Source organism: Bubalus bubalis, chromosome 19 (assembly GCF_019923935.1).
Source record: "Bubalus bubalis isolate 160015118507 breed Murrah chromosome 19, NDDB_SH_1, whole genome shotgun sequence".
NCBI classification, from domain to species: Eukaryota; Metazoa; Chordata; class Mammalia; order Artiodactyla; family Bovidae; genus Bubalus; species Bubalus bubalis.
Window position 1 is genome coordinate 66,439,452 of NC_059175.1, and position 142,449 is coordinate 66,581,900.

At 48.6% G+C, this 142,449-nt stretch overlaps 2 protein-coding genes and 3 non-coding genes across 8 annotated transcripts; 3 read left to right on the plus strand and 2 right to left on the minus strand.

The window, feature by feature from the left end:
* Positions 1-4,492: 4,492 nt before the first annotated feature.
* Positions 4,493-4,599, minus strand: LOC112580712. The gene has a single exon (XR_003105051.3). It is a non-coding gene; the product is annotated as a U6 spliceosomal RNA (small nuclear RNA).
* Positions 4,600-10,359: 5,760 nt separating this feature from the next.
* Positions 10,360-10,466, plus strand: LOC112580711. Its single transcript, XR_003105050.1, has one exon. It is a non-coding gene; the product is annotated as a U6 spliceosomal RNA (small nuclear RNA).
* A 13,019-nt stretch (positions 10,467-23,485) lies between these two features.
* SRD5A1 (steroid 5 alpha-reductase 1) lies at positions 23,486-64,739 on the minus strand. Of its 4 annotated transcripts, none has more exons than XM_044932639.2 (6): positions 64,662-64,739; positions 63,958-64,311; positions 36,866-37,032; positions 33,019-33,120; positions 31,041-31,191; positions 23,486-25,582 (listed from the first exon to the last, which is right to left on the minus strand). In XM_044932639.2, the coding sequence occupies exons 2-6, from the start codon at positions 64,242-64,244 to the stop codon at positions 25,516-25,518; spliced, it is 774 nt and encodes a 257-aa protein (XP_044788574.1). In that variant the 5' UTR covers positions 64,245-64,311; positions 64,662-64,739; the 3' UTR covers positions 23,486-25,515. The 4 variants fall into 4 exon arrangements, 3 of the variants coding, with proteins under 3 accessions (XP_044788574.1, XP_044788575.1, XP_044788576.2); XM_044932640.2 differs by lacking the exon at positions 64,662-64,739 and adding an exon at positions 64,541-64,559; XR_006546690.2 differs by lacking the exon at positions 64,662-64,739 and adding an exon at positions 27,935-28,170 and having other exon boundaries at positions 63,958-64,583.
* Positions 64,740-64,859: 120 nt separating this feature from the next.
* On the plus strand, positions 64,860-97,312 carry NSUN2 (NOP2/Sun RNA methyltransferase 2). Its single transcript, XM_006047712.4, has 19 exons — positions 64,860-65,077; positions 65,165-65,322; positions 66,635-66,739; positions 72,234-72,339; positions 75,567-75,638; positions 76,404-76,488; positions 78,258-78,450; positions 80,308-80,382; positions 83,425-83,555; positions 86,434-86,507; positions 87,091-87,221; positions 87,557-87,653; positions 90,715-90,899; positions 91,170-91,262; positions 91,994-92,129; positions 93,091-93,171; positions 93,391-93,529; positions 94,573-94,612; positions 96,301-97,312. Exons 1-19 carry the CDS (start codon positions 64,988-64,990, stop codon positions 96,674-96,676), a joined length of 2,367 nt encoding a protein of 788 aa, XP_006047774.3. The 5' UTR covers positions 64,860-64,987; the 3' UTR covers positions 96,677-97,312.
* LOC112580743 lies at positions 81,430-81,563 on the plus strand. Its single transcript, XR_003105079.2, has one exon. It is a non-coding gene; the product is annotated as a small nucleolar RNA SNORA70 (small nucleolar RNA).
* Positions 97,313-142,449: the final 45,137 nt, after the last annotated feature.

Consider the following 142,449-nt stretch of genomic DNA (forward strand, 5'->3'; position numbering starts at 1 on the left):
GCTGGATGGCGTCACTGACTCGATGGACTTGAGTCTGAGTGAACTCCGGGAGTTGTGATGGACAGGGAGGCCTGGCGTGCTGTGATTCATGGGGTCGCAAAGAGTCGGACACTACTCAGCGACTGAACTGACTGAACAGTCACACCATTGTCGACTGGGGACCCCATGGTATGTGGTTGTCTAACTGCTCAGATGATATTAATAGCATTGTGTGTGATTATGCTACTCAAGTGGCGTGGGAAGTTACTAACACTACAATGGAACATTACCATGACAAAGGGCTTCTTGGCTGGCTTGACGGTGAAATGGCACCCGATCGTCCTCAATAAACAGATTGGGCCTGAACAATGGGACATATGGAAACTTGCTGCGAGCACCGAAGAACTTGGAACTTAGACCAGACATTTCTCAAGAACCAGTCATAGTCATAGTACTTATTGCTTTTGCTATAATCAATCATATTTCATACAAGCCTGTATTTCCCTTCCTTTTGTTTTACCCATAGGAAACTTATAATTCAATAAGACTTTACATTCTGTAACTTGTATAAATTGAAAATTACATACCTGTCTTAACTCTTATATTTCCTTAAGAAATGAATCCCTTTTGATTCTTCAATCTCAATATAATTTGTGGTTATCAGTAAATCTCCAACGGCCCTGGGAAGAAGGTCCCATGGCCAGGCTTGCTTCCCAGTTACTTAATGAATTACTCCGATGCTGTAAATGATTCATTGGATGGCTGATTCTTGGCATTTTGGGATAAATAGCTATTTGCACTACTGCTGCCTGTTGCTGGCGTTGCTTTACAAACCTCAATTCAAACACATAATTTTATCCAAAATTGGACTAAAGATGCTCATACTATGTGAGCCACTCAGGCTCGGATAGATGAGGATATTCAAGATGAAATACAGGAACTAAAAACAGCCATCAGATGGGTTGGAGATCAATGAATAGATGTACAAAAACAAGTGATACAAAAATGTGATTGGAATTCTCAATTTTGTGTTACTCTTGTTCAATTCAATCATAGTGCCTATAACTGGGAGCAAATCAAATTTCCTTTACAAAATATACATGATAATGCCTCTCTGAATGTACAATTATTGCAAAAAGAAATCTTTGAAACCTTCTCTAAATGTCTGCCCTCACCCCCCATCTGGAAATTTTAGCTGAACAACTAGCTGATCAATTATCTGGGCTAGACCCACGAGGATGGTTTCAAAGCATCACCCACAGCATCAGGTCTGGAACTGTAACTCTGGCGATTGTCTTGGCAATTATATTTGTTGTTTACTGTTGCCTTTCTGCAAAAATTGTTTAAACAAAGTCGAATGGTCAGGACCTTTTTTACAACTATAATAAAATAGGGGGAATTGTCAGGGAATGTTTAACAGTGGGATTCCTGTGTGCTGTTTCCTATCTCTCTTGAGCCCTCTGTTCCTTATCAGTTCCTGAGAGGAGCGAGCAGAGTGGCAAGCCACTCCCAGGACTGAGATCAAAGAGATGGGATTCTTGCGTAGGATTTCCTTCATTAGTTTTTCCATATGGTGAAAGGGATTATTTCCGACCCTCTTTTGATATGGATTGCCTTTTGGCCGTATGGGCTCTATGGCTCCTTGTTTCCTTGGTAACTTGTGAAGTCTGGTCTTTTGATCTTTATCTGAAGAAGCTACCTTATAATATGGTATATATTACTCACACAGAATTCAATAAGGCACCCTTGTTCCACCAGAGACTTGGGTCCCCGTGCCCTTCTTTCTCTCTTTCTCTATCTCTCTTTCTGGCTGAGTCCATGGAGCGCGGAGGCCTGCCGAGCTCATTTTCCTGCCCGGGCTTCCAAGACCTCTTAAGACTTCTTGAGAGGGAGCCCTGCGCCTATGTGAGTGGAACAAGCTCTGTCCAAGGGCTTTATTGGTTTTCTGTGTAATTCAGGGAATATTAGCCTCTTTCTTTCTTTCTTTCACTTTCTTATCGTCGACTCCAGACCACCAGGTTCTGGTCCATTAAAGCACCCCAACACTATACAGTAAGTTTTCATTAGCTATCTATTTTGTACACACTAGGATTTATATCGGAGAAGGCAATGGCACCCCATTCCAGTACTCTTGCCTGGAAAATCCCATGGGCGGAGAGCCTGGTAGGCTGTAGTCCATGGGATCGCTAAGAGTCGGACACGACTGAGCAAATTTACTTTCGCTTTTCACTTTCATGCATTGGAGAAGGAAATGGCAACCCACTCCAGTGTTCTTGCCTGGAGAATTCCAGGGACGGTGGAGCCTGGTGGGCTGCCATCTATGGGGCCACACAGAGTTGGACATGACTGAAGCAATTTAGCAGCAGCAGCAGCAGCAGCAGCAGTATATATATGTCAATCCCAATCTCTTAATTCATCCCCCCCCCCCCACCTTGGTAACCATACATTTGTTCTCTACATCTGTGTCTCTATTTCTGCTTTGACATGGAACAACAGACTGGTTCCAAATAGGAAAAGGAGTACGTCAAGGCTGTATATTGTCACCCTGCTTATTTAACTTCTATGCAGAGTACATCATGAGAAACGCTGGGCTGGAAGAATCACAAGCTGGAATCAAGATTGCCAGGAGAAATATCAATAACCTCAGATATGCAGATGACACCACCCTTATGGCAGAAAGTGAAGAGGAACTAAAAAGCCTCTTGATGAAGGTGAAAGAGGAGAGTGAAAAAGTTGGCTTAAAGCTCAACATTCAGAAAATGAAGATCATGGCATCTGGTCCCATCACTTCATGGGAAATAGATGGGGAAACAGTGGAAACAGTGTCAGACTTTGTTTTTGGGGGCTCCAAAATGACTGCAGATTGTGACTGCAGCCATGAAATTAAAAGATGCTTACTCCTTGGAAGGAAAGTTATGACCAACCTAGATTGCATACTCAAAAGCAGAGACATTACTTTGCCAACAAAGGTCCGTCTAGTCAAGGCTATGGTTTTTCCTGTGGTCATGTATGGATGTGAGAGTTGGACTGTGAAGAAGGCTGAGTACTGAAGAATTGATGCTTTTGAAGTGTGGTGTTGGAGAAGACTCTTGAAAGTCCCTTGGACTGCAAGGAGATCCAACCAGTCCATTCTGAAGGAGATCAGCCCTGGGATTTCTTTGGAGGGAATGATGCTGAAGCTGAAACTCCAGTACTTTGGCCACCTCATGCGAAGAGTGGACTCATTGGAAAAGACCCCGATGCTGGGAGGGATTGGGGACAGGAGGAGAAGGGGACAATAGAGGATGAGATGGCTGGATGGCATCACTGACTCGATGGATGTGAGTCTCAGTGGACTCCGGGAGTTGGTGATGGACAGGGAGGCCTGGAGTGCTGTGATTCATGGGGTCGCAAAGAGTCGGACAGGACTGAGTGACTGAAGTGAACTGAAATCATTCTTCTAGATCCCACATATAAATGATATTATACAGTGTTTATTTTTCTCTTTCTGACTTACTTCAGTCTTATGGTAGTCACTAGGTCCATTCATTTCTGTACAAATGGCAGAATATCAGTCCTCTTTTTGTCTGAGTATTCCGTTGTATAAACATACTGCATTTTCTTAATCCACTCCTCTGTTGATGGACCTTTAGGTTGCTTCTATGTCCTGGCTATTATAAATAGTGCTGCAATGAACATTGGAGTGCATGCATCTTTTTGAATTATGGGTTTCCCTGAGTATATGCCCAGGAATAAGATTGCTGGGTCTATGGTAGTTCTATTTTCAGTTTTTAAAGGAACCTTCATACTGTTCTCAATAGTGGTGAAATCAATTTACATTCCTACCAATAGTGCAATAGGATTCTCTTTTCTTCACATCCTTTTCAACATTTATTGTTTGTAGGTTTTTTGATGATGGCCATTGTGCCTAGTGTTAGATAATACCTTATCATACCTTTGATTTGCATTTCTGTAATAATTAGGATACTGAGCAGTTTTTCATGTGTTTCTTGGCCACCTGTATGTCTTGGTTTTTTTTTTAATTTAAATTTATTTATTTCAATTAGAGGCTAATTACTTTACAATATTGTATTGGTTTTCCCATACATCAACATGAATCTGCCACGGGTGTACACATGTTCCCAATCCTGAACCCCCCTCCTAACTCCCTCCCCATACCATCCCTCTGGGTCATCCCAGTGCACCAGCCCCAAGCTTCCTGTATCCTGCATCGAACCTGGATTGGTGGTTTGTTTCTTATATGATATTATACATGTTTCAATGCCATTGTCCCAAATCATCTCACCCCTCCCTCTCCCACAGAGTCCAAAAGACTGTTCTATGCATCTGTGTCTCTTTTGCTGTCTCACATACAGGGTTATCATTACCATCTTTCTAAATTCCATACATATGCATTAGTATACTATATTGGTGTTTTTCTTTCTGGCTTACTTCATTCTGTATAATCGGCTCCAGTTTCATCCACCTCATTAGAACTGATTCAAATGTATTCTTTTTAATGGCTGAGTAATACAAAAATATGGAACGCTTCAAGAATTTGCGTGTCATCCTTGCGCAGGGGCCATGCTGATCTTCTCTGTATCGTTCCAATTTTAGTATATGTGCTGCCGAAGCGAGCACTGTATGTCTTCTTTGGAGAAATGTTTATTTAGATCTTCTGCCCATTTTGGTGGGGGGGGTTGTTTGTTTTTTAATTTTGAACTACACAAGCTGTTTCTTTATTTTGGCTATTAATCCCTTCTCAGTTGTTTTGTTTGCAAATATTTCTTCCTATCCTGAGAGTTGTCTTTTCATCTTGTTTATGATTTCCTTTGCTGTGTAAATTGCAAATGTAGAGGGAATCAACAGCAGAATAGTCAAGGCAGAAGGACTGGACAAAAATTTTCAGTTCATTTCAGCTAGGTTAGCAAACATCTAGGAGTGTAATTTCTGGTTGGTATGTAGGTTAGCAAACATCTAGGACTAAAAACGTTCCCTGGTTTGGTAAGAGTACATTCAGCTTTGTAAGCAACCACCAAGCTGTCCTCCAAAGCAGCTGTGTCATTTTGCATCCCCACAAGCAATGAATGAGAGCTTTTTTGTGCTACATCCTCTCCAGCGTTTAGTATTGTTAGTGTTTTGGATTCTGGGCATTTGAATGGATGTGCAGTGGTATGTCACTTTTGTTTTAATTTGCACTCTGATCTGAATAACATATGTTATCAAGCATTTTTTCATAAGCTTGTCCCTCACTTTTTCCCTATGGGCCTAAGGGAGATATTCCTTATTCAAAGCAGAAATATTTAGCTTGCCATTATGGGAGAAATATTTTTTTTGTAGACTGTTTGGGCCAAATATTCCCTTAACACATCTTTCAAAAGTGATGGGGAATGATACTCATGCCAAGGAACATTTTCTGTTTTAGGTGCTTTCGAGATAGACAGCACTATCAGTGTTAGATCAATAGGGAGTAATCGAGGGCCTCCAGGGGATCCCAGTCGGCAATGGAGTTTTCTCAGCCATGTGGAGCCTTTGAGACCAAATCTTGCTGCTTTGCAATTGTGGGAAGCAACCAATCCAGACTGTTGAAAACTCTCCAAAGAGCTAGACACTAATTAATTTGAGATCTTCCTACAATATTGCTTCTCACATGTATATTTTTAGGTCAGGCAAGTCAGATTTTTTTTTTTTTTTTTTTTTTTAGAGAAAAGCACTCATCACCTCATTGAGAGAATTGACTGTTTTTTTTTTAATATATATTTATTTATCTTGCTGTGCTGGGTCTTACCTGCCGCATGTGGTTCCTTGACAAGGGATTGAACCCAGGCCGCCTGCATTAGGAGTGCAGAGTCTTAGCCACAGGACCACCAGGGAAGTCTCTGGCTTGTTTTTAATTCTGTCAAACTGAAGAATTTAATTTAGTTTCTGTGCTTGCTCCAGCAGTTTCTCTACAAGCCAATATTTATTGAGTCCTTGACATTATCTCCGAAGGACAACCTGTCAGCCACAGTGACAGATGCGAAGAGCTAAGGCCAGTGGCTCACTCCTCACCTTGCTGGGGAGATGGGATTAACACATAGGCAACAGCAGGGCCAGCAAACAGCTAAAACAGGAATGCACTCGCCAGGAGTTTCAACCTCCAGCTTGACCATGACTCTTGAGTTCCTTCTATCTCTAGTTTGACACTGATGATTCGAGCTGTCTGCTGTGAGGCATGTCACCCTGAAGAAGGAACTCTCTCATGGGACCGCATGACAGCACCCAGTGACTGGCTGTCCAAGATCCTCAACAGTTCCTAGCAATGGTCAATGTGTGGGCACCATGGTTCCTAGATGACCCTCTCTCTTCACAGCTTGTTTTTTCCCTCCTGAAGCTTTGGCGAATAATGAACCATCGGTTCTCTGCAATGTCTGAGTCAATATTTCTAGGAATCTGGGTGAGACTCTTCCCAAATGCATCCAAGTTTGGGGAACTAGTCTGTGAGCTTCCTTCCTCCTCAGCCTCATCCCAGCCGAGCTCTGATGAGCATTACTCTGTGAAACACGACGGCAAGTGAGATGTCCTTAACATCCTGGGACTTTGTCTTTAGCCCAAGGACCCTTCAGGTTCAATCCCTGGGTCAGGAAGACCCCCTGGAGAAGGGAATGGCTACCCAGTCTAGTATTCTTGTCTGGAGAATCCCATGGACAGAGGATCCATGGGGTCGAAAAGAGTCAGACACGATTGAGCAACTAACGAACACTTTCACTTTCGTTCTGGGTATTACATAAAACTTTTGCAAATATTCCCTCCAAAAGACAGAGTTTTGACCATCTCATTCATTCTTCCGCAACCAGCTAATTCATAGATATTAAAAAAAAAAATCTATTCTTCCAATGGGATCTATAAAGCAACTGGGTTTGCAGCATCTTCCCAGAGGAAATGCAAAGTGAGGGAGGTACTCTGGCAAAGGGTGGGTCTCTTTGACCAGGAGGACTGCATATAGAGAATCTTCAGGAGTTCCCACCTCCCCTTTCCCATCTGGAACAGAAGCAGTGGTCACCATGGGACTTATCGCATGGGTGATGTGAACACCTAATCCTCAGCCTAATGCTAGGACCGCCCCCCCCGGACAACCTCCACATCCCATCAGTTCTCCATGCTCCAGGCCTGTTGAATTCATCCCGTTTCATTTCTGGTGGGATAGAGAGCTCCTTCATCCTTCCTGAATTCAGGTGAATAGTGTTCAACCTTTCATGCTCTTCCCTATAGACAGACACCTGTCCACTTGCCAACAGATGTCTAGACAGGCCACTAAATGTTGAGGGACTTTTACACTGTTTCATTAGACATATCTTCATTTTAGGTAAAAACTGACTGCCTTAGGAGATCTAGGAATTGAAGAAGTTTCTGCCTAATATTTCATTTGTGTTGCATTTGACAAAGATGAGGATACGATGTCAGTCACACAGTCATGTCTGACTCTTTGAGACTCCATGGACTGTAGCCCACCAGGCTCCCCTGTCCAAGGAATTCTCCAGGCGAGAATAGTGGAGTAGATTGCCATTCCCTTCTCTAGGGTATCTTCCCAATCCAGGGATCAAACCTGGGTCTCCTGCATTGCAGGCAGATCCTCTACCGTCTGGGCCACCGAGATGAAGCTTTTATAAATGAAGGTGAACATTCTGAAATATTTCCTCTGAATTCCATTAGTCGGTGGCAATATAAATATGACTTCCCAGTCCCATTTTCTTCAGGGAAGAGTAGAGAATCTCATCTTTAAAAACCTGGGAAAATGGCCTGCTTTCAACAGTTTTTAAACTGGCTCTTAGTTGATTGATAGTATTATTAATAATTACATTCCATCATTCTGTGGCCAAGGTCCTAGAAGTTCAGAAAAAAACTATTTTACTGACTTGCCATTTCCATGTACTTTCTTCTGACAAATTATGTTTTGAAATGACTTAAAGCAGCAAGGACATTGTGGCCAATGTCATTGTGGTGTCAATGTGGCCAGGACATTGTGGTGTTAGCCCTGGAGTTAGAACAGGCAAAAGGTTCAGTTCAGGTTCAGTTCAGTTCACTCAGTCATGTCGGACTCTTTGCGACCCCATGAATCGCAGCACTCCAGGCCTCCCTGTCCATCACCAACTCCTGGAGTTCACTGAGACTCATGTCCATCGAGTCAGTGATGCCAGCCAGCCATCTCATCCTCTGTCGTCCCCTTCTCCTCTTGCCCCCAATCCCTCCCAGCATCAGGGTCTTTTCCAATGAGTCAACTCTTTGCATGAGGTGGCCAAAGTACTGGAGTTTCAGCTTTAGCATCATTCCTTCCAAAGAAATCCCAGGGCTGATCTCCTTCAGAATGGACTGGTTGGATCTCTTTGCAGTCCAAGGGACTCTCAAGAGTCTTCTCCAACAATTCTTCGGCGCTCAGCCTTCTTCACAGTCCAACTCTCACATCCATCCATGACCACTGGAAAAACCATAGCCTTGACTAGACAGACCTTTGTTGGCAAAGTAATGTCTCTGCTTTAGTGGCGACAGGACTGGAAAAGGTCAGTTTTCATCCCAATCCCAAAGAAAGGCAATGCCAAAGAATGCTTAAACTACTGCACAATTGCACTCATTTCACACACTAGTAAAGTAATGCTCAAATTTCTCCAAGCCAGGCTTCAGCAATACGTAACCATGAACTTCCAGATGTTCAAGCTGGTTTTAGAAAAGGCAGAGGAACCAGAGACCAAATTGCCAACATCCGCTGGATCATCGAAAAAGCAAGAGAGTTCCAGAAAAAACATCTATTTCTACTTTATTGACTATGCCAAAGCCTTTGACTGTGTGGATCACAATAAACTGTGGAAAATTCTGAAAGAGATGGGAATACCAGACCACCTGATCTGCCTCTTGAGACAAAAGGTAGTCTTATAAAATTTGCTGGTTCTTTCTGAGGTTAAGAAGATGTCTTGACACATACATATTTGTCTTAGTTGTTTTGACAAGTTCTTTGTCCCCAGTCAACTGCAGTTTTCAAAAAAACAACAAAAAAAGCACACCATCCTACTCTGTATAATTGCTATCAGTTATCTATTGCTACATAACAATGATACCACAAAATTTAAGGTACAAAACAACACACATTTATGACCTTACAGTTTCTGAGGGTTGGGACTCTGGGCACAGCTTAGCAGGGTCCTCTGGGCAAGGTCTCATCAGCTGCAATCAAGGTGTCCACTGGGCTGGAGTCCCATCAGAGACTCTGCTATCAAGGCTCTTCTTCCAAACTGGTATGCTGGCTGGCAGCTTCCAGTTCCTGTGGTTGTAGGACTGTGGGCTTCTGCTTCCTGCTGTGAGTCAGCTAGAGGCCATTTTCAGCTCCCGTCATGTGGGCCTTTCCATAGGGCAGATTCCACCATGGCAACTGGCTTCTTCAAAGCCATCGGGGGAGCATCTCACAAGGTGAGTGTTACAGTCTTATGTGCCCTAATGACTAGTAAAGAAATTGAATCAGAAGCCAAAAGCTTCCCAAGAAACAACATCTAGGACTAGACAGCTTCACTGATGAATTCTACCAAACATTCAAGGAAGAATTAATACCAATCCTTCTTAAACTCTTTCAAAAAATAGAAGAGGGAGTTACTCTTTGGAACTCATTTATGGGGCCAACATTACTCTAATACCAAAACCAGGCAAGGGTGCCACAGAAAAAAAGAAAATTACAGGCCAATATCACTGATGAATATAGACAGGAAAAATTCTCAAAAAATATTAGCAAACCAAATTCACCAATGCATTAAAAGTATCATACACCATGAACAAGGGAGGGTTATTCCAGGGGTGCAAAGATGATTCAATATCCTCGAGTCTGTCAATCTGATACACCACATTAAACAAAATGAAGGATAAAAATATACGCCACATGTATACCTGTGGCGGATTCATACAATATTGTAAAGTAATTAACCTCCAATTAAAATAAATAAATTTATATTTAAAAAAATCAGCTCAATAGATGCAGAGAAAGCATTTGATGAAATTAAACATCCATTTGTGATAAAGACTCTCAACAGAGCAAGTATAGAGGGAATATACCTCAACATAAAAAAGCCATAGATGACAAGCCTACAGTAACATACTCAGTGGTGAAAACCTTCTCTTCCAAGATCAGGTACAAGATAAGAATGCTCACTCTCACCACTTTTATTCAACCTATTATTGGAAGTCCTAGACCAAGCAATTAGGCAAGGAAAAGAAATAAAAGGCATCAAGTTTGGAAAGGAAGAAGTAAAACTGTCATTATTTGCAGAGGACATAACATTAAATATAGGACAACCCTAAGACTCCATCAAAAAACTATTAGAATTAATAAACAAATTCAGGAACACTGCAGGATATAAAATCAACACATGAAAGTCTGTTGTAGTGCTCGCTTTGGCAGCACATATACTAAAATTGGAACGATACAGAGAAGATTAGCATGGCCCCTGCGCAAGGATGACACGCAAATTCATGAAGCACTCCATATTTTTACACCAATACAGTGTACTAATGCATATATATGGAATTTAGAAAGATGGTAACGATAACCCTGTATGCGAGACAGCAAAAGAGACACAGATGTATAGAACAGTCTTTTGGACTCTGTGGGAGAGGGAGGGGTGAGATGATTTGGGACAATGGCATTGAAACATGTATAATATCATATAAGAAATGAATCACCAGTCCAGGTTCGACGCAGGATACAGGAAGCTTGGGGCTGGTGCACTGGGATGACCCAGAGGGATGGTATGGGGAGGAAGATGGGAGGGGGGTTCAGGATTGGGAACACGTGTACACCCGTGGCGGATTCATATTGATGTATGGGAAAACCAATACAATACTGTAAAGTAATTAGCCTCTAATTAAAATAAATAAATTTAAATTAAAAAAAAAAGAAAGTCTGTTGTGTTTCTGTACACTAATAACAGGCTATCAGAAAGAGAAATTAATCCCATTTAACAACTGTATCAAAAAGAATAGAAAACCTAGGAATAAGCTTAACCAAGGAAATGAAAGACTTGTATATTGAAAACTACAAGACATTAGTGAAAGAAATTGAGGAAGACACAATGGAAAGATATTTTATGCTCATAGATTGGAAAAATCAGTATTAAAATGTCCATACTACCAAAAGCAATCTACAAATAAATGCAATCCCTGTTAAAAACTCCAATGGCGTTTTCACAGAAATTGGGCAAATGATCTTAAAATTTGCACGGCACCCCAAACAGCCAAAGAAATCTTGAAAAAGAACAAGGTTAGAGGCACCACACTTCTTGAGTTTCAACTGTATCACAAAGTTATGCTAATTATGCTATTGACACAAAAACTATGGATTCGGCTCTAGATTTTGTGGAAGCTTGACTCAAAGGAGTTTTTTTTTTTTTTGAGCTGAAAGTCTTCTCCAACTCCCCATGAAAGTGAAAGTGAAGTCGCTCCGTTGTTCCCGGCTCTTTGCGACCCCATGGATAGTAGCCTGCACCAAGCTTCTCCGTCCATGGGATTTTCAAGGCAAGAGTACTGGAGTGGGTTGCCATTTCCTTCTCCGGGGAGCCTTCCCAACCCAGGGATCAAACCCAGGTCTCTCACATTGTAGACAGACGCTTTACCGTCTGAGCCACCAACAAGGCATAGTAACTGCCAATCACAGAGTATGAGTTGTAAGTATGTATGGGAAGTGGGCTTGATCCATAGGCACTGTCCCTGACCATGGGCTTACTGGGGAAGGTGTGGAGGCTGACTGGAGAGAGCTTCCCTACCGGGTTGACCTGTTGGGTATCCATCGCCTTTGGCATTTCTCTTCTCTCAGAGGTGTAATGCCAAGAGGGTCCCACCCATAAGACATGTTTCTAGGGATGGAATTAGCGGGCAGAGTGATTCAAATTGCTGTGCCTTGGACCCTGGGGAAGACATTCTCCCCTGAATCTAGCAGACATGAAAGTCACAGGAGGAGTCTGAGAAGAGAGGAAACCCGGCCCTGGAGAAGCATTCTTGACGTGGGCACAGTATAGTAAGCCCTCTGTCTTGCTAGATTTCAGATTTAGCCAAGATAGCCACTGGATGGTTTTTCCTCACAAAGAACTGAGCAGATAGCTGATGACTAAGGCTGTGCAGTCATGGGACAGAGGAAACTGGAACAGGGGTGGTTTGGATGCAAAGCAGGTAAAAGGTAGAGAGAGAAGTCCCTGCCAGGGAGAGTGCCATTTGCTGCCAGGTCAAGCCAGGAGAAGCCTGGCATTGCACCCTGGCGGGGTGGGTGCTGGAAGGACTCTGAATCAGTAAAAGAACAGGATCCTCTGCTGGGGCTAAGGGACGGTCACTTGGGGTTAAAAAAAAGAAGGCAGCTGGCAATCGTGAAAGATGACAGTTTCTAGAATACCACCTGACTTCAGCCCCTTCAAGAGAAACCAGTCCTGAGTTGTGGGCTGTACCTTGCACAACAGCAGGACTTAGCCACAAGGCTGGAGGGCAGAATGAAAGCAAGCAAGGGCAGCATGGGAAGCCTGGTCCCTTCCAGCCCTGGGCACAGGGAAGGGAGGAAGGAAGAAACCTGCAGACCTGCCCCGGGGGGCAGGAGTGGATGAGCAGGAGAGTGCAGTGGGAACGGGCCTGGGCCCCTGTCCCGGCCCTGTGGCGGCTGCAGCAGAGTGATTTTGGCAGAGGGCACCCAGGTGTGGGCGAGCGGGCAGCTCACAGGAGCCAGGGATGGGCACCTGGGTCCCCCAGGGTCCTGAACCAGGAGGGAGGGCTGCCCTCTTCAGAGAAAGAGGCTGCCAGAGGGGAGACTGCAGTCCCAGGGCCAGCCTCCTGCCGGGGCTGGGTGGGCACCGGGGTCCCACACTGAACCTCAGCTTAGAGCTGGTCCCAGTGGGGGTGGGGAACTCACGTTCAGTTGGAAAAACGAAGACAGTGGAGTCTCCCCAGGGGTGTTGCAGAAGGCTCAAGGACCCAGGGACTCCTGAATCACACTGGGGCTTTAGACTTCTTTGGCAATCTTGGTTTCATAGCCCACACACACCCCTAATCTCGCTAGTGACGCTGGTTGGGGCTGAGCTAGCACTTTGAGAATAAGGTCAAGTAACAGACCAAAGAGGCAAGCGTGTGAGCCCCGAGCTGGCCCAGGGAGGTGTTGACGCTTCTGAAAGTTGCTTCTGTCAAAGAGGGACCCCAGGGGACACCCCACAGGTTGCCGTGTGCACGCCCTCACTTGCTTCTGAGGGTGCAGGCTTCCAAGACTGTTAAGGGTCCGAAAATACTCAGGCCAGCTGTGTTTGGCAATAAACTTGAGTGACCTCCAGCCAGAGGCAGCGAAAGGCACAGGGTCCAGGTTGTCCATGTGAAAGCCACAAACCCCCTACAGGACACAAGTTTCAGGTCCTTTGGTCCATGTCATCCCGTCCAGACTTTCTCTTAAGCATGGAGCTTTTCTACCTTGGCTTTTGTGCTGAGTGACCAGCAATGTGGGAGTTGTTTTGTTCATCTAACAAGTGTGTTTTGAGCCCTGACTCCGTCCCAGGTTCCCAACCAGGTCTTCAGGTGGATCTTGATGGATGAGCCCCTGAGGCAGCACTGTTGGGAGGTGGAGTGGATATAATGTAAGCCAGGAAGACCAAGCTTTGTGCACATGTAACCCTTGGCACCCAGCTCCCAGGGCATTGATCAGCCTGAGGTGGATGGAACACTTGAGGTTGCCATCTCTGTTTATGAGGGCTGCTAGCGTGCTTTCCGGAGAAGGCAATGGCTCCCCACTCCAGTACTCTTGCTTGGAAAATCCCATGGACGGAGGAGCCCGTTAGGCTGCAATCCATGGGGTCGCTAAGAGTCGGACACAACTGAGCGACTTCACTTTCACTTTTCACTTTCATGCATTGGAGAAGGAAATGGCAACCCACTCCAGTGCTCTTGCCTGGAGAATCCCAGGGATGGGGGAGCCTGGTGGGCTGCCGTCTCTGGGGTCGCACAGAGTCGGACACGACTGAAGCGACTTAGCGTAGCGTGCTTTCAGAAAACACTTGGGAAAATGCCAGAGATTTCTATCCTAATAAGGCATAAGATTTTATCAGAGGAAGATTGGCCTGCAGAAAGTAAGGAAGAAGAGTTAACCCTCTGGACCTTGAATGAGGTGGTTGGTGAATCAGCCTTCTGTGTAAATAATGAGCAATCACCCATCTGATGTCTGAATCCTTTCAGCATGTTAACAATCAGCCTCCTGGTGTTGTTGAATATGTGTCTGACAGCCTCATACACCATCATCCCCATAACACAATCTGCAAATGCTTTTCTGATGCATCAGAGAGTGATTTTGTGAGGAATTCTAAGGGCATATGTTAAAAATAAAATAGAAAATTACTCTTCTCTCTTTCCCTGTGGTTTGGAAGAGATGTGTCTTTACAGGATAAGATCATTTTTGGACTAGCTTTTTTAATAAAGAAAAAAAAGAGGGTTAAATGCTGTTTTCTTTTTAAATACAGGACCTTCAATGCTGTTAATAAAGATTATATTCTTAGTAAGTGTTTGCTTCTGTCTGGTCAAACCATTTTGCATTGTACTTAGAGGAGCTCCACATTGAGCAGTCCCAGTTTTAAATGATTAGAAGAAAATGGAGCACTATTTAATGGAGGGAGATAAATAAGTTATGACTTCTGAATCTCACAGAGAAAAATGTTCATTCTCATTTACTACTTGAGTAGCTTCAAATCTCTAGAAAGAACAGGACACTGTGAATAATGGTGCATGCGCACTCTGTCCTCTGTGGTGGTGCTGAGCCTTTGAAAATGGAATTGTTGTTATTTATCCAAATTGAAAATGTATTTTCTTTTTAAATACAGCACCTTAAATCTAAATTATGTTTTGCCTGCCAACTTGGACTGGAGTCTCTTACGGTATTATGGTTGTAGTGTGTGATAAATGATTTCCAAGTCCTTTAGTATCACGTTTTTAATTCAGCATGCCATGGGATGAAGACTTCTGAGCTTTGACAATGAAGGAAAGCCTTCACTAATTTTAAGTGTTTTAGGCAAGGTAAGTATTAGGAACATAACTTCTAAAATGTGCAAGTGTGTGTTTACTAAATTTGCACTGTGAATGGTCTTCACAAAGAACAAGGAAAAAATTTGAGAAATTTAATTACTGTTTATAGTCAACATTTCCTAAAATTCAGTAGAAATTCAGTGAATGGTCGTCACAAAGAACAAGGAAAAAATTTAAGAAATTCAATTACTGTTTATAGTCAACATTTTTTAAAATTCAGCTTAACTTTCAAGCTCAGAATTGAGACTAAAGGGTATGTTAAAGGTTTTTTTATATTTAGATAGATGGTATGTGGTGGGCCAACAGTGCTTGCTGTTCATGACCAAATAGTGATTAAAACATAAGACTGGGCTTCTCTGGTGGTCCAGTGGTTAAGAATTCAGCCTGCGGTGCAGGGGACATGGGTTTGATCCCTGGTCTAGGAAGATGCCACATGCCAAGGAGCAGCTAAGCCCATGTGCCACAACCACTGAGCCTGAACTCTGGAGCTGCTGCTTCCCAACAAGAGAAGCGGCCGCAGTGGAAGCCTGCATACCTTAACTAGAGAAAGCCCACACGCAGGAACAAAGACTCTGCACAGCCAAAACTAAAAAAAATCATAAAAAAAAGTGAGATGTTTGGTCTTTAGTTAACATTAACTATTTGACAATCCAAAAAGAAGAGGGGGAAAAAATGGAAGGGAAATAGAAAAAGAACATAAGAACGAAAGGAAGAAATGAAAAAAGGGGTAGGGTGAGGAGAGAGAGAAAGAGAAAAAAGAAAGGAAGGAAATTGCTTTTCCTCTAAAGTGGTCTTGACAGTTTCTATTCCCGCGGGCCATGTGCGTGTGACTCCGAGCTGCTTCAAGTCCTCCCAGACACTTGGCATGGTCGGATTTTAATCAGAGCCTTGCTATCACATGTATGGGGGTATATTTGTGGTTTCCTTTAAAAATGCAGCCTTTCATGGGAATTCCCTCGCCATCCAGTGGTTAGGACTCAGTGTGCAGGGACCCGGGTTCCATCCCTGGTCAGGGCACTAAGATTTCTCAAGCTGTAAGCCATGGCCAAAGAAAAAAATTAAAGAAAGAAAATTCAAAACCACTAGCCTTTCATCTTCCACTCCTCGATGTTCATCATACTCATCCCCACCCCCACATTTGTCTGGGGCAGATCCTCCTCTCCTCTCCTCGTGACTGCCCAGCCGTCTCCAGTTCCTGCCATCTCCTCTGCATCTGGCTCACCGCGATGGAGAAACCATGGCAGCCCCCAGGTCCGACGTGGTCCCTTTCCCACTCAGACACCTCCGGTGGGCCCTGAACGACGGGACTTTCGTCCTTTGGCTGGTGCATGGTGTCCTCTTCATATGCTCCTCTCCTGTGTTATCCTAGCCCCTCCCTACTCCCCCTTTCTCACTTTATTTCCACCAACTTTGGACTAAATTTGGTCCCAGAAGCTTCCTTGCCCTTCACTCTTCTGGCCTCTATGGGTATGGGCTCAGCCCAGAATATTTCTTCCTGAATTGTAAAAAAAAAAAAAAAAAAAAATGCTGTATTCTCTGAGCAGATTGAGGGCCCTCTGTTCTTCTCCATTTCTCATAACGCAAACATTGCCTTGTAGTTTCCTTCTGCACCAGACCTGCGGTATGGTGTTCACACGAGACCCCAGATCTGCTGGGGTTAAAACTGCATTGTGGGACTTCCCTGGTGGCACAGTGGATAGCAATCCACCTGCCAATACAGGAGACATGGGTTCGATCTCTGGTCCAGGAAGATTCCACATGCTGCAGAACAACTAAGCCCATGTGCCCCAACTACTGAGCCCCTGCTTTATAGACAGAGCCACAACTACGGAGCCCAAGTGCGGCAACTCCTGAAGCCCTAGTGCCTAGAGCCCGTGCTCTGAGGCAAGAGAAGCCTCCACAGTGAGAAGCCTGAGCACCACAAGGAAGAGTAGCCCACACTTGCTGCAACTAGAGAAAGCCCATGCAAAGCATCAAAGATCCAGCACACCCCAAAATAATAAATACATAAAATTACTTTAAAAACTGTACTGTGCCCTTTATGTGTGTGTTCAGTTGCTGAGTCATGCCCGACTCTTTATAGCCCCATGGACTGTAGCCCGCCAGGCTCCTCTATCCATGGGATTTCCCAGGCAAGAATTGTGGGGTGGGTTGCCATTTTCTACTCTAGGACGTCTTCCCCACCTGGGATCGAATTGCCCGTCTTGCATTTCCTGCATTGGCTGGCAGATTCTTTACTGAAGGCTCTTTACTGAAGGCTCTTCCCAGAGCCACCTGGGAAGCCTGTGCCTTTTAATCTCCTTGTCTAATACAGTGCTTGGCCACGGTGGACCACAGGTTACTCCAGAGATGTACTGAGTCACCTCATCCTGGTTTTTCTCCCTTGGGATACAGCGATACAGTGTCTGCCACCCATTACACTCCTTCATTCAGTGTGCAAGAATGGTCATCAAATCTCAAAAGCGCTCTCAGCAACCTGTGCTGCCTCTAATCCCCCAAAAAGATGGCAACAAAAGAAAGTGTGAGACCCTCTGTCCTAGGAACAGAGGGCTGCCTGCGGGGAGCTCTCCATGGTCCTGGGAGTCTCCTTGTGCCTGGGGGGTCCGACTCAAGACACGCCGCGATTACTGCCCACCTTCTCCTTTCCTCTTCACAGCATCTTGACTTGACTTTCCTCACCATCCAGACTCCACTGTCCATTTCTGTATTCTTTTCTTGTTTAACGAAAATATAAAAGAACACATAAAACCACAAAGTAAAATATAGCCACCCAGCATGAGTATTAATACTTGAAAAATAGATGTGATGTATTTGCTTTAGATGTTTAAAACAAAGAAGAAAAAGTACCCATTCTGGAACACTGAAGTCTTCTTGATTCCCGGCTGAGTTCCAGTCTCTCTTGTCTTTGAAGATCAGAGATGTTGCTCCCAGTCAGGGACTTCTGGGTGTCCAATCCGTGTTTAGACTTCCATTGCCCACTGTTCTCCACAGATAAATTGCTCTGTGTTTCCCTCTCAACTTGAAACTCTGTATCACTCTGTGGTGGTTGTTTTCCCCTTGCTTCCTCCCTTCATCAGAAAGCTAACCCCGGCTTCTTGTCTAATCTGAGTTCCCCTAGTTTCAAATGTACAATCAAATGTGAGGCCTCCTACATGGTGCTGTGTTGTCCTGTTCTTGGTCTTCAGTTATATTTTCTAGGACAACCTTGATGTAACCTTCTACCTCTTCTATCAAATTCTCATTTTCTGAGTTACTAGATTCACTGTTCTCCAATAATTTCATTTACACATATTGTCTTGTGAGTGTAATAATGTATTTTTTAAGCTTGAGATGTAAGGGACATACAATGAACTGCATATACTTAAGAGTGTATAATTTGATGCATCCAGCTGTGGATTCTTCACACAATCAACCCCAAAGATTTCCTTATGCCCTTTTGTAAGATGCCATCCCCTGCCTGCATTCCCAGGCAAATGTCTATCTGCACACAATGAAGTTGGCATTCATTAACTGGGTTCTTTCAGCAAGCAAAATGATTCTGAGATATATTCATGCTGTTGTGGAGATTCATACTGGATTCCTTTTTAGTACAGGGTAGTATTCCATGTATGGCCACACAACAATATGTCTAAACCATTCATCTGTTGGTGGACAATTGTATTGTTTCTAGTTTTTGGTATTATAAATAAAACTGCTGTGAATATTCATGTAAAAGTTTTTGTATAGATATTTTTTTTTTTTCTTGAGTAAATGCCTAGGAGTGAACTGTTTGAATCATGCACGAAGCATATGTTTAACTTTTTAACAAGCTGTCACAGTGCTTCCCAAGGTGGTTAGATCGTCCCCCATTCCCACTAGCAGTTTGTGAGGGTTCCTGGGCTTCCACGTACTTGCCAAGCCTTGGTTGGTCATCCTTTTTAATTTCAGATATTCCAAGAGGTGGGTAGTGGTATCTCATTGCGGCTTGACTGGTGTTTTCCTAGTGATGGAAGATGGTAAGCATCTTTGCATGTGCGTTTTGCCATTTGTACATATTCTTTGGGGAAGTGGCCATTCAAACCTTCTGCCCATTAAAAAATATTTAAAATATTATTGAGATTTGAGAGGTCTTGACATATCTGGATATAAAACGTCCATCGGATGTGGTTTGTCAGCCTCCATCAGCCACCCACCCCTTCACGGCGCTGAGTCACATTTCAGTGCATGATAACCGTCCCACACATGTCCACTCATCTGTGCATGCTGAGTTGCCCAGATGTCACAATTTAAAAAACAAAAAAAACAAAAAACATCTCCCTTTTGTTCCTGCAATGAGGTTTTCTCCAGAGCTGTTTGCTTTTCATGACAGGGACTTTTCTAAGTATCTGGCGATTCTGGGTCATCAGTTCACACCTTTAGAAAAGGACCAGAAAAGCAGAGCACGAGCTGTCGCTAGGCGGCAGTACCACCCCACGCGGGTTCCCACGCAGCCCAAGGCAGAAGGTGGCAACCGCCACGCTACATGGCATGGTTCCTGAAGACCCAAACGTGGAGGCCTTTTTTCCTAGGATGCAAGCATCTATTTGCTCCGGCTCTCCCTGGAGAGGCCTCCCAGCCCTGCCCCCACCATGCTTCTCCCCTGGGGATGGGCACAGAGCTGATTTCTGGGCTCTGCGTCCTCCTTACGAGGAGCAGGGGGAGCAGGCACTGTTACCCGTTCTATGCAGTTGGCCCTCCACCCTCCCGTCAGCTCTGGCATTTAGGGACGACCACCATCACAGCCCCAGGTGGCACAAGTGGTAAAGAACCCGCCTGCCAAGGCAGGAGATGTGGGAGACGTGGTTTCGATCCCTAGGTCAGAAAGATCCCTTGGAGGTGGGCATGGCAACCCACTCCAGTATTCTTGCCTGGAGAATCCCCATGGACAGAGGAGCCTGGTGGGTTACCGTCCACGGGGTCTCAAAGAGTCGGACACGGCTGAAGTGACTGAGCACGCGTGCATATCACAGCGCCTCTACTCGATTCTACCTGTCGCCACTCCCACACGTGCTGTGGATATGCTGCAATGACTCAATCTCATTTTCCTGACGGGGCCAACCCCAATCCTTAAACTCCTTCACAGGGACTGTAATGGGGGTCAAAATGCGGCAGAGCGAAGTAAAAGCATATGTTCAGCTTATCATATTTAACTGGGAACTTCTAAGTGTACTCCTAAAAATATAAAACCATTCCTTGGACGCTTGGTGCTCAGTCGTGCCCAGCTCTCTGTGGCCCTTTGGATTGTACCCCGCCAGGCTCCTCTGTCCATGGAACTTTATAGGCAAGAATACCAGAGTGGGTTGCCATTTCCTCCTCCAGGGGATCTTCTTGACCCAGGGATTGAACCTGAATCTCCTGTGTCTCCTGCAATGCATGTGGATTCTCTACCTGCTGAGACACCAGGGAAGCCCCAAACCATTCCTAAGGATGCTTAAAAAAAAAAAAAAGAACTCTCCTTTCCAGATCACTATAGAAAGTAAACAAAAGAAGCTGCAAACAAGTAATAAAAGCATAAAATATGATAAAAGAACATTTCAGTGTAAAAGAACATTTCAGTTAGTAAAAGAATTTGAGCTTTAAGTGGCAAAGTCCATTTGTTAGGTTGGTAAAGATAACTGAAACAAAAGATTTTTAAAATTTGGAATGAGGAGACAGGCAAAGAAATGTCAGATGAACTTATCAACAAAAAGAGCTTTGTGGCCATCTTTTAATCAAAGTACAGTTAAGGCACGGAGAAGGCAATGGCAACCCACTCCAGTACTCTTGCCTGGAAAATCCCATGGATGGAGGAGCCTGGTAGGCTGCAGTCCATGGGGTCACGAAGAGTCAGACATGACTGAGCGACTTCACTTTCACTTTTCACTTTCATGCATTGGAGAAGGAAATGGCAGCCCACTCCAGTGTTCTTGCCTGGAGAATCCCAGGGACGGGGGAGCCTGGTGGGCTGTCGTCTATGGGGTTGCACAGAGTCGGACACAACTTAGCAGTAGCAGCAGCAGCAGAATTAAGACAAAAAGCATGCAGCAGGTAGCTTATCTTATACTGATAGCACGTACAGATTATAGAGTGGAAAACTATGAAAAACAGCATCAAAACATAGAGCAAGAACTGTCTGAAGTAAAATGAAAACGTGATCTGGAAGAAAAGGTTGCAGAGAATGCTAACAGTATAAATACTGTATCTGAATTAACCACAGAGCAAATGGTACCAATGTTTAAAATGATGTATTTTATAAAAAAAGGTTTGAGGCTACAAAGGAAAACTCAGATTCCTCAAAGGAGAAATTGCACAGATAATAATCTCCAGTACACCCACACATGGGAAAAGAACAAAAAAAATGTTTAAATAAAATTCCCCCAAATGGTTGAAAAGTAAAAAGCACCACTGCAAACAAAAAGACTGGTTTTCCAAAAGCATTTAGATCAGGGCTTCTGTGATAGTCCAGTGGTGAAGAATCCCCTTGCAATGCGGGGGACACTGGTTCGATCCTGGCCCGGGAAGACTCCACATGCGTGCCTCATGGCTCCTGAGGCCGGAGCTCCGTGCTCCCGAACAAGAGAGGCCGCTGTAATGAGAAGCCTGAGCACTGAAGCTCGGGAAAGACCGCATGCTGCAACCAGAGACCCAGCACAACCAAGAATAGATAAATACATAAAAAGCTAGAGTAAAACAGACAAAAAAAGATAAGCATTGAGAGCAACCAGTGAAGAGCTGCAAGATCAGAATGTCCACGTGAACCTAGTCTTAGCCTGTCATCTCCTCTACACCGGCTGGGAAATCCTTGTCTTCCTTTCTCATCTGTGCGAAGTGAATTTGAAAATCCAACTGAAGCCGATTATACAGAGTGAAGTAAGCCAGAAAGAAAAACACCAATACAGTATACTAACGCATATATATGGAATTTAGAAAGATGGTAACGACGACCCTGTGTACGAGACAGCAAAAAAGACAGTGATGTATAGAACAGTCTTTTGGACTCTGTGGGAGAGGGAGAGGGTGGGATGATTTGGGAGGATGGCATTGAAACATATATAATATCATATATGAAACAAGTCGCCAGTCCAGGTTCGATGCACGATTCTGGATGTTTGGGGCTGGTACACTGGGACGACCCAGAGGGATGGTACGGGGAGGGAGGTGGGAGGGGGGTTCAGGATGGGGAGCACGTGTACACCCGTGGTGGATTCATGTTGATGTATGGCAAAACCAATACAATATTGTAAAGTTAAAAAATACAATAAAATAAATATATTTAAAAAAAAAAGAAAATCTTAGTAAACAGAAAATGAACCGAAACAGCAAAGACATGATCCCAAATGGCTAAAGCAGAAAAACAGAACAATAACCACACAAGAAAATAAAAGTGATCAAAATAATAATTCTGAGTTAGGAGTTCCTGTTAAGATTATGCAAAAATCATAGCAATCACCTCTATGATTTAATCCTCCTCTTGAATGTCTTGCTAATATAAGCAGCGGACAACAACAGTACCAATAGCCTCACATACTGCAAAGCAAGAGCTAGTAAGGTATCTGAGAATGGGATGTTGCGAAGCTGCAGAACCTGAGAGTAACGACAACAAAAAGCTGGAATTCTTAAAACACTCTTAGCAGCATGGTGGGATGAGACTGAGCAAAGCCCAGGAGACAGGGAAGGACGGGAAGTTTGCAGTGCTGCCGTCTTACGGGGTCACCAAGAGCCCAGCGTGACTTACAACTAAACAAAAGCATGGCTGGATGTGACAAGTACAGAAGCATCAGTGTGTGGGCGCGTGTGCTCAGTCACGTTCAACTCTCTGTGACCCCAGACTATAGCTCGCCGGGCTCCTCAGTCCATGAGCTTCTCTAGACATGAGTACTGGAGTGGGTAGCCATTCCTTTCTCCACGGCATCTTCCCGACCCAGGGACTGAAGCTGAGTCTCCTGCATTAGCAGGTGGATTCTTTATCACTGTGAATACCTTTCATTCATCCTGGTTCTAAAATGTATTTGGGGACATAGTCTCATTCACAAGAAAGAATAAAATATCTAAAAATAACCCTAGCAGAAATGCATAAAATTTATATAAATAATGTTACACAGCTCTATCGCGAGACAGAAAATATTGGGCACTATGAAATGTAAGGGCTTAACTGGTGGCTCAGACTGTCAAGAATCTGCCTGCAATGCAGGAGACTGGAGTTCGATTCCTGGGTCGGGAAGATCCCCTGGAGAAGGAAATGGCAACCCACTCTAGTATTCTTGCCTGGAGAATCCCATGGACGGAGGAGCATGGCAGGCTACAGTCCATAGTGTCACAAAGAGTCGGACACGACTGAGTGACTAACACACACACACACACGTGAAATGCTAATATGAGTGGGAAGGAGATTGCAGGGCTGAAACTCACGTTTACCGTCTAAACTTCTAGTGTGAAGAATTGTCCACACAGAAGAGTAACAAAATGACTGAGCCTTCAATGGTAATTTTATTAATCTCCTTTATTTTTATATTGAACACAATAACGAACTGTCATAACTTGCTACGTTACAGTGTCTAGTAATTGGAAGACAGGCAGACGAGACACACTGAGATCTCTTCCTGTGTCAAACAGTGCATGCCAGTGAAGCAGGGACCGAGCATCAAATCCCCACTGAACTCCAAATTCTGGATCACAAAAAAGGAGCACCAACAGACACAGAATCCCCAGCAGGCCTCTCTGACTCCCAGACAAGCCTCTTCTTGGCCAGGTACGCCTTCCAGGACCCAGGGCCCAAATCAGTTAAGGCTTGCTCAGATTTCTGAGTTTTCCAGAGGACACTCTAAATATTTACTGTTTCATAGTTTCAGGTTGTTATTCAGTCAGAAAAAGGTTCAAAGTTTATTTGATCATAAAGTTTCCCTGCAAGAACGTTCCAGTTTTAGTTAAAATGAAGCACAGAGTTTATCTGATCATAAAAGTTCCCTGCAAAAGCATTCCAGTTTTAGTTAAAATGAAGGACAACCACATCAGGAAAAGCTTTTCGAAAACCCCAAGAGACTGTAACAAACCACTAACACCGAGAATACAGTTTCTACATGAAAACTCATGCGGAGGGAGCCCCTGCTTGGGAAGGTGAACCAGGAGAAGGGGAGAGGGGGGCTGATCCGATGGGGTGCCCAGGGGCCCGGAGAGCAGGGGCCAGAGGGCGTGCTCCCTGCCAGGAGGCAGCAGCTGAAGAATGCATAAGACACCACATCGTGCGTCTTGGAGTCCCCTGTCACTCAGCATGGTCAGCAATCATAAGCGAACAGGAACTCTCTCCACTCACCCCCATTCCAGTTCCCAGCTCTGCAAATGCAGAAGCAACAGAGGAGAGGAGGGGGTCTTTGCCATGTTCATTACATTTTCACAGCAGAGACTCAACAGCCTTCCAAAGGGGAGGCTCCTTTGACATATCTGGCAATACCTAGTCAATGTTATTACTGCCATTGATCTCCGTAGAGTTAGGAGCATCGAGAATAAGAAATTCTGCTTCAAGTTGCAGGTGTGCAATCTTGAAAATTAAAAAAAAAAAAGTGCCTGAAAAAATTCTAGTTCTCCCTCAAAGGAGGAAGGAAATCCATCCCAGGCCAGCAGCGCCTGGTGAAGGACATGATGGGAGGGCTGGCCCGGGGTACCTTCATGCTGTCAGCTGAGGGCCACCAGAAGTCCTCCTGGGGGGGATACAGCGGCCTGCTCCTGAAGAATGCCCCTGGCCCCCTGCCTCCCAGTGAGGTCACCTGGTGGATCAGGCCAGAGCAGGTGCCAGAGGCCTTTGGTACCAGCCTCCACTGGGCCTCTGCAGGCCCAACTTCTCTGCCCGCCCAGCACCCAATTGTGAGAGGCTGTGGGTACACCGTGGGTACCCAGAACTGTCTGATCTGGCGGGACGAGGGACATGAAGATAGAACATGCCTCCGGTGGTGGGAAGGCGGATGTCACCTTTGACCTTAAACTCATGCTGTAGAGGTTGTGTAAGGGGTACAGAAATGTTTCAGTTCATGGAAAGTGAAAGTGAAAAGTGAAAGTATCAGTCGCTCAGTCGCGTCCGACTCTCTGCGACCCCATGGACTGTAGCCCTCCAGGCTCCTCTGTCCATGGGATTCTCCAGCCAAGAATACTGGAGTGGGTTGCCATGCCCTGGGCCAGGGGATGTTCCCAACCCACGGACGGAACCCAGGTCTCCTGCACTGCAGGCGGATTCTTTCCCATTTGAGCCACCAAGCCCCACTCCATGGAAGCAGACCCCAAATCAGAGGAGTTCAGATTCCTGACCTGGTTGGTGGCCAGCATCATACTTCAGCCTGTGATTTCAGTTTGATTAGACTGTTATTAGGCAGCTTACACATTTGCTAGGGAAAAAAAATCCTAGAGCAAATCTTAAAACAGTGAAGTACCAGAAAAATTACAGAGACATCAGTTCATTACATGGTCCCAAGAGAAACATCATCGAAAAGCTTCAAGTCAAAGATAATTCCACTGACGACAAACTTAAACCAAAAATGGAATCATGATTTTTCTGAATTTTGGATAATCTTCAAATTTCTCATGGTACCACCTGAAACAAGACAAAAAAATACGTTAAAAAAGTTACTTTTCTCACTAAAACGTTTGACAGATGCTAACAAAATGGACAACAGTCTCCTCATAAAGGGATCCTGACCTTTTCAAAAGTACTAATAAAACAGAAGAAATGAACACAGCATTGATAAAGAAACGGACTCCAATCAAAAAAGAGTAATAAACATTCTGGCATCTCAGGTACACAGCTTGACTTTGTCGGCATCATGAATATCTATCTGCATCTGATGGTCCAGCGTGACTCAAGCAGACGCAACACCTGTAATTCACCTGTACATTGAAGGACAGGCACAGGCATGCGATAAACACGCTGGTCAGGACACAGGGGCTTCACCTGTACATTGAAAGAAAGGCACAGGCATGCGATAAACACGCTGGTCAGGACACTGGGGGCTTCACCTGTACATTGAAGGACAGGCACAGGCATGCGATAAACACGCTGGTCAGGACACTGGGGGCTTCACCTGTACATTGAAGGACAGGCACAGGCATGCGATAAACACGCTGGTCAGGACACTGGGGGCTTCACCTGTACATTGAAGGACAGGCACAGGCATGCGATAAACACGCTGGTCAGGACACTGGGGGCTGCCTTAGCAGACCCTAGAAGCAGACAGACTGCGGCAGGGGAGGGGAACCGAGCAGGTGTGTCCTGACTATGGTTTGGTGACTCTGAGAATTTTCTCCAGTCCTCAGAGGAGAGCTAGGGCCCAGGATCTGTGGCAAGAGCACGCAGCTACGGGCCGGGCAACTCTCAAAACAAATCTAGGAACATGCAACAGGGGTCATTCATAATGCGGCCCTCCACTCAAACAGGCATTTTCAGTTTTGACTATAAATGAAGTCAACCAAGGCACACTCATTCATTGTGGGAAGGGTTGCAGCTAAGTGGATGGAGTAAAGATGAAAAAACAATCGGACAAAATGGAGAAATAGAGGGAAAAAGGGAGCTTCCCTGACCACAATGAAGGTTAAACAGACTGAAAACAACGATGGAAAATGATTAGCTATTATTTTCAGAGATGGCAGAAATATATGAAATATACCTGTTATAAAGATGGCAGAAATATATGAGGACAACAAGCAGGAAGTGAGCCAGTAAAACCCTGTTGATTTTACATAAATTCAACACTGCCATCCGCATGGAGTCGCGACACGGAAGACTGCCATGGTACTTTCATGCGCTCTTCTGTATCCCCAAAAGGCACATCAAGAGAAGCACCCCGAGAAGATGGTCAGTGGGTCTTGGATGAAGCGTCCCCTCCCCTGACACGTGTGTGTGTGTGCGCACGCTCCGTCGTCTCCGACTCTTTGTCCCTCTGTGGACTGTAGCCCGCCAGGCTCCTCTGTCCATGGGATTTCCCAGGCAGGAATACTGGAGTGGGTTGCCATTTCCTTCTCTAAGGGATCTTCCCAACCCAGGGATGAAATCCCCATCTCTTGCATCTCCTGCATTGGCAGGTGGACTGTTTACCACTTGAGCCCCCTGGGAGACCATAGCAACCATGGACTTCCAGATCAGTGATGGTGTCTGGAGACAAGAAGGGTTAGAGGCCATGGTAACCATGGACTTTTCCAGATCAGCGATGTGCCTGGAGACAAGAGGGGTTACACATAGCAGCGGAGCCGAGTACGTGCACAATTCACGTGTTGACTCATGTTCGCCTGTGCTATGGTTTGAATGTGAACCCTGCAGAGTCGTGTTAAAAACCTAAGGCCCAAGGTGATGATAGTATTGGGAGGTGAGGCCTTCAGGAGGTGATGAGGGTGGAGCCTCAAGAGTGGAGTCAGTGCCCTGATTAAAGGGGCCCCAGAGCCCCTCCCTCTTCCCGCCTTATGAGTTTACAGTGAGTAGGCGCCATCTGTGACCCAGCCGAGGGCCTCCCCCAGAACTGGCCCTGCTGGTGGCGTCCAGATCTCAGATTTGCTGCCTCCAGAACTGGGAGAAACAGATGTCCCTTGTTTATAAGGCCCTGGTTTATGGCATGTTTGTTACAGCAGCCTGAATGGACTAAGACATCCTGCTCGGGCACCAGGACACGAACCAGCTGGTTCCTAAGAGCCTCCCATGGCTCAGCAGGGCAGACACCAGGCCAGGAGGGCAGGAGGTGAGTCCCTCTCCTGACCCTGCCTGGGGACTGGGGACAGTGGCCTCGGAAGGGCAAGAGTAAAGGCGAGCAGCAGTCCAAAGTCAACAAGGACAGCCTCACCTGCATAGCCCTCAGGACAGCTCCAAGCACTGTGTGGCCCAGGAAGCTGTTCTACTTTGTTCAACCACTGAGACCTCAAATCCACCTCAAGAAAAGACTTCAAAGCAGAGGTTACCAACCTTTTTGGCACTAGGGGCTGGTTTCGTGGAAGATGGTTTGTCCAAAGACCAGGTCAGGGGAATGGTTGCAGGATACTTCAAGCACATTATATGCATTGTGTACTTTATTTTCTTTTATTATTCTTTTATTATTATATCAGCGCCACCTCACATCATCAGGCATCAGATCCCAGAGGCTGGAGCCTTGCTTACAAGGAGTCTTCCAGTAGTCCAATGCTCAACGCTCTGTGCTTCTGCTGCAGGGGGCACGGGTTTGACCCCTGGTCAGAGAACTGAGATCCCCTAAGATCACTCATGCTGTACAGCGCGCGCACACACACACACACACACACACACATATATATACATACACATTTTATATATGTGTTTTCTTGTTCAGTCGCTCAGTTGTGTCTGATTCTTTGTGGTCCCATGCATGGCAGCATACCAGGCTTCCCTGGCCTTCACTACCTCCTGGCGTTTGCTCAACTCATATCCATTGAGTCGGTGATGCCATGCAACCATCTCATTCTCAATCACCCCCTTTACCTCTTGCCCTTTATCTTTCCTAGTATCAGGGTCTTTTCCAAAGAGTTGGCTTTTTGCATCAGAAGGCCAAATATTGGAGCTGCAGCCTCATCATCAGTCCTCCCAAAGAATATTCAGGACTTCTTTAGCATGGACTGGTTGGATCTCCTTGCAGTCCAAGGGACTCTCAAGAGTCTTCTCCAGCACCACAGTTCAAAAGCATCAATTCTTCAGCGCTTAGCCTTCTTTATGGTCTAACTCTCACATCCAGTTCATGACTACTGGAAAAATCACAGCTTTGACTATACAGACCTCTGTCAGCAAAGTGATATCTCTGCTTTTAATACACTGTCCAGGTTTGTCATAGCTTTCCTTCCAAGGAGCAAGGGTCTTTGAATTTCATGGCTGCAGTCACTGTCCACAGTGATTTTGGAGCTCAAGAAAATAAAGTCTGTCACTGCTTCCACTTTCCCCCTTCTATTTGCCATGAACTGGTGGAACAGGCTGCCACAATCTTAGTCTTCTGAATGTTGAGTTTTAAGCCAGCTTTTTCACTCTCCTCTTTCACCCTCATCAAGAGGCTCTTTAGTTCCTCTTCACTTCCTTCCATTAGAATGGTAACATCTGCCTATCTGAGGCTGTTGATATTTCTCCCACAAGATGATTCCAGCTTGTGATTCATCCAGCCATAGACACTTTTAAAAGGACAAGCAGCATATTTCTGTTACTTTTCTCGTTCATTTTTCTACCCCTAGAATCAAAGCGTATGTGACACTAAGTAGGGCTGGATATCACTTCTTTGTCTTGAATTTATTACTGTCGAGGCTGAACTGACGTCTCATTGCCTTTCTGCTGAATGCGGAATAACCCTGTAACCGTGTGCGTGTCTGTGTTTCTAGCTCATGAAAAGCTTCGTGTTCCCAATCTCTCTTCCAGAAGCACTCCTCTGCCAAGGACGGGTCACTGATGGGTGAGTAAACACTTTCCAAGTGGAAACAAATCACAGATCTTTATCGAGGTCTTACAAAATACACTGTTGTTCCAAGAATCTAATTTTTTTTTTAATGTATTTTCTAAGACGTTAGATATTTTTAGTCTAAAGAGATGATGATAAATGGTTTCAGCCAGGCCTGTGGAAAGCATGGGTCTTTCTGGTTCTGGGCAAAATGTTTCATAGGCCTGAGGTGGCAGGGAACAACCAGCAGAGGAGAAAACCGAGCGTCTCAGACTCCCTGCCTGTGCTCACAGCCCCGTGGACACTGCATCCCAGAAGGGCTGGTGTGTCAGCTTCCCGGGGCTGCTGCAACACAGAGCCACAAACCTGGGGCCTGAAATGACAGCACGTCTGTTCTCACCGCCCGGCAGCCAGAAGCCCGCCATCTGGGTGCGGGCAGGAGCACGCTCCCTCCCGGGCCCCAGGGGACAGCCTGTGCTGCCTCTCCCAGCTTCTGGCTGCCTCGGGTGCCTCGGTCCGTGACGGCATCGCTGCATTCTCGGCCTCCAGCTTCCCTCTGTGTCTGTCTGCTGGTGGCCATCTTTTCTCTGCCTGTCTATGTCCAGGTTTCCCTTCTTCATAAGGACACCAGTCCTTGGGTCCCACTCCAGTGCCACCCCATCCGAACCAGCCCCATCCGCACAGACTCCGCTCTCAGGGTCAGGACACAATCTGACACACGCCAAACTCCCAGCATCGCTGTGGCATCAGGGGGACTGTCCCGGTGCTGAGCCAGTCTGGGAGCCCGCCCGTCGCAGGACACATGACTTCCAACCTGCCCGAGGCTTTGTTCCCCGAGCCTCGGTTTCCCACCTGTTAGACTGGGCAGATGGCCTTCAAGATCACCTCACCTTTAACACCCTTTGTTTTTTATGTTGATGGTCCAATGCATCACAGGCCTTTTCGGGGATCTGATAAAGGCCGAGGCCCCACACTCTGGAAAATGATGTGAAATGATGTGATTTCGGGGCATGGTAACCTGGAGCCCATTGGGGACCCCAGGCCCGGGTGGTGGGGCACACGTATGGGATGGGACTCTTGCCAGGGCATGATGCCGACTCTTCCAACTACTGCTGCCTGGTCAGCATCCCCCACTGTCATGGGCGAGTCCACAGCAGACCCTGAATCCCCCGCCAGACATTGAACTTGACCATGGAGCCCAGCCATGGCATATCGAAGATGCCAGAACAGGGCAAAGCAAACAAGGATGCTGACACATGCCTGACGATTACAGCTAGGCATTTCTTCAGACAATTGTGCTTTTCTGTTTTAATGTAGCTAGAAGTGTTAGTCTCTTTGTGACCCCATAGACTGTAGCCTGCCACGCTTCTCCGTCTGTGGAATTCTCCAAGCGAGAATACTGGAGTGGGTTGCCACTTCCTCCTCCAGGGGATCTTCCTGACCCAGGGATCAAAGCCGGCTTTCTCGAATTGCAGGCAGATTCTTTAATGTATGAACCACCAGGAGAGCCCTTTTGTCTAGCTAACGCCTGGTATAAACTGGGGTTTGACAAATTAGTATGAATGCTTCTAAAATCTAACCTGAGGATTGCTCTACGGAGATCAGATAACAAATTAAAAATGCCGAACGTGCTTTTGAACGTACTTGTGATGTTGCTGAGCCCTGGTGAACAGGACACAGAAGCTGAACACAGCAAAAGCCCAGCCCTGAATGGACCAGCTGGCGAGGGCATAGCCGCACCACTCCACGACTTCTCCGAAGTAGTTGGCTGCAGATATGTATTCAAAGAAGCCCCCTAGGAGAAAACAGGGCCAGCAGCACGTTTACTAAAAGACAATGCCTAGCGAAACCTTGACTGAAGAGAGACCTGTGGATACCTGCAGGGAGAACACAAAAACCAACTCTGGAAAAACACGACCTTTACAGAACTTGTATCGATGAGACGCCTCCAATAAGACCAGCTTTACTATTTCATACTACAACTTCTGGTAGTACCTGCATGCCTATATCAATATTCACCTGTTTATCTGACTATAAAAATGCTATGGCTTTAACATACTTCAATATGTTGCTTTACTAGCTAACGAGTCAAGCTGACAAAACTTAAACAGGGATGGGGAGCACAGACTAACAGTGATAGTCTGGCTAAGAGGGACTTCTAGGAACCCCTAGACAAAAAAGGGAAGGAAATACTAATGTTCAAGGGCAGATTCACTTGTGCGTTCACTCATCAAGTCTTCCCAGATGCATCAAGTCTACACGACAGGCCAGACCTTCTTCTAAGGATGTGGGATGCTCCATGGATGAGACTGCTTGCTCCACATCTGGGCTATTACGCCCCAGGGAGGGTGTGGGGGACTCAAGGGGCAGAGCAGGGTGAGTGGGTTGGGAGTGGGGCTGGGCTGGAAGGAGCTTGGGCCAGAGACCACAGCGGCACACTGCAAGGATAACCCCAGGGCCACAGCTTAAGCAATTTGAGGCTCACGGGGTTTTCTGGTTATTTGTTCCACTGTTATTTCTGTACGGTTTCAAGGAAGATAAACACAAGGATTCCAGCCCGAGTGCTGCTGTTTGTGCTGTTCACCTCTGCTCTTTAAGTTTTTAGCTTTACCAACTGATTAAAAAAATTTTTTTTAGAAGCTCTATTGTTTTTTTAACTTCCATATCTATTTAGTTCTTTTTATAGTATGCTACTCCTTTACTCATACTTTCAATCCCTTTATGGTTTAAATATTTAAGTTTTAAATATGAAAGTTTATAACCTGTACCTGAATTCTAAGCTCTGAGATCGCTCACATCAATGACGCCCTTGATCATGGGGCTCTGTTCCTCATGGGCTCTGCAACCTCTGACTGTGTCACTTCTCCCGCGGTGTAGGGTCTGCTGGGCTCTCGAGGCCTGCATGGAAGGCCGGTTCTCTGGGAATCTGGGTTTGCCTTGATGGTGGGTGTGAGCCCACCACCCCCAGGACCACAAGGATCCTAATTCATGGCTGGATGGTTTCTCAGATCAGGCAAGTGGCATGTATTTGGGCTACAAGCCAGCCTCAGGGTCAGCGGGTAGTCACTGATTCAACCAAGATGCACTCGGGGCTTTAGCCCTCACTTAGATTTTGCCCTCTGATGATCACGTCTGCTCTTGATAGCATACTGATGCATTTAAAACTTTTACTCAACATTTTAAAGTGTTTTGGAAAGAGGGTGAGTCAAGGTATCAATTCTAATCTATGGCAAGAAAGGAAGTGATGGACACCCCTCGTAGACCATAAATTCTTACTCATACGCTCTTTCCAAACACAGATATAACTAGAATTTCCTTTTTGCTTCCATTAGTCAGAACTGGTTCTTCTATCATTTTAATAAAACAATGATCAGTCACCGCTCCTGCTGGTAGCAGCGGCACACTGGAAGCCTGCGGTGACGAGCAGTGTGCTTCAGCTGTGAGCTCTGGCAAAACCAAAGCAGCGCGGCGGCACGCCACGCAATCTTGGAATGCGTGCCAAGTCGCTTCAGTCGTGCCCGACTCTTTGCAGCCCGATGGACAGTAGCCCACCAGGCTGCTCTGTCCATGGAATTCTCCAGGCAGTCAATATTAGAATAAATTCCCCATTTTCAGTACATACCTCTTGGTATTTTATAGCCAGTCTCCCCTGGTTTCCTGAGGTTCCTCAGGACATGATCTGAGTGGATGTTAATCAGCATGCCTATCAACCATAAGGCAGAACCTAAACAAGATAAAACATACAAGGGTATTATGGTAACTAAGCCACAGAATTCACAAACCCAGGTGTGAATGAACAGTATTATTGTAATCCTTCACAATATCATTAGAGGCATAACATATAAGCCTTGACCGATAGTAAAAATCATGGAAATAAATACTGTGCTTTATTTAGAAAGATGACTTATAGGTGTTGTGAGATAGGGTTTTGTGTTTCTAAAAACACTACTGAATTACCCAATTTATTTAAAATAGCTTGATCTGATGGTCACAATCTATGTTTTCAGGATGACTGGGATGACTAGAAAATGACTAAGGCACAAGCCTTAGAGTTGTCATCGTCCGTGGGTCGGCCCACCAAGTTTATGTGATGCCACAGACACTGGCTGAAGCACGGCGCCCCCCGCCCCCCCACGGGCAGACGTGGGGCAGGGAGTCCCCGGCGTGTGACGTCACAGACACAGAAGCACAGCGGCCCCCCAGCCCCATGGGCAGACGTGGGGCAGGGAGTCCCCGGCGTGTGACGTCACAGACACTGGCTGAAGCACGGCGCCCCCCAGCCCCATGGGCAGACGTGGGGCAGGGAGTCCCCGGCGTGTGACGTCACAGACACTGGCTGAAGCACGGCGCCCCCCGCCCCCCACGGGCAGACGTGGGGCAGGGAGTCCCCGGCGTGTGACGTCACAGACACTGGCTGAAGCACGGCGCCCCCCGCCCCCCACGGGCAGACGTGGGGCAGGGAGTCCCCGGCGTGTGACGTCACAGACACAGAAGCACAGCGCCCCCCCACCCCCATGGGCAGACGTGGAGCAGGGAGTCCCCAGGGTGTGCTTTACCAGGGCGGCTGCACTCAGGCCCTTGAGGGGGTGGTTCCCAGGAGCTGAGAGCTGGTCCTCATTTCTCCATAATTTTATGTAACAATTTAATGTAGATCCACACCCCTCCCCTACTCATTTCCTGCTTGGTCATCATTTGGCATTCGTGGGTCTGTTCGTGTACTCAACTCTCAACAAAACTGTCAACTGCCAGCTGCCTGGCTCTGGGTAGATATTCCTAATATATGTATATCAGTCCTGCTATATCTGAATGCTTTCTCTCCCATTCTTAAACGACTTCAGAGGTTTTTCATCAGTTAAAAGTTTGCATTGTTTCTCAATGACATATGCTCTTATTTTCAATTCTTCCTATTCAATCGTGGAGAAGTTAAGAAGTCTATATACAATTTACTGAATGTCTTAAACTTTAGACCAGCTTCAGAGGGTTTGCAGGGGACAAGGCCTACCTGCAGAACTACTTCAAATGACACTTAAATGCACAGGCCAAAGAATTCTTTTGTTTTTTTGCTGTTCATCAACAATTTTCAAACAATCCATCCCAGAAGCAATTCCCATGAGAACCTCAAGTAGTACTAGGCTTAGTTGCTCAACCGTCTCTGACTCTTTGCTGACCCACGGACTGCAGCCCATAGGCTCCTCGGTCCACAGGATTCCCCAGGCACAAATACTGGAGTGGGTAGACATGCCCTTCTCCAGGGGAACTTCGTGACTCCAGGGATTGAACCCAGGTCTCTTGAACTGCAGGCAGCGTCTTCACCATCCAAGCCACCCAAATAAACATTTAAAACTGTTATCTTTTAGTTAAAAAAGAAAAACATTCCCTTTCTCTGTCCTTGGTTGCCTACTCTTAGGGGCTGGCGAAGCCACTACTCTGCTATGACTCAGGCGAGGTCTGGGGCCGCCTGATTCACCCTCTGACCTTTCCTTCCTCAGGTGACGAGGACCTAACTTCGGCCCTTCTCGGAACCTCAGAAGGCAGAGGCGTGGGTGCAGTCCCTGGCAATGGGCCAAGCCTGTTGTTTCCTTCCTCCTTCTGATAACTGGGGCAGAAGAAAACCAGATAGTCAGAGAGCAGGTAAATGAAGACCGTATTTGGGGGCAGGGAGCAAATGCAACAGCTCAGTCTGGTGTTTGGAGGAGGCACAGATTGTGGAGCTGGCGTGGGTGTGTGCTAGGTCGCTCAGTCATGTCCACCTCCGTGCGACCCCGGGGCCTGTAGCCCACCAGGCTCCCCTGTCCGTGGAGTTTCCCAGGCAGGAACACTGGAGCGCGTTGCCGGGCCTCCCCCGGGGGGTCTTGCCGTCCCTGGGACTGAGCCAGCGTCCCTCACGCCTCCTGCACTGGCAGGCGGGGTCTCTACCGCTAGTGCCACCCGGGAGTTTCAACGCTAGGTTTTCTCTATTATGACCAATTCATAGATGTGGAGGGAAAAAAATGGAGAAATGGAGGGTCACTTTATTTTTTAATTTGTTTCTAGCTGTGCTAGGCCCTCACTCCTGCACGTGGCTTTCCCTGGTCGCGAGGAGCGGGGGCGACTCTCCAGGTGCGGTGCTCCGGCTCCTCACTGTGATGGCTTCTCCTGGTGCAGACCACGGTCTCTAGGACACACCAGCTTAGCTGGTCTCAGGCAAGTGAAATCTTCCCAGATTAGGGATCATACTTATGGCCCCTGCATTGCCAGGTGGATTCTTAACCACTGGACCACCAGGGAAGTCCTAAGGTTACTTTGTATAGTTTAAAGGGCTTCAGGGCAATTTGAAAAGTTGATGGACTCCTAGGAGCTGCCCATGTGCGTGTGTGTGTGCTCAGTAGCTCCGTGGTGTCCAACTTATTGCAACTCCCTGAATGGGACTCTCCCCCCTCCCCTCCCCGCCAGGCTCCTCTCTCCATGGAATTTTCCAGGCAAGAATACTGGAGCAGGTAGCCATTTCCCTCTCCAGGGGATCTTCCTGACCCAGGGATTGAACCCACGTCTCTGGCATGGGTAGGCAGATTCTTTACCACTGCACCACCCGGGAAGCCCACTAGCTACCTTGGGAGAAAGCTGTAACTGAACGTGCTAGAATTTCTAAACATTAGGAGGGTAAGCATATAGAAATTTCCTTATAGACAAGAGCCCCCAAATTACATATTTTTAACATCCTTGCAAATATTTTTGATGACTTTTTTTACCTTTTTTGTTTTTAGAAATTGAAAGGTTATAATTAGAACCAGAAAATGTACTAGGAAAGTCAAAGTGTTAGTTGCTCAGTTGTGTCTGACTCTGCGACCCCAAGGACTGTGGTCCGCCAGGGCCTCTGTCCATGGGATTCTCCAGGCAAGAATACTAGAACAGATTGCCATTCCCCCCTCCAGGGAGTCTTCCTGACCCTGGGATGGAACCCGGGTCGCCTGCATTGTGGGAAGATTCGTTACCGTCTGAGCCACCACCAGGGAAGCCTGGAAAATGTGCTACTTTATATTAATTGAAAAAAAAAAAAATTTCAAAAACCTCATAAACCTCAGAGTGTATAGTCTAACTGCCTCGCTGAAGATGACTGACTTTCTCTTGCTTTCCAGAACAAACTGTAGGAGGTTTGATGACAGTCTTAGATTACACGGCCCGTTAGTGCCCAAGAGGCCTCAGTCTCGGTCCCTTGCTCAGTCTGCTGCAGCTTGTTGCTATTTTTAGGTCACCTTAAGAACAGGTATCTGTGCTTTAGGCGCTCGAGTGAGCGAGGGAGCAGGGCGCCTGCGTCACGGGGACAGCCTGACCCTCCATCCCGCCAGCGCTCAGCCCCTTGGCCTAGGTCAAGGGGCCTTTGCAGACTCTCTGTTTTCTCAAGACGCGTGTGCTTTCTAACTGGACCCTACCGGAAGGTGAACACCGAGCTGAAGGTCACAGGGATGGGAGGTGTCACTGAGGACACTCACCTGTTAGAAACCGGGGGTCGCTGAGCCAGTCGTCCGCGTACACTGCGTACTGACTCAGGTACCTGCTCTGCAGGTAGCCGTTATAGGTGCAGAAGATGAATGCCAACAGGAAGGCATACAGCGGCATGGGCTTCCCTCCTCGGATCAGAAATGGGAAAACCAAGGTCCTTCAGAGACAAGAAATATATATTTTTTAAAGCAACAATGATAAAGAATCTAATGTCTGCAATTCTCCTTTAATGTCTTAGACTTTTTTTTTTTCTTTTTAAGCATGAAGATTTTCTTTATTTTCTTCTTGCAGCAACGATTAGATATTTCCTCAACTGGCTCTTGGGCTTCCATGGTGGCTCAGACGGTGAAGAATCTACCTGCAATGCAGGAGACCAGGGTTCGATCCCTGGCTCAGGAAGATCCCCTGGAGGAGGGCATAGCAACCCACTCCAGTACTCTTGCCTGGAGAATCCCATGGACAGAGGAGCCTGGCAGGCTACAGTCCATGGGGTCGCAAACAGTGGGACATGACTGAGCACCTTTCACTTACTGGCTATTCTATTACTATTATCTCTAATTGTCCCAGATGTCTTGCAGAGTTTTCCAACTAGAGGAGCTCAACACCGAATTACAGGTGTGCCGGAGCGGTGCTGCCTTAGCCCCCCAGCTGATCGGGGCAGGATCTGGGGGGGGCCAGAGCTCCGGAACAGCTATGTCTTCCCAGGGAGTCTTCTTGTCAGATTATCCCACTATATGCTAAAGATGTGTCATGTACCTTGTGTGCTATAATGAGAAACAGATTGAGAAGCTCTGCTCTAAATGCCTTGGATTTTTAATCTTGATTTTTATATAAAAGCCATTCTTAGGAATACTTGCACAGATGTACTATATCTGTTGAAAGCAGAATTTCTAGTTAAAGAATTAACTGTGTTTTAATAATGTACACCACTGTGCAAAAATTCAGGGTTCTAGTTATACAGAGTGTGAAACAGACGCACGGAATGAGAGAGAATGGAAGGTCCCATCCTCCTAACACCGGTGACTCAGTCTGGTCCAAGGTGTTTGAATTTGGGGGCCACCAGTACATTATCTGTCACCATGGTGATGGCTGTCATGTCCCTAGTGCCCACCATGGGCAAGGCCTCCCAGCTACCTGCACAGACTCACTGTTGCCACACCTGACAGAGGACACAGTTCAGACTCAGAGTGCTCCAGTCATCTGCTTAAGGTCAAGGGCTGGTGAGTGGCTGAGTTTAAGTATACTTTGGCCACCTGATGCGAAGGGCTGACTCACTGGAAAAGACGGTGATGCTGGGAAAAGATTGAGGGTGGGAAGAGAAGGGGAGGACGAGATGGTTGGATAGTATCACTGACTCAGTGGACATGAGTCTGAGCAAGCTCAGGGAGATAGTGAAGGACAGGAAGCCTGGCGTGCTGCAGTCCATGGGGTCATAAAGAGTCAGACGTGACTTACTGACTGAACAACAATGTTAGGGTTGCTCAGTCCCGTCTGACTCTTTGTGATCCCATGGGCTGCAGCCCGCCAGGCTCCTCTGTCCGTGGGATTCTCCAGGCAGGAATGCTGGAGTGGGTTGCCATTTCCTTCTCCAGAGGACCTTCCCGACGCAGGGGTGGAGCCCGGGTCTCCTGCACTGCAGGTGGATCCCGTGCTCTCTGGTTGTACAGCCTGGTTTAGGTGGACACTGTTGCTTAGCTGCTCAGTTGTGTCCGAGTCTTTGCAACCCCGTGGACTGCAGCCCAGCAGGCTCTTCTGTCCATAGCATTTCCCAGACAAGAATACTGGAGTGGGTTGCCATTTCCTTCTCCAGGGGATCTTCCCTTCCCAGGGATCGAACACTTGTCTTCTGTGCCTCCTGCATGGGCAAGAGGATTCTTTACCACTGCGCCACCTGGGAAGCCCTTAGTGCACATCAGTAGAAGTTTAAAGACAGAAATTAAAAGGACAAGAAACTAGAAATGTAGGAAAAATACGGATGTAAACTTTATGTTGTGTGTGAATTTTCTCTTTAAAATCAATACGTCATATATTTAAAAGGGGGTCATCACTACATAGCCTATAGCCTTTAAGAGGATAATAAGAAACGATTTCAACAGCTTTATGCCAACAAATTTGACAACATGGATGAAGCAGACAAAATTCTTAAAAGACAAAGGTGACCAAAACTGACCAAAGAAGAAAGTGACAACTTTAATCCCTCTATCAAGGAAAAAGAATTCAGATGCAAGGAATTCTAGAAAAGCCAAAACTAGAGTCAGGGGAAGGGATCAGCAGCAAAGAAGCACAAAGGACATGTATGGGGACACGACGTCCTGTATCTCTGGATTGTGGTGATGACCACACAACCTGATCCAATCACCAAAACTGATCAAATCAAAGTTGATTTACGTAAATGACAGCTTAAAACGGGACATGTGCACACTTATAGTTTCCGTTTTGGCCATCTGCTCCAGGGTAAAAACACAAACGACTGTTAACAGTAAGAGCACAATAACAGTACTGCGAAGTCACATCCTCAAGGCATTCTCTCCCAAATAGTTTCACTCAGCATCCCGGGAGAGCTTTCCCAGGAATCACAAGCAGGTTCTCATCTTGTTCAGCCACTTCCCGCAGAGACCTTGTGTAAGTTTAGGGCAAAGCACGAGCTGGACGGGAAGCGTCCATCAGGCGATGACACCACGAGCAGGGCGGCTGTTTGCCTGGGAGCCACAGGGCCGGCAGCTCAGCCGCGCCCTGCGACCCCACAGCCAGCAGCACGCCAGGCCTCCCCGTCCGTCACCAACTCCCGGAGCCACTCAAACTCACGTCCACTGAGTCAGTGATGCCGTCCAACCACCTCGTCCTCTGTCGCCCCCTTCACAAGCCCCTCAAAAAGAACAGGGAGGGACTTTCCTGGTGGCCCAGCGGTAACAACTCCACGTTTCCAACGCAGGGGGGTACAGGTTCGCTCCCTGGGTGGGAAGAATCCACACGCTGTGTCCCAAGGTACATGTGTGCTCAACGGTGTCCAGCTCTTTTTGACGCTCTCTGCAGGCTCCTCTGGGAGAAGGCAATGGCACCCCACTCCAGTACTCTTGCCTGGAAAACCCCATGGACAGAGGAGCCTGGTAGGCTGCAGTCCATGGGGTCGCGAAGAGTCGGACATGACTGAGTGACTTCACTTTCACTTTCATGCATTGGAGAAGGAGATGGCACCCCACTCCAGTGTTCTTGCCTGGAGAATCCCAGGGACGGGGGAGCCTGGTGGGCTGCCGTCTATGGGGTCGCACAGAGTCGGACACGACTGAAGCGACTTAGCAGCAGCAGCAGCAGCAGGCTCCTCTGTCCATGGAATTCTCCAGGCAAGAAGGCTGGAGCGGGCTGCCATTTCCTCCTCAGGGAATCTTCCCATCCCAAGGCTCAAACCCACATCTCCTGCATTTGCAGGCAGATTCTTTACCGCTGAGCCACGGGGGAAGCCCACGTGCTGTGTGGTACACAAAAAGAATAGCCATTTCTCTCTGCGTCGGGGAACCACGGCTCCTACCTGGGCAGACAGCTGGTACAAGTTGACTGGCACTGGGATGCAGGCTAATGCAAACAGCGACACTGCAAGACCAGGGCTCGGTCTTGACTGGGGGTCCCGGCACCGGCTCCCTCAGAAACAGGCAGGGGTTCTGAGGGGTTGCGACCGGGCACTGTTGCCATGGCGCCTTTCTGCTCCCCCTGGATTCTCAGCCGGGGCCGAGGGCCCTGTGCTAGAGCCAGAGGAAGCAGCTGATGACAAGACAGACCGGTTCTCAGCCTGTCCCTGAGTGCCCAGACTTGAGAAGCACCAGGAATAAGCGATCTCATTCCCCAAGTCAGCTCAGGGGATTCCCGAGCTTTGGGAAAGCAGGAAGCGGACAGTATGGTGAGAAAGTTGGGGGAAAAAAACTTCTCAGGAAGCTACGGTCTCAAGGAATTTTCCAGGAAGGAAACTGCAGGACCAACTGAGAAAGTGTTAGAATTCCAAGTTTGGAGAAACATGGAGGGAAGAAAAGTGAGCAGGAAATAAGACTGGTGGGGGATGCAGGGGGTGTGGGCTGGGTTTAGAAACATGCCTGCAGAGTGCTCAGGTCCTGAGAGTCTGGGATGGCTGACCTGAGCAGAATCCACACAGAGTTCAACACGGGCTAACAGGGATGCACGATCCGAAGTGGAGGAAAAAAACCCAGGAAGCTCAGAGTAGAAAAACCAGGTCCTAAAAAGTGGTTGAGAAGGAAATGGCAACTGACTCCAGTGTTCTTGCCTGGAGAATCCCAGGGATGGCGGAGCCTGCTGGGCTGCCGTCTATGGGGTCGCACAGAGTCGGACACAACTGAAGCAACTTAGCGGCGCAGCAAAAGGTGGCTGAAGGGGCCTTCCCTGGCAGTCCAATTGTTAAGACTTCACCTTCCACTGCAGGGGGCATGGGTTCAATCCCCGGGTAGGGGACTAAAATCTCGCATGCGGCATGGTAAGGCCAAAAAAAAAAAAAAAAACAAAAAAAACAACTACAGTTGAAGGCAAATTTCTAGGCTAGTCGCCACACATCTCTAGGTTATAGACGTATGTAGTGCTGAAGCGCCAAGTCTGAGGAAATGCTGCGGAGGTGGAGACCTCTGTAACTTTCTGTAACCTGAAGATTTCTCCCCTCTGGTTTCCACTTCTGCATGGGCAAACACTGGCTGTGAGTGTGTTAGCTCTCAGCTGTGTCTGACTCTTTCCGATCCCACGGACTATAGCCCACCAGGCTCCTCTGTCCATGGGATTCTCCAGGCAAGAATACTAGAGTAGGTGGCTATTTCCTTCTCCAGGGGATCTCCCCGACCCAGGGACCGAACCCTGGTCTCCTGCACTGGAGGCGGACGCTTTACCGTCTGAGCTACTGGCTGGCACGCCATAAAGGTGGAGCCCAAAGCTGCCTCGTTTTGCCTTTCTGACCGTTCTCCTGGGTCACTAACGTTCTGTGACACCAGTGTGAGTATGGATCAGGTGCCGGCAAACACAGCCGCCGGGCCGAGGCCAGACCACCATCCGCTGTCTACAGCTTGGGAGCTAAGAACGCTTTTTACATTTGTAAATAGTGTGTGTGTTGGGTGGGCGGTGGGGGCCGGGGGGGGGATCAAAAGACTATTCCATGACACATGAAAATCGTACAAAATTCAGATTTCAGTGTCCGTGAATAAAGCTGTCCTGGAAGGCGGCCACGGGCCTCTGTTAACGTCTCGCCTGGAGGGAGTTCGGGGCGCGACAGGCCATGCGAGTGGCGATCTCATCTTTGCGCAGGGCTCGCTGAGCTCGGTGTTGTCCAGAGTTGCCGGGATCTGCGAGCCCGCCCACCGCGTCAGAACGAGGAAAGTGGTTGGGCAATTCGCGCTTTGATGCTAAGTGGAGCGTGGGCTGTTTTGTTACAGCGTGCACGTGCGTGCTCAGCTGTGTCCGACTCTGTGCGACCCCACGGACTGTGTAGCCCTGCCAGGCTCCTCTGGCCGAGGGATTCTCCAGGCGAGAATACTGGAGTGGGTTGCCATGACCTCCTCCAAGGGACCTTCCTGACCCAGGGAATCAGCCCTGACTCCAGCATCTTCTGCGTTGGAAGGTGGATTCTTTACCACTGAGCCACCTGGGAAACCCCTTTGAGAACTTCACCAGCTGGCAAAGCATCCCTGGAGCTCACTTCCAGCACAGCTGTGGCAGACTCTAACGGAGGCCCCCACTGCCAGGCTCGGTGTGGCAGACTCTAACAGAGGCCCCCACTGCCAGGCTCGGCGGTCATCACAGTGTCCCCAACTCATGGGAAAGCGGCGGTCAGGAAAATCCGAGAGTTTAAAACAGCACCCCAGGACAGAACTTCTTTTAAAAAAATGGATCAAAATGAGGCTACAGCCTCAGGAAGCTACCAAGCAGTTCAGTTTGCTAGCCTAGCATGGAAAACCATGTAGACTGATGGTGAGTCAATTAATTGTAGGAGCCAAAGAAACACATCCAGGGAATATAATCTTGTATAACAGGATTATTAGCCTTTTGGGAAGAAGAGTGGCTTGGGGAGTTAGGACACCAGGAGTGACACTTGATAGTTAAAAATGTAGGGAGAAGGCGGCGCAAGCAGGCATCCTTGGTGCCTGGTAAGTCCATGGGCGTCACTGCGATGGCTCAGCTGTTTATTCCAGGGGTTGGTGCGAGGCTGGAGTGGCTGAGGGCTCAGGCTCTCTAAACCTGGGGCCCTCCACCCCCAGGGAATGGACCAGTGTTGGTCCACGGCCTGTTAGGAACCAGGCTGCAAAGCAGGAGGTAAGCGAGTGACGCTTCATCTGTATTTTACAGCTGTTCCCCCATTAACTCACTTTACAGTCTGAGCTCTACCTCCTGTTAGATCACTGGTGCCTTTGCTGCTGCTGCTGCTGCTAAGTCACTTTAGTCATGTCCGACTCTGTGCGACCCCATAGACAGCAGCCCACCAGGCTCTCCCGTCCCTGGGATTCTCCAGGCAAGAACACTGGAGTGGGCTGCCATTTCCTTCTCCAATACATGAAAGTGAAAAGTGAAAGTCAAGTCATGGCTGAGTCTTCATGATCCCATGGACTTCAGCCTACCAGGCTCCTCCGTCCATGGGATTTCCCAGGCAAGAGTACATGTCCAGTACATGGAGTGGGGTGCCATTGCCTTCTCCGCAGCGGTGCCTTTAGATTCTCATAATAGCTTGACCCCTACTGTGCTTGAATCATCCCGGTCTGCCAAGAAACCGTCCTTCGTGGAACTGGTCCATGATGCTGAAAAGGCTGGGGTAGGCTGCTGTATACAGTCTGTGGGGAACAACTAAAGGTGAGGCTACTTCCAAAGAAGTTGAGCAACCAACTGGCTCAGTACAGTGCAATCTACGGTGGAATCTGCTGAGATGTTGTAACTCATGGTGGTAAAAATGCGTGCGATAGACAAGGTACAAATTTACAAAGCTTGTGAAACTTGAAGGCCTTTAAGCCATCTCTTACACCAGCTTCCCTGGTGGCTCAGACAGTAAAGAATCTGCGTGCAACATGGGAGACCCGGATTTGATCCCTGGCTTGGGAAGATCCCCTGAAGAAGTGACTGACAACCCACTCCAGTATTCCTGCCTGGAGAATCCCATGGACGGAGGAGCCTGGTGGGCTACAGTCCATGGGGTCACAAAGAGTCGGACACAGTTGGGCAACCAACACTTTCACTTTCTTATGCCACCAATTTGTTGTTGTTATTGTTGTTTAGTCACTAAGTCATGTCTGACTGTCCGTGGCCCCATGGACTGCAGCCTGCCAGGCTCCTCTGTCCGTGCGATTTCCTAGGCAAGAATACTGGAGTGGGTGGCCATTTCCTTCTCCAGAGGACCTTCCCCACCCAGGGATCGATCCCTCACCTGCATTGCTAGTGGATTCTTTACCACTGAGCCTCCAGGGAAGCCACGAGTTAAATTTTATTCCCCAGCAACAACAAAAAAGAATCCCATTCTTCTCATTACACCTCTATTACCAAAACTGCATTGAGGTGTTATTATATTTTGAATTCTCTCGACACAATTTCTGTGAACGTCTGTTTCCTCTTATCAATTCCAACACCAAGGATCTTCCTTTGCCCTTTGGGCCAGAAAGCTGGGCAGACACACTTGGCCCTTTCCAGGGAAGTTCATAGTCCTTAGTCCAGATCACAACAGCAGATCTAATCTGGACATGTTAACTGGGTGTTCTTAGAAAGCACTCTTGCCTGTGGCCCCAGCACTCGGGTTTCGGACAGCCACTGCGGTCCGGGGCTGGCCGGTGGCCGGTGGGGACTGCACACACCTGCCCTGTTCCCCGGATGGCCTGGAAGGGTGCCCTGACCCCTATGCCTGTGGGAGCCGGTCACAAACGACCTGGGGAGGGGATTTCTCTCTCTTTGGTCTCACGTGAGATGTCAGGAAAGGGGCCAGGACTGGAGACAGGGCCTTAGGCTGACACAGGTCTCTGTTGCTCTCTGTCCTTGGAGGGCTCAGCGGGGACCCTGATGTCCACAAAACCAGGAGGTTGGAACAAACTGTCCCAAGCAATGCCACCCAGGACCACAGACCTCCAGCAGGGAGCTGAGATCGTCCTCCCCACCCTCTCCTTCCCCAGAGGCTGAGAACAACCCCGGGACTGGCCGCCCTGGCTCACAGGCCGAGGCCCAGGTCTTCAGCGGCTGGACACTCAGATGCGACACGCCTTCCAGAGGGGAGCGCCGTGCCCACTCCTGGCATCTTCTGGGTGGTATTTCTCCTTCTGGGTTATTTCCTTTTCCTTGGAAAGCCATGCAGCTGCTGTGAGCAGCGTTTTCCTTTGCCTTGGGCCAAAGGGGCAGCCTCTGGACACAGCTTTTCCTGAACCTCCCTCCAGACTTTGGAGGGACAAGAGCAGCTCAAAGTTGGCGGTGACCCCAGCTGTTTATCCAGGGGAAGGTCCAGGCTCAGACAGGAGGGGAGGTGGGCACCTCTGCTGGGCAGACACAGCTCCTGCCAGGAGCCAGGTCTGGAACCTAGGTCCCCTCGTTATGGAGCGTGTTTGTGTTCAAACAATCTCACACACCACCTCACTCTCACCATTGCCTTTGGGACACGAACAGTACCCCTCCTGGAAAACAGGTGTAAGTCAGAGACTGAAAATTCCTTAGCACAGAAATCATCTCTTGAGAAACCATGAAGCGCATCTTTGGAGAAACCAGGGTATAAAGCCATTTCCTCTTCTGCATACACAACCGCCAGGTCCTGAGGAGCTGGGAAGAAATCCTGTTTCCTGAATTATCAGGAGGGGTGTGGGATTAAACCTGACACTTCGTTCCTCATTGTGTTACAGCTTGCTCATTTTCTTTCTGTTCCTTGTCAAGAAAGAATATGGCCTTTCCATAAAGTTGGTGTTTGTAAGGCAATCAGGAACACGGGCGTGCTTGATGACCAGGTAAACCTAAATCTCTGAGATGCTGGAATCTCCGTGGTGCTTTGATGGCTTGAGGCAGCTTGCAGTCCACCTCCTTTTGGGGGTGAGTTTACACACTTAGACAGCAGAAGAGGAGTTCTCATAGTTTCTGACAGAATGGTCTCCATAATCCCTAATCCTACAGATGCCTTTTTTAACATGTCAGAACCATTACTCTTAACCTGATGAAAAGATGAGGACCAGAGGCTCAAGGGAACACGGCGGACCTCTCTCCTGGGTGATGATGGAGGGAGACAGCAGGAGGTGGCCCCCTCCATGGCAACATCCCCGGTGTGTCAGCCACCGCATCCCAAGGGGTCAGCCAGGAGCAGGACCAGGCAGGGCTGTCTCTGTCTACTCATGCCGCAGCACATTAGGCTTTAGAAGTCATCTTTATTTCTTTATATTTCTACTAAGCTAGGACAGTACTTATGTGAATTGATGGAAGTGGGATATAAGATTTTGTGTGCTTATATATCCGTGTTGTTATCGTGACTACTTGAGAAAAAATGATCCAAAACTTATAAAAAAACAATAAAGGAGGGACTTCCCTGGTGACCCAGTGACTAAGACCTCACTTTCTAATGCAAAGGGTGCAGGTTCGATCCCTGGTGGGGGAACTAAGATCCCACATGCCTTGGGGCCAAGAAACCCAAAACATAAAACAGAAGAGATAGTGTAGCAAACTCAACAAAGACTTAAAATAAAATGGTCTATATTTAAAAAAAAAAACAGTGACGGGGATGGGAAAGAGATATTTCAAAATACTATCAGTGTTATCTGAGGGGTGGAATTCTAGGTGGGTTTATTTTTGTTTCCTTAAATTCTTCCGCACTTTATATAAGTTTTCTATAAGGAGCATGTGTCTCAACTACAGGTTCTTCTGCACACAATACGTAGACGTGTATTTTAAGCCCTGATCCCTAATACATTCAGAAGAGACCTGATGAGTGACAAGGAGAAATCTGATTTCTTGGAACCTGAAAGACTCAGGCAAAATCAAAGGCAGCAGTGGAGACACAGATATAGAGAACAGAATTACAGACGGGACGGGGGTGGGGGCAGGAGAGGGCGGGCTGCGTGCAGAGAGTAACGCGGATACATGTACACTGCCATGTGTAAAATACACAGCCTATGGGAACTTGCTGTGTGACTCAGGGAACTCAAACTGGGGTCTGTGACAACCAAGAGGGGTGGGATGCGGAGAGGTGGGAGGGAGGTTCAAGGAGGAGGGGACATATGCTACCCACGGCTGATTCATGCTGATGTTTGGTAGAAACCAACACAATATCATTGAAACCAACAGCTCATATAAAGAAAGCTGAGCGCTGAAGAATTGATGCTTTTGAACTGTGGTGTTGGAGAAGACTCTTGAGAGCCCCTTGAACTGCAAGGAGATCCAACCAGTCCATCCTAAAGGAGATCAGTCCTGAGAATTCATTGGAAGGACTGATGCAGAAGCTGAAACTCTAATACTTTTGCTACCTGATGTTGAAGAACTGACTCATTGGAAAAGACCCTGATGCTGGGAAAGATTGAAGGCGGGAGGAGAAGGGGACGACAGAGGATGAGATGGCTGGATGGCATCACCAACTCAATGGACATGGGTTTGGGTAAACTCTGGGAGTTGGTGATGGATAGGAAAGTGTGGCATGCTGCAGTCCATGGGGTCGCAAGGAGTCAGACATGACTGAGCGACTGAACTGAACCGTGGCTCAGCTGGTAAAGAGTCCCCCTGCAATGTAGGAGACCTGGGTTCGATCCCTGGGTTGGGAAGATCCCCCGGAGAAGGGAAAGGCTCCAGTATTCTGGCCTGGAGAGTTCATGGGGTTGCAAAAAGTCGGATAGGACTGAATGACTTAAATTAAAAAAAGATCCTAAAAAAAGACAGAGGAGCCTGTGGGCTACAGTCCATAGGGTCACAAAGACTCAGACATGACTGAGTAACTAAGCATGCATGCAAGAACAAGGCATGTATAACATGAGAACACAGCAGAAAACTGGAGAACAAGAAGGGCACACCACATCCTCGGCCTTTGCCATGTGGAAAACTTTTATGCCAAAGTACAGAGTGACTGGTTTGATCTCCTTGCAATCCAAGGGACTCTCAGGCGTCCTCTCCAATACCACAGTTCAAAAGCATCAATTCTTAAGTGCTCAGCGTTCTTTATGGTCCAACTCCCACATCCCTAAGTGACTACTGGAAAAACCATAGCTTTGACTATATGAACATTTTGTTGACCAAGTGACATCTCTGCTTTTTAATATGCTGTCTAGGTTTGTCATAGCTTTCCTTCCAAGGAGCAGGTGTCTTTTAATTTCATGGCTACAGTCCCCATCCACAGTGACTTTGGAGCCCAAGAAAAGATTTGTCACTGTGTCCCCTTTTCTCCATCTATTTGCCACGAAGTGATGGGACCAGATGCCATGATCTTAGTTTTTTGAATGTTGAGTTTTAAGCTAGCTTTTTCACTTTCCTCTTTCACCCACATCAAGAGGCTCTTTAGTTCCTCTTCACTTTCTGCTACTAGAAAACTCATACTATCTGTTATTAAAAGCAGCATTTCAAGAAAACTTCGAAGAAGCCAAATCCAGTCTTGGCCCAGCCTGCTTCCCTGGTGGCTCAGAGGTTAAAGCGTCTGCCTGCAATGCAGAAGACCTGGGTTCGATCCCTGGGTCAGGAAGATCCCCTGGAGAAGGAAATGGCAACCCACTCCAGTATTCTTGCCTGGAGAATCTCATGGATGGAGGAGCCTGGTGGGCTACAGTCCATGGGGTTGCAAAGAGTTGGACATGACTGAGCAACTTCACTTTCACTTTTCACAGAGTGACTGACAGTACAGTATTCTTTGTGTTTGCAGCCTCAGCTTGAAAGGGCAAAATCCTTGTTTAAGTATGTAGCTTTATCGCAGTTTAATCACTGTAATCACTAAATTCCTTTCTTTTTACAGAAGGAAGGATAAGCAAAAGGAACTGATCCAAATCTAGAAGTGCTGTAGATTACAGTGATGTCAGATTGTTGAGAAAGAAGTGAAACCAATAATTATTAAAATTAACAACAATTCTCATTTAAACATTTGAAAATGGTTAGATCTGCCATTTCCTAGTAAGTAGATAAGTAGATGCATGCTCAGTCATGTCTGACTTTATGGCCCGTGGACCGTAGCCCAGCAGGCTCCCCTGTTCGTGGGATCCTCCAGGCAAGAATACTGGAGTGGGTTGCCATCTACTCCTCCAGGGGATCTTCCTGACCCAGGAATTGAACCTGCGTCTCCAGTATTGCAGGTGGATTTCCCATCACTGAGCCACCGAGGAAGCCCACCATTACCTATTACTGCCAGATCACCCAAGTTGGCTACTTAAGTGTTCCTCAAACTTGGGTTAGTTACCTTATAAGCTGCCCTGGGAGATGATGTCCAATTGCTTCTATTTTGAGGGTCAAATCATTTGCTGAACGATTGCGTTATTTTTTATAGCAAGAAAACTGAACACGAGTCTTCTCCAACACCACAGTTCAAAAGCATCAATTCTTCTGTGCTCAGCTTCCTTTACAGTCCAACTCTCACATCCATACACGACTACTGGAAAAACCATAGCTCTGACTAGACAGATCTTTGTTGGCAAAGTAAAGTCTCTGCTTTTTAACACGCTGTCTTGGTTGATCATAACTTTTCTTTCAAGGAGCAAGCATCTTTTAATTTCATGGCTGCAGTCATCATCTGCAGTGATTTTGGAGCCCAGAAAAATAAAGTCTCTCACTATTTCCCCATCTATTTACCATGAAGTAATGGGATCAGATGCCATAATCTTAGTTTCTGAATGTTGAGTTTTATGCCAACTTTTTCACTCCCTTCTTTCACTTGCATCAAGAGGCTCTTTAGTTCTTCTTCACTTTCTGCCATAAAGGTAGTGTCATCTGCATATCTGAGGTTATTGATATTTCTCCCAGCAATCTTGATTCCAGCTTGTGCTTCATCCAGTCCAGCATTTCTCATGATGTATTTTGCATATAAATTAAATAAGCAGGGTGACAATATACAGCCTTGATGTACTCCTTTCCCTATTTGGAACCAGTCTATTGTTCCATGGCCAGTTCTAACTGTTGCTTCCTGACCTGCGTATAGATTTCTCAGGAGGTAGGTCAGGTATCTGGTATTCCCATTGCTTTAAGAATTTTCCACAGTTTGTTGTGATCCACACAGTCAGTTGTGATACACACTGACTGCTTTGGAGCAGTCAGTAGGACAGTAGATGTTCTTCTGGTACTCTCTTGTTTTTTCGATGATCCAACAGATGTTGGCAATTTGATCTCTGGTTCCTCTGCCTTTTCTAAATCCAGCTTGAACATCTGGAAGTTCACGGTTCATGTACTATTGAAGCCTTGCTTGGACAATTTTGAGCATTACTTTGCTAGCATGTGAGATGAGTGCAGTTGTGCAGTAGTTTGAGCATTCTTTGACATTGCCTTTGTTTAGGATTGGAATGAAAATGGACCTTTTTCAGTCCTGTGGCTACTGCTGAGTTTTCCAAATTTGCTGGCATATTGCGTGGAGCACTTTTCACAGCATCATCTTTTAGGATTTGAAATAGCTCAACTGAAATTCCATCACCTCTACTAGCTTTGTTTGTAGTGATGCTTCCTATGGCCCACTTGACTTTGCATTCAAGATGTCTGGCTCTAGGTGAGTGACCACCCCATTATGATTATCTGGGTCTTGAAGATCTCTTGTATGGTTCTTCTGTGTATTCTTGCCACCTCTTCTTAATATCTTCTGCTTCTGTTAGGTCTATACCATTTCTGTCCTTTATTGTGCCCATCTTTGTATGAAATGTTCCCTTGGTATCTCTAATTTTCTTGAAGAGGTCTCTAGTCTTTCCCATTTTATTGCTTTCTTCTATTTCTTTGCATTGATCACTGAGGAAGGCTTTCTTATCTCTCCTGGCTATTCTTTGGAACTCTGCATTCAAATGGGTATATCTTTCCTTCTCTCCTTTGCCTTTTGCTTCTCTTCTTTTCATAGCTGTTTGTAAGGCCTCCTCAGACAACCATTTTGCCTTTTTGCATGTCTTTTTCTTGGGAATGGTCTTGATCACTGCCTCCTGTACAATGTCATGAACCTCTGTCCATAGTTCCTCAGGCACTCTGTCTATCAGATCTAATCCTTCGAATCTATTTGTCACTTCCACTGCATTAAGGGAAAAGCTTGTACACAACAGGACCCAAGAGAAAGGAACAGTGACCCCACAAGAGACTGACCCAGACTTTGCAGGAGTCTCTGGCGGAGGCGTGGGTCGGCGGCGGCCTGCTGCAGGGCTGGGGGCGCTGAGTGCAGCAGTGCACCATGGGACCTTCTGAAGGAGGTCACCACTGTGTTCATTACCTCCACCATAGTTTGGTCAAAGAACGGAGGGAACACAGCCCCTCCCATCAACACAAAATGGGATTAAAGATTTACTGAGCATGGCCCTGCCCATCAGAACAAGACCCAGTTCCCCCCTCAGTCAGTCTCTCCCATCAGGGAGCTTCCATCACCCTCTTATCCTTCTCCATCAGAGGGCAGACAGACTGAAAACCACAACCACAGGAAGCTAACCAATCTGATCACATGGACCACAGCCTTGTCTAACTCAATGAAGCTAAGCCATGCCCTTTGGGGCCACCCAAGAGGGACAGGTCATGGTGGAAGTTCTGACAAAACGTGGTCCAGTGGAGAAGGGGATGGTAAACCATGAACAGTATGAAAAGCCAAAAAGATAGGACACTGAAAGATGAACTCCCCAGGGTGGTAGGTGCCCAATATGCTGCTGGAGGTCAGTGGAGAAATAACTCCAGAAGGAATGAAGAGACAGAGCCAAAGTGAAAAACAACACCCAGTTGTGGATGTGACTGGTGATAGAAGCAAGATCCGATGCTGTAAAGAGCAACACTGCATAGGAACCTGCAACGTTAGGTCCATGAATCAAGGCAAATTGGAAGTGGTCAAACAGGAGATGGCAGGAGTGAATGTCAACATTTTAGGAATCAGCAAACTAAAATGCACTGCAATGGGTGAATTTAACTCAGATGACCATTATATCTACTACTGTGGGCAAGAACCCCTCAGAAGAAATGGAGTAGCCATCATGGTCAACAAAAGAGTCCGAAATGCAGTACTTGGATGCAATCTCAAAAATGACAGAATGATCTCTGTTCATTTCCAAAGCAAACCATTCAATATCACAGTAATCCAAGTCTATGCCCCAACCAGTAATGCTGAAGAAATTCAAGTTAAATGGTTCTGAAGACCTACAAGATCTTCTAGAACGAACACCCAAAAAAGATGTCCTTTTCATTATAAGGGACTGGAATGCAAAAGTAGGAAGTCAAGAAACACCTGGAGTAACAGGTAAATTTGGCCTTGGAGTAGAGAAGGAAGCAGGGCTAAGGCTAATAGAGTTTTGCCAAGAGAACGCACTAACCATAGCAAACACCCTCTTCCAACAACACAAGAGAAGACTCTACACACGGACATCACCAGATGGCCAATGCTGAAATCGGACTGACTATATTCTTTGCAGCCAAAGATGGAAAAGCTCTATACAGTCAGCAAAAACAAGACTGGGAGCTGACTGTGGCTCAGATCATGAACTTCTTATTGCCAAATTCAGACGGAAATTGAAGAAAGTAGAGAAAACCACTAGACCACTCAGGTATGACCTAATTCAAATCCATTATGATTGTACAGTAGAAGCTGAGCCACAAGGGAAGCCCAAGAATACTGGAGTGGGTAGCCTATCCCTTCTCCAGCAGTTCTTCCCAATCCAGGAATCAAACCCAGGTCTCCTGCGTTGTAAGCAAAGCTATCAGAGAAGTTCATGGGATTATCCAGGTAAGAATCCTAGAACTGGTTGTCATTTCCTTCTCCAAGGGACCTTCCGGACCCAGGGATCAAACCCTTGTCTCCTACGTTCACAGGCGAGTTCTTTACCACTAGCGCCATCTGGGAAGCCCCTTGTGTGTTGAGTGTTAGCTGCTCAGTGTCCGACTCTTTGCGACCCTGTGGACTGTAGCTAACCAGGCTCCTCTGTCCATGGGATTTCTAAGGCCAGAATACTGGAGTGGGTTGCCACTTCCTTCTCCAGTGGATCTTCCCGACCCAGGGATTGAACCCAGGTCTTCCATCTCAGCCACCAGGGAATCCCTGGAAGTCCCTTATGACACATTTAAAAGAGAGGCTGACCAAGGCTTTCCCCAGGTCATTGATGGATTCCAGCAGGAGGGAAGCTGAACCTCAAGCAGGTGACATGCTTTGAGGTGCTACTGTGAGGGATGACAACAGAACCAAGATCCCACGGGGTCACAGACCTGGCTGAGCACATGCCTTGTGGTGGGCGTTTGAGAGTCCGCACTCTGGGACTTGCGGGTGGGGTGCGGAGTGTTTGGCCCCCTTCCTCTGTGGCCTCAGGGTAAAGGTGGTAACTGGGGGCCCCAGTGGCAAATAAACAGCTTTGCGCTCCAGTGGGACTTGGGTTTGTGACTACCGTTACACGGAGGGGCTGATGAAAAAATGATGCAGTGAGTCGCTCCCTGACTGCCCAGTGGGAATCAGTGACACAGGCATCCTGGGTTCGGGTCACACTGAGTCCCTGCTTGGATTGACAGAAAGCAGAACACGAGCTGAGACAGGGTTGAGGGCGCCACCCCAGGACCCCGGCGTGGAGAGGCTCTGAGCAGACCTGATAACCGAAAGTTGCTCATTTCCAGCACACACGTGCCTGGGGTGAGCAGGTGAAAGGTCGCACTCTGCATACAAACAAAACCCAAGGTGATGTGACAGGGTGTGGACAGTGCCCTCTGGACTCAGAGGCCTGAGATCAACAGCTGACCTCCGCGCTGACCCTATGCAAGGGCCGCTGGCACAATGACGCGGTTTGCCACGGATAAAAAAAAATGCCTACAAACATCCTTGTCCATCCCCAGGGGTCAGGGCCTTGGTGTGCTCTGACAGCTGTCCCTGCCTCGTTCCTAGGCAGGCCTGCCCCGCCGTCCCCGGCTCTCCTCCATAGAGGTCCTGTTGATTCTACCTTTGTACTTAGCAAAAGTACAAGAGTTTCTCTCATCCTCACCGACGTCTTCAGAGAACGTCTTGCCTCCATCTACAAGCCCACCAATGAGCAGGGAGTCAGTGGATCCTCGGACAAGGTGTGCTAAAGGAAGATTATAAAAACATGCAGGCAGACACCCCTTCCCACAGACCACGGGAAGCCCCTCCACCTGGCTCTGGTTCTTCACGATGCTAATGCTCCCTTAGGGCAGGGTCAGCCCACAACCCAGCCCAGGGCCTCGGCAGACGGCCACCAAGTTACTCGGGCTTGCATCTCCCGAGCACGTGTCCCAAGTCCCGTGGTTTGTGTTTCTCCCACCACCAGTCTGACTCAGGTTGGGATTCACACATCCCTTCTTACTCAGTCTGGGCTGGCTGGCAGAGCCCCAACAAAGCAGGGGCGACAGACCTCTCCCGACTGGCGGGATGCTTTGGGACAAGCTCTCAGTCCATCGTGCACTCCTGTTCTTGTCCACTTCCTTCCGTAATTAACAGCTTGGGGCTGATCAAACGGAGGCCCCCACTTCCCCAGAGGCACAATCCCTGCTGGGACCAATCGGCCCTTATTATCAGGGCCAAGCTGAGCATACCTGGTCTAAAGTTTGGCTATAAAACTATGATCATAGAAAAACACAATTTTTGACAATGTGCTCACAATATTCTTTAGATTCCAGAGAAAGCTTGATGAACAAAATTATCTAAGAATTCTTGCTATGAGGAAATAATTCCTCCCATACCTTTAGACCAGAGCTCTCTGGATCATTTATCTAGACCATCTCTAATTCCTGAAACCAAAAGAAAAAAAGGGGAACAAAGCCTTTTCAAATCTTACTCCAACCATTTTTACAATTAGTGTGTTTTGTATCGTGATATCTGATTCATAACTAAGTTTGGAAAACATGACTTTGTTATCCATTTATTTGGATAAATGTATGTCTCAGTGTGCATCTTTGTATTTTGGATAATATTGCTGATTGCTGAGATCAGTGTGTAAATGACGTTTAATATTATTGGCTTTGAAAAAAAAAAAGTGGGCATGTACAATTCAAATAATTCTAAATACAAGAGAAATTAACCTAAATGAATTTCATGTTCATGTGAACTTGGAAATATTCAGTATTAAATACCTGATATTAATGTTTGTTTGTTGATCTAAATAATGTAGACATGTGTAAGAGTAATTAGCATTAAGCAGCATATTTTCATTTTACCTAGGTTTAACAGAAGTTAAATATTATTATATGTGTTACAAGTTTGTCAGCAAGGAAATTCTCTCAAGTGAAAAAACTTCTTCAAAATGCAAATGAGATATGAACCTTTAGATAGACTCAAGAATAATTATGCTTCAGGAATGTCTGTCTAAAATAGTCTCTGCAGACTGGGGGTAACTTAAACTTCTAAGGGTTGTACTTAACTAAGTGTTGGAAGTCTATGAATAGCTAAGTCATTTTCCAAATAAAATACGATATTGAAACATTTATTACTAGATAGCATATTGAAAAGCAGAGACATTACTTTGCCAACAAAGGTCTGTCTAGTCAAGGCTATGGTTTTTCCAGTGGTCATGTATGGATGTGAGAGTTGGACTGTGAAGAAAGCTGAGCACCAAAGAATTGATGCTTTTGAACTGTGGTGTTGGAGAAGACTCTTGAGAGTCCCTTGGACTGCAAGGAGATCCAACCAGTCCATTCTGAAGGAGATCAGCCCTGGGATTTCTTTGGAGGGAATGATGCTGAAGCTGAAACTCCAGTACTTTGGCCACCTCAGGTGAAGAGTTGACTCATTGGAAAAGACTCTGATGCTGGGAGGGATTGGGGGCAGGAGGAGAAGGGGATGACAGAGGATGAGATGGCTGGATGGCATCACTGACTCGATGGACGTGAGTCTGAGTGAACTCTGGGAGTTGGTGATGGACAGGGAGGCCTAGTGTGCTGCGATTCATGGGGTCGCAAAGAGTCGGACACAACTGAGCGACTGATGATCTGACTAGGCAAATTCTGTGATAAGCCTTCGGCAAAGTATCTGCCTGCAATGCCGGGGATGCGGGTTTAATCCCTGCGTTGAGAAGATCTCCTGGAGAAGGAAATAGCAACCCACTCCAGTATTCTTGCCTGGAAAATCCCAAGGATGGTGGAATCTGGTAGGCTATAGTCTATGGGGTTGCAGAGAGTCAGACACAACTGAGCAACTTCTTTTTTCTTCTTCCTAGCCCTGAAAGGTTTTATTTTAAAAGTTCAATCTGAGACTCCATAAAAGTCTCAGCAAAGCAAAAAAGTCTATGATCAATTATGGTTATATAAGTCATCAGGCCAAGTTTATTGAGACCAGACCTATATGACAAACAGGTGTTAATTTGGTTATATTCGGTAAAAATGATGGTGATTTTAGGGAGAAAGAGATGTTCCAATGAATGTTAAATCCCAGCTTGTTAATGGAGGTCTGTTTCTACTAAGACTTACTTTCTGGATAGTTCTTTGTTGTTAGGGTGTATTAATGTAAAATTTAATTGAATTATTAAAGGACACTCTAGGTTTGTTTCTGAAGCTTATCTTAGTAATCTGTCTTTGGATAAAGATCAGATGCCTCACGCATGACCTGCAACCAAGATTGGAAGAAGACATAGTTTAAGGAACTTTCTCCAACCTGGATGGAAGGACCTTTCTATCAGGTACTCTAAACTAGCTCATGCCCAGTGAAACCAAAGGGAAAGTGACTCTTGGGTTAACTCCCACTTCCAAAAGCCCCTAAGCTGGACTGGTCTATAGAGATGCCTGCTGACCTCAAGTGATGTTCAAGTGAAGTCACTCAGTTGTGTCTGACTCTTTGCGATCTCATGGACTATATCCTACCAGGATCCTCTGTCCATGGAATTTTCCAGGCAAGAGTACTGGAGTAGGTTGCCATATCCTTCTCCAGGGGATCTTCCCAACCCAGGGATTGAACCCATGTCTCCCACATTGCAGGCAGACACTTTACCATCTTTGCCACCAGGCAAATCCCAACTTACCTTAAAACAATGCTCAAATAGAGGAAATTACACTGCACTAGGACAAGAAGAAGAGGACATCAGAAGTAGACAGCTTGCCCAAGATGCTCATCTGACTTGTATGATCATTTATAATGTTTTCTTGATTCCTTGGACCTATGCCTATTAATCAAATGCTTTCTATCATGGACATGAGTCTATGCTAGTTTAAAACTCAATCCAATTGTTGGGTTGTAGCCAATTACCTGTGTCTAGTACTTCTGGGTTACTTTGGTGGATTTCTGCTCTCTAGGGCTCTGACTGGATACCCACTAGGAAATTTATTTTAGATGAATGTTCAGTCCTATTTCATCTATTCACAATATTACTAGATGGGATCCTCTCACATGGCCAATTAATAATATCTGCTCTGATGCTAGCCACTCCCAGGGACGGGGGAGCCTAGTGGGCTGCAGTCTATGGGGTCGCGCAGAGTCGGACACAATGGAAGCAACTTAGCAGCAGCTCTGATGCTGGCCATACACTTAAGTTTTCTCTTAGGGTCATTCAAACTCAGTCGGAGTGATGAGCTAAGTCTCTATAAAAAATTAACCTCTCATCTATTGAAAGGAAAACTCTCACAGTTATGGGGTGGATCCTCATGGTTAATACCAGGCTATGGTCATTTTAGTTTAAAAGCTCCTCTATGTTGGGAAGGGTTAAATCATACTAAAAATGATCAACCTGGTAATTTTGAGACAAGACTGGGTGCTTTATGAACTATGTCTATCATTACTGTTAGAGTGATTGGTATGGAACTCAGTGGGCTTGTCGGACTAATTTATGGCCATCACATCTACAGGGATGAATACGAAGGTGTAGCCTGGGATTCCCATGAACTTAAGGTCATACATGTTAACAAATTAGAGGTAACCCCAGTGAATCTACCATTGGTATGATCCCAGTGGGTCACTGATCTGTATTCTACTGGTATGACTGCTTAGCAGCTATTGTGTGTGTGCACACCCACACACATGCGCGCACCTTCAGTGGGGCTGCTGCTGCTGCTGCTAAGTCGCTTCAGTCGTGTCCGTCTCTGTGTGACCCCAGAGACGGCAGCCCACCAGGCTCCCCCGTCCCTGGGATTCTCCAGGCAAGAACACTGGAGTGGGTTGCCATTTCCTTCTCCAATGCATGAAAGTGAAAAGTGAAAGTGAGGTCGCTCAGTCGTGTCCGACTCCCAGCGACCCCATGGCCTGCAGCCTACCAGGCTCCTTCATCCATGTGATTTTCCAGGCAAGAGTACTGGAGTGGGGTGCCATTGCCTTAGAGAATGTAATTGGCCATATCTAAAATCCTGAAAGATGATGCTGTGAAAGTGCTGCACTCAATATACCAGCAAATTTGGAAAACTCAGCAGTGGCCACGGGACTGGAAAAGGTCAGTTTTCATTCTAATCCCAAAGAAAGACAATGCCAAAGAACGCTGAAACTACCACACAATTGCACTCATCTCACACGCTAGTTAAGTAATGCTGAAAATTCTCCAACATTTGGATGTTCACATGAACCGTGAACATCCAAATGTTCAAGCTGATTTTAGAAAAGGCAGAAGAACCAGAGATGAAATTGCCAACATCCTCTGGATCATGGAAAAAGCAAGAGAGTTCCAGAAAAACATCTATTTCTCCTTTATTGACTATGCCAAAGCCTTTGACTGTGTGGATCACAATAAACTGTGGAAAATTCTGAACGAGATGGGAATACCAGACCACCTGATCTGCCTCTTGAGAAACCTATACGCAGGTCAGGAAGCAACAGTCAGAACTGGACATGGAACAACAGACTGGTTCCAAATAGGAAAAGGAGTACATCAAGGCTGTATATTGTCACCCTGCTTATTTAACTTCTATGCAGAGTACATCATGAGAAACGCTGGGCTGGAAGAAGCACAAGCTGGAATCAAGACTGCCAGGAGAAATATCAATAACCTCAGATATGTAGATGACGCCACCCTTATGGCAGAAAGTGAAGAAGAACTAAAGAGCCTCTTGATGAAAGTGAAAGAGGAGAGTGAAAAAGTTGGCTTAAAGTTCAACATTCAGAAAACGAAGACCATGGCATCTGGTCCCATCACTTCATTGCAAATAGATGGGGAAACAGTGGAAACAGTGTCAGACTTGATGTTTTTGGGCTCCAAAATCACTGCAGATGGTGAATGCAGCCATGAAATTAAAAGATGCTTACTCCTTGGAAGGAAAGTTATGACCAACCTAGATAGCATATTCAAAAGCAGAAATATTACTTTGCCAACGAAGGTCCGTCTAGTCAAGGCCATGGTTTTTCCAGTGGTCATGTATGGATGTGAGAGTTGGACTGTGAAGAAAGCTGAGCACCAAAGAATTGATGCTTTTGAACTGTGGTGTTGGAGAAGACTCTTGAGAGTCCCTTGGACTGCAAGGAGGTCCAGCAAGTCCATCCTAAAGGAGATCAGTCCTGGGTGTTCATTGGAAGGACTGATGCTGAAGCTGAAACTCCAATACTTTGGCCACCTCATGTGAAGAGTTGACTCATTGGAAAAGACCCTGATGATAGGAGGGATTGGGGGCAGGAGGAGAAGGGGACGACAGAGGATGAGATGGCTGGATGGCATCACCGACTCAATGGACATGAGTTTGAGTGAACTCCAGGAGTTGGTGATGGACAGGGAGGCCTGGTGTGCTGCGATTCATGGGATTGCAAAGAGTCGGACACGACTGAGTGACTGACCTGAACTGAACTGAAGCCTTAACAACTTTCGTAAGCTTTAAACGATAGTAATCGGGCTATTAGCCTACTGAATTCTGAGATCTCTATGATGAAAAAGGCAGTGCTACACAACTGCATGGCCCTTGACATCCTTACGGCATTTCAGGGAGGCACCTGCGCCATAATTCAAACCAAATCCTACGTTGTTATACCTGATGAATTCTCTAAAATAACACATTTGGTGAACCATATGAAAAGTCAGATTTCTGCGTTCAGTGACCCATTCCCTAGTCTTGATGATCTTTTAAAAAAAAAAACTGGTTTGCTGTGGGAGGTTCATGGCTAAACTATTTACTTTTAATTCCACTAATGTTATTAACTATACCATTTGCATTTTGCTTATTTCACAAGATTATTATTTCTTGTATTACCGGGTGTATGACTAAGCCTCCAATGAAAATGATGATTAGAGTTGAAGCAGCTGATCAAATGTATAGCTCAATATACGATCAATTGTTGGGGGCCGGTGTGAGGCACTCCGCCCATGGCAAAGGTCATGAGGAAGGAGGCTTGACATACGCAAAGGCGGGATCGAGCCTCAGGAGTCCCCCTGGAAATCCTCGAGCATCTACCCCCATAACCAGAGCCTGCCTACTTTACTACTTTGTGCTCTCACCTACACCTCTGGCTTTACGGGGGGCTGTCCCCCACCACCTCTTTCGGAGAAGGAGTTAACTTAGAGCTCCAGTTAATAATAATTCCTGGGCGTGATAGGAGTGTTTTAACCTACAAACTCCTCTGAAGGTTCTCTAGCCTGCCTGACAGGCTTGTCCGGCCACATGTGATTGCTCACAGCCTCCCAACCATGAGAGGCACGAGATGCTTTAAACCTTCTAAAAACAGGTTCCTTAGAAAAGTTAGAAAATTATTAGTATAAGTATAATGGGCTGATTAGAAATTGTATTGGTGAAGGGTTTTTTCATTTGTTGAGCCAATGTTTGTTGCTAAGTCTCCATATCCCCTGCCCTTACACACATTAATGAATATATAAAAGAAATAAGTATTAACCTTTGATATCAATCACGTTAGACCTTAGGCTAAGTAAATTCTTTCCTTAACTAAAACCCACTACACCCTCACCCTATAGGAATGTAACTTTATTTGGGTGGCGTCTGTTTTAAGAATAATCACCCCTGGAGAAATAAGTGTCCTGGTTGACTGACCGCTGTCACAAGGAGAGGGTCGTAAATTGTCAGCAGGCCCCCTGGCCAGAAGATGATGTAACACCCCTAAGACCTCTGTATACATTTGTATGAAGAACCTGACTTTGATAAAAGTCAGGACTGCTGACCCCGCGTGACTTTTGCATAACATCTCAGTGTATAAAAGTAGACCATGGAAAATAAAGAATTGGGATCAGTTCCTCGAAAGACTGGTCTCCCCATGTCTCTCTCTCTCTCTCACTGTGGTTGAGTCTCCATCTGGAGCGCGGAACCCACCATGCTTACTAATTATGCCTGGGCTTCTAAGATCCGACCGGGGAGGCCTCAGTGTCTCCTCTCCTTCGGGAGAACGGAAGGACGCCTGCGGCCTACGTAAGTGGTGCAAGCTTCTTGTCTTGAAGTTTTATTGGTCCCCCGCGTAAACCAAGCTACTCAGCCTCTTTTCTCCACTGAATTTTCCTACTGAGCTATCCTTATTTCAGCCGCTTTTCTCCACTGAATTTCCTCACTGAGCTATCCTCATTCTATTACTCTTTATATCCTTAATTAACGTTTAATTAAGCAGTTGTTTCCTGACCCTCGCCTATGCCGTCTCTCCTTCGAATACCCTGGATCAGCTGGGGCTGGACCCCGGCAATCAATGATTGTAATAGTGTAACTGTAGGTATTTTCATGCAACAAGAGGGAATACTTTCCTGGACCATAACTAGAAGACAGGTGTCCCGACATCTTTGACTGCTAAGATCTAGTCCAGTAATGGTACACTGAGTGGCTTATCAGCAAAAACCTTCTTCAGAACTGGGAATGAGCGTTCCCAGCAAGGCAGGACAAAATGGTTATGAAATGCCCCTCAATGTATGGCTGGATTTATGACCACAAGGGGGCTGTGTCAACTACAAATTGGCACTTACGAAGATCACTGCCATCTGCCTGCAGGGAAATTGAACCCCAGGCTGCTATAGCTGCTGACCTTCAACAACCCCTGAGGGAGTTCGGGGTGGAGTGAGGCACTCTGTGCTCCAGAGGATCTAGAGGGAAAGGTCTTTAGATAGCTGGATGTTTTTAGGAACAGATTTTATGATCTCAATCTTTGCATCTTCTCATATCTAGAGAAAGCACTAAATCCCTTCATGGTGACATCAGATCCTCATGACTAACAAAAACCTTTTGTAAAATGAGTGCTTCATGGCATTGAACTCCCCCTTCACCAAAACCTTACATATTGACTTCCCCCCACTGCCGCTTTGGAGCAGTCTCTCAGAGCTCTCTGAGATGCTGCCTCCCAGGCCACAGTCTTCATTTTGCCCCAAATAAAACTTAACTTGCAACTCTCAAGTTGTACATCTTTTTTTAGTCGACAGTGCTCACTGACTTAGGTCAAATGACCGTTGAATAAATTAGCTGCTTGGGTAGAATGGAAGATGTTTATCTCTTCTATTTGGAAAACTTGCCGTTGTTTAGTTGCTCAGTCAAGTCTGACTCTTTGCAACCAATGGACTGCCGAACACCAGGCATCCCCGTCATTCACCATCTCCTGGAGTTTGCTCAAGTTGGAAAGTTTGGAAAACTTAAATGTCCCCATACCACACGGGCTATGTGTACAATAATATGAGCAACTGTGGGTGACACCCTTGCTGTAGAGGTTTCCTCTCTTCATGAATGAAACTACTGGTCAGATTTAGGTGCTGCAAGTCATCGATCGGCTCCCTGCTTTGGTATGGATTTATGGCAAACTCGGGCTTCCCTGGTGGCTCAGACGGTAAAGAATCTGCCTGCAATGCAGGAGACCTGGGTTCAGCCCCTGGGTCAGGAAGATCCCCTGGAGATGGGAATGGCTACCCACTCCAGTATTCTTGCCTGGAGAATTTTACGGACAGAGGAGCCTTGAGGGCTACAGTCCATGGGGTCGCAAAGAGTCGGATGTGACTGGGAAATGCACTGATGAGTCTGTCACTGAGTTTGCTTACGGGAATTCTCTAGGACTGTCAGGTACAGAGCACTCAGAAAGACTTTGTGGAACACTGACTGCCCATTCCCAGTGTCTGCTTAAAACTTAAAAGCAGACTGGGATGCAGCTGCCCAGGGGTTCAAGAGAGGCTCAGAGACACCCGCACTGACTTCTTCTACTGCTCTGTGAAGTGGGTATCCTAAGGTGGGACCCACAACCAGAGAGGTCAAGTAACCTGCCCACGTTCCCAAAGCAGTTGAGATCAGGTCCCTGATGTGTAGAGAACATCCCTTTTAACACTGGGTAGCCTTAAGAAGTCTGAATACAAATTTTCAAATTTTGATTTTAAGCTTTCGAGTAGCTATTTGGTTTAGCTATGCAAAAGTGTGAAAATGTTAGTTGCTCAGTTGTGTCTGACCCTTTGCGACCCTATGGACTGTAGCCCACCAGGCTCTTCTGTCCGCGTGGATTCTCCAGGCAAGAATACTGGAGTGGGTTGCCATTCCTTTCTCTAGGGGGTCTTCCCCATCCAAGAACCGAACCCAGGTCTCCTGCAATGCAGGCAGATTCTTTACCAGATGAGCCACCAGGGAAGCCCTTAAGTTGTGCAAAAGCCAAAGCCTAAGACCTGGAGAGAGTCCCAACTTGTTACAGACCTGAAGAGTACAGACACAGCCATTGAGCCTTCTTCACAAAAACCAAACATCTGTAAGTTAGCTTAAAGACCTTAGGTGTGTTTATCGCTTATTTCTTGGAAGGCTACTTTCACAGTGCTGGAGGCACCTGCCTATATTATAGAGGAGAAAGTCCCTGAACGTGACCCATTCAGTAATTGGAAACCAGACTAAGGTGCAAGTGATCATCTGATTGGGGGAAACAATCCTCCACCCTAAACAAAGAGTCCACATGGAACTAGAAAAGTAGGAAGAGGGCGCTGGGGGAGAGAGAGCAGGGGCGAAGGAGAGGGCGCCAGGACCTGGTGTACAGGTGCAGGGAGCCGGCCCGGGGTGGCAGGAGGGCGGTGCACCAGGGGCGGCGGGGGGAAGGGGGAGCACCGGGGGCGGCGGGGAGAAGGGGGCGCACCAACCAGGGGCGGCGGAGAGAAGGGGGCGCACCAGGGGCTGCTGGGGGAAGCGCGGGGCCGCCCGCTCTTACCGTTGCGCATAGTGGACGAGGAACATGGCCAGGAGGATGCAGTTGGGCCAGCGGTTGAGGCGCTCGGCCGGCGCGCCTGCGCCCACGCACGCGAGGAGCGGCAGGGCCAGCGAGGGCAGCTCCTGCACTGCCCAGGCGGCCCGCGCTGGCAGCCCGAAGGCAGAGCCGGACGACGCGTAGCGCCCGTAGGGCGAGCCCACCAGCTTCAGCAGCACGTAGCACACGACGCCCAGGGCGCATTCCAGGTAGGCGAGCGCGTCCAGCAGGAACCGCTCGGCCAGCTCCATGGTGGGCGACGGCAGGTGTGCTCCATGGCCCGGGTGCTGCGTCGGGCCACATATAGGGCGGCGGCGGCTGCGGGCGGGGTGGGGTGGGGGGCGGGAGGCGCGGTTACCTGAGGCTGGCGCCCGCGGCCAAAGCCTAGGCCCGGATCCGCCCTGTGCGGGCGGCCCCGGAGCCACACGCCACCCGTCTCCCTAGTCCTGGGTGCGCGCCGGGGACGGGGTGGGACGCCCGGGGCGCCCGCTCGCCACGCCCACACGGCAAGAACCCCGCCACTCCAGGCCCTCCCCGACCGTCTCACCAGTCTTGGGTGCGCGCTGCGGGCCCGCCCCGCCCACGCCCTGCCCACGCGCCTATAGCCCCCACCCACCAGGCCCCGCCCTCTAGGCCCCGCCCACTCCGGGCACTCCAAGACCGTCTACCTAGTCGTGGGTAGGCGCCGGGGACGGGGCGGGACGCCCGCCCGCCCCGCCCACGCTCCTAGAGCCCCGCCCACTGGGCCCCCGCCCACTCCGGGCCCTTCCCGACCGAGCGTCGTCGCCGCGGTGCGCACGCGCGACCTCGGGCTGTCCGCATCGCTGCCTGAGCCGGTGCGGAAATCCTTGTGTTCCTGCAGGTCCCTCCCTCCCTGCAGGTCCCGGGGAGGCCATGTGCTGACCCGTGGGGTCCTCGAGCTGCAGCCCGGAAGTGCTTGCGGCCGACGGTGGCGGGTCGAGCTGTGCGGGCGGCGTGCGCGGCCGCGTGGGCCATGGGGCGGCGGTCGCGGGGCCGGCGGCTCCAGCAGCAGCAGCAGCAGCGGCCCGGGAGCGCGGAGGACGGCGGAAAGCGCAATGGGGCGGTAGGATCCGGGGGAGGGTGGGCCGGGGCCCCGAGGCCTGCGGGGCGGCTTCGCGGCCCCGGGTGCCAAGTTTCTCTCACTCCTCAGGGCTGGGAAGGCGGCTACCCCGAGATCGTCAAGGAGAACAAGCTGTTCGAGCACTACTACCAGGAGCTCAAGATCGTGCCCGAGGGCGAGTGGGACCAGTTCATGGGAGCGCTCAGGGAGCCTCTCCCGGCCACTTTAAGAATTACCGGTTACAAGAGGTAAGGGGGTCGTGCCTTTCACGTTTCTCGGAGAGTTGGGGTTTAGAATGTCCCGGGTTTAAAACGGAAATGTATTTCTCCCAAGAAGCACACGTCAGCGGTGTGGATGCTAGAGCCTGGAGGCCTTGAGAGGAGGGAGCACGGGTGTCCCAACGGAGTACGGGGAGGAGGACCTGGCAAGTTGGGAGGTTAGAATCAGAAACGAGTGTGCAAGATGAGAAGCATTTGACTCTTGGGGGCCCATTGACGATGCCCCACCGTTTGGAACACATGAGAACCTGTGACATAGTGAGTTTTAAGTGAAGCTTATGGTGTTCTCTCTCTTAATTTTTTTTTTTTTTTTTGAGTCGTGTATCTGAGCACGTGGGTTTATTGTAAGCTGCACAATGAAAAGACCAAATACGGAGGCAGCAGTCTTGCAGAAAGCGAAAAGGCTTTACTACAGGATAGTCAAGCAAGGAGACAGGAGGCAGTGATCAGCTTTCCCGTCAGCTGTTGAGCAGGGTATTTATCCATGGAAGTAGGGAATAAGTGGAGGAGGGGGGCACTGGAATGATGGGTGGAAATTAAAGCTAAGTTTCAAGAGTCCCCTGCAGGTTCAGCTGTGCTTCATCCCTTTTTATGTGCAATTTCGGGGTGGGGAGTCTGTTACATGTTGTGGATTTTCACTTTGTGATGTCTAAAGTTTACTGTGCGTTATTTAACTTATTAAAAATGTTTATTACGAATATTTTGGCCTCGGCCCATGGCCTGTGGGATTTTAGTTCTCAGACCAGGGATCAAACCTGCACTCCCTACATTGGAAAAAAAAAGAGTTTTAACCACTGGACCGCCAGGGACCGTCCCTGCTGTGGGCTGTGTTAATCCTTTGATGTGCCTCTACTGGGCAAAATGGCCTTTAGGACTGTTGTGGCCATATCCTGTTTCGGTTGTCTTCTTCGAAACGAGCCTAGAGATGTCATTTAATCAAGTTGTTTCTTCCTTACGAACCTTTAGTGTGTAAGTTTAAGGATATGTTTGCAGTTGTACCTTTTGAAGAGGACCTGAAAATGAAGATGGAACTCGAGGAATGTTTAGGAGAGAAGGGATAGAATAGTATTGTATATAGTTTTTCACCTTTTAGGGATTAAAGGACAAGGATTGTTTAAGCTTTGAAAGAATACAGTAAAATGGTAGTAATGAAAGAATGTCTTCACTTGGCACACAAGGATGGCTTTTGTTACAAAACACAATCTTGGGTTTATAAAGAGATAAGGTGTATTGAATTAGCTTTCCAGATTGATTTGAAACTTAAAAAACTTTTTTTTGATAGCCATGCAAAAGAGATTCTCCATTGCTTAAAGAACAAGTATTTCAAGGAACTGGAGGACCTGGAGGTGGATGGGCAGAAAGTTGAAGTTCCACAGCCCTTGAGTTGGTAGGTATAACACGGCTTCATTCTGTTGGATATGTCTCTAGGATTTTAATCTTTGTCACTTGAATTTATTTCTTGGTAGCCCGTTTGATTTTGGCACGAAAGAACCTAAATGTACTTTAGAGACATTTTCCTATTCTTATTCCCAGTGCTTTTTTTCGCTGTTACTTCACACGCGTGTGCAAGTTTTCCTTTGTGACTTGCAGCTCTGTGTATTGAAGTCTTGATTTCTGTCAATTTTTCCAAGTCAGTCCAGCTTCTCTTCTTCCTCGATGTTACCATTTCCACCATTTCTACCTAAACCCCTTGTCTTCATGTCAGAACTGTTGCAGACTTAATGTTGTTTTGCAGGGCCCAGGCATAAGACCAGGTAAGAGTCAGAGGCTGGGGAGACACATGGAGTGTAGCCAGCATTTCATTTTGCTAATTGCTTGGTTTATTGCATACGAACACACTGCACAACAGAAGTTAGTCACGCAGAGAAGGAAAGGAAAGGGGGTGATGGAGGAGGCGACTCGGCATGAGTGTCGGTCCCCTGCCTACAGTTGGGCCTTGGGACAAGTGTGAACTGGAAGTCCCCGTCTGCTCTGACAGCACCTCCAGTGGCATCTGTGAAACAATTCCTTCATCTTGCAGCCTCAGGTCCTTTGACAGTGAACCTTCAAGCCCCCGTCTTAGTGTTTTAAAGCATCCCGACAGTGGATGTCTTAACAGTGATAATCTGAGACCTCCTCTCTATCAGTCGCCCCTTCTGTTCCCACGGTGTCTTTCTGAGACGTTACCAAACGGCGGATGTTTCCGAACAGTCCTCATGGAGGTTCACATTGGCCCCTGTGCCTCCATTTCAAACTCTTCGACATCACCCAAAGTCACAAGATCACCCAAAATCCCACAAGATGAGTGGGATTCCCATGACTATTAATCACACCATAGCTCCTCGTCCAGCAAAGACTCAGCAGGGGCTGCATTAGCTGTCCTGTCTGTCTCTGTCTCCAGGGCCCATGCTCACCCTCCTTTTATCCTCGCTGTCCTTTCAGTGTCTTGTGGCTCATTTGTGTGTCTTGATCCAGTTTAGGTGTGTGAAAGCGGTCCCGTCTGTCTCGTGAAGGGCCCAGAGAGTCAGGCACAAACCGTGGTAGTGCCAAGGCTGGGGCCATCAGTTCAGCTCAGCTCAGCTCAGTCGTGTCTGACTCTTTGCAACCCCATGGACTGCAGCACGCCAGGCTTCCCTGTCCATCACCAACTCCTGGAGTTTACTCAAACTGATGTCCATCAAGTCAGAGATGCCATCCAACCATCTCATCCTCTGTCGCCCCCTTCTCCTCCCGCCTTCAGTCTTTTCCAGCATCAGGGTCTTTTCCAGTGAGTCCGTTCTTTGCATCAGGTGGCCAAAGGATTGGAGTTCCAGCTTCAGCATCAGTCCTTCCAATGACCATTCAGGACTGATTTCTTTTAGGATGGACTGGTTGGATCTGTTTGCAGTCCAAGGGACTGAATAGTCTCACAGCCTGGGCTGTGGAAGTCAAGAAGTTGTTAACAGTTACACATTGCAGATTATCAACTTTAAGGCACTGAGAATTCTTACAAAAGGACAACAGCACGTTTTAAATGATTACTATAAAAAGGTGAATTTAACCATCATTGTCTGGCAGTTTATTGTTCAGTCGCATCTGACTCTGTGACCCCATGAACTACGTCACACCAGGCTTCCCTGTTCTTGCCATCTCCTGGAATTTGCTGATTCTTGTCCATTGAGCTAGTGATACTATTTGAAAGCATTGGTTCTTTGGACCCCAGCCTTCTTTATGGTCCAACTCTCAGATCCATACTGACTACTGGAAAAACCATAGCTTTGACTAGATGGACCTTTGTTGGCAAAGTGATGTCTCTGCTTTTTAATACACTGTCCAGGTTTGTCATAGCTTTTCTTCCAAGGAGCAGGTGTCTTTGAATTTCATGGTTGCAGTCACTGTCTGCAGTGATTTTGGAGACCAGGAAAATAAAGTCTGTCACTGTTTCCCTTCTGTTTGCCGCGGAGTGATGGGACTGGATGTCATGATCTTTGTTTTTTGAATGTTGAGTTTTAAGCCGGCTTTTTCACTCTCCCTTCACCCTCATCAAGGCACTCTAGTTCCTCTTCACTTTCTGCTTTAGAAGATGAATTTAAGCAGCGTTTCCTGACAGCTTTTGAAGTTTTGACTGTTCAAGTGTTTGATGTATCTTTTCTTTTTGGCCAACCTTTGTTCATCACAAGCCAAAATGAGGTTTTCATTGTTCCTGGTCCGTGCATTTGCTTGCTTTTCATTCTTTTGTTGGCCGTTTGGATGTTCAGTGTCCATATCACAGATGTGCACAGAATCCATGGTGGAATGAGAACTGAGTGGCCAGATGCTTAAATCAGATCAAAACCAAATGTCACCATTTCAGAGCGCATTTCTGGGATACAGGAATAAGCCTGCAGTATTACACCAAAAAATTCCATGATGGCTTTTTTGTTCAACAGTTTTAATCAGAGTTTAGAAGCTTGACTGTTAGAGAACAGGAAAAGGACTCTGAGGCCAGGTGCTGAGGCCAGCAGGTAAGGAAGGTGTCTCCCCTGCTGTGTCTGCAGCATCAGCGAGCGTGGTGGCCGTCACGTGACGAGCGGGTCCCCCTCTCAGTCACTGGGGTGTGCCCTCAGCTCTTGGCCTGTGCCATGACGTGGAGATTTGGGGGATGGCCCCCGGTGCTCAAAGTTGGGGTGTTTGATGTTTTCAAAAGCAGGTTTAAGATTGTCTTTGCACATTTCTATGCATAATAATCTTTCCTGCTTTTGCTGCCTCACACAGTCACCTGGAAACATTTATTCCTTCCACCCTGTGTCCAGAAGTTCAGCTTTTCAGGTGCGGCCGCCTCTGCCGGTTCTCTGCCTCTGGGCAGAAAGAGGAGCTGGTGAGCCGGCCCCCTGGGGAAAGGGTGTCTCTCTGGGCTGTCCTGGTGGTTTTCTTCCACAGTCCCAACCCACACGGAATTAGTCTTTTTTTATTGTTCTCTGCAAACTACAGTGGGACTTTGGTTTAATTGGCCCATTGAATGTATAATGGCTATTTTTCACTCTTGATTGTTGAACTTTGGATCTCAGGGCAGGACCAGTCAATTCCAGACCTCTTGGAAAGGCCCTGCAGGTATTCTGTGGGTGAAGAATGCAAGGAGTCACCCCAGTAACAGCCCGGCCTTCTCTTCATGATACTGTTTCATCCAGTTTTCTGAACATAGATGAAGGGTCTGAGCAACATGTTGTAAGATACAAGTTCCTAATACTCACCCTTTTTTCATTATCAGTGACAACTGTGAGACAGTTGTATTCTATAAACATTAAATCAAATTCACTGGTCAGGTGTGGGATACCCATAAATCAGTAAATAAAGCAGAAACATAAAATACTTTCTGGTGGTTCTTTATATTGTGGAAATTGCAGAAATAGATCTTAGTAGTCTTTTAACTTTTTGAGACATAGTGGGATGTAATGTAGGAGAAGTATTTTGGGGGCCCAGGTTTTCTAGAAGGAATGTCATGTATAGGACTTACAGCGTGTGCAGGTTTCATTTTTTTTCTTACCTTTCATAGACTGGGAACTGCAAGGGGTTAAAGCGTTTTTTAGAAGGCCTTGTTTTGATAGTGAGTTCTTGCAAATGCACCTTATTGTCATTCTGTTTATTTTCTTTTCATTGAGTTGATGACGAGTTATCCTAGATGTTATATATAGAGAGAGACTTTTCTTTTTAACTCAGTCTGTCTTTGTAGTTAAATGAAAGTTAAATACTTTTCTCATAAGATGAAAAGCTTTCGTAATTATAGCTTACAGTCAGATTTTATTCTTGTAATAACAAATTTACATTTTTAACTAGTAGAAACTTAACCAATAAAGCACATAAAGAAATATTCCTCTCAAGTTATACCTGGAGTCTGCTCTCTATTAGAAAATGAAAATTCAGCTTTGTACAATAAGTAATGGCAGGCAGCATTCAAATTAGTGACGTTTGGTGATTTGATAAGGTAGTTACTGGCACGTGTGCTGTTGTTGATCACAGACAATTCCGTTTGCCAGGAATCTTATGAAAGCAGATGTTTGGCTATCACCAAAGGCCCGTATTCTTGCCTGGGAAATCCCACGGACAGAGGAGCCTGGTGGGCTGCCGTCCATGAGGCCGCAAAGAGCTGGACATGATTGAGCACAAGTACATAAATACACACAATGGTTGCAGAGGGGGCAGGTTCTGCTCAGTCACACAGCTAGAGCCAACCGCATGAGTCCCTGCCGTTCACCTCTAGTGAGGCCACGGGGAGTATTTAAAGCTAAACGGTTTTTAAAATGGTCTAATAAGTATGATTGCACTTTCGTTTTGTATTTTTGAAACAGGTTAAATATTGAAGAGGGAAGCAAGCATAAGAAATAGAAACAAAAGTTCCAGGACATTTTGAGGGTGGCCATGAACAGGTTCAGCCAGTTTAACCTTCATAATTTGGTGGAAAGCACTTATCAGATGTAGCTCATGATAAAATGACAGTTGAGTAGTTTCTTCACATCTTAAGCCTCAGTTTGTCTCTGTCAGGTAGTCACTCGGATTTTCAAAGCAAACGTGGTGTTGTTTAAACATTCCGTTCCATTTTCACGGCTGTCACCTTAGCTGCTGTGTGACCCACGGAACATTGTGACCCGTGTTGTTAAATTGAGCTCATCGTTACGGCTCAGAGTTAACGCTAAGTGCGGTAAGGTTTGTCGCTGGGTGCCATGTGACACTGAGCATGGCCCCACGTGTCCTGTCCATGTACTGACCCGTGCGGCTGGACTTCAGTGGCTGGACAGGCGCACGGGACGATGAAGAAACCACACACTTCCTCATCTGTGATGGCATCGTTCACAGTGTTGAAGTATGTTTACATAGACAGCAGGAGAGGCTCTGTTCTTCGGTCTGTATAAACATCAGCCTGGGACCTCAGATTAATATGTTTTTGATTTCCAAGGTTTGGGTGTATGTAGAACATTTCACGATATTATTGGACTGCTTGGTTTGAAAAATAGTGAAAAATACAGTAAAAAAAAAAATACTGTAATCAAACATCGGCCGTGCTGATAGCTGCCCTGCGGTGTTATTTCCATTCTGTGTGAGCCACGCTGTAGCTTGTCGTCATCTGCCTTCTCCTGGGCTGTGTGCCCTCAGGTTCCCGCGGTGGAGGGGGGGCCATCAGGCTCTCCCTGTTGCCTCTGCTCTCGGCCATTCACCGGCACAGCTCCTCAGCCCCGTCCCGGGCTGTGTCCCTTAGCGCCCAGGGCCGAGGCCCCGTCTCGGCGAACCTCTGTGTCCTGCTGCTCGTCCTTAGAGGACGGGGCAGGGGTGTGAGCGGCCAGCACACGGCTGGGCGTCTCACTTGGCCCATGAGCTGTGTGATGAAGGCGCTGTGAAGAGCCCGCTTTAGTATGCGTAACCCTTACGTGTTTTACTTTCCTTTCGGTCAGGTATCCTGAAGAACTTGCCTGGCACACAAATTTAAGTCGAAAAATCTTGAGAAAGTCTCCACAGCTGGAAAAGTTTCACCAGTTTCTGGTCAGCGAAACTGAATCTGTGAGTAGATGACTTCAGGCTTGCTGGTTTCCTTGAAGCCTTAGCATCGCAGTTTTATTTTAACCACGCTTGCCGCTGGCAGTGATTAGGTAGATACGGCACATAGAAAAGCACCCTGAACTCATTGTGAGCGCCCCTGTAACATCTGGTAACGTAGGTATTAGTAGCGCCTCTGATCACGCCAAGTCCCGGGGGCGCCGGTACGGTTGTCCGGGTTGTTTCTGGTGTCGCTCACTGCAGCCATGGCTGGGCCCGGCACTCTGTTCCCCGGCCCCCACGTTGGAGCGTATTCTGTCTGCTTTCATGTCCTTTTGGGCTGCACATGCCGGGTGCCTCCCTTGGAGAGAAGGTGATGGGTGTTTATGGCCGTCTTTATTTGATTAAAAGTGCTATACTCCACCTTTGCCGAACAGAAGAACACCATGTAAATGTGACAGGCTTGGTTCTCGTAAAACGACATGGTCTTTGCCCCCTGGTTCCTCAGCCGCCGCCTGATTGCTGTTCAGTCACTAAGCTTCTTACCTTTAGCACCACATCTTCCCCAGCAAACAACTGCCCCCGCATGCAGTGCGTGACTGAGTGAGCGCCCACGAGCGGCGGGCGTTGGCAGCGTTGCGGTTTCCTTTCTGTCTCACGCACGGCATCGGAAGCTCCCCTTCCTGTTCTCTAGCCTCCTTTGCCGGGCCCAGGACCCCCAAGTGCCACCAGATGGTTTTGTTTCCTTGTTGCCCTGAGCTTCTTTGTCCGCCTGGCGGGACTGTTTGCTTCCCATGATTCTTGCCTTGAAGCCACGGCCAGTTTAGAAGCGCTTCACCTCACTCAGTTCTGATCTGCTCAGTCCACAGCTGCATGCTCTCAGGCTTCCCGTCCACTCGGGTGAGCTGGTAGACAGGCTCCTGTTGGCCTGGTTTCCCACTCCCGCCGTGTAGAGCAGCACATGGTGCTGGGCACCGCCTGTGCCCCCTTGTTGGCGCAGACTTCAGTTCTGATGATCTCAGTCCACAGCTGCCTGCTCTCAGGCTTCCCGTCCACTTGGGTGAGCTGGTAAGCAGGCTCCTGTTGGCCTGGTTTCCCACTCCCGCCGTGTTGAGCAGCACAGGGTGCTGGGCACCGCCCGTGCCCCCTTGTTGACGCAGACTTGTGCAGAAAGCGCTTCTCTGGCTTGGCGTTTAATCTCCAGGAGTGTGTGAACCGTCAGCGAAAGTGCAGATTTGCACTTGAGCAGAGCGTTCGTCATCCTGCGTCCATGTGAGGTGACTGACGAGCGCGGGGTGGCTGTTCAGACAGGAAGCCCAGGTTGTCAAGGAGCAGAAGCCTCCTGGCAGCTGACAGTTTTTGGCTTTTTGTTGGGCATTCAGTCCTAAGCTGTTAAAATAGAGTTGTGAGTGTCACAGGTGCTGGATTTTTCAAAGAATCTTTGAACAGTCAAACATGTGAACAGATGTCCTGACCCAAGGGTGAAGGTCTGGAGGATGGCTGATCAGTGTGGAGGTTTAGTTGTTGTCTGCCTTCCGCTGAGGAGGCAGTGGTTGACGGGGCGGTGTCCAGGAATACAGAGCAGGTGTGGGCTGCTCCTGGAGACAGGAGAACCAGGAAATAGAAGTTACGGTTTCACCTGTGAGGGGACACTTCTAGGGGGCTTTCTGTCCTCTGTGCATGTTGTACTTGAGTTTCTAACGAACTAATGTCATTCTGACATTAATGCCAAAGACATGCCAAAGAATGCTCAAAGTACCGCACAATTGCACTCGTTTCACGCTAGTAAAGTAATGCTCAAAATTCTCCAAGCCAGGCTTCAACAATACGTGAACCGTGAGCTTCCAGATGTTCAAGCTGGTTTTACAAAAGGCAGAGGAACCAGAGATCAGATTGCTAACATCCTTTGAATCATCGAAAAAGCAAGAGAGTTCCAGAAAAACATCTATTTCTGCTTTATTGACTATGCCAAAGCCTTTGACTGTGTGGATCACAACAAACTGTGGAAAATTCTGAAAGAGATGGGAATACCAGACCACCTGACCTGCCTCTTCAGAAATATGTATGCAGATCGGGAAGCAACAGTTCGAACTGGACATGATACAGCAGACTGGTTCCAAATAGGAAAAGGAGTACATCAAGGCTGTATATTGTCACCCTGCTTATTTAACTTATATGCAAAGTACATCATGAGAAATGCTGGGCTGGATGAAGCACAAGCTGGAATCAAGATTGCCGGGAGAAATATCAATAACCTCAGATATGTATATGATACCACCCTTATGGCAGAAAGTAAAGAAGAACTAAAGAGCTTCTTGATGAAAGTGAAAGAGGAGAGTGAAAAGTTGGCTTAAAGCCCAACATTTAGAAAATGATCATGGCATCTGGTCCTATCACTTCATGACAAATAGTTGGGGAAATAGTGGAAACAGTGGCAGACTTTATTTTGGGGGGCTCCAAAATGACTGCAGATGGTGACTGCACCCATGAAATTAAAAGACGCTTACTCCTTGGATGAAAAGTTATGACCAACTTAGCATATTAAAAAGCAGAGACGTTACTTTGTGCAACAAAGTCTGTCTAGTCAAGGCTATGGTTTTTCCAGTAGTCATGTATGGATGTGAGAGTTGGACTATAAAGAAAGCTGAGTGCTGAAAATTTGATGCTTTTGAACTGTGGTGTTGGAGAAGACTCTTGAGAGTCCCTTGGACTGCAAGGAGATCCAACCAGTCCATCCTAAAGGAAATCAGTCCTGAATATTCATTGGAAGGACTGATGCAGAAGTCGAAACTCCAATACTTTGGCCACCTGATGCGAAGAGCTGACTCATTGGAAAAGACCCTGATGCTGGGAAAGATTGAAGGCGGGAGGAGAAGGGGACAACAGGATGAGATGGCTGGATGACATCACTGACTCAATGGACATGAGTTTGGGTAAACTCCGGGAGTTGGTGCTGGACAGGGAGGCCTGGCGTGCTGCAGGCAATGGGGTCGCAAAGAGTCAGACATGACTGAGCGACTGAACTGAACTGAATGTCATTCTGAGGGACAGGGATTACTGTCTTTTGATAGGGGCCATTTATCCACTAGTAGAAAAATCGGTCTCACTTGCTGTATACGTGATGGTACTAACTTTGGTGTTCTGTGTATGGTTATACAGTATTTTCTTAATGCATTGGAAGTAATGCCCAATATTAATTTTTTCTGCTGTTTTTAATGTCGTTGCTGATTTTTAACAATTTTATTTTCAAGGGAAACATCAGCCGTCAGGAAGCCGTCAGCATGATTCCCCCGCTGTTGCTGAATGCTCACCCTCACCATAAGGTACTCTGAGCCTTACATGGAAAATGCTGGTATTCATCTCTCTCTGTTTTGTTGAGACCTTTTATCTTAATGTGGTTCATCATTTATTTTTCCTTTTCACTTTGGGTGAAGTGGAAAATGATACGTATTTTACTTTAGGTTCTCTTTGCAATTTTTACAGCTCAGTTTTTTTACTTGCTGTTGAGATTATCTTCATTGTCTCTGACTCAGTCAGGTTGAAATCACAGTGAACCCATACCGAGGGCTTGTTGAATGCCAACCATGGTTCTTTGTTCTTTTTGTGAATTAATTCTTTATTGCACACACGTCCCTGTGAGGGCAGATGCTATCACTGTCCCTGTTTTTCCAGATGAGAAAAAGGAGGCAAAGAAAAACGGAGGTAATTGGCTTAAAGTTAGAAGTTAGTTGTCAGGGGCCAAACTGAGATTGGAACCCAGCGAACTCTGCCCCCTAGCATTCTGTTACAATGCTTTTTGCATTTAGTATCTTTACTCGTCATCCCTGAATGTATTTTTCTGCCGGTTTCTAGTGCTGTTTTTGTTCCTGTTTCCTGTGGAGCGAGTATCTTTCTCCTTCTGTGGTTTGGGGGCGATATATATTAGGGCATCCTGACAAATAGAACATATGCCATAGATTTATCTTATAAATAAATGTGCTTAGGTCCTAAAGTAGAAATGAAAAATAATCTTAAATTGTTCTAAGTTAGATGTAGGATAGTTGAGTTATATAAAGAAAAACATCAAACGTTTTCTTGCTTTTCACTAGATCTTAGATATGTGTGCAGCTCCCGGGTCAAAGACCACACAGTTGATTGAAATGCTGCATGCGGACATGAACGTTCCCTTCCCAGGTATGTGTGGGGCTGGGGTCTGGGGGTGGGGGTGCTGCTCTGGTGGGTGGTGGATGAGGGAAAGAGCAAACACAGTGATAGCTTACGGTGAACGGTTTGATCTCCGAAGAAGATGTAGCTTCGGGACCAGGGACCAGGCTTGATTGCTCAAGAGCTTTTGTGTAGCAGAGTTTTATTAAAGTATGAAAGGGACAGGGAAAGCTTCTGACACAGACATCAGAAGGGGGGCGGAGAGTGCCCACTCGCTAGTGTTAGCAAGGGAGCTATATACTTTTTAAATTAGTTATTACAGTAAATCAAAAGAATGCCTCAAGGTTGTAAAAATTTTACGAGACCCACTCCCACAATTTACATTTTACGATAATAGAATTAGAACTTAACAATACAAAGGTCCCACCAGACCCACTCCCATGATGTACATTCTAAGATACCATGATTGGTCAGAAGGTTTTCAGGAAGGGGAAACTGTCCTCACACAGGATTGTTGTTATATAATTCCTAGGACAGAGTTTAAACTGGGTTGTTTGTTGTGTAATCATCAGTTCCAGGCTTAAAAAAAAAAACAAAAACTTAGTTTTACGTGACTAAGACTAAGGAATGTAGAGAAAAAAAGAAAAGGTGTTTGTTCTTTCCTCCTCCTTGAGAATTCCAGATCTTTTTTCCTCCCTGGGTACCCATGACTTCTTGTCAGCCTGCCTAGGAATTGACTGTCTGTACAGGCGTCAGGCAGCTGGGTTCCCTGTCTCTGAAAGTAGAGCTGGGTGCCGTGCCTGACCCCGTCATCTGTGCCCTCGCGTGCCCGGTGGAGAGGGGCCTTCAGTTTAGTATCACACATGGTTTCTGTAAAAGCATGTGATGTTTCTTTTAGAAGCCACAGTAGGTAGATTTTTTTTTTAATCTGCCTGGTGAAAATCTCTGGCTGCTTCGCACCCTGGTTACATCACGCGGGATCTCTCATCACGGCGAGCCTGCCCTCGCCGTGGTGCTAGGCCCAGGAGTTGAGCCCCAGCGTGTGGGATCTCAGGTTTCCCACCAGGGTTTGGACCCACGTTCCCTGCATGGTGAGGCAGAGTCTTAACCACCAGACCCCAAGGGGGGCCCCAGTAGGTTGATTTCAGTTTGAATTTTCGGGAGTCCCCGTCCCACATTGGGGTTTTGGTTCTCTTCTGACAGTTGGTACCTGTGTGAGAGGCGGGAGGATGTCGTTTAGAGCCACTGTCAGACTCCCCAGGTTCAAATCCCACCAGCGTCTGGTAGGTGAATTATGTGACGTTTCCAGGCTCCACATAGGAAACGAGGCTTCCGTCTTGAACTTGGAGGACATTAGGTCGATGGCAAAGGTCCGAGCCTCCTCGGCAAGTGGACCCTCAGGAGCCTTAGTCCTCACCTCACTCTGGGAGCTGACTCTCAGGGTCTGTAGTGGAGCCCCAGCATGTGTGGCCTATTTTAAACACTTGTCAGGAGACTCTCTTAGTTTCCACATCTTTCTCTCCTCGCTCGCCCTTTTTTTGTTAATAGTCAATGGTAGAAAAGCTAGTTTGGGCAGAATAAGCCGTCCAAAGTGAGGAACTGTTGGCGAGATGAATTTTGAAGATTTGACATTTTAAGGGACTTGAAACCCCTGCCAAGCCGCCTGCTTCCTTCTCCTGGACCGCGGCCCCAGTTCCGGCAAGTCTGAGGCTGGGTTGCTGGTCTCACCTGCCGGCCTGGGGGCGAGCACTGCTCCCTGTCTGCTGCCTTTAACCCGACGCCGCCCTTTGCGCTCGCAGAGGGCTTTGTCATCGCCAACGACGTGGACAACAAGCGCTGCTACCTGCTGGTGCACCAGGCCAAGCGGCTGGGCAGCCCCTGCATCATGGTGGTCAACCACGACGCGTCCTGCATCCCGCGCCTGCAGGTGGACGTCAACGGCAGGAAGGAAGTCCTCTTCTACGACCGCATCCTCTGTGACGTCCCTTGCAGGTACCGTCAGGAGGCCGGGAAGCCCAGCGTCCCCACGAGAAAGCAAGTCAGAGTCTAAAGTGAAGTTGCACGTGGGTAGTGAATCGGTCACAGCTGGTTTGAAGAGAGAGGCAGTGTGAGCCTAAATCAGCAAACAGAAACAGTTTTAGTGATAAACTGAAGGAGATCAGAGAGGGGCGGTTTTAATGGTCTTGAAAGGGAACGTGAAGACGATAGCAGAGAGCAGTGATACCACATAGAGCCTTGTTGCGGGCACTGCCGGGAGTGGGGTGTGAGTGTTCATTCAGCGCCTGCTTGCGGTGAGTGTAGATACAGCGTCACAGCGTAATAATCGGTGTTAACACCCGGTGAATCCTGAGTAGGACATCCAGGGGTTCCGTGAAGGTTGGCGAACTCATGCATTTGTACACGTATCTTTCTTTGATATTTATTATGTTAGATTTTTGTAGAGTTTACTGATAAAAGAATTTCAAGGTATAGCTGAATTGCTGAGTTTTTCCAAGAAGGAAAGAGTAAAACTAAAGTGGCTAAGTTCCCGGAGACAGTGCCATAGGTGAGGACGTCAAACGTGTCTCTCGGAGCACGTGACTTGGCCAGACTGTTCTACAGAACCCGCCATCGTGCTTTGTTAGCTCTAAACGCAGCGTTTAAGTGGGATGCACTGTTACCAAGTCCTGTCTTGTTTAAACAAATGGTAGTTTTACTGCTGGTGGCAGAGCTCAGTGGCGGCATTACTGTGTGCCAAACGCCCGGAAGAATTCTCCTTCAGAAAAGTTGAAATAGGTCATGAGCTGCATTCGTTTTTTTTTTTTTTTTATCTCAGATTGCAGGTTTTTAGTTTTCTTTTGGATTAGATGTTTTCCCACTCCTGTGGTTTTTTATCCTCTCTCTTTTTTTGAATTGGAGGATAATTGCTTTACCACATTGTGCTGGCCTCTGCCATACATTCCCGTGACTCAGCTTCAGCGGGTGTACATCTCTCCCCTCCCTCCGTCTCCCACCCCTCTAGGTGGTCACAGAGCGCTGGGTTGTGCTCCCTGTGTTCTTGTGATCAGAGATACAACACTGTGACCATGATGTGACCTCTGAGTTGTAAGCTGCGGCAGTCATAATTTTAGTCCCCACAGTACAAGCAGGGGATGTCATTTGAAAGCCATTGTATCTTACAGGACATTTCCACCCTGCAGAGCCTTCACCTCAAGGACCTGTGACTAGACCACAGTGAAAATTACATTTTACAGGGAAAGCCAGCGGACACAGGAATTCCTCCAAAAAATCTGGGGTTCAAAATTAGACCCGGACAAAAAGACTTAATTGATCAACTGTATTATGAAATTTACATGGAAATGATTTCTGTTAAATAGGAGTAGAAATTTTTAAAATGTTTAATTGATACAGAGAACACTCGTGGTAAAGAAATTAAATTGGCTTACTGAATTTGCTGAGGAAGTCCTTTATAAGTTTATCATTATTCATGTAATTCTGATTAAAATGCTGCTGTTCATCAGCAAGTTTCTAAGTAGCAGGATCAGATTGTTATCTGTGTTCAGAGTTCTTTCCTAGGTCTGGAGATAGTGTTTTGCTGGTATTTCTCTTAAATGGAAGCAAATTACTGTCTCTTTGTTGAGCGAGGTTTCCTACTCATATCTTTTATTTCCTTGTTGAATTAAAATTGAAATATAATTAGAAAGTTTAATGCATTAGAGTGTCCTCCAAAGAGAAATAGGAAGTTTATTGGGGCTTGTGAGAATTAGATTGTTTTCTAAGTGGTACTCATAATACCCTTTAGCTTGGATTATTACGCTCCAGTCATCCTCTGGTACAGAGTTTTAAGTTCTTAAATGTCTTTCTTTGCAGTGGAGATGGCACAATGAGAAAAAACATTGATGTCTGGAAGAAGTGGAGCACTTTGAACAGCCTGCAGCTGCATGGGTAAGTCAGCTGTACCTACCTGGTGGCCCTGGGCGACTAGGAGGTGAGTGAAGGCTTACGATCGAATCCCTGAGCATGCAGAGCTTCAGCTGGCTGACGCAAGCCTCGGAGCTGCCTTCTTGAGTCTGCATATTTGTCAGGAGTTGGTTCTGAAACCTTTTAAGAGTAGGACACGAAATTGTATACATTTCAGGTACGCATGTATCAAAAATGCCTTTTATTTTCTAAACATGTTGTCCATGAAAAGACCGTTTCTTACTAATCTTTCTCCTCTCTGTTTTCAGTTCTTTGTGTTGAATTATTTTACCTTTTAACATCTGATCTCAGAAATATTTATGGCTATCTTTAAAAAATTTTTTGAAAAGTTCTTAAAACTGAAAGGAAAAAGGCAATCTTATAACTCAGATATATTTTTATAATTCATCGTGTATTGTAGTGTTTCCCTGTGCATAGGAATTTTTTAAATTGTACTATCTACAGAGCTTTGGTTTTTTATTTCATTTAACATCAGAATCACAGATGCAGAACTGTGGGTGACCTAGAGTGTGCACGCGTGTGTGCTCAGTTGCTCAGTTGTGTCCAGCTCTTTGCAACTCTGTGGACTACAGGCCACTGGGCTCCTCTGTCCATGGGGTTTTTCCAGGCAAGAATACTGGAATGGGTTGCCATTTCCTTCCCTGGGATATCTTCCCCACCCAGGGATCAAACCTGAGTCTCCTTCATTGACAGGCGGATCTGTACCATTGAACCACCACCTGTGAAGCCCTGATCTAGAGTATCCTAATGAATATTTTTGTAATCCTGATACTAATCCATATTATCTAAATATATTGCTTAACTACTGTGATAATTGGGCGGAGGTGGGAAGCAAAATTCACTGGTACAGAAAAAAAATATTAAAGTTAAAAAAAAGTATCTGTAAACAATGTTGATACTTATCTACATTATCCAAATTTATTACTTAAATATGCTGATAATTGAGAAAAAACCAAAATCCACTGGTGCAGAAAAAATAATGAAAGTAAAAAAAAGTATCTATAAGCAGCGTTGCAGCCAGTTAAGCCGACTGTGCCCGTTTCCCCGTGGGAGCCCAGTGTGCAGTGGCTGCAGACGGCAGCCTCCTTGGGAGGGTACGCACCTGTTCCCTGCACAGGTTGCCCTAAGGGGCCTTGGAGACAACTCTTTCTAGTCGGCATTCATGACTGGCCTGCTGTCCCCAGTCTGTTCCTGGGTTGGGAGGATCCCCTGGAGAAGGAAATGGCAACCCACTCCAGAACCCTTGCCTGGAGAATCCCATGGACAGAGGAGCCTGGTAGGCTACAGTCCATGGGGTCGCAAAGAGTCGGACACGACTGAGAAACTTCACTTTCACTTTCATAAGCAATGTTGTTACTGTTCTGTTAACCTTTCCCAACATGTGGACAAGCAAAGCATAAAGCTAACAACTGAATTCAATATATTAGGAAAATTTCACTATTAAAAAGACCATACAAATACATGATTTTTCTTTCTATTAGCAGTTGGTGTATTCTAAACCTAAATTCCTGTTTCATGTGAAGCATTGAATTGATATAGTTAAGTAATAAATTTAGATAATATAGGTTAGTATCAACACTGTTTACAGATACTTTGTTTTTCAATTATCAGAATAGTTAAGTAATAGATTTAGACAATATAGATTAGTATCAGGATTACAGAGGTCACCTAAAATAGTCATAGTCAACACTTAGAGGATACCATCTGCATACACGTATACACACCGGATGTAGGTTAAGTGTATTAATCGCATCGCATTGGACCTCCCTGGTGGCCCAGTGATGAAGAATCTGCCTGCCCACACGGGGACGTGGGTTTGTTGGGGCAGCTGAGCCTGTGCGCCGCAGCTGCTGGAGGCCTCGCGCAGAGCCTGTGCTCTGCAACAGAGGCCTAGCACAGCCAGAACTCAAGTGAAAATGAGCGAGTGCACAGAATTCACTTTTAAATGAAGCGTGTCACATAGACTTAGAAGATGGGATTTACTTTCACAGAGGAACATAAAATGGAGTTATGTTGAAAAATTTTTTTTTTAAATGGAGTTACATTGAAAATCCTGATATTCAAAAAGGTATTTCTTCTATGAAGAGCCTTATGAACAAAAGGAAAGTCTTGTAAAAGATTGGACACACTATTTTTGTGAGTGGCACATTCTGGGTTTATGGGTATCGGTTGCTCCCCACATGGGAGATGAAGGATTTCTACAGATACGTTCCTGGTATCTTCTGTCCCCTCAACCTCCCGGTTTTATTAATTTCATTGTCATTTTGAAAAGGGAAAGTTTTGTAATAATTCAGTTGGTTTCCCAAATTCTCTCCATAATTTTACCTCGGAACTATATTGGGATGTGTTAAAAATAATGAAATAGTGCCATTTGTAGCAACGTGGATGGACTTAGCGATGATCATACGAGGTGAAGTAAGCCAGACAGATAAAGTGCCACCTGATGCCACTTACATGTGGAATCTAAAAAATACAGCAAGCTAGTGACTGTCACAGGTGGAAATCAGGCTCACAGATGTGGGGAGCAGACTGGTGGTCACCAGTGGCAAGGGGAGGAGGGACAATGCAGGGCTTGGGGACTCTTGTTTTTAATCAGCACGAAGCACCTTAAATAGGCTTACACTGCCTTCGTTTAGAACCTTTTAAGGTATAATAATGAGCATTGTTCATTTTACAGAGAGTGTTTTGTATTTTGTTGTAGGTCTGTCATAGTGAAGTCGCTCAGTTGTGTCCCACTCTTTGCGACCCCATGGAGAGTAGCCAACCAGGCTCCTCTGTCCATGGGATTTTCTAGGCAAGAATACTGGAGTGGGTTGCCATTTTCTTCTCCAGGGGATCGTCCCAACCCAGGGATCGAACCCGGGTCTCCCGCATTGTAGGCAGACGCTTTAGCGTCTGAGCCACCAAGTCTGTCCTGAACTAATGAAGACCCGCTCTCGTAGGGCCTGCGATGTGTGCGCCGTGTGGTTGTGCTTGGCGTAAAGTGACCTGGTATCTGGCCCTTAGTTTACAGCTGCGGATCGCAACACGGGGTGCTGAGCAGCTAGTGGAGGGGGGCAGGATGGTGTACTCTACGTGTTCGCTGAATCCCATCGAGGATGAAGCCGTCATAGCGTCTCTACTGGAAAAGAGTGAAGGTAAGTGCGTGACGGATCTTTAAGAAAATGTATTTCAGAACCTTTATTGCTGTGGTGTGTTTTCCTGTAGACTTTTTCTAACTTTGTTCACGGACATTAGCTTGTATGATTAGTCCATAAACCCTACAATGAGGTGTATGCGTGCTTGTCAAGTCGCTTCAGTTGGGTCCAACTCTTTTCAAGCCTATGGACTGTAGCCGTCCAGGCTTCTCTGTCCATGGGATTCTCCAGGCACGAATACTGGAGTGGGTTGCAGTGCCCTCCTCCCAGGGAACTTCCCAGACAGGCCCACCTCTCTTATGTCTCCGGCATTGACGGGCAGGGTCTTTGCCACTAGCGCCACTTGGGAATCCTCAGAATGAGGTAGCCCTGATTACAGACATGCTTCTATAATGAATTTGTCATTTTTCATGAGAAATGAGTTTTGCCTGTTTTCTTTCTATAAGTTTGAAAGGTGGTATCAGATCCTTTACCACACCGTTGCATTTTTTTAAAAGTTTTAACTGTGGTAAAACACACGTAATTTGAAATTATACAGTTAATTTAAAACATGCAGTTCACCAGCGTAACTGCGTTCACTCTTGTGTAGCCAGGCTCCCGAGCTCTTGATCTTGCAAATGAACTTCTAGGCCCTTTGAGCAGCTCCCCCATATCCCCCTGCCCCTGCCCTCCCTGCTGTATTTTCTGTCTCTCTGTGTGACTGCTCTAGGTATCGCCTCTGAGCGGAATCATGCAGCATTTTTTTGTGTGACTGACCGGCTTATTTAGGATCATGTCCCCAAGGTTTATTCACGTTAGATGATATACTCTCAGAATTTCCCTCGTTTTTAAGGCTGAAGATATTCACTGTATGTTTAGACCGTACTTTGTTCATCCATTGATCTGTCGGTGGATGCTTGGGTCGCTTCCACATTTTAGTTGCTGTGAATAACGCTGCTTTGCACCTGGCTGTACCAGCGACTCTTGAAAGACCCCGCTCTCAGTTCTTTTGGGTGTATACGAGAGTGAAGTTGCTGCAGCCTGTGGTGATCCTGTGTTTATTTGTTGAGGACCCACAATGCTTTTTCCACAGCAGCCGCACCATTTTATGTCTCTACCAACAGTGCACGGGTTTTCCAGTTCCTCTGCATCCTCACTAGCACTCGCCATTTTCTGCTTTCTTGAATATTAACCATCCCAATGGGAGGGAGGTCTTACCACACGGTTTTACGCTGAGGGACCAGACATAACGTTTCATGTTTTCATGTCAAATATTTCTCCTATTATGTTTTTGCTGAAATGTTAACCTTTTCCATCAAATTCTCCTTAAAGCAAATAGTGGGAAATTTAAAACTAATTACATCTCCTGAATAGAATGCTATTTGCGTATGAAACAGGTTGAAATGTAGATCCTAAAACTGGTGTGCATTTCCTGAGATGGTGTCCACGACTGTCTCAGCTTCTGTTACATTCTTCTCAGTGGCTGAAAGGCCTGTGCTGTGAGGTCGGCCCTCCTGTTCTCACCTTTGCGGTCCTTTCAGTTTGAATTTCCTGTGTCGTATTTTGTTTCGCTACTCTTATCTGGGACTTGATTTCTGTGTCATGTTTTCCGTATGGAAAAGCTCCGCACTATTGGTGATGCTGTGTTTCAGAAGGCCTGTGACGAGGAAGGTCGCGGGAGATGCAGTTTGACAGTAGGCGAGGGCCCTGTCCCCTGAGCACCCTCTCCGGGCGGGCGGGCCTTCCGTCTGCGTTCTGCTGTCACCGCTGTCTCTGTGCGTGGCTGCTCCAGCCCACATCGTGGGCGTCTCATTCCCGTGCTCCATCAGAGGCGTGTGTAGACGTGGCTTCATCAGACAGTGACTCTTGCCGGGTCTTGTCCTCTGCATTTGCTGGGGATCTTAACTGCAGGGGTGGGGCCCCCACCTGAACATCCTCAGACCCAGCAGGGGGGACAGGTGGCCAGTAGGCATTCGGTCAGTGCTCGCTTCTGACCCAGATGCTAGCAGAGAGTCACCGCTGAGCCCAGGCAGCGCGCTGGATTGAGAAAACCAGTTTCCGTGTTTGCACTGTTACCTGGTGTTCGCATTTAGAAGCCGGAATATTTGGATGTACTGTGGCGGCCAGCGTGACGCTTTTGTCGAAGGTTTCTCACTGTTGGACCCCCGCCTTGGGGATTCTTCTGCTTTGTTTTCATGAGCCCTGCATTTTTCACAGCTTCCACGGAGCTGTGTTGGATTTTCCTTTTTGTGAGGCTGTCCATGGATCTGTCCGTGCGTTGTGGTGGGTAGTTCATCTGAGAGGTTTCCTGTAACGGCCCCAGAGTAGAGCTTCTTGTAATGGCGCTCCTATGAACACCGCTTTAGAAGGGGGCTGTCGTCCTGATGGCCGTTTTAGAAAACCAGCTTGGACCTGAAGCTGAATGTTTAAAAATGTCCACAGTTTCATCGTGTTGCTTTTTGGATCGGTATGTTTGTTCGAGATAAAGTCATGTAGACGCAGATCATTCCTTGGTGTGACTGGAGACCAGGAACCGGCCGAGCGCGGGGTCCAGCCCTGTGTGCGTTTCTAGGCCGCCTGCCGCGGCCACATCTCGGGCGCAGCGTGGACTCTGCAGCTGCTTCCTGCAGCAGGTCCTGTGCTGCCCTTTACCCACGTGGCGGCACTTGCTCTAAGTGTGCAGTTCCGTGGTCTTGAGTGACTCTTGATACTACACTGTGGAGAAGAGCTCATTTACGGTCAGTCCCTGACCCACCCCAGAAGTCTCTGATCTGCTGTGTCTGGGTGGGTCTGGCCTCCTGGGACAGTCTCTGTAAACAGGATCTTACAGTGTGCGATCTTTTACAGCTGTTCCTTTCACTGGGATAACGGGAGTTTTTGTTTTGCTGTTGACCCGCAGGTGCTTTGGAGCTCGCCGACGTGTCCTCAGAGTTGCCAGGACTGAAGTGGGTGCCTGGGCTCTCGCAGTGGAAGGTAGTCTCCCACCAGGACTCTGGCTCAAAAGGGCGGGTCAACTTACTAGGCCTCTTAGAGTCGTGAGAATTTTAAAGCATCCACTCTAGGGTAACTTGAATAAATGGTTCATTTGATTATGCAACTTAGAATCAGTTTCAGAATTATGTTTAATGACAAACGGTACATTTATACAAATATTTCTGGCAGTGGAAGTTTTCCTGCCTTTATTCTGCAATCACAAGTCAGCTTTGTTCATGTATAAGTATAGCTTTGCTTTCTTCCTTTTAATTGGCTGGGATTCCAAGCTTTGTTTCCAGTAGGAAGCAATTCACTTCTCAGTGTTAGCCCAGGAACAGTCTGAGGCTTGTTTTATAAAAGAAAAAAAAAATAACCCGCTTGGAAAATGAAAATGCCACCTCATAGAATTAGTGTCCTGGTTCATGGAATAAAAGATGGTGTCATTTCTTTCTTTGCAAACCGTCTTCCTCTCTTTGGGGAGAAATGAGACGTGCCATCTCTTGAGAGCTTCCCCACCCCCTCCTCTGGCTTTCCCTGCTCTCAGATGGGCTGGTCATTGAGTCCCAACCCTCTGGCCCTGCAGGTGATGACGAAAGATGGGCAGTGGTTCGCATCCTGGGACGATGTCCCCCACAACAGACACACCCAGATCCGGCCGACCATGTTCCCCCCGAAGGACCCCGAGAAGCTCCAGGCCATGCACCTGGAGCGGTGGTGAGTTTCCCGGGAGATGCGTCTTGGGCATTGCCTGCATGGGCTGTGCTGCGCCCTTGGCTGAACTCTTGGACCTGAACTTTTCAGCAAGTAAGGTTCTCAGTGTCTCTCAGCTGCTGGCAGCAAGCAGTTGTGTTGTAAACTTAAAAAAACAAACCGGTGTGAACATAAATGGTGGTGTTTTAGACATTGTGTTATTAACTCCTTACGGATGCCACACTGCCATTCTCTCGGTGAGGGTTGTGTATTGTATTGTGTGAGTAATATATTATGTTGTGAGATTATATTTTGGATCAGTTAAAAAGGGTAAATTATGTATGTGTGTGCTTTTTCAGTCTTAGAATATTACCACATCATCAGAACACTGGAGGGTTCTTTGTGGCGGTGTTGGTGAAGAACTCTTCAATGCCATGGAATAAACGTCCCCCAAAGGTAAACGTCTTCCAGGACAGCAGAGTGTGCTGTGTGGCCTTTCTGTGCAGTTGAGGCAGAAGCTGACCACAGAGCGTGTTTGCAGGGTGGAGGGCAGTTGGGTGTTCTTGTGTGTGTGGTGGTGATGGTGTCCTTACATTTTTGAGTTTTCCAAAAAGCAGCAGTTTCTTAAAACTTTTAATTAAAGTCGCTCAGTTGTGTCTGACTCTTTGTGACTCCATGGACTGTACCATCCATGAAATTCTCCGGGCCAAAATACTGGAGTGGGTAGCCTTTCCCTTCTCCAGGGAATTTTCCCAACCCAGGGATCGAACTCAAGTCTCCCATATTGCAGGCAGATTCTTTACCAGCTAAGCCACAGAGAAGCCCAAGAATACTGGAGTGGGTGGCCTTTCCCTTCTCCAGGGTATCTTCCCAACTTAGGGATGGAACCCAGGTCTCTCCCACATTGCAGGCAGATTCTTTACCAGCTGAGCCACCTTATAAGGGAAGTGGAAAATGTGGAGTTTGGGAATTGCATGTGCTATGGTCCTTGGAGTAGACATGGACTGCAGAGTCGGACATGACCGAGCGACTTAACATACACACACCTTCCTTCTGCATCTTCAACTTGCTTCTTTAACAAAACTTGAAGAGGCGTGAAGACCGCTCTGTGGCTCAGTCAGAATCCCTGCTGGTGGTGTCTGAGCCCTGCGTTCCCATGGGTGGTTTTCAGCTGGGACAGCTCTGCCAGCCACAGGCCGGCAGCCTTCCCCTTGGCCGTGAGGGGCAATGCCAGGCTGTCCAGGCCTGCCTCAGGTGGACGTGGGCAGGGCTGATCCATCATAACGAACCTCAGCCGCCCCCAGGGTTGTGTGAGGGAGGCCGTGAGGCAGAGAGGTGGGGAGAGGGCGGCTGCTGCTTTTTTTTTTTTAAATAATTTTGTTTGTTTTTGGCTGTGCTGGGCCGTCTTTGCCGTGAGGGCTTTTCTCTAGTCACGGTGTGGGGGCGTCTCTTTGCAGCAGGTTCTCTTGTCAAGGAGCACAGGCTCCAGGAAGTGTGCATGGGCTCGTGAGTTGTGGCTCGCAGGCTCAGTAATCGTGGCCTGCGGGCTCAGTTGCTCGGAGGCCTGTGGGGTCTCCCCGAACCTGGGATCAGGCCCGGGTCCCCGGCACTGGCGGGTGGATTCTTTACCCCTAGCCACCAGGGAACCCCGAGGGCAGCCTCTTGAGTCTTAACTCGGGCTTGTGGTGTGAAGCGCGGTACCCCCCTTTGTCAGCGTGCGGTGGGACTTGATAGCTCGTCCATCAGCATGCCTCCCGTTGCCGTGGACCGGGGCCTGGGGTCACTGGGGCTCTAATTCCTTCAGGTCCGTGTGGGAAGATGAGGACCAATGGTGCTTATAGCCTTCGGAGAAACAGAAGCCAACAATTCTCTAGGGTACGGCTCATCCAGGTAGATGCCTGCGGGCACATACTCATGGCGAGGTGATGCGGCGCTTCCGAGCAGTCGTCCTGGGGCTCGTGAGGCTGGAGAGGGTCCCCTGGAGGCGGGGCTCCTGCCTCTCACAGCCCCTCGCCCCCCGTCAGGAGAGGAGGCATGGAGCTCAGAGCCGGGCGCTCAACATGTGAACGCCGACCTCGTCTGCAACTGAATCATCTTGCAGCTGTTGCCGTACATTACATGTGATTACATTACATGTGATTACATTACATGTGATTTTCATGCAGTCACAGTGTTACTAATGAAGTAGTTTGTATGCTTTCGTTCTGAGACTTAAAAACTGTGAATTTTGCACTCTGAGATCCATCTTACTTTGCACTGGTCACATTTGACCTGGTCAGAGCACTCGTGAGCCCACCTAGCGTGGCGCTGCTGGGGCCCCGTGGTAAGACTGGGGGCCTCGGTCTTCGGGACGCCGCTGTCGGGTTGAAGCAGAGTGTGGGCGCCGCTGGAGCCGGGCGGGAGAGGCATGCGCAGAGTGCTGTTGCTGTCACCGCGAGCGCGCCGGGTCAGCTCCCAGCGTTGCGCCCAACAGAAGGAGCTTCCTGGGCCAAGGGGCGCAGGAGGGGGCTCTGGAAAGCAGGCGGTTTCCAGACGTGAGGGGCGGGGTGGAAAGGACACACAGCCTTGCTAACCTTGGCAGAGGATTTGGGGGTTTGTTCTTTGTTTGCCTTTTTCTTTTACAATTAAACCACGTTTTCTGGGAGGCAGTGTTGCACAGCGTTACAGAACCTTACCAGCCTGTCCGCTTAATAGCTTTGTGAACTTGACGGATGTGTTGGACTTTCCTGAGTACATAACCTAATTTGTAAACTCACTTCATAAGGGTTGGGAAAGACCACTTTTACCAGTCTCGTGACTTGTTAGAAAGGACATATGGTTTTAAAGAAGTTTACCAAGTTGAGGTGTAATGGACACAGACCATCGTGTCAGTTCAGGGGCGCACCAAGGTGATTCTGTGTATATATACCTGGTTGTGGTGTGTCTTTTTCTCAAGGTGAGAACTTTTAAGGTCTCTCATAGCAAGTTTGAAATATATAAGCAGCGTTGTTACCAGTAGTCCCTGTGCTGTGTGTCACGCGGTCTTTTATTGTCTTAAGATCTTATATAAGGTATACGTAAAAAGGTAACGGCAGTAAGACACTTTGCTCATTTTCGACAAGTGGTCCCTCCATCGTGGGAGGTGCACTTCATCTTTCTTCAGTTGGTCCCCGGGCCCTGGAGCGTTTCCACTCTCTCCTCTCTTTGAGTCCTTGTCTTTCTTCTCGGCCCCGTGTAGCGTGTCTGGAAGTGTGTGACTCACCGCACAGAGCAGATGCCCGGAAGAATTTCTGGGTGAAGACAGGCCGGTGTTGCTGGCCCCCGCTAAGAAACAGGAAGTTAAAACTAGACTCTGTGCCCATGAATTCTGCTTATAATAGCAGATTTAAAATACTTTTTTAAAGAATCCTGTTGTCTGTCTTTTGCATGTGAATTGCTGTATTCGTTCGGGTGGGTTTTGTGGCCCTGGAATCTTCTCTTCCTGTGTCAGGACAGAGGCGGTTGCTGTCTGGGTGTTAACGAGCATGTACCTGTCCAGCTGCAGGGTGAGCCGGCGGAGCTGCGGGCCCCCGTCCCCCCAAGCCCTGCGGAGCCCATGGCGGGCTGCACCTCCAACACCTCGGAGCTGGAGAGCAAGCTGGCACCTGGAATCAGCGACACAGGAGCAGTGGAGAGAGCGGAGAACGTGGACGACAGTGGGAGTAAGAGGGACGGCGTGTGCGGGTGAGGACCGCTGCGTCGTGGCCCTCGCACCCCAGCATCTGCCCAGCCCTCGGGGTTCAGCAGGGTCTGAGTGGCGGCTTCGCAGGGGCGAGCAGGTCCTGGCTGTGTGGGCCCCAGGGCTAACCCCAAGGGATGGACGCCTCGAACCGTCCTCCGCAAGGAACAGACCCGCGTCCCTGCAGGGTGGGGTGGGGCTGCGGGGAGGAGTGGGCTGGAGGGACTACTGCGACCCCTTGCTGACGGATGCCCTCATCCCATAACCCGCCTCAGCCCTCCTCCATCCAAGAAAATGAAGCTGTTTGGGTTTAAGGAAGATCCCTTTGTGTTTATTCCCGAAGACGACCCGCTGTTTCCACCTATCCAGTAAGGATTTGTTTGTCCTGTTATAATTCCTCGTTTATGTTTACCGTGGGGTTAAATGCACACGTGGTCACATGTAACCATAGTTGTTCTTTTAGCTCCTTTTTAATTGCCTATGAGAGCTGGTTGAAGCTTTAGAGGGTGTTTACCAAACCCTTCAGTTTAAGGTGAGCAGTCATCAGAGAATGCTGGACCCCTGAAGGCAGAGATGACAGAGATGGGGACTTTGGACTGGGGGCCTGAGTGGGAAGCCCTCGGTGGGGGTCCGTGGCCAGGGTGCCCCACCTTGCTGCCGGTTAGGGAGGGTTGGTCGGGTGGGGTTTCCGGGTCGATCACAGGGGAAAGGTGCTCAGGATATCTGTCGGGTTCACTTCTTCCTTGTCTGTTAAATTTAGCGTCTGTGAACCAAAGTGGTCACATATGCTGTCCTGTAGATGACTGGTCCTTTGCCTTTGTTTGTGAAAATCCCTCCTAAAATGTCCGTGAAGGGGGAGTGTTCTCAGGTGTGTTGTTGGAATTCGGGGGAGACGCTGTGCCTGTGAACGCAGGTCCTGGATCCAGGAGGTGCAGGCCAAACGGGGGACATTAGGGTTAGACAGTGGGCGTCCAGGGCAGAGCCCCCGGCCCTGAACCACATGAGCGTGAGACGTTAGACCGTGCAGGGGGCGGGACGCCACAAGGCCGGCGTCACGTTTGAGCTGAACTCTCGTAAACCAGCTGTGTTTCTTTCACAGGAAGTTTTATGCTTTGGACCCCTCGTTCCCAAAGGCGAATCTGTTAACCCGTACCACGGAAGGAAAGAAGAGGCAGCTCTACATGGTGTCCAAGGAGCTGAGAAACGTGCTGCTGAACAACAGCGAGAGGATGAAGGTGGGGTCCCGGCCACGGAGGGCCGTCCTTTCTCGCTGCTCCCGCTTTGTTGGAGGGGCCGGGGCCCAGCCGCCCGCCTGGGGGTCTCAGAGCCTCCAGTGGGCGCGGGCCGCCCGCCCGGGGTCTCAGAGCCGCCAGTGGGCGCGGGCGGCCTGGCCGCGTCCTTCCCGCAGTCTGTGTCTTGGGGCACAGGGGCCTGCCTGGTGCTCTGTGGGCCTTGGTTTCATGTGTCCTTAACGGTAGCCTTTAGGGGCTGCGTTTTACTTGCTTTACTGTGTTCCCAGCTCATTTCCCTCTCGCCTGTTTGTTTCACACGGCCTACCTCCATGTGGTCTGAAGGTCCTGGGTGTCACATATTCTCAGAACAGGGCTCGGACACTGTCCTTTCCCGGGGGCCCACCAGGGTTTCCAGGGTGACGGCAGCCTTGCTCCTGATGGCCCGTGGACCGCATGCATTTCTTGTGTTCTCAGAGTTTCCTAGTTTTAGTGTCTTATTTAAGTGCTAATTATTGGGCTTCCCTGGTGGCTCAGTGGTAAAAAAAAAAAAAAATCCGCCTGCCAATGCGGGAGACATGGCTTTGATCCCTGGGTCAGAAAGATCCTCTGGAAAAGGAAATGGCAACCCACTCCAGTATTCTTGGCTGGGAAATCCATGGTCAGAGGAGACTGGCAGATTACAGTCCATGGCGTCTCAAAAAGTCGGACAGGACTTCGCAACTGAGCGCGTACACACGCATGTACTAAGTGTTAGTATAAGCCACGTAAAGCAGAACGCTGGAGCATTTCAGTCAGGCTGAGAGAGTGTCTGTTTTAGTCAGAGGACCGTGGCGGCCACTTCTTTCTTTCTTTGAGCAGCTGCTGACAGCTTTGTCTCCTCGGGGGCTGACGGAAGGGAGTATTCCTGTTGATTTTCCTGACTTCCACTTTCATGCATTTGTTTCATCTGTATTTTCCATCACAGGTCATTAACACCGGGATTAAAGTCTGGTGTCGAAATAACAGCGGTGAAGAGTTCGACTGTGCTTTCCGGTTGGCACAGGAGGTGAGGGCGTGGACGGGTGTTTCTGAGCCGGCCTGGTTTCTGCCTCCAGCGGGAGCTCTCGTGGTTTCTGAGCTCTCCCGGGCTGGGGGGTATGTCTGCCTGTGCGACCCCCGTGTCACTGGGGTCCCCCCACCCCCGGGTAGGGGCCGCGGTGAGGGGCTGGACCCCGGGCACCGCCTCACACTGGTCGTCAGGGTGATGGCTCTCTGTATCCCCCAGGGAATATATACGTTATATCCGTTTATTAACTCAAGAATCATCACCGTATCGATAGAAGACGTCCAAGTTCTGTTAACCCAGGAAAACCCGTTCTTTAGGAAGCTCAGCAGCGAGGCCTACAGCCAGGTCAAGGACATGGGTAAGCGGCCTGACGCGGAGACGCAGCCCGTCCTCACCCGGGGCGGCTCGGCGCTCCCGCCTGCTGGGCCTTTCTCGCCTCCATGTTCTGCACGCTGAGGCTCGGTTCTCAGGGCCTGCGTCCACCTGCCGAGGGATCTGAGAGACGGAGGCGGTAGGCCCCGCACGCCGATGGTGGGTTAGTCCCTGCTCTCCCCGGCCCGCCCCTCGGCCAGCTTGTGCAGGTGTGGGGCCGGCCGATGGGGTGGGGATCTGTGGGCGAGGAAGCCAAGGCCCAGGAGGGCAGCCAGCACAGGATGTGGTTCGTTTGGCGTCTTGGCCAGCCCCCCGGGCTGCAGGGCGCGTCGGGCTCAGCCAGGCTTTCCTGTCTCCCAGCCTTCCACCCTACATCTCTCTAGTGAGGTTTTCAGCTCAGAATGAAAATAGGGCCGCCGGGGATTCTAATTGCATTTGCTTTCTGTTCTCGCTTCCTTCTTTATCGCTGAACCCGCATTTCTGGCTCGGTTTGAGGGAGACGGTATAGATCCAGTATTAAAGTCGCGCAGGCACGCTGCGGCCCTGAGGCCCCGGCGCCTCCCCTCGTTCGACTCCTCGGGTGGAGCCACGTTCACCGTGGGGGTTGTTGTCAAGGATAAGGGAACTGCTTGGAGTCAGTTTTGTTTTTTTCCTTTTAATCCTGCCTTTAGATGATTACAGTATGATTTTGACAATTTTTATATGTTCTTTCCCGCTGTTTCTGGGAGGTGGACCAATTATCTTTTTAATCTTGCATTTTGAGAATTAAGCAGTTAATCCCCATCTCCCTGCGCCCAAAAGAGCCTTGCAGAGCAGCTGAATCCCTGAGTGCTCTGACTCCACTGTCTCCACGGCCCCACTTGGTACCTGGTGTGGGGCAGCCTGGTGGGCTTCTAAAGAAAGGCCTCTGGCCTCCTCCGAGACCCCTGAGACCTAGCATCTAGGTTCTCTCCTCTGGGCCCATGAACGAGGGCAGCAGAGGCGTCTGGGCCCGGAGGGCTCAACCAGCGGTGTCTGTTTCTCTTCCAGCCAAGGGCAGCGTCGTCCTGAAGTACGAGCCGGACCCCACGTAAGTGAGATGCTCCGCCCTCGAAGCCTCCATGTTCTGTGGGGGAGGGCAGGGTTGTGTCTTAGAAGCCTTTCAGAACTGCAGTGTTCCCGGGTGTCACCGTGATGATACTCTTTATGAAACACCTATGCATGTTTGTTCGGAGGATAAAGCGAAGGGTCATTGTGAAGACGGGCCGTTGAGAGAGGCTGCGTTCTCCCACGCCTGCCGGCCGTGTCTGGTACTGTTGCCCTGCCCGTGGGGGTGGCCGTGCCAGCCGCCATGGCCCCCAGGACCACCGCTCCGTGACACCCCTCACAGGAGGGTCTGGTTCTGGGTGGTCCGCACTTGCCAGAAACGGGACAGGGCACTTGAGTGCCAGCCTGGGGCCCTCAGCGGGGTGGGGGGTGGCCGAGTCAGCATCTGCACCCCAGATGGTCCCCACTCAACAGCTGCCTCTGACAAAATGCCGCCTCCCGAGGAGGAGAGAGAACAGGCCCTGGGCTGGAGAGCGGTTTGGGCAGCTCCTCCCGAGGCGGGCCTTGGCCTGAGTCTGGGTGGTGGGAGGGAAGCTGGGGGCCCGGCCCCTGAGGCGGAGCCAGCGGGGCGGTGGCCTGGCCTCAGGGGGCTCTGCACCGCCCGGGGTGGAGGGGGCAGGTCAGTTTTAAGATATTAGTACTTAGGCGGCTCACAGAAAATTTAAAATAGGCAGTTTTAAGATGTGGGTTCAGTGTTCCACATACACTGGTTTCTACCAGTTGAAGTACACAGGTGAAAAGAGCTTCAGGAATTAGATGTTTTTTTTTTTTTAAGGAAGAAAACTGGAGTATGAGATTGTCTTAGGTTTTTCTCTCATCGTTTTTTTAGTCAACTAAAATTGTTCTAAAAAAATAGAAAGGTCCAATAGATTTCTCTCTCTTTTAGTGGTTTTTCTTACTGGTTCAGGCCTTTCTCATCTTTTTCTGTTTGTTTTTTCTTAATTATTACTTAAACCCTTGTTTGGTTCGTGCTCCGCCTGCATCACTGATGCCTGTCGCCAGTGGGCTTGGGACACGTGTTTACTTAATGAGGCCTTAGGAGCTCAAAAACTAGACCAGAGTTTCCTGCGAAAGGAGCGAAACAGCAGTGCATGTGGCCCCCAGTGACAGGCAGGGTGCTGGGTAAGGGGCACGCAAGTGGCACCGACCGTCAGCGCCCTCCTCCTTAGGACAGGCCGGTGCGTCGGCGCTGTGTTGTCAGGGGTGGGGACCCAGACTGGGTTGTCAGGAGCCTCGAGTGTGGGGAGGGCGGGTGCCCTGGTCCCCGACCCTGAGCTCCTGCCATCCCAGCTCCGGGCCGTGTCATCCAGCCTCTGGGGGCCTCGGTGTGCTCGTGTGTCCGGATGGGCTGTGAGGGACAGGGCTGCGTGCCTTGTCAATCAGTAGGCAGGGAGGCGTAGGGATAGGCCTTCAGACTTGAGAAGGCGCACGTGTCTGCAGATGCTCACGCTGAGAGTGCTGGAAGTTTGCAGACCTGGGGGCTCGCCCCCGAGTTTGTAGAGGGAGACATTGGCCAGCCTGAGGGTCTTGGCGGTATTCGAGTCGGGAGGAGGGACGCCCGTAGGACGGCAGACCGGCTTGGGGGTGGCTGTGGCTGCGGTCGTCTGCGCTGGCCTCTGAGGCTGCCTTGAGCAGACGAGGACCGCTAACCGGGAGCCGCTCTGTGCGCAGGAAGCCGGACACGCTGCAGTGCCCCATCGTGCTGTGCGGCTGGCGCGGCAAGGCCTCCGTGCGGACTTTCGTGCCCAGGAACGAGCGGCTGCACTACCTGCGCATGATGGGGCTGGAGGTGCCGGTGGGAAAGAAGCGAGAGGGCGCTGCTGCGGTGCCCGGTGCGGCCAGCCCCGCGGAGCCGGAAGACGGGCCAGGTGTGGGCAGCCCCATGGAGCCGGAAGACAGGCCGGGTGCGGCCAGCCCCGTGGAGCCGGAAGATGGGCCGGGTGCCGGCAGCCCCGCGGAGCAGGAAGACGGGGCCGGTGCTGAGCAAGAGGCCGGCCCGAACGCTTCCTCAGGCGGGGACCCAGCGGAGGCTGGCCTGCCCCGGTGAGCCGCGGGGGCCCCGCCGGTGTTGTCCCGAAGACCAGATCTAGGACGTGCCTGTGAAGACGGAGCTGACAGGAGGCCTGGTCTCGGAATGATCCCAGGACTCCCTTCACGTGGAGCTGACAGAAAGTATCTTTTTAGCTTGTTAGTAAGTGCTCACTTTGTATCTTGAGCAAAGTTGATCCGCTGTGCCTGTTGCAAGAAACAGACTTGGATCATTAGAAGTCTTACTCTGCCACGAAATGCAACTGCCCTGGCAGGAAGTTTCAGGTCCCCTTTGTTATGCCTGTATTGGTCTTAAGGCCCAGAACCTCTTTTTAAGTGTTATTTATAGAGAGAGTCTGTCACTATTTCCAGGTCATTGGAAGACTGTACTGTCAGCTTTAATAATTGTATTGAGTTGCACATGAGTGTGACGTTAGTATGCGGTGGGGTTAACATCTGAGGTGTCAGATGACTTCCTGTGCCTTTGTAATAAAGGGTAAAACAAACTTTATCTCACAGTAAGAGCTTATTGTGAGTTGTGATACTAGTTATGAGGGTTTCGTGTGCTTTGATTGGAATGCTCTGCAATTAAATACTTTTTAAATGGGGTTTGGGATCCTTGGAAAGTTTAAATAAAGAATTGTTAATGAAAACATGTATGTGTGTGACTCAAGTTGTACTCCACTTCGTGTGGTAGAAGGAACAGACTTATTTTGGAGCAAATGGAAGTGTTAGAATTAAAAGCTTCTTAGCTGGTGGAGGGAATGTTAATGTGAAGACGTGAAGTCAAAGTCACTCGGTCGTGACTGCAGCCCGCCAGGCTCCCCCATCCATGATATTCTCCAGGCAAGAACACTGGAGTGGGTGGCCATTCCCTTCTGCAGGGGATCTTCCCGACCCAGGGATTGAACCTGTGTCTCTTGCGTTGCAGGCAGATTCTTTACCATCTGAGCCACAGGGGAAGTCCAGCTCTTTAATGAAGTCCAAGGCTGGGCGTGAGAGCACTTGAGAGGACTTGCCTATGTCACCTTTTATCCTCTAGAGGGCGGTGTTGACGCTGCAGCGCAGTGAGTCTGGCTTGGCCGAGAAGGGCCTCTTAGCAGCCTGGGGACTGACAGCCTGCTCCTTGGGGCACTGTGCTCGCCTGGCAAGTGCCGTCTGGCTGCATCAGTTAATCCGTTAACTGAGTCCCTGCCGGGTGCCAGGCAGAGCTCTGGGTGCTGGGGATGCCGCTTTTCAAGGCAGTCAATTTTAAAAAAAGATTACGGTACAGTGAACACTCAGGTCCCCAACGGCTTTCACAGTGCGCACAGTCGACTTAGTACCTCTGCTTATTTCCCACCTTTTTCTGTTGTTTTGAAGTAGGTCGTTTCTAACAATTCAAAAGATAAGGACCGTTTTTCTCTTTAGAAAATAAGCTCAGTAACTTGACACCAAAGACAGTAACGGTTTCTTAAAGTGAGATACCTTACATGAAAATTCTGTGCATTGAAAACTGTTAAGACGTGGATGAGAGAAATTGAAGATGCAAATAAATGGAAAGATACTCCATGCTCGTGGGTTGGAAGAAGTAATGTTAAAAATGTCCATAATGCCTGAAGTGATCTTACAGATTTTCCTAGTTAAGTTTTACTGAGGTTAAAGCTGCTTGCACATTTCTTCCCTCTTCCTTATCAGACTTTAATTACTCTTGGTAGTTTTTCCTGAACCAGTTTTTTACCATCAGTTCAGTTCAGTTGCGTTTGACTCTTGGCGACCCCATGGACTGCAACACGCCAGGCCTCCCTGTCCATCACCAACTCCTGGAGTTTGTTCAAACTCATGTCCATTGAGTTGGTGATGCAGTCCCTTCAAATGTTAAACAAACACAAACAGGAAATTCAGGGCTCTGTGGCCTACATGGCAGAGGAGGGAGGGTAAACATGGAAGGGGGCTACAGGAGAACCCAGGGTCGGGTTGAAACTAGAGGTATTGGTGTGACAGGGTTTTAAACAATGTAGAGGTAACGCATAACACAGTGTGTGCACGACAGTTACGTTGATTTCCTAGTTCTCTCTGCTGTGAGGGTTTATACGAAACAGCACCCCAGCAGCAGTGAGCACTCCTAATACCAGACCTTGGCTTCTAACGACCAGATTCCATTGCAAGGATAAAGGGACCCGGGGGAGACTCCGCATGACAGATACATGAGGGACGTCACGATTAGAAGCAGGTCCCAGCAGCCAAAACTGGGACAATGACAGTAATACACCTTCCTGAACAAAACAGGAATCCTTGAGTTCATGATACAAGTAAATGAATAAGGAAGCAAACGGGACAAGAAAAAATGTTTAATAGCTCTAGTCCAAGCTGTGGCTATTTTAGTAGTAATGTACAGGTGTGAGAGTTGGACTATAGAGAAAGCTGAGTGCCGAAAATTTGATGCTTTTGAACTGTCCCCTTCTTCTCCCACCTTCAGTCTTTCCCAGCATCAGGGTCTTTTCCAATGAGTCAGCTCTTCGCATCAGGTGGCCAAAGTGTTGGAGCTTCAGCTTCAGTATCAGTCCTTCCAATGAATATTCAGGACTGATCTCCTTAGGATGGACTGGTTGGATCTCCTTGCAGTCCAAGGGACTCTCAAGAGTCTTCTCCAACACCACAGTTCAAGATCTCTCCTTCCCGCAGTGCCTCTCTGGTGCCCTCTACTGGCAGAACTGTCTCAAGGGCCCAGGTGAGGACGATGATTGGATGAGTGGAGCCCTGAGGTGAGGAATCGATAACTGATATGTGACTCATTCAATACAGCAACCGAAGGGAGGGGGGCTTATTATTACCCCTACTTACAGGTAAGGAAACTGCAGCAAAGAATTAAGTAATTACCAGATACCACAGAGTGAGCGACAAAGCTGGGATTCCAGTTTTTCAAGTATTTGTTGGCTGCATCCGATCATAGTGCAGCCTGCAAGGCCTTTGCCGCAGCAGGTGGGTCCCATGTGCCCTGCCGGCTCCAGAGTTGCCCCACAGCCTGTGGGGTCTTACTTCCCCGACCAGGGACTGAACCCGTGTCCCCTGCATTGGAAGACTGATCCTTAACCCCCGGAACACTAGGGAAGTCCCCAGGATTCCAATTTTTATTTTTATTTATTTTTTTTTTAGGATTCCAATTTTTAAAAACGCGTGGGACCCACAGGAGGAGCATCTCAGGACACCTCCCCTTTCAAGGGCTGGCTGCACTGGCTGCTTTTCAGTGACCACGTTTTCATGATTTCAGCTGCTTTTCAAAGCTGCCAGAGAAGAGTGGACCTCCAGAGGTACAAATGTGATACCTGAGTGTGTGTTTTCTGGCTTCTTTTAAAATGAAGCCTATTTAAAACCTCTGAGCTGCTTTTGTCAGATGGAAACGTGAGCACTTTTCTCAAAGCGCAGGAAATTAGAAGACTTTGCCTAGTTTGAGGCATGGGTTGAATCCAGACATCTAATTTCACAGCACCCCCTCCCCAAACGCTAGTAAAAACGACAGTAACTATTTTAGCAAACAAAAGCAAAAGAGAGGGCAGTGCAGAAGCAACACGGTTTCAGAAGCTGGAAAGCAGGCGGACAGATAGTAAGAAGAGAACCCAGAGGGAAGCGCTAAGCCCACGATGAGAACCGAGAAGCCAGCCACATGTGGCCCTTCCCTCGGCTCCCAAATGTTCGGGGCAGACAGTCTACCTGTGGAAGACTCTTCTCTGGAACCTATCCAGCTCCAGAGGAAAGATCTAGGGTTCCTGGCCTTGGGGTTCCCCAGAGCTGGCACCCCTGGAGTCGCCCTCAGAATTGTCATGTCTCCCCAGCCGTGTAGCTGATACACCTTGGAGCCCTTGAGTAGCCCAGAGGGGGCAGCCTGGGAGTCCCAGGCCTCGGAAACCACCTCCGGCATCCAACACAGAGATCAAAGCAAGCAGGAAAAAAAAAACAACAGGAAGAAGCCCAGACTTTCCAGGGAGGAGAAAGCTTCTTTAAAAGAGTCCCTTTTATTAAAAAAGTTGGGGACCCCCCTTGTGGTCCAGTGGGTTAAGACTTTACCTTCCAATCAGTGCAAGGCCTGTGGATTCGATCCCTGGTCGAGGAGCAAAGATCTCACAAGCCTCGCAGCCAAGAAACAGAAAACAGAAGCAGTATTGTAACAAAGTCAATAAAGACTTTAAAAAAAAGGTGCGATGATGACGGTGTATGACTAAGCCTGATGAGACCCCTTAAAACCAAAAATAAAAGTTAACAAGGGTGTTTTTCACATGAATGCTCCACTGAAGGTTTCTTTCCAATTCTAATCAACATTCTGCTGAGGAGTTTCTGTTCTAAAAGAAGAATGTTGAAGGAGAAAAGACAGAGCTAGCCTAAGACAGGTTTCTCTTCCAGACACAAACCCTCCCCTGAGGACGTAGCGGACGTGGCTGAATGAGACCCACACATCCAGAAATAGTGGCTGCTTGGCTGCCACTGAGAGAGCAAGGTTTAAAAGCTTAAAAGCATCTGTTTCCTTTGAACTGTGGAATCCGTCTTTGAGAAGATGGATAAAATAAATTTCCTAAAAATAAAATGACAATATACATAACTTCGACCCAGGGAGTCCACTTCCTGCGCTTGCATATGAGCAAAACGATGTGTCTACATCATTGATGCCACATTGTTTATAACAGAAAACCAGAAAGACCGCGACGTCCGTGGCCAGGGCACCGGTGAAATGAATGATCCCTCACCACTGAGCAAACTCTGGGAGATGGTGAAAGACGGCCAAGGCTGGCGTGCTGCAGTCCATGGAGTCGCGAAGAGTCGGACACAGCTGAGCCACTGAACAACAACGACAACAGAGGAACACTTGATGCCATTGAAATGGTGGGAGGAAATCAAGAGTCCTCTCCTGGTGGAGGAGCACAGGGCGCCCCGAATCATCCAGCCAGTTGTGACACACGTGTCACCAGGAAGGTCATCAGATACCCCATGACCAGGGTTTGTACCAGGGCACCTCCACCGGTTTTTCCAGTGGTCATGTATGCATGTGAGAGTTGGACTATAAAGAAAGCTGAGCACAGAAGAATTGATGCTTTTGAACTGTGGTGTTGGAGAAGACTCTTGAGAGTCCCTTGGGCTGCAAGGAGATCCAGCCAGTCCATCCTAAAGGAGATCAGTCCTGGGTGTTCATTGGAGGGACTGATGCTGAAGCCGAAACTCCAATACTTTGGCCACCTGATGTGGAGAGCTGACTCATTGGAAAAGACCCTGATGCTGGGTGAGGGCAGGAGGAGAAGGGGATGACAGAGGATGAGATGGTTGGATGGCATCAATGACACAATGGACATGGGTTTGGGTGGACTCCAGGGGTTGGTGATGGACAGGGAGGCCTGGCATGCTGCGGTTCATGGGGTCGCAAAGAGTCGGACACGACTGAGTGACTGAACTGAACTGAACCCCTGCCTGGCTCGTTCAAAATCACAGCCTTCCACAAGGAAAGCAGGTGTTCAAGACACCATCTGCATACACCCTCCCCATCAGCTTGAGCAGGGCAGGAGGGGACACTCGTGAAATCCAAGTTCCTGGAGTGCAGCCCAGAGTGCAGGCCTTGCTGAGGTCAGCGGTCTCAGCCCCACCGGGTCAGCTCTTCCCCCCACACCTCCACCCTGGCAGCCACTCACCTGGCACTGAATGCTGCCAGCAGCTGTGCAGGGTGGGGTGGGGGGGCCTGGATGCCGGGCCTTCCAGAGTCAAGTCTTGAGATGACTAGAGCCTTTTGGCACGCTTTGCAGCTGGAGACCCAGCCCAGATCCGGCATCCTGACCCACAGAAGCCATGAGACAGTAAATGTAAATAAATTCTGGGGTGATTTGTTACACAGTGGCAGATAACTGATACAGTCACTTAGAGACAACTGACTGTGTGACCTTGGGCCAGCTTCTTAACATCTCTCAGCCTCCATTTCCTCATCTGTGAAATGGACAGAGTGACGGCACCCACCTACCTGATAAGACTGAAGCTGAAACAGTGTGGGATAGCAAGTGTTTCAAAGTGGAGGCTGATTTTTTTTTTAGCTTCTTAGGCATTCACTGCTAAGTCAGTGTTTCTTTTTGCTCTTGGATGAAACCTTCAATCAAAGCAGACAGGGGCTTTCCAGGTGACTCAGTGGTGCAAAATCTGCCTGCAATGCAGGAAACGGTTTGACCTCTGTGTGAGGAAGATCCCCTTGGAGAAGGAAATGGCAACATACTCCAGTAATCTTGCCTGGAAAACCCCACAGACAGAGGAGCCTGGCGGGCTACAGTCCATGGTCGCAAAAGAGTCGGATGTGACTGAGTAACTCAGTACACATGCACAGGGCAGACAGATCACCTGGGAGACGTGCAGGCAGCTTAAACCGTGGCCTTGCTTACAGGCTGTGTCCTCGGTCTCGGGAGTGAGTAACGCTGTCAGATGTGGAGGCAAAGCAAGGGGACCACCCAGCACCTGTCGCCTGGCTCCAGGGATCCTGCTCTTACCTCTTTTTTGCAGGCTCAGGGAGGGGGTGTTTCATGTCAAGGGGAGCACCTCAGGAACTGGTTTTGGCAGGAAATAGGGATGGCGTAATGGACCCCATTTAAAAATTTTTTTACTTACTTGGCTACGCAGGGTCTTAGGTACAGCATGTGGGATCCTGTTTCCTGACCAGGGGTCAAACCTGGGTCCCCCACACTGGGGGCATGGAGGCTTAGCCATTGGACCACCAAGGAAGCCCCACTAACCCTACTCTGGTTTCAAACTGGTTTCCATTATCAGCTCCTTCCACCCTCAAAGTCAAACTTCATTTACCATCGAAGACTGTTTGAAAGTCATGAATGAAAGACTCCTAAAACCTGAAAAATATCAGCCTTGCATTAAAAGTATCTGAGCACCTGTGAAATTATGCAAATTTGTGTTCTGATTAGAATATTGTTAAGATTGTTGTTGGTGTCAGGAGAACAACTATACTTTTTAAACTAAAATTAAATATCTGTGGTTTGTTTCTCCAGGTGGATTTTTGTTGCAGTAAATAGCATTTTCCAATAACAAAGTGTCTAAATATTTCAGCCAGTTTTAAACAGTGACAAGCACAAACAGTATAAAGTGTCCAGAACCTGCACTAATGGGACACTGTCAGCTCCAACATTCAGATATGCCTTTAAAAAAAAAATTAAACTGGCTTTATGATACTATGATGACATTTTTTTAAGAAATAAAATTTATTTTTTTATTTGCAAAAGCATACTTAATCATATACATAGAAAACTTTAAGTACTCTTCAAAAAGCCAAAGTAACAACTGCAGAGCTAAGTTAATTCAATAAAGTAACAATACTATGACCAATGTAGAAAACTTTATCCTATTTCTGTAAACAAGCAACAGTTTTTTGAAACCTCAAGCTGTAGTATAATTTGCAATTTTGTATTTATTTACAACAGCATCCAAAGAAGGGAAATGAATGGGGATAAGTTTAACAAAAGATGTTCACGTCCAGTCTGATACACCTGTTAATAACCGATCATCCTTCATTATTAGCATTGAGCCATTTGCATGACCCAGTCTTTGGAGAGGCGAAGCCAAAAAGTACATGTAAATGCAGACGCACACAGGACTCTGCTTCTGGATGATTTCAGCAAATCACGTCCTGCAAGGGAGGAAGGTCGGGGTGTCCCAAGGACCTGTCCTGCTTGGGAGAGAGGTCACAGTTTCCATCAACTCTAAGGCCGATTCGGCAAATGCGTGGTGTAGTCAGGTCCCCTGGGAAACAGAGCCCGGGGGGGAGATTTTCCCACAGGGAAGTTTGGATCGGCACCCAAGGCCCAGGGAAGGAAGCAGGGCTGGACTGTCTGGCCTGAGCAGAGGAGGGTGCATCCCCGACACCCTGAACCGTCTTTGTCAACATGCTAGAGAAGCACAAATGGGAACTGACTTCCCATCCACTAGAGGGAAAAAGTAACAGAATTCCATCAGTCTAAGGAAGGAGGGGAAAGGGAAAAAAGAATAGCAATAACAAGGAAACACAGAAAACACAAAACAGCCCCCAAAACTGAAATGAGACGGACACAGGCAAGTGTTCATGAAAGATGGAGGTGTGGGTGTTTTGTTTTAGTGTTGTTTGAAAGAGCCCAATACTCAGAATTTGATATTTGGGAGGTTCAGATCCACAAGATGCCTTCTTCCATCCTCACCTGGCCCCGTTCTTCTCTGTAGCAGCCACGAGCATTGGTAATTTTCTGTATATCCTTCCAGAGAGATTCCAGGTGGGTATTGGGTTGGGCAAAAGGTTCATTCAGGTTTTTCTGTACAATGTTATGGAAAAACCTGAATTTTTTTTGCCAACCCAGTGTTTTCTCCCTTCTGTACAAATAAGGCTTCCTTGGTGGCTCAATGGTAAAGAATCTGCCTGCCAAGCAGGAAATGTGGGTTCGATCCCTGGGTGAGGAAGATTCCCTGGAGGGGTAATGAATGGCTACCCACACCAGTATTCTGGCCTGGAAAATCCCATGGACAGAGGGGCCTGGCGGGCTTTAGTCCATGGGGTTGCAAGAAGCCAGACATAGCTTTCCAAAGAGGTTTATACAAGTAATAATATGACTTATATACAGAATGTTCTGCTCCTAGCATTTGTTTTTATTTAATAGCACAGCTTGGAAGTTATTTCCTACATCAGAGCTTCGTTTCTTTCTTAAAGGGCAGAGGATCCACCCCCCGTTTAGCCAAACCCATCTAGACAGCGTATTAAAAAGCAGATACCTTACTTTGCCAACAAAGCTGTGTCTAATCAAAGCTATAGTTTTTCCAGTGGTCATGTGCGGATGTGAGAGTTGGACTGTGAAGAAAGCTGAGCGCCAAAGAATTGATGCTTTGGAACTGTGGTGTTGGAGAATACTCTTTGAAAGTCGCTTGGACTGCAAGGAGATCCAACCAGTGCATCCTAAAGGAGATCAGTCCTGAATATTCATTGGAAGGACTGATGCTGAAGCTGAAACTTCAATACTTTGGCCACCTGATGTGAAGAACTGACTAATTGGAAAAGGCCCTGCTGCTGGCCAAGATTGAAGGCAGGAGGAGAAGGGGACGACAGAGGATGAGATGGTTGGATGGCATCACTGACTTGATGGGCTTGAGTTTGAGCAAGCTCTGGGAGCTGGTGATGGACAGGGAAGCCTGGTGTGCTGCAGTCCATAGGGTCACAAAGAGTTGGACACAACTGAGCGACTGAACTGAACATATAAATAGATGCTTGGGTTGTTTCTGGTCCTTCATTACCAAGTCATGTCCAACTCTATCACAAGTCCATATATCTTGATATTGATATCAAAACAATTCATTGGAAGACACATTAAATGGGAAAAACAGTAATACTTCATATATTTTATATTTATAAAAGGCATAATGTATCAAGGACATATAGCAGCCTTTAACCTTACAACAAAATACTGAAAATGCCAAAAATATTACAAATAGGAGAAGAAACTGACAAATCCACAGTTATATTAAAACATTTTAATAATAGCATCTATCGGAAATTGACAACAGCATCTATCGAAAGTGAAACATAGGGATGTGAGTATCAGTTAACACGCCTGAGCAAACAGAGTAATGAAACAGAACACATACTCATGAGTGGTGACTGGTCATTCAGAAGCCTTTGGAAAGACCAGTAAAACAGGCACCTCTTTAGCCACTGCTCACGGAAGAAAGAGACAGTGAGTGAAGCCGGTAGCACGATGGGACAGACACGGAAGTGTACGAGGACACACCCAGCTCCTTTTGTGCCTGAGATTTGAAGACGTGGGTGAATGAAAGCACGCAGGAATAAAAACAGCGGCACTGTTCCAAGAAAAGGAGAGAGACAGAATCAGGAGTAACAGCCGCAGACAAAGGGGAAGAGCAATGGAGGTGCACCCACCCCCTCGCCCCAAGGAGAGGCCCAGGGAGACTGCCAGGCGAGCTTTGCAAGGCTTCAGGAGTCCCCTGTGTTCTGTGTTAAAGTCATTTCATAGAAAAAGCCAGAACGTTGCCCCAGTCAAATGGTCAAACAGAAAACAGAATGGAAAACCCAGCTGCCGATACATGGCTACAGTGAATGGGAAGAGACCAGACAAGCAGGGAATTAAAATAAGAGGCCCACTGTGACGTAGTCATGGGGCACAAGGATTTATAGTCTCTCTATGATTACATATATATTATAAATACTGCAGATGTTAGTTATTATAAGTTTGCATGTTATATATTTATATACATGTATAGTATGTGTATCTATATTATATACACACATAATATACATATTATATATACATATAGTGCATATATATGTATATATAGTTATATATACCTATTTACATTTATTTGTTATATATTTATAAAATAAATTATATATGAATGTATATATTTAAATTATACATGAGTGTATACATAGTTACATAAGGAATCAAGAGGAATATTAAGTGCTTAAAGGAGAAGAATGAAATTCAAGACTTATTTCTTCAAAAATGGCAACAAGCTAAGAATAAAAGGGAACTTATTTAACTTGATAAAAGGATACTTATCATAAATCATAAATCAAGCATTATACTTAATGGTAAAAATATTAGGGACTAGAATCAACGAACATATTGCTCACTATTGTCTCAGTTCACATCAACAGTCCTGGTCGGTACAGTGAGACCAAGAGAAGAATTGACCTGCCTTTATTGCAGGTCAGATAATTATCTATGTATGAAAATTCAAAAGGATGAACTAGAAAGATATTAAAAACTCGATTAAATAGCTTACTGATTTAATAAAGATGAAAGACATCATAAGGATTTTTACAGAAGGACACATTGGGAGCAAGTATTTGCCGTATATGTAACGGCCAGCGCATCACACCCATGATCTGCAAACAGCGTCTTCAAATCAGTACGAAAAAGAGAACAATTTGAGAGAAAAGTAGAGAAAGGAGAGACACAGGTCATTTGCAGAAAAAGACGTACATGAGGCCCTGGACAGCCCCACTCAGACTTGAAAAATGAGACGTGAGAGTAACAACGAGGGCTTCCCAGGTGGCTCAGGTGCTAATGAATCCACCTGAAATGCAGAAGACCCAGAGGCCTGGGTCGGGAAGATCCCCTGGAGAAGGGAATGGCAATCCACCCCAGTATTCTTGCCTGGAGAAGCCTGTGGACAGAGGAGCCTGGCAGGGAGTCCATGGTGTCGCAGAGTCAGACACAGCTGTGCAACTGAGCACAAACTCAAGCTTGCGGTGTCCGGGAATTCCAGTCTTTCACTCACTGAAGGGACCAGAGCTGGAGGAGTAATTATGTCTGGGGGTGACGGTGGTGGGAAACGGGTGTGTGCAGGCGGGCGTCCCCCGGGCGCCGCTCCGACTCCAGGGGAGGCCGTGTTGTGGGCACCGCACTGTGACTTGGGCTGAGTAAGGCCTGGGTCAGGTGTGTGGATCTCGGGGGATTCGAGACTTGGGCCTGGGAGTCAGGTGGACAGGGGTCTTCCGTATCCTCTCACGGTTCTGGACGGTGGCCAGGTGTGTCTGTGGGGGGAGGAGTTCAGCCTCTCCCTGGCTGGCTGTGACCCCCAGAAGTGGCCATCTCGGTAGAGGTTCTCACTAGCATCATGTGCGTGTGTGCTCTGTCACTTCAACCGTGTCCGACCCTCTGAAACCCGTGGACAGTAACCTGCCAGGCTCCTCTGTCCATGGGATTCTCCAGGAACGATAACGCATGAGGAATCAGAGCAAAACCCACAGCGATGCCGGCAGGTGTCAGCCGAGCCCTCTGCCAAGCCCTCCCACCTGCTGAAGCCTCAAGGTCCCGCCCGCACGCTCACCTGGGGTGTAGAACCACCCCCCCCCCCCCGGCGGCTCTGACTCCTGTCCTGCCATCTGCCCTCTGGCAGCTCAGCTCGCTTGCTTGGCTCCCTCCGTCTGGGTCTCTGGACAGAGGCTTCACCAGGACCGGGAGCCCCCTCCCTCCCCAGGGCCTGGTGGATGTACAGGGGTTGGGGGAGGGAACTGAGGCTGGCCCTCTGCTCATCTATGTGTGTTGGGGGGAGGTGGTCTTTGCCCAGTTGGGCACAGGACTCAGGGAAGGGGCTAGACAAGCCCCCGGCCCCCTGCCCTAGGGCACCAGTCTATCATGAGATTCAAGGAGCCTGAACCAGGCGGTGCTTGGGAAGCATCTACCTGGCAGGCAGCCCCGACACGGTCCCCCGTCCATCTGAGCTGACACCGGCTGAGGGTCTGTAAGTCTTTCACACGGAGACAGGTTGTACTAAGTCGCTCAGTCATGTCCGACTCTTTGTGACCCCATGGACCGAAGCTCACCAGGCTTCCCTGTCCATGGAATTCTCCAGGCAAGGGTCCTGGAGTGGGTTGCCATTTCGTCCTCCAGGGGATCTTCCCGACCCAGGGATCAAACCTGTGTCTCTTATGTCTCCTGCACTGGCAAGCGGGTTCTTTACCACTAGTGCCACCTGGGAAGTCCCAGAGACAGGCTACCAGGAGGCATCATTGCCTGACACGTTCAGGATGAGGTTATAGAGGGAGCTCTCAGAGGGCTCTACCCAGAGTCAGAGCTGGGGTTTCTCTCCTGACTCACCAGGGCGACACATGGAGGGGGAGAGACTCCCTGTGGATTCACGTGGGGATGTAGTTATCTGTTCAGCCTATGAGAATTGGACCATAAAAAAGGCTGAGCACTGAAGAACTGATGCTTTTGGACTGTGGTGCTGGAGAAGATTCTTGAGAGTCCTTTGGACTCTCCAACCAGTTCATCCTAAAGGAGATCAGTCCTGAGTGTTCATTGGAAGGACTGATGCCGAAGCTGAAGCTCCAATACTTTGGCCACCTGATGTGAAGAATGGACTCACTGGAAAAGACACCGATGATGGGAAAGATTGAAGGCGGGAGGAGAAGGGGACGACAGAAGATGAGATGGTTAGATGGCATCACCGACTCAATGGACATGAGTTTGAGCAAACTCTGGGAGTTTGTGTTGGACAGGAAAGCCTGGCGTGCTGCAGTCCATGGGGTCACAGAGAGTTGGACATGACTGAGCAACTGAAAAACAATGACAAAAATTCAGCGTTATGAATATGCATTTACATTTGGAACACGATGCAAAGAACTTGAAAAAAATCATTAATTGCAGAAAATGAAGCTCATCTGAATCTTGGCAGATGGAACTATGCAGAAGACCCTTCCTCCCAGCCTGCACTCCCCACCCTGTCACCCCATCCCCATCGCCAGAACAGGCAGAGTATCAATACCTCCAGGAGGGGGAGTGAGGGGAGAGCTGTCAAGTTCAGCCAGAGGACTTTAAAACTCCCCCTGGAGCTGCAGCACCTGAGTCTGGGTAGGTCTCAGGCTTCCCTGAGTCTGGGTAGGTCTCAGGCTTCCCTGAGCCCTTGACCACCTCTCCCTCTTTGCTGTTGATAGCTTACGGTGAAAGGTGTCGGATTCGCGATCTCCGAAGAAGAAGATTTAGCTTCGGGACCAGGGACCAGGCTTGCTCACTCAAGAGCTTTTGTGTAGCAGTTTTATTAAAGTATGAGAGGGACAGGGAAAGCTTCTGACACAGACATCAGACGGGGGGTGGAGAGTGCCCCCTCGCTAGTGTTGGCAAGGGAGCTATATCCTTTTTAAATTAGTTATTACGGTAAGTCAAAAGGATGTCTCAAGGTTGTAAAGATCTTACTAGACCTACTCCCATAATATACATTTTAAGGTAGCAGGATTAGTCAGAAGGTTTTCAGGAGGGAGAAACATGTCCTCAAGCAGGATGCATGATTGTTATATAATCCTTACTAAGGAATGTAGAAAAAGAATATTTGTCCTTTCCTCCTCCTTGAGAATTCCAGACACCTATCTCCTCCTTGGGAGCCCCAGACCTCTTTCTCCTCCTGGGGAACCCCAGACTTCTTATCAACCTGCCTAGGGATTGAGTCTCTCACCGTCTGGAAGGGGCAGCAGGAGGTGCCTACAGGAAGGGCAAAGGCTTCTCTGAAACATGCTGCCTGGGGGTCCCTGCCGTGCCTGACGTGCAGAGACCCCCTCCTCTCAGCCTGTGTCTCCAGAAACAAGTGATATTCTGGCCCGGGGACTGCCCTGATGCCCACCCAGCACTGGTGAGCACACCTTGTGGCCCGTGGTGGCTTGCCGGCTGGCACAGCTCCCAGGCTGTCAGCCAGGGGACAGCAGGGGGCACCTCTGAGTCACTGCAAACTGGAGGCTGGATTGGAGGTGGGCCCCCATCTGGATGCTGTTAGCAGCCCCTGGGGCATGCCAGGAGTGGGTTAATGACCTTTGCACCGGGGCAGGGTGGGCGAGGGCATCCCGGGAGGCATCCTGAGGCTCCTTCCATAATGGACCAGTGTCTGCTGTCTGGGACTGGCCTAGCTCTGGTTTAGAAGGGCACCAGTTCTTGTATGGGCTAAAACTCCTGCAGAACAGGGACAGCCTCCAGGCTACAGGGCACCCTGATGCCCTGACTAATAAAGATCGGGCCAGTGGTTGACGCTGGCCTCTGAACAAACCTTCCCTTCCCGGCTTCCAGTCTCCCATCCCAGTTTCCTCTTTGCCTGGTGGAAGCAGGTCCAGGGAGGGTCACTACAGGCCTGAGCTCCCTATGGGGGTGGCTCTGCCCTCCCTTCATGGAGTTGGGGTGCTGGGCCCACCCTCTGAGTCCTGGGCACCCAGGAGTTGCAGTGGAGCTGAAGGGCACAGGAACCTATTTTAGATCATGTTTCCCAGGTGGTAAAGAATCCGCCTGCCAATGTAGGAGACACAAGAGACACAGGTTCCATCCCTGAGTCATGGGGAAGATCCCCTTGAGGAGGAAATGGCACCCCACTCCAGTATTCCTGCCTGGAGAATCCCCCTGGACAGAGGAGCCTGGCAGCTGCAGTCCATGGGGCTGCAGGGAGTCGGACATGATTGAGCACACCCACGTTAGACAGTTAGCACCGCTCTTTGATTTAGAGGCATTAGGACATGGTTGGCCCCTGGGGATGGGTAATGAATAACTCTATTTTATAGACAAGGCTGGGGCTTCGCTTAGGTGAGAAGAGTTACTGGGTTACTTTGCCAACGAAGGTCCGTCTAGTCAAGACTATGGTTTTTCCGGTAGTCATGTATGGATGTGAGAGTTGGACTATAAAGAAAGCTGAGCGCCGAAGAATTGATGCTTTTGAACTGTGGTGTTGGAGAGGACTCTTGACAGTCCCTTGGACTGCAAGGAGATCCAACCAGTCCATCCTAAAGGAGATCAATCCTGAATATTCATTGGAAGGGCTAATGTTGAAGCTGAAACTCTAATACTTTGGCCACCTGATGCAAAGAGCTGACTCATTTGAAAAGACCCTGGTACTGGGAAAGACTGAAGGCAGGAGGAGAAGGGGATGACAGAGGATGAGATGGTTGGATGGCATCACAGACTCAGTGGACATGGGTTTGGGTAAACTCCGTGAGTTGGTGATGGACAAGGAGACGTGGCATGCTGCAGTCCATGGGGTTGCAAAGAGTCGGACATGACTGAGCGACCGAACTGAACTGGGCTGGGTCCCAGCATCCAAAAGAGCTTTCAGGTCCGCGCTCCCCACTTCTACCGGCCCCCTCCCAGCTCTGCCTGCAGATGAGCAGACTGGTTCTCTTCTGAGCTCCTCACCCTGTCCTGGCCCGTGTGTCTTTCTTCCAGGGAAAAACGCGGCAGGATGGGCGTTTCAAGAACGCGTGTTTCTATCCTCCAGAAAAAGAGTTGGCAGGAAAAGCATGTCTCCTCTTTGTTTCCTGGGATTTTATCTGTATCTTGAAACTCCTGCCAAAGTTCCCAATCCAGGCACTGCATGATTTAAGTATCAATTGAATTTCACCCAGAAACCAAATTGAAGTGTATAAACGGAAGCTACACCCCAGGTCTTCTCCTGGTTCCCCAGAGAGACGGGCCTGGCTGTCTGGGCAGGATCCTGGGGAGACTGAGGGTGGGTTCCCTGTGGCCTCTGCTCACCCAGCTGCATGGCCAGCTGCCTGTGCGACTGCAGATGGTGATGGTCACCCCATGGGCCTCAGTTCCCTCACTATGGAAACAGGGGGCCAGACCTGTTGACCTTTGATCTCCCTTCAGTCTTGGAGAAGGCAATGGCACCCCACTCCAGTACTCTTGCCTGGAAAATCCCATGGACGGAGGAGCCTAGTAGGCTGCAGTCCATGGGGTCGCTAAGAGTCGGACACAACTGAGCGACTTCACTTTCACTTTTCACTTTCATGCATTGGAGAAGGAAATGGCAACCCACTCCAGTGTTCTTGCCTGGAGAATCCCACGGACAGGGGAGCCTGGTGGGCTGCTGTCTATGGGGTCGCACAGAGTCGGACATGACTGAAGTGACTTAGCAGCAGCAGCAGTCTAGCAATCGGTGATTCCATTGCTGGATATTAAGCAATGTGACTGCAGTAGACTTACATTTAATACAGTGTGAATGTGTGTGTGTGAGTGTCTGTGTGTGTGTGTGTGTGTGTGTGTGTGTGTGTGTATGCAGGGGGCATTTAAAGCTCAGTTGATTTTTACAGACTTGGGGGTTTTAAAAAACATGACCCCATACTCATAAACATGAAAGCAAAGATTCAGAAATCCAGCTACATAAAGATCCCCTGTATGGGGGAAAAAAAAAAACAAAAAAACCTGTAAAAAAGTCAAGACAAAAGATAAATTGGCATACCCAATCAAAGGGCTAGTTTCATTAATAAATTGCCTCCAAATCAAAAGGAAAAGATGACCAAGCAGAGAAATAAGTAGAAATCTATAGATACTAATAGCCAGCAAGCATGTGGAATACGCCCAGTCTTGGAATGTGAACCGAAGCAATGGGGTAGCTTGTCTTCCCCCCCCAACACTGTTGGCAAGGCGCCCTGATATCCTGCTGAAGGGGTGCACATTCAGTCCTCTGGATGGCCGCTGGACCACCCCTGTCAAATTTAAAATTCCTGTACCCTTTTAAAGAGATTTATTTCCTCTCGACTCTTCTGGGTCTCCGCGGCTGCCCAGGCTTTGTCTAGTTGCTGCGAGCAGGGGGCTGGCTACTCTTGGTTGCGGCGTGAGGCCTCTCTTTGTGCTGGCTTCTCCTCTTGCTGTGAAGCCTGGACTCTAGAGTCCTGGCTCGGCGGTTGTGGTGCAGGAGCTTAGTTGCTCTGTGGCATGTGGGATCTTCCCTGGACCAGGGATCGAACCTCTGTCCCCTGTATGGGCAGGCAGATTCTTAACCACTAGACCACCAGGGAAGTCCAAAATCCGTATACCCTTTGACTTGGGAATTATCCTTCCAGGAACTTATCCAATAAAATATTTTGGTAAGTGGGGAAAAAGGTGTGTATTCAGATTAATTACCATGGCATTACCATTAATTACCATACCATTTAATACTGTGGTCAGAGCAAAGCATTGGAAACCAGCTGCTAAGTAGGGGATCAGTTAAACAGATTGTTGTGTGTCCACCCACCATGGAATAAGACTTGCTCAAGGAATAAGGCAGCTCTATATCTACTGTTGTGTGTCTCTAATGTGAGGCTCCCTGATGGCTCAGGCGGTAAAGAATCTGCCTCCAAGGCAGAAGACTCGGGCTTCCCAAGTAGCACTAGCGGTAAAGAACCCGCCTGCCAATGCAGGAGACACAAGAGATGCAGGTTAGAGCCCTGGGTCGAGATCCCCTGGAGGAGGGCATGGCAACCCACTCCAGTCTTCTTGCCTGGAGAATCCCATGGAAAGGGGAGCCTGGCGGGCCGCAGTTCTTGGGGCTGCAAAGAGTCAGACACGACTGAGCAATTGAACACACACACGCACCCATCTCTAGCATACCTCACTAAGTGCAGAAAAGTAAGGTGCACAATGGCCCTGCCAGCTTACGCCAGGCAGCTCTTCCTGCCAGCTCTTCCCCCTTTACATGGACATCTCTGGAGGATGACCATGGAACTTGCCACTGTGCTTGTGTCCAGAATGACAAGTGTGTGGGAGGATGGGAATCAGAGGGGAATGCATTGAATACTTTGAAATTTTGTCCTGTGTGTATTACTTGCTAAAAATGGATAGAACACAAAAGTAATACAATTGCTTTGGGCTGAATGTTAGTGTACTCCCGGAACTTATGTGTTGAAACCCTCGTCCCCTAAAATGATGGTGTTTGGAGATGGGGCCTTTGGGAGGTGATTAGGTCATGAGACTAGAGCTCCCAGTATGGGATTAGGGTCCTGCCTAAGGGGATGACAGAGGATGAGATGGTTGGATGGCATCAGACTCGATGGACACGAGCTGGAGCAAGCTCTGGGAGTTGGTGATGGACGGGGAGGCCTGGCGTGCTGCAGTCCATGCGGTTGCAAAGAGTCGGACACGACTGAGTGACTGAACTGAACTGATAGACTAATTTAGCTTCAGACCTTTACTGTATGTGTTTTTTTTTTTTTGAAACATGGCTTGATTTGCTGCATATAAAAAACCTGGTTGGCACAAGCATGCTGTCATGGGGTCCATCCAAGTGTAATTTCAAAAACTTCAAAGCGTGATTCTGAGACAAGTGTGGAGTGAACTTGGATAACCACTGCTGATCACATCATTCACTGATGATTCTTAGAACTTGGCAGCGAGGAGAGCGACCAGGAGGTGAAGCTGGTTTAATGGGCATTTGAGGATCAGAGAGACAGTCAGCTGGAAAGCAGGTGCTGGAGGAAGCCTGAGATGAGATGCAAAACTGGGCAACTGCCCTGGCATAAGCTCTGGGATATCCCTTCTACCCAACAGGTGTCACCTGGGGGTCCTAAGTTACTTGCCTGCATCTCCAAGTGTGGTTCTAATCAAAGCACGCGTGTTCCAGGCACAGAGGTAACTATTGGCAGGTGAGCTGAAGGATGCGCTTGCATTTCGGAGCCTCTCTTCTCGTCAGGGTCCTCCCTCCTCCCCTTTTCCCAGCTCACAGCTGCGATGTCAGGGGCCAGCAGGGGGCTGTGTGTGCTGCCTGACGTCACCTGGATGAGGTGCCAGAGCAAGGGTCCAGCCCTGCTATGAGGCCGGCGTCCCCGTCTGAAATGTGTGGAAACATGACCACACGGTGTCTACTGGAGGATCATTCATGACACGTGTATGAGTGTGTGGCTCCAGCAGCCAGCAGAGCCCTCTCCCCGGCTTGCAGGGGTGGGCAGGCGGGTGGGTGCAGAGATGGTGCGATTCCTGCGGCTTCTAGCACGGGGCTCACCTCCCCGGCCTTCCTCTGTGTAGTCGGAGCCCAAAGTCTCCGCTTCCTTGTTTGAAACACTTGGGAGCATAGGCCCTGCTGCTAGAGGCCTTTTCATTCTTGACCCAAGTCATCACTGGGCTGGAGGAGGGATGCGTAAATGGCCAGCGGGGGGAGCACAAGGCGGGCTCACCAGCCTCGGAAAATAAGAATACAGGACCCCTGGTCAAATCTGACCATCAGACAAGCCACACGCATACAGGCAGACCTCAGACATCGGGGTTCCATTCCAGACTGCTGCAATAAGCAAGCATGGCAATAACGTGAGTCACACATTTTTTGGTTTTCCAGTGCATGTACGTTTATATTTACATTATACTGTGGTCTAAGTGTGCAATCGCAGTTATGCCTGAAAAATGCACATCCCTTAATTTAAAAATAATGCTGTGGGGAAAACGGTGCCAATAGACTTTCTCAACTCAGGGCTACAACCCTTCAATTTGTTAAAAATGCAACATCTGAGGAGTGCAATAAAATGAAGCATGACTGTCTATTTTTAAGCATACATTTTTCCCATGCAATATTTGGGATATATGTATATTAAAAAATTACTTGTTTCTCTGAAATCCAAAGTTGACTCCCATCTGTATTTTATCAGGTAACTTCGGTCCAGGGACCAGCAAGGGGGGAAGAAGGGACCAGCAAGGGGGGAAGAAGGAACTGGACTGGGTAGTCAGGGAGGCGGGGAAGCGGGGAGACAGAGGGGCTTTGAGGGGATGCCCCAGAGGTCGGAGCGACGGGCAGACAGTGTGTGACCCGCAGAGCAGCAACAGAGGAGGAAGGGGACATGCGGCCAGCAGGGCAGGGCCCGGAGGAGGGGTCTGGGTGAGGGCTGCAGAAGTGCGTGAGCAAAGCACAGGCTGCTGCTCAGAGCCAGAGGCGGGGGACCAGTGTGACTGGTCAGGGGAGCACGGCTGGCTTTCTCCGGCTGGGCTTAAGTAGGAAAGGGTCGGGGGAAAAAAAAAAAAGTTAGGGCAGCCGCCAGTTACTCGTCAGCTGCTGTCCACGTGGGGCTGAGGGTCACAGGGATTATGTTTGCTCCCCAGATGGTCGGTGTGGATCCTGCAGGCGGCTTCTGGGGTGGCTTACTGCAGATGAGGCCTTGGTTCTGGGGCTGGCTGCATCGGGCTGTGGGCCAGAGTTCTATTTTTATTATAAGTTCTGAGTGATTCTTCCTTCAAGGTTCACTTCTCCTGGATGGGCTTGAGTCCTGCATTTTCAATACTGCAATTCAGCTGTCCAAATCCTGAATGGTGTCTGTCTTCTATAGAAGGTCTCCAGTGTGGAATATATCGTGACTTCCTCTAAGGAGCCCTGCTGCCCTGCTCCCCTCCTCCCTTCCCGTCCCCCTCCTCTCTCTCTCCCTCCTTCCATCCAGCCATCCTTCTTCCCTTCGTTCTTTCCTTCCACCACGTACCCTTACGTGCCCGGCGCCATGCGGTGTGCTCAGAAGGGGATGACTGCCCAGAGACCCCTTCAGCACCCCTAACGTGACTCACGCCTGGTCCACAGAGGCGCCTCCTGGAGAGACACCGGCCGCCCTGGCCCAGACCGTGCAGACCCGGGCGGGTCTGCTGGTGGCCTGCTCCCCTGCCACGGTCCCGCTGTCTCAGTGTCTCCACCCTGTTCAGCATTTCCATCCTCGGGAAGCGGGGATGCCCAGGGGGCCGTGTCTTCTGCGAGGGCCTGACCAGGCCTGGAAGCAGCAGAAGAGATTGGCTGGCTGGGTTTTGGTTCTGTGAAGGCCCAGCGCTTCTCCAGGCACGTCTCTGTGCGGCTCACTTCGGCGCCCAGGGGCGGAAGCGCTGCAGGCCCAGCCTTGCGGTCGGAGCTCTGGGCAGGTGGCCCTCCCCAGACGCAGTCTCCCCGTCGGGGTGGAAGCGCTGCAGGCCCGGCCCTGCCGTCGGAGCTCTGGGCGGACGGGCCTGGCCAGAGCGCAGTCTCCCGCTGGGAGCCGAGGCTGCAGCGCCCAGCCCCGCGTGGGCTCCCACGTGGTGACAGGTCACCAGGCACGGGTCTCCAAGGTCAGGGCTCCGGGGCCTTCTCACTCAGCTGCAGGGCTCCGCTGCTTCTTCCTAACATACTTTGGAAGTTTTAATTGGTATGTTATTCTTCTGTCTTTTGGTTCATCAGTTAAATTTAATTTTGTTAACTTTTTATTCTAGAAAATTTCAAATGTACAGAAGTGGGATGAACGGTACCATGAACCTTCTGCAGGCAACCAGCGCTCAACTCCGAGGTCACTTCGGGCCTTATCTTGTTTTGTCTACAGATCACACACACACACCCCTCTACACCTGCCCCAGACACACACACACGTACACACACCCCTGCACCTGCCCCAGACACACACACATACACACACACACACCCCTTTACACCTGCCCAGACACACACACACACACAGAAACACCCCTACATCTGCCCCAGATGATTTTAAAGCAACCCTGAGACAGTTTATGATTTTATTCATTAATTCCCAGAGAAAAAGGTGTGTCTTCTCTAAAGCACCATGATACAGTTTTCTCACCTGAACAGCACAAGACCGCAGCATTGAATCCTGTTGTGTTCTAGTCTTTTTAAAAAAACAAGGAAAACCCAGCCAGGATCCGAGCCCTTTCCGGACCCGTCCTGTGGCCACCGGACGCACCCAGGAGCCCACGGCTCCCGACGGCTCTGCTGCTGGTCTCTGGCCCGTGAACCCTCCTCTGACCCTGGACGTCCCGGAAACAAGCTGCCCATCTCCCACGGCACAAAGCCAGGTTCTCTCCAAGCTGCCTTCCCATGCATTGCGTGGTGCCAGTTCTGCTCTAACAGGCTGAATCCCCTTCCAACGAGAGCAGTTTGAATGCTAATTGTTGTCTTATTAGGACCTGTTCCCCAAGTGATTCCCCAGTCTAGTGGTTCTCCCTGCAGGCTGCCCATTAGCACCCCTGAGCAGTGCTGAGATCACACAGGAGAATGTGCTGTGATCCATCCGGGTGGAGGGGGCCCAGGCCCCAGTTTCCTAGCTGTCCACCGTGGCTCTCACAGACAGCCTAGGTGAAGACCACCGTCCACCCCCCTCCTAGCTCTGACAGCATCCAGAGCACAGACAGGCTGGCCCGCAGAGATAACTGTTCCGCAGGCCCGAAATCATTTCCTGTGACCCAGTTTTATACCTTCAAGTCTAGGCAGCAGACTGTGAAGCCAGTAAGCACAGCTAATTGAGAACCACAAGGGGCTCCTTTTCACAGAGAGACAGGGCAGCCCCCACGTTCCAGCCGCCTGTGTCTTGCAGATGATGCCCCTGAGGTCTTCAAAGCCGGCCGGGCACTGCAGAAGGGTAAAGACCCACTTCTTCATTCCTTCTATGTCTCACAGTAAAACCTTCTTCCCCAGGAGGCTCCTCAAGCCAAGCAGAGAGCCGCAAGGGTACCACCTGGGTATCATAGGCTAAATCCTATTTTAGTGGGCCTTCTAATACATGTGGGCATGTGCCACAGCAGAACTCTAAAATTACCCCAAGATTCCCATCCCCTGGTGGTCTTGTGCTTTATACTCCACCCCCAGATTGCAGGCAGAAACTGTGACTATGATGGAATATTGTGCCTGTGAGAAGGTTACTGAGCACTTGACCTTGGGTTAATCAAAAGGCAGGGCAGCCCGGTGGGCCTGGCCTAATCAGGTAAGCACACCAAGGGACTGAGCCCTTCCTGGAGCGAGAGGTTGGAAGTCTGATGGGCCAATGGAGGGGGCACGTAGCAAGGGCCTGATGGTGTGAGCAGAGGTGGCCCTGGTCCTTCCACAGCAGCCCACTCATCCGCCCTCCCGGGAGCCCATCCTTCCAGCCACCCCCTCCCCTCTGCACAGCAGCCTCTCTCCCCGGCCCTCCTGAGGCTGAGGCTGGTCCATGCTGCTGTCCTCCAGAATGTGCTTGTTGTCCTCTGCCTCCTGGGAAATGCTGAGGTTTAATCTTGCATCATCAACAAATATTGTAATAAGGTGCTTAGTCACTCAGTCATGTCCAACTCATTGTGACCCCATGGACTGTAGCCCGCCAGGCTCCTCTGTCCATGGGATTCTCCAGGCAAGAATACTGGAGTGGGGTGCCATTTCCTTCTCCAGGGGATCTTCTCAACCCAGGGATCAAACCCCCGTCTCTTGGGTCTCCTGCAGTGGCAGGCAGATTCTTTACCACTAGCGCCACCTGGGAAGCCCCATTGTAATAACACTTGACATTTTGTAGAAAGTTCAGTTCAGTTCAGTCGCTCAGTCGTGTCCGACTCTTTGCGACCCCATGGACTGCAGCACGCCAGGCTTCTCTGTCCATCACCAACTCCCAGAGTTCACTCAAACTCATGTCCATTGAGTCGGTGATGCCATCCAACCATCTCATCCTCTGTCGTCCCCTTCTCCTCCCACTTTCAATCTTTCCCAGCATCAGGGTCTTTTCAAATTGGCTGAATGTTTTTGATCCAACAGGGACTTTGTTAGAAACATTTGAGTTTGTCCCATTGTGTGTCTGTGTGCAGATGACAACTAAGCCTTGAGAAGGTTTAGCAATTTGCCCAAGGGGCTGGCCTGGATTCAAAGATTGTGTGCCCATGACGAAGTCTGAATCCCCCCATGGCTACTTGGCAAGGACTTGGGCCAACAGGACATCTGGGGATTCTGAAGCAGCAGCAGGTCCTCAGAGAGGGAGACAGGAGCCCAGAGAAGGGGCTGCACCTGAACTCGGGGGTCGTGGTTTTATGCCAGCTTGACATCACTCACTTCCTGAGTGTATGTGCACCACACACAGAAGCTGGAGCTAGTAATAACAGGAGTGGATCTGTCCCTGAAAGGAATTTGTCTTCAATAAAATAAGCTACTATGTAACTGTCTCATCTTTTGCATTTATTGTTTTTTTTCCTTTTGCCTAAGAACATCTGAAAATCCCATGGATGGAGGAGCCTGGTAGGCTGCAGTCCATGGGGTCACTAAGAGTCAGACATGACTGAGCGACTTCACTTTCACTTTTCACTTTCATGCATTGGGGAAGGAAATGGCAACCCACTCCAGTGTTCTTGCCTGGAGAATCCCAGGGACGGAGGAGCCTGGTGGGCTGCCGTCTCTGGGGTCGCACAGAGTCGGACATGACTGAAGTGACTTAGCAGCAGTAGCAGCAAGAACATCTGATGCATTTTAGACTGCCTCCGGTGAAAAAAAAGAAACCCATAAAAACAAGCTGAAACAATTCCTACTCTCAACAATTAGCAATTAATGAGGTTATTTGTTGCTTATCCACACAACTTCTTCTTATCTCTAAGTATGTGATGCAATGTCATGGTCAGTACCTCCTATTTCATAATCAGCGTGAACTCCCGATCACTAACATCTCCGTAGAACTTTCTTTGGATGGCCTCACTGAATAAAAGAACCATAGTTTATTCATCACGAGTTGGCGAGTGTCTGTGTCGTTTATGCTGTGATCAGCACCAATGCCACCGCCCGGAAAATGCCCGCAAACTCTCACTGGTTGCTAACTTAATGGACTCATCTCTTAATAAGATGAAGATCTGTGAGGCTGCCTCACGGAAAGGAAAGTCCAGATTCTTAAGTGTCAGCATTTACAATCCTGGCCACCGCTAGACTTACTTGAAAGGGCTTTTAGTGAATACAATGGGCTCAACCCCAGAGATTCGAGTCTGATTGGCGAGGGTGTGCCTGTCATAGGCGTTGTTTTAAAGCTCTCCAGTGACCCTAATTTGCAGCCAAGGTTGAGAAACTCTGAAATAAGCTGTCTTTATAAAACATGTACTTGTTTATATCTTAACAACTTGTTAAAATGCTCCTCTCACCTCTTTTTGAACTTCCCATCTTGCTTACTGAGCTGGCCACGTTAGCTTGAGAATGTCAACCAGGGGAGACAGAAAATTAATTTATTTGAGAGAACTGGCCATTGTTCATTTTATAAGCCAGGTGCGACCTTGAAACCAAGGATAGTATACGAAAGCCAAATTGCTGGGCCATCACACTTATGAAGATGGATCCCTTAAAGATTATTAGCAAATTGAACCCCTAAATGTATAGAAATGATAATAACGAATACCTAGGAATTTCCTACAAATATAAGGAAGATTTAATGTTAGATAATCTGAAAATGTCACTGTTTTGAGAGAGAAAATTATCTCATTAGAAGTTAGAAAAAGCATCATAAAATTAATCATTCATGATGGAAAAATAAAAATTTCTCATTGAAATAGGAATTAGGGTTAGTTTTAGTGTTCTTCACTCGATGAAGCGTACCTAAATATACGTAATGAATCATTCTAATGATGAAACATGGACGCATCCACTTTAAAATCAACGAGGCAAGGCTGACACGTATCTTTATGCTTCTTATTGACATTACATATAAAAAGGAATCAATGGCATAGGATAGAAAAAGATAAATTTGTCATTATTTACAAATATGCAAATATTTATATTTACGTCATTGCTTATGATTATCTACAGCAATAACAAAAATCTATAAATTACTAGAAAAATTAGGTGTTCAGCAAGGTGGCTAGATATAAAATTGATTTTCAAAAGTGAATAGCAAAAAATTTATAGTAAAAAAAAATCTGATGTTTCTTTAGAACAAATCTGAGAAATCATTTTTAAAATTCATTTGCATACAATCTGTACAGAAGATCCTTAAAGAAGGACCAAAGGCATGGCTGAATACTTTTTGTTCATGAACAGGAAAACATAACGGCTCAAAAATATGGTGGGAGTGTAAATTGTTACCATCATTTAGGAAATCAATTGTGTAAATTTGGACATTAGTCTACCCTGCTGCTGCTGCTGCTGCTGCTGCTGCTGCTGCTAAGTCACGTCAGTCATGTCCAACTCTGTGCGACCCCATAGACGGCAGCCTACCAGGCTCTGCCACCCCTGGGATTCTCCAGGCAAGAACACTGGAGTGGGTTGCCATTTCCTTTTCCAATGCATGAAAGTGAAAAGTGAAAGTGAAGTCGCTCAGTCGTGTCCAACCCTCAGAGACCCCATGGACTGCAGCCTACCAGGCTCCTCCGTCCATGGGATTTTCCAGGCAAGAGTTAGCCTACCCTACAATCTGGCAATTCCAGTCCTAGGAAGCATCAAGAGATTCACTTGCACAAAACAAGCAAACAAACAAAAAAAAAAAAGAAAGAAAAGGAAAACAATATAGTAAGAAAGAAAAAAAAAAGAGAGAGCTGCCCGAAAGTGTGTTTAACAAGTCATGAACAAGAATGTGCAATCCTGTTTCTAGTAGCAACAAACTGGAAGCATCCCAACGGCCTGTACAAACTGGAGTCCACTCACATTAAACTACTGCCCAGGGGTACAAAGGAATGAAGAGCAGCCACAGTGGAAGCTTGATGGCTAGTGGTCCAGAGAAATGGACCACTGCAGGGGACGCGGGCTCGATTCCTGGTCAGGGAGCGAAGATTCCCCTCATGCTATGTGGTGCGGCCAAAGATTAACAGCTATCAGGCAAACAGACAAAAACCTCCCCCAAACCCCACAAAACATGGTGCCTCGAGGGAGCGTAAGGTTCCATGAAAAAGCAAGCGCCAGAGACTTCATATAGTAAGAGAGCCTTTTTATATAATTTTTAAAATGCACAGCTACACAATATTTAGGACTCTGTGTGGAAGTCAGAGTATTTTTTCCTTTTTGTACATGAATGTTCATAGCAGTATTATTTCTAATAGTCAAAAGGTGGCAACATTCAAATGTCCATCAACAGATGAACAGATAAAAGGATATCCACACAATAGAATATGATTCACTCATAAAAAAGAGTGAAGTACTGATACATGCAACAACATGGATGAGTATTGAAAACATCATGCTAAGGGAAAGAAAACAGTCACAGAAGACTATACTCCATATGGTTCCATTCCTATGAAAGTTCAAAATAGGGAAACCCATAGACTAAGATGGTATTAGCGGTCGCTTAGGACTGGACGGGGCAGCTGCAGGGGAACAGGAGGGTAACAGCTAAAAGGATTTCCTTTTTTTTTTTTTGGCAGTGCCGAGTGGGTTGCAGGATCTTAAATCCTGACCAGACATTGAACGTGGACCCCCACAATGAGAGCACCAAGTCCTAATCACTGGACCCCCAGGGAATTCCTGCAGATTTCTTCTTCAGGTGATGAGAAAGTTCTGAAGATGACCGTGGTGATGGTTGCTCTAATCTGTGAGTACAGTGAAGCTCGTTCAGCTGGGCACTCTAAAGGGCGAACTATACAATAAGCGGATTTATATCTCAATAAAGCGTTTTTTAAAATCTCTACTCATAATAATGCCAGAAGCCCACTAACCCAGAAGTTTCTATGGCCAGTTCTCCCTTATAACTATACTAGAGAGTAGAAAGCATGGTCTGCTGCTGCTGCTGCTGCTGCTAAGTCGCTTCCGTCGTGTCCGACTCTGTGCGACCCCATAGACGGCAGCCCACCAGGCTCCCCCGTCCCTGGGATTCTCCAGGCGAGAACACTGGAGTGGGTTGCCATTTCCTTTTTCAATGCGCGAAAGTGAAAAGAGAACGTGAAGTCGCTCAGCTGTGTCTGACTCTTCACGACCCCATGGACTGCAGCCCACCAGGCTCCTCCATCCATGGGATTTTCCAGGCAAGAGTACTGGAGTGGGGTGCCATTACCTGGAGGAAATTCAACTTTCAACTTGATAATTCCATATTCATCTAGCCTCTTACCTCATACCAAGTAACACAGAGGGAACTTCCTTGCCACGAAAAGCTTCAAATGTTGAAGCTGTAACTAGGCCAAACGAATGAGCTCACCAACAGAGATTCTGAAGGCCTTTGGATTTCGGGTCTTTCTGTAAAGTCAAATTAAAGTGTTGTAATGTCACATATTCGCCTCTTTGGGGTGCTTTCTAAGGTGAGTTTCAAAATAAGGAGGCTGAACCAAGAATGCATTTTACGTAATGACCAAAGCTACTCCTATCCCGTTTGATTTCTTTTTAATTTTTAGTAATAAGGTGGGGGGTGGGTGTGCATGCGTGTACTCAGTCATGTCCAACTCTTTTCAGCCCTGTGGACCATAGCTTGCCTGGCTCCTCTGTCCATGGAACTTTCCAGGCAAGAATATTGGAGTATCTTGCCATTTCCTACTCCACAAAGTAGTTTTTTTTAAAGCAAAATAATGACGTGGACAGAGGAGCCAGGCAGGCTACCGTCCATGGGGTCGAAAGAATCGACATGACTTAGAGATGAAACCGCCACCACCGCCACCACCCCAACCAAGGAGGAACCCCAAAGGCAAGACAGTAGTTGCCTCCGAGGAAAGAGTCCACGTGGTAATAAGCACGTATGGAAAAGGAGAGGCCACGTGGTAATAAGCACGTATGGAAAAGCACACGTCTGGACGTGTTGGTCGTCTGCAACGGCCTCACACAGGTGGCTGGTAAGTTCAGGGTGTTCAGTGTATAATACAGACAGACAGACACACCTAACAAGACAGCCGTACATGGACCAGTGATGACATTATAACCTGAACCTGGGCTTATGCACGGACCCCAGTTCTGTGCATCTGAGGTCCAACTTTCAAGAAAAGAGAGAAAAAGAGGAGTGAAACCTTACTTTAGCTGTGCTACCAAATGCCAAGGAGCCCAGGAACAAACACTCGGTTTATAAATCTTGTGGTTTCGCCTCTGTTTCTAAATCCATCTTCCGAGATTGACATTCTCGACTCGGGTGTGTATCGACAAAGACTGAAATGTGTTATGAGGCTGGAAACGTCTTCCAGACAGTCCTGATCACCCCCACCCCGAGCAAATGCCCCTTTTATCCTGTGCTGCTCTGCACGGAGCTGTCAGGCTGCTGTCAGAATTTCCTGGAAGTATCTCCGTTGGTCCTTCTGGCACTAGAAGTAGCATTGCGTCCCCAAGGCTTCCTATGCGCGCACGCTCAGTCACTTCAGTTGTGTCCCACTCCTTGCGACCCCATGGACTGTAGCCCACCAGGCTCCTCTGTCCATGGGATTTCCCAGGCAAGAACACTGGAGTGGGTTGCCATTTCCTCCTCCAGGGGATCTTCCCATCCCAGGGATCAAACTTGTGTCTCCTGCATAGCTGGTAGATTCTTTACCACCAAGCCACTGGGGAAGCCCTAAGCCTTCCTATAAATGAGGCCGCAGTCTGTGCTCTGTGTGCAGAAGAAGAAATCCCTGCTGACATGTAGCGAACTTCCTTCCTGGGCGTTAAACTGCCCCCTCTCTTCCCTGATCTTGACTGACTGCACTCTGACCCTCTTGAAGGAGTCTGCGGTGACTGCCTTTTCTTGCCCAGGTGGGCAGTCGAAGCCTGTTCTGCAGCGATGCTGTTAACCCCGTTCATTTCTACTCATGCTTTTACCTTCTGTTTCACTCTGACTTCATTCTACATTAAAGTTATCTAATTATCAATTATTAAAGCGACCCGTTCCTGCTCAAATATTGGGGCCTTGAGCAGATAGTTTCATGTTGCTCCAAGAGAGCCAGGCAGAGCATACTGTGTTAATGAACAAAGGGAGTCACCTCTCTGAGACATTTGTTATGAGGAGCCTGTAGGCCCAATTGCAAAGGGATGTTTTAAAATTTAAAGATGCCTTAAACGATCTGGCTTCTCTGCTCTGGCCCACAGTGTAGGCTCTATTTCTCAAAAGAGACTCAAAGTGGTGAAAGGAGAGTCCTGCCGTTTTGCTAAGAAGAGCTACAACTCATTTGTATTGAAGTTAACAGCTCAGCGGTCTTCCCTGGTGGCTCAGAGGTAAAGAAACTGCCTGCTGAGCATGAGACACAGGTTCGATCCCTGGGTTCGGAATATCCCTTGGGGAAGGGAACGGCGACTGACTCCAGTATTCTTGACTGGGAAATCCCAGGGACAGAGGAGCCTGGTGGGCTACAGTCCATGGGGTCACAAAGAGTTGGATATGACTTCAGTTCAGTTCAGTTCAGTCGAGTCTCTTTGCAACCCCTCACCTCTTTGCTGCATTCCTGGTGCAGCACACCAGGGCCCCCTGTCCATCACCAGTTCCCGGAGTTTACTTAAACTCATGTCCATTGAGTCGGTGATGCCATTCAACAATCTCATCCTCTGTCGTCCCCTTCTCCTCCTGCCCCCAGTACCTCCCAGCATCAGGGTCTTTTCCAATGAGTCAGTTCTTCATATCATGTGGCCAAAGTATTGGAGCTTCAGCATCAGTCCTTCCAATGAATATTCAGGACCAACTTCCTTTAGGATGGACTGGTTGGATCTCCTTGAAATCCAAGGGACTCTCAAGAGTCTTCTCCAACACCGCAGTTCAAAAGCATCAGTTCTTCGGTGCTCAGCTTTCTTTAGCAACTAAAGAAACAATAAGAAAAACAGCTCACTGGGCGGATTCTAGGGTGGGCAGGGGAGGGGCTCTTATGTCAGTTTCAGCAACACTTACTAGTTGACAATTTCCTCCAGCTTTTATTGTTGAACAGCTCAGGCTGCAAGGCAGGGCAGCTGGGACCATGGTGCTCCCCTTCTATATTTAAAAAATAATTGTATTTAGTTTTGGCTCTGTTGGGTCTTTGTCGCCTTGCAAGCTTTTCTCCAGTTGGGGAGAGCAGGGGGCTACCCTTGAGTTACGCTGTACGGGTTTCTCCTGCTGTGGACGGGAGCTAGGATGTATACTTAGGGCTCCTGGATTCTAGAGAACAGACTCAGCAGTTGTGGTTTACGGGCTTAGCTGCCCGGGGCATGTGGGATCTTCCTGGATCAGGGATGGACCCCGTGTCTCCTGCATTGGCAGGAGGCTCTTAACCACTGAGCCCCCACCGCCCCAGGAAGCTCCCCACTCACCATCCTGAGGCTGGTTCCCCATCAGCTGGTCTCCTAGCATCTCTGCCCCAACGTGGGAGGTTGGAGGCCCCAGGTCGATGTGAGAAACTAGAGCTTGTTGAACAATCCAGTGTATCCAAGTGGTCAGTTACATCATCGAGCCAAACTGAAAGTGACACCAAGGCCTCGTTATGGACTCAGGAGACGGGGGAGAGGCAGGGAGTGCGTCAGGTCCTGTGTTCCCCAAGCACCTTGGACAGATGGACGGCACCAGCTGGGGTCTGGGGGTCAGCACAGCCTGGGAATCCCATCTGTCTGCCGGGAACCCCCCAGCTGGAGGGCTTGGGGGGGCCCGAGGGAGGGTGGCATGTGGGCAGATGGAGCAGGGATGAGTTGCAGGGAGACCGCAGCGTCTGGCTCAGGGGCCTTCAGGCCTTGACTGCAGTTTGCTCCAGGAAACCACGATGTACCTTGAGACTTGGTGTGGAAGGCGTGGGTATCGCTCTCCCCCCATCTCCACCCCTGGGGCCTGACAGATTACACGGAGGGCTTTGGCCTGAAAATAGACACTTTGGAGACCAGGGCAAGCCCTACAAGTGAGGTTGTAGAGGGAAAGGACCCTGGGGTGGAGCTGGAAGGTAAGACACTGACTCCCCCCGCCGCCAACTCCCAAGGAGAGGCTCAGCGCCCCAGGCCTGCCTCCTGCACTCGTCTGGGGGGTGGGTTCCACCGCCCCCTCATCCTTAGGTTGCAAGCCTGTGTGCTCGGTCGCTCCTGACTCTTTGCGACCCCATGGACTGTTGCCCACCAGGCTCCTCCGTCCATTGGATTCCCCAGGCAAGATCACCGGAGCAGATTGCTGTTTCCTCCTCCAGGGGATCTTCCTGACCCCGGGATTGAACCCCATCTCCTGCATTGGCAGGCGGATTCTTTACCCCTGAGCCACCGGGGAAGCCCGTCCTTAGGGTATTAGTCATCGATTCCCCACCTCCCTGCCTCCCCCACCTCCACCCAGCAAGCTCCCCAGCCCCCCATCAGGACGCTGTGACCCTCATCCTGATTACTGTCCCGAGAAGGCTCACGGCCCACCCTGGCCACCAGGAACTGCGCTTTCTCTCCTGTTCTCCGTTTGCACCCCGAGGCTGTCACCTGTATCCACTGCAGCCCTTCTGGGGATGGAGAGCCTGCCCCCAATCCCACCCCACCCCTGCAGCAGAGTCACTAGGCACCCGTTTCCTGCTAAAGGGCCTTCTCCCTTTGGGGCAGAGCTGTTGTTTGTCTGTCTAGTGTTCACCTCTGCCTTCCCTACCCAGGGAAACCTGAAATCCACTGAAGAAAATCAGTGTTTCCAGGGCCCCTTTCAGCTAAGGTGGGAAGGAGGTGACCAGTCCCTGCACAGCCCTGGGGAGAAGCAGTGAGACGACCTCCCCACCACCTCGCCGGGTTCCTCCGCTAAGTGTCACGTGCTTGCCGCCCCGAGCACTCAGCAGGCAGGGGCTTCAGCCCAGGGGCCAATGCAGCAACTCCTCTGCAGATGACTGAGTCCATCACATGTGCACCAGTGACAGAAGGGGTGGGGGTTGGGTCCTGTGGGAGTCTGGTTGGGACAGACTTCAGGTTCGGGTCAGGTTTCACCTCCTTGTATTCTTGGTATCATGGACCTTGAGCCTCAGTGGGATTTCTGGGGGAAACCGGGGCACCCGAAGGCTTAGTGGGAGGGAAACTTTCAGGCAATTTTCGGAGTCACTGGCCCTTCAGAGCGTTACCGGGCAGGCCGGGCTGCAGGAAGGCCATTCTCTTTCATCTCTGCCAGGACTGCCACGAGATCCTTTAGAGAAACAGTTTGTCTCGGCCAGAGGCCCAGCGTCTGAACAGCCCGGTTTGCCAAGACCCAGGGCCCGCTTCAAACAGGAGGAAGGAGGTGGCAGGCGGGTCTGGATCACGAAGCTGCTCTCAGCGTTGATTTACCCCAAACCCTCCCAGACAGGAGTGGGGTTCTGGGAAGGCTGCCTCCTCTCCAGGGAGACGGTGCCCTCTATCCATCTCTGCTGGTCACTGGCTCGGGCAGGAGAGAGGTCAGGCTCCAGGCGTTAACCGGAAGCTCCTGGATGCTGAGGCTTGTTTTGGGTTCAGCCAGAACTGGCATTTCTGGGAGCCGCCAGTCCTGGGGCTTCCCCAGTAGCTCAGACAATGAAAGAAAGCAAAAGCTGCTCAGTCGTGTCTGACTCTTTGAGACTCCATGGACTATAGAGTCCATGGAATTCTCCAGTCCAGAATACTGGAGTGGGTAGCCTTTCCTTTCTCCAAGGGATCTTCCCAATCCAGGGATCAAACCCAGGTCTCCCGCGTTGCAGGAGGATTCTTTACCAACTGAGCCATCAGGTAAACAATCCTCCTGCAAAGCAGGAGACCCGGCTTCAATCTTTGGGTTGGGAAGATCCTCTGAAGAAGGGAATGGTAACCCACTTCAGTCTTCTTGCCTGGAGAATCCCGTGAACAGAGGAGCCTGGCGGGTACAGTCCATGGGGTCTCAAAGAGTCGGACACAACGGACGCGACTTAGCACACACACACACACACACACACCGTGAAATGTTAAAACGCTCACTTAGAATTTAGTTTTCTTGGACACTTTGAAAGTCTCTTAGCCGTAGAGCAATCAATATTTTATTTATGTAAACATTAAAATGTTAATATTCAGCAGAATGCTCATGCGTGGTTTTCAGAATTGTCTAGAAGTAATGAACTGTAGCTTCTCTTGGGGATTTATTCATTTTTCCCCCCAAACTGACTGATGCACCTCTCTTAGATGCTAGACAGCTTGCTGGATGCCCTGACTGCTGGGATCAAAGTGGTCCCAGAGGCCTGACCTCTGCCCCCAGTGCCCAGGCCCGTGGGGGAGCGGGAGGAGGAGAAGCAGAGTGATGGTTATAGTTGAGTCCAGCCCAGCAGGCATTCACACTGGTGGGCATGGCTTGGGTGGGATGGAGGAGACCCCAAGTTCAGTTACTGCCCGAGAGTCTGGGTGGCCAGAGGAGGGATCCAGCGGACTTGGGTGAGGAGCAGGGGGCTGGGGATGCCTGGCTCTGCTTGGCTTTTCCGTGATGAGCACCTGCTGGGTGGCGGGACACGAGCTATGGAAGGGGCAGCCCCGGGGGAGTGGGAACAACAGACGGTCATCTCCTTGGAGCTCAGCGGCGAGACAGAGCTGGGGGGACAGATGGAGCCCCAAGGACACCCCCATGCCATCAGAGGAGAAGTGCAGGTGGACAGGAACAGGCAGAGGGGCTCAACCCCGGGGAGCCCGGAATGCAGGAGTCCCCGAGGGAGAGGAGGGCCCTGAGGGGTGTCAGCCTCCTCTGCCCCCTGGGTCTCCCTGGCTCTGGCTCCAGCAGGGGGCCTGGCTCTCCCTTTCACCTCTCCCTGGGTGGAAATCTCCCTGAGGCCGAAGTCACCACCTTCTTGCTTTCGCTCCCCTGTCGGTGATGCCTACCCCCCACCCCCCACCCCCGAAATGTGGCATCTCCCCACCCCACCACGGGCAAGCACCCCTCCCTGGACCTCTTACCCCGCAGCCCCAGCCCCGCGCTCCCAAGGCCAGGGCCTCGCGAGTGGACCCTCTCAGCCCTGCTCCAGGCCTCGCGCCTTGGCTCATTGGGAATCAAGAACTGCAGGTGCAGGAGTTGACAGCTCAGAGCTTCATCTCTCACCATTCTGGAGGTGGGAAGTGTGAGATCGAGGTGAGGGCAGGGCTGACTCCTCCTGAGGCCTCGCTCCTCCGTGCATAGATGGTCACCTTCCTGCCGTGTCCTCCCGTGGCCCTCCTCCTGTGCATGTCTGAGACCTGATCTATTCTTACGGTGGCTCTGTCCTAAATTAGGGCCCCGCCTTTATGACCTCAGAGCTTCCCTTGGGGCTCATCTGGGAAAGAATCCTCCTGCAATGACCTGGGTTTGATCCCTGGGTTGGGAAGATCCCCTACAGAAGGCAAAGGCTACCTACTCCAGTATTCTGGCCTGGAGAATTCCATGGAGTATAGTCCATGGAGTTACAAAGGGTCAGACATGACTGAGCGACTTTCATGTCATTTTATGGCTTCATTTAGCCTTTGATAAACCTTGATAGCATATTAAAAAACAGAGACATCACTTTGCCAACAAAGCTATGGTTTTTTCCAGCAGTCATGTATGGATCTGAGAGTTGGACCACAAAGAAGGCTGAGCACTGAAGAATTGATGCTTTTGAACTGTGGTGTTGGAGAAGACTCTTGAGAGTCCCTTGGACAGCAATGCAATCAGACCAGTCAATCCTAAAGGAAATCAACCTTGAATATTCATTGGAAAGACTGATGCTGAAATTGAAGCTCCAATACTTTGGCCACTTGATGCCAAGAGCCAACTCATTGGAAAAGACCCTGATGCTGGGAAAGATTGAGGGCAGGAGGAGAAGGGGATGGCTGAGGATGAGATGGTTGGATGACATCACTGACTTAATGGACATGGGTTTGAGCAAGCTCTGGGAGATAGTGAAAGACTGGGATGCCCGGCGTGCTGCAGTTCACAGGGTCACAAAGGGTTGGACATGACTGAGCAACTGAACAGTAACAGAAGTGATAAGACAGCATTGAAAGATAGCTGTTTTCCCAGGAAGAATACTTCCTCCCTTAGCTTACTAAACTGTGTTCACAGCTCCAGTAGAAAAGGAAAAATATTCATTTTGGAAGACTTTGAGGAATAATTTCCTACCTGTTCCAATTTCCAGTTTGTAATAAAAGTTTTCTCTCCTTTCCTCTGCTGCTGCTCTGGAAATTGGAGCCGGCCCACCATAACCTGGACACGGCCACTTTATTAGCATTTCTCAAAGTCGTGACAGATACACATGCTTTCCGATACCTTGCTTATTGCGTTCTTAGTGCGGACACATTTCTGAAGGTCTGGGTCTATGACCTGCGGTGCAGTGAAGGAGGCTGGGATGGGGGTGGGCAGCCCGATCCGTGTCGCAGAACCAGCGGTGGCAGTGGCTCTGGGGCTCCGTCCCTCCCGGGCTTTTGAGCCCCCGCAGCTTTCCAAGTGCTCTCCTGCTGAATCTGGAAAACACCTCAGACCAGTGCGAGGGGAAGGAGGGAGTTTGAGATGTGTGCACCGAATACTCAGAAAGTGTTAGTTGTTCAGTCGTGTCCGACTCTTTGTGACCCCATGGACTGTAGCCTGGTAGCCCACCAGGCTCCTCTGTCCATGGGATTCTCCAGGCAAGAATACTGGAGTGGGTTGCCATTCCCTTCTCCAGGGGATCTTCCCAACCCAGGGATCAAACCTGGGTCTCTTGCTCTGCAGGCAGATTCTTTACTCAGAACTCAGGGGTCTGTAAATCCTGTTTCACCTACAGATGCCCGAAAGACACAAGATGCTTTTCCACCCAAATCCCGAACCTCTCTTCCAGGGCCCCTCACCTGGCTAACCCTGAGACTCCTGGGGCGACCTCAACCCCCTTTTGATCCAGGGGGCTGGGGGCAGAGCCTGGGAATGCCCAGGGGGTTTCCAGGGAAGACGGGCTGCCCTGACCCCACCACAAGGACACTGTCCTTAAGCTCTGCCCCTTGTGCCGCCGGTGCCCTCCTGAGGCTGAGGGTTTACGCGGATACTGGGCTGCCCTGAATCACCCATGCCTGGGGATGTGGGCGTGAGGCGATGGGGAGACTGTTCCACATTTCACTTTCCTCTAGAAAGCAGCAAAGGGAGCAGCAAAGCACAGTGTTTGCAGCACAACTGTTCACAACAACCCGCAGGTGGGAGAGCCCGCACGCCCACCGGCCGACCATCAGCGGACACGTGGACAGAGAAAATGTGGCCTGTTCACACGATGGAACATTCAGCTACAAAGAGGACAGGATCTTGATATAACGTGGATGAAACTTGAAAGCACTGTGCTCAGAGAGGGAAGTCAGACACACAGGGTTATGTATGGAGTGATTCCATCTACATGAAACACCCAGAACGGAGAGGCAGAGGGGAGACTAGTGACACAAATCGCACAGATTCAAATGTTAATGTCTTCCGGAAAGTGTCTCTCAGACACACCGAGAGAAAATGTTTACCAGATACCTGTGCGTCCTGTAACGCAGTCAGGTGGACACAGACGTTGGCTACCACATTGTTCATCCACTCATCCATCAGCTTGGCCCCCATTCACCCCTCTAACCACCCTTCCTTCTGTGCATGCTGCATCCATCCATTTATCCCTTTATTCACCCACCCTCCCATCCATCCATTCACCTATCCATTTATCTCGTCATCTGTGCATCCCACCCACCCATGCAACATCCAACAACTACTCACTAGGCACCAACTATATACCCCAGATATTGCCAGATGCTTGATAATAAGCAGTGGACACAACAGATCAGGGTCCAGCCTTTGTGACCCTTAGAGAAAGCATTAGCCATGAAGAGATGTAAAGGACTGTTATTCCCATGCACGCACTGGGGCCCAGAAAGGTGACCCTCAAGAAGCAGAAGGATGGAGCTGTCCTCACTCCAGGCCTGGGGCTCTCAGAGGCCAGTGTGGACCCACCAGCGCCCCGAAGGTTCTAACCCAGTCTGCTCTTAGGCCGTGAAACAAAGGAATTGCTTGTGTTCTCTATTCGTCAGAGTTCTTCAGAGAAACAGAACCAGTAGCATGTGGGTGGATACAGACATAGATTTATTGTAGGAAACTGGCCACATGATTGTAAAAGCAGACACTCCCCGAGATCTGCCAGGTAAGTCGACAGGCTGGAGACGTGGGAAGAGCCAGTGTTCCGGCTTGAATCTGAGAACAGGAAAAGATTGTTGACCCAGTTCTGTGGTCCTCAAGCAGGAAGAATTCTCTTTCACCTCAAGGATGGTCAGCCCTTTTGTTCCAATCAGGACTGATTGGGTGAGGTCCTCCTACATTAGGGAGGGTAATCTGCTTAATCCATTCTAACAGTCTAAATGTACATCTCATCCCCGACCCTCACAGACATACACAGAATAACATTTGATCAAACATCTGAGCACCCCGTGGCCAAGTCAACTTGACACTTAAGATTAACCACCTTAAAAAAAAAAAAAAAGATTAACCACCTTATATTCCAAAGAGCTACACACCTGTCTTGCAGGTGTCATGAGGTTTGAGAGGCACTCTTTAAGACGGGGGAAATTCAGGAGCTGAACTGCGGGGTAGAAGCTAAGAGACACCCCAAAAGTGGGACGCAGCATCCTCTCCTCCCTGGGGCTGATGCTGGGGGAGTCTGGGGTGGGGAGAAACCCAGTTTTCTTTTCTGCAAGGAGGGAGAGTTTGGGGTTATTCTCTATTGTTCATAAGCAAAGTGCTGCAAAGACCTATGTACCATTTCCAGAAGATAAGTGATACCACACGCATGGGGAGGAGAACAGCTCATGTCTGTAAATTTCTGATGAGACTGCTCTGCACCAAAATTAGATCTGTTGGCGTTTTCTCTATTCTATTAGATAACGGGGACAAAATTGCCCTCTGGTGCCCCCCAGTGATTGTCCATCTTCATTAAACCAGTCCTAGACACGAAGGTCAGAGCTGGGCCCGGTTCTTGCCTGTGGCCCACACGTGTTTCTCGGGGAGGGCGGCGAAGGAAAACAGAGAGCTCAGGCTGCAAGTTTGCCACCTCGGGTTGCCCGTGGAGCCTCTGCTGTGGTTGGGGGGCCCACCTGTCATCTGCCTCCAAACACTGAATGACAGAGCTTGCTCAGGGGCCCTGGGAAACTTGAGGACTGAGGGTCCACACCCTTGGGCGGGAGTGGAGCTGGCCAGCCCAGGTGATGCAGTATTCTGGGGGAAAAGTCCAGCACAAGGAAGCCCCCTGGGCTGGTGTTTGGCTCTGAATAGTCTCCAAAGGCCCACCCAGTGCAGTGGCAGCAGCTCCACGTGGAGGCTGTGATGCCCGCCGCAGCCCCGGGTTGGGAGACCCGTGGGGGGTGAGACCACGTGCTCCAGCTTCCAGCCCCCAGTGGGTGCACGTGCACTCACTTGCCCAGAGCCAGGCCATCTGCTCAGGAGTCTTGGGAAGGAACTGGTTCCTCTTGACCATCAGAGCCAAAAGCAGTCCCGGAGGGAGATGGGCCATCGGCTTTTCTGGCTTGGGACCCCAGGAGAAGGTCAGCAGGGACAGCCCTGCTCCGTCTCAGCCCATCCGTCCATGACAGCCTCCTGCTTGACCCTTCTACTGGGCAGAGGCCCACAGACAGCACCCCAGAAGGACCACATGTCCCAGGTCACCACAGGCAAAGGTGGGCTGGACCCAGTGGGAGCTTAGGCAATTTGAGGAGGTGGGGAGGAGAGAACTGATGCTTTTGAACTGTGGTGCTGGAGAAGACTCTTGAGAGTCCCTTGGACTGGAGGGAGATCCAACCAGTCCATCCTAAAGGAGACCAGTCCTGGGTGTTCATTGGCAGGACTGATGCTGAAGCTGAAACTCCAATACTTTGGCTACCTGATGTGAAGAACTGACTTATTTGAAAAGACCCCGATGCTGGGAAAGATTGAAGGTGGGAGAAGGGGATGACAGAGGATAAGATGGCTGGATGGCATCACCGACTCAATGGACATGAGTTTGAGCAAGCTCTGGGAGTTGGTGATGGACAGGGAGGCCTGGCGTGCTGCAGTCCATGGGGTCACAAAGAGTCGGACACGACTGAGTGACTGAACTGAACTGTGAAGGCTCCAGACTTTTACTGCAAGAAACTAAGTCTGGACTTCTGCCAGAGACTATACTTCTGAATTAATTTTTTACAAGAGAATGAAAGCTTTATTAATCTCTGTTGTTTGGAGGTTTTTTGTTATATGTAGCTCAACCAAAACCAACCACACTGGGAGAAGGAAGATTAAGACCAACAGTGATACATCCTGGTAACACAAGACAGTTCTTGATGAGTAACTGGTGTGCGAGGTGTAAGAAAAGGAGACAGAGGCTTAGATGACATGGGTTTTATGCTTGAGAGCTGGGTAGACAATGGGAAGAGCACATTAGGAAAGAGTGTGGATGTGGTTTTGGGCAAAGGATGCCCAGGGTATTGGAGATGGGGGGTTAGATATTAAGGGATCGGCCTGGGGTAGAGACTACCCTGAAATAATAGGTGGAACCACGATTAATGAACTTCCTTGGTGGCTCAGAGGTAGAGAATCTGCCTGCCAATGTGGGAGACTCAGGTTTGATCCCTGGGTTGGGAATATCCCCTGGAGAATGAAATGGGAAGAGCCAACTCACTGGAAAAGACCCTGATGCTGGGAAAGATTGAAGGCAGAGGAGAAGGAGGTGACAGAGGAGGAGATGGTTGGATGCCATCACCGACTCAACGGACACAAGTTTGAGCAAACACGGGGAGACGGTGAAGAACAGGGAAGCCTGGCGGGCTGCAGTCCATGGGGTCACAAAGAATTGTACACGACTGAGTGACTGAACAACAACAACAACCAGTATTCTTGCCTGGGAAATGCTGTGGACAGAGGAGCCGGGTGGGCTGCAGTCCATGGGTCACGAGAGTCAGGACTTGGTGAATAAAAAACAGCAACCACAACGTGCTCCTCCTTGGAGCTCCCAGCTGCAGCGGTGAAGCGGGGGGCTCCTACGTCTCCTGCCCACCAGCCCCACATATCGGTAGCAGCGCTTTATTCAACTAAAAACCATTTTCCAACCTTATTTTACAGAAACATCCTTACATCGTCAAAGAGAGGAGAAGTGCGGCTCTGGTTAAAACGTGGTCGAGCTTAGAGCCTTCCTCTCCCTCTCCCACCCCCATCGAATCCCACCATCATCCTGAGCAACATGAGGGGCTCTCACACACTCCTCTGACCACTGAGTGGCCCTCCTTGGCCAGCCCCGATGTCCAGTGGGTTTTCACAGCCGGATGTGCGACCCTTCTGTCTCTACAGGCTCCACGCTGGAGCCAGCCCACGCCACAGCAGGCACTGATGCTGTGAGCTCTGGGTGGGAGGGCTGGCATCCGGTCCCTTGATTGCCAGCAGGATTTCGGGGGTGTGGGGTGCTGTCTGGATGGCTGGCTCACAGTGTGCTCAGCACTCCGGGGCTGACGTCAGTGGGAGATGCGGCCAGAGTCTTTTTGAAGCAGTATCTCATTGAGTTCTAACCCACTTACCATACAAGACTGTCATTTAAAGTGCATGACGATCTGATGGTGTGTTGGACAGTTTTCTCTGTTGACTCAGCTGGACCATGGTGTCTAGGTGTGTGGTCAAAGATTATCGTGGTTGTGTCTGTGAGGTTGCTGCTTGGCTGAGATTAATGTTTATATCAGTGGAGTGAAGCAGATTCCTTAAAATAATCCTCTCTACAGTCACAGCCTCTTGGCTCTGTTCTCTGAGGACCTTGACGAAGGCGAGCAGATTTTGGCACATTCACAGATCTGTCTGGTCATCACCGCTGCAATTGAATTTAGAAATTTCATCACCCCAAAGAGATCCTGCAGCTTTAAACATCACCCCTTCAAGCTCCCTAATCCTCCCCCAGCCCTTGACAACTTCTCCTCCTATTTTCAGTCCCTACAGAGTTGCTTATTCTGGACATTTCCTACAAATGCAGTCATACGACACGTGGTCTTTCGTGGCTGGTGTAATGTCTTCTTGAACCTCAGCCGCAGGGGGAACTCAAGCAGGCTTGTACAATACCATCGACAGGAGGATGCTGGAACACACCAAAAAAAAAGATACCCCATGTCCAAGGACAAAGGAGAAGCCACAACGAGACGGACAGAAGTGCGCAATCGCGTTAAAATCAAATCCCATACCCTCCAGGTGGGCGACCCACATATTGGAGAACAATGATACCAAAGAAGTTCTTGCACTGCTGGGAAGGTTCTGAGCCCCATGAGAGGCTTCCCAGCCTGGGGGTCGGACAAAGGGACTGGGAATCCCCGGGGAATCTGATTTTGAAGGGCAGCGAGATTTGATCCCAGAACTTCCCCACAGGACTGGAGGAAACAGAGACTCATTTGTTTCCGTAATGTCTTCACAGTTCACCCGTGTTATGGCATCGTCGATACTTCACTGCAGCTTTTTGCTGGCTGATATTGCATCGTATGGACCCACTGCCTTTTAAATTCATTCATCACTGGGTGGACATCAGGGTTGTTCTCACTTGCGGCTGATGGGGTGGTGGTGTTAAACTTCTTGTGTGTGCCTATGGTTGCATATCCATCGTGTGTACACCCAAGCGTGGACTGGCTGGGTCTCGTGGTGGCTCCGTGTGTCACTCTCTGAGGAGCTGCCAGACTGTTTTCCCAGGAGGCTGCACCCTTTCACCTTCCCCCAGCAGTGCGTGCAGCCAGACTCCTGGTGCCAGGGGAGGCCTGGGGATGCCTTTGGGTTTGAGTGTCATTAAATGACTCCTGGGATGTCCATGATGGCCTGGGCTGGGGACAATCCTGAACCATGTGTGTGTGGATGTCAGGTGTGGATGTTAAGGGTGTGTGTGTGTGTGTGTCAGGGGTGTGTGTTTGTGTGTTGAGGGTGTATGTCAGAATGTGTGTGTATGTCAGGTGTGTGTGTGTGCATGTTGAGGGGATGTGTGTGCATTGGGGTGTATGTGTGTGTCAGGGATGTGTGTGTGTATGTCACGAGTGTGTGTGTGTGTACGTGGAGGGTGTGTGTGTGTGTATGTCGGGTATTTGTATGTGTGTTTGTATGTCATGTGTATGTGTGTGTGTATGTCGAGGACGTGTGTGTCTGTATGTCAGGGAAGTGTGTGTATGTTGGGAGTGTTTGTGTGTGTGTGTGTGTGTGCGCGCATGTCGGTGGTGTATGTATATGTCAGGGATGTGTATGTGTATGTTGGGAGTGTGTGTGTGTATGTCATGAGTGTGTGTGTGTGTGTGTAAGTTAGGTGTGTATATGTGTGTGTCAGGGATGTGTGTGTGTATGTTGGGAGTGTGTGTGTGTATGTCATGAGTGTATGTGTGTGTATGTTAGGTGTGTATATGTGTGTGTCAGGGATGTGTATGTGTATGTTGGGAGTGTGTGTGTATGTTATGAGTGTGTGTGTGTGTGTGTCAGGTGAGTGTGTGTGTGTCAGGGATGTGTATGTGTATGTTGGGAGTGTGTGTGTGTGTGCATGTTGGGGTGTATGTATATGTCAGGGACGTGTGTGTGCATGTTGGGAGTGTGTGTGAGTGTGTGTGCATGTCGGGGGTGTATGTATATGTTAGGGACGTGTGTGTGTATGTTGGGAGTGTGTGTGTGTGTGTGTGCATGTCGGGGGTGTGTGAATATGTCAGGGATGTGTATGTGCATGTTGGGAGTGTGTGTGTGTGTGTGTGTGCATATCGGGGTGTATGTATATGTCAGGGACATGTGTGTGTATGCTGGGAGTGTGTGTGTGCATGTCAGGGTGTATGTATATGTCAGGGATGTGTATGTGCATGTTGGGAGTGTGTGTGTGTGTGTGGGCATGTCGGGAGTGTATGTATATGTTGGGGATGTGTGTGTGTATGTTGGGAGTGTGTGTGTGTGTGTGTGCATGTTGGGGGTGTGTGAATATGTCAGGGATGTGTATGTGCATGTTGGGAGTGTGTGTGTGTGTGTGTGCATGTCGGGGTGTATGTATATGTCAGGGACATGTGTGTGTATGCTGGGAGTGTGTGTGTGTGCATGTTGGGGTGTATGTATATGTCAAGGATGTGTATGTGCATATTGGGAGTGTGTGTGTGTGTGTGTGTGTGTGATGTGTGTGTATGTTGGGAGTCTGTGTGTGTATGTATATGTATGCTGGGAGTGTGTGTCTCTGTGTGCATGTCAGGGGTGTATGTATATGTTGGGGACGTGTATGTTGGGAATGTGTGTGTGTGTGCGTGCATGGTGGGGATGCGTGCATATGTCGGGGACGTGTGTGTGTATGTTGGGAGTATATGTATATGTTGGGGGGGTGTGTGTGTATGTTGGGAGTGGGAGTGTGTGTGTGTGTGTGTGTGTGCGCGCGTGCATGCATGTCGGGGATGTGTGTGTATGTCGGGGACGTGTGTGTGTATGTTGGCAGTGTATGTGTGTGTGTGTGTGCATGTTGGGGGTGTATGTATATGTCGGGGATGTGTGTGCCCGTGGTCCTTTCTGGGGACCTCGCAGGTGTACCGGATCAGGCCCTCGAGCATGGTGGCCCAGTGACTCGAGCCGGGCATCTGGAGGGCCTGCTGGCCGGGGTGGTGCGCTGGGCCTGTGTGGAGCTCCTTGGGGGCCCTGGGCAAGAGCCAGCCTGTAGCCCCCCTGGACTGGTGTGGGATCTCCCCACTGCCTGATACCTCACTGCTCCAGGGCACCACGAGCATGCAGAGGAAACCAGAGTGGGGACTGACGTCCCCTGGACTCGAGACAAGCCCATCCGGGTGGGAGTCGTAATTGAGAGCTTGAGAACTGGGGACGGGGTGGAGCACCTCATTTAGTTTAATCATCTTATTATGACTGTGATGCCTGAGGCCTCAGAGATGCTCGGGGGGCCGCGGCTCACAGACAGGCAGCTTTCCTGAGGCTGAGGGGTGGCCGCAAAGCTGCGGCCGTGGGTCACACTCCACCTAAGGAAGGTGCCATCTGGGCCTGGCTCCTACTCGGAGAACCAACTTATTCCTGCTCAGAGCTGCATCTGCACTGTTTGTCTGGAGGATTTAACCCCAAACAGGCAAGCCGAAAGGCCTGAGACAAGAGGAACCTGTGTTCTCGTGTGAAGTCGGGTGGGGGACTGTTATTAGTCAGCTGTCGCTGTGTAACAAGTGAGCCTTGAATTTAGTGGCTTAGGGCTTCCATGGTGGCTCATATGGTAAAGAGTCTGCCTGCAATGCAGGAGGCCTGGGTTTGATCCCTGGGTCGAGAAGAACCCCTGGAGAAGGAAATGGCAACCCACTCCAGTGTTCTTGCCTGGAGAGGGCTGCCGTCCGTGGGCTCACAATAAGCTGGACGTGACTGAGTGCCTGAGCACACTCTCAGTGGCTTAAAGCAACATGCTCTCGTTTCATGACAGTCTCTTGGGCTGGGAATCGGGCCTGGCTCTGCTGGGTCCTTCTATGCCATGAGGATGTTCATGAGGCCTTAGCCGCCTCCAACTTGCAATGGAGAAGGACCTCACTGGTGGTGGGCAGGGTCAGTTCCTCGGTGGGACTGCCTTCAAGTCCTTGCCACATGGGCCCCTGCAGAACCTGAGGGAGAGGTGGAGAGCAAAACGGAATCACCAGCTTTTGTAACCTAGTCATGGAAGTGACTTTCCCTCAGTGTTGCCGTGTTCTCAGGCTTGAAGTGGTCACGTGAATGGGGTGGGGAACGGGGGCTGGTTACACAGGACCGTGGGTACCAGGGGGTGGGCATTCTTGGACCATCCTCCAGGATGCTGCCACGGGCCTTAGAGCAGTGCTGTCCATCGGAAATAGGTAAAATAGTGAGAATAAACTGGTACAATTAATTTGAACAATTTATTTAATCAGATGTATCTCAAAATATGATTTCAGGGACTTCCCTGGTGGCCCAGGGATGAAGAATCTGCCTTGCAAGGCAAGAAACATGGGTTCGCTCCCTCGTTGGGGAACTAGGATCCTGCATACTTCGGAGGAACTAAGCCCTTGGGCTACAGCTAGAGAACCTGTGCACCGAGACCAAAGGTCCTGCCTGATGCAGCAGAGATCCGGGGCGCTGCAGCCAAGACCCAGTGCAGGCAAAGAAATAAACAAGTAAAAATTTTAAAACACGAT

What these genes read in the sequence shown, in the direction of transcription:
- SRD5A1 (XM_044932639.2), bottom strand. Translation starts at nt 64,244, where the DNA reads ATGGAGCTGGCCGAGCGGTTCCTGCTGGACGCGCTCGCCTACCTGGAA. An exon ending in CTCGTCCACTATGCGCAACG is followed by an intron (nt 37,033 to 63,957) that starts GTAAGAGCGGGC and finishes TTGTCTCTGAAG; the next exon opens with GACCTTGGTTTTCCCATTTC. An exon ending in CGACCCCCGGTTTCTAACAG is followed by an intron (nt 33,121 to 36,865) that starts GTGAGTGTCCTC and finishes TATCTTGTTTAG; the next exon opens with GTTCTGCCTTATGGTTGATA.
- NSUN2 (XM_006047712.4), top strand. Translation starts at nt 64,988, where the DNA reads ATGGGGCGGCGGTCGCGGGGCCGGCGGCTCCAGCAGCAGCAGCAGCAG. An exon ending in AGAATTACCGGTTACAAGAG is followed by an intron (nt 65,323 to 66,634) that starts GTAAGGGGGTCG and finishes TTTTTTTGATAG; the next exon opens with CCATGCAAAAGAGATTCTCC. An exon ending in TGGTCAGCGAAACTGAATCT is followed by an intron (nt 72,340 to 75,566) that starts GTGAGTAGATGA and finishes TTTATTTTCAAG; the next exon opens with GGAAACATCAGCCGTCAGGA.